The sequence below is a fragment of the Amia ocellicauda genome, chromosome 8 (genome assembly GCF_036373705.1).
Source record: "Amia ocellicauda isolate fAmiCal2 chromosome 8, fAmiCal2.hap1, whole genome shotgun sequence".
NCBI classification, from domain to species: domain Eukaryota; kingdom Metazoa; phylum Chordata; class Actinopteri; order Amiiformes; family Amiidae; genus Amia; species Amia ocellicauda.
Genome location: NC_089857.1, coordinates 44,937,924 through 45,042,121, shown reverse-complemented (window position 1 = coordinate 45,042,121; position 104,198 = coordinate 44,937,924). Strand labels below are relative to the sequence as shown.

At 46.8% G+C, this 104,198-nt stretch overlaps 3 protein-coding genes across 7 annotated transcripts in view; 1 reads left to right on the top strand and 2 right to left on the bottom strand.

The window, feature by feature from the left end:
• Positions 1-1,010: 1,010 nt before the first annotated feature.
• Positions 1,011-61,256, top strand: LOC136755175 (lipoxygenase homology domain-containing protein 1). Its single transcript, XM_066711637.1, has 45 exons — positions 1,011-1,165; positions 1,431-1,582; positions 2,281-2,403; positions 2,964-3,137; positions 3,545-3,743; positions 18,455-18,569; positions 21,457-21,537; positions 24,028-24,212; positions 27,531-27,629; positions 27,946-28,094; positions 29,168-29,291; positions 29,754-30,004; positions 30,239-30,374; positions 30,557-30,717; positions 30,897-30,983; positions 31,511-31,646; positions 31,975-32,129; positions 33,548-33,708; positions 34,080-34,156; positions 34,355-34,551; positions 34,746-34,938; positions 35,340-35,500; positions 35,807-36,116; positions 36,554-36,705; positions 37,235-37,368; positions 38,444-38,592; positions 38,865-38,969; positions 39,146-39,274; positions 39,971-40,135; positions 41,240-41,421; positions 42,050-42,166; positions 42,643-42,805; positions 43,076-43,230; positions 44,201-44,410; positions 44,975-45,116; positions 45,393-45,601; positions 47,140-47,325; positions 47,571-47,698; positions 48,013-48,130; positions 50,171-50,348; positions 56,115-56,300; positions 57,560-57,730; positions 58,498-58,636; positions 58,923-59,081; positions 59,441-61,256. The coding sequence occupies exons 4-45, from the start codon at positions 2,976-2,978 to the stop codon at positions 59,919-59,921; spliced, it is 6,897 nt and encodes a 2,298-aa protein (XP_066567734.1). The 5' UTR covers positions 1,011-1,165; positions 1,431-1,582; positions 2,281-2,403; positions 2,964-2,975; the 3' UTR covers positions 59,922-61,256.
• A 1,232-nt stretch (positions 61,257-62,488) lies between these two features.
• Positions 62,489-84,980, bottom strand: LOC136755173 (E3 ubiquitin-protein ligase ARK2C). Of its 3 annotated transcripts, none has more exons than XM_066711635.1 (8): positions 84,803-84,980; positions 69,628-69,940; positions 69,379-69,504; positions 68,694-68,823; positions 68,473-68,577; positions 68,073-68,168; positions 67,367-67,473; positions 62,489-66,788 (listed from the first exon to the last, which is right to left on the bottom strand). In XM_066711635.1, exons 1-8 carry the CDS (start codon positions 84,861-84,863, stop codon positions 66,671-66,673), a joined length of 1,056 nt encoding a protein of 351 aa, XP_066567732.1. In that variant the 5' UTR covers positions 84,864-84,980; the 3' UTR covers positions 62,489-66,670. The 3 variants fall into 3 exon arrangements, 2 of the variants coding, with proteins under 2 accessions (XP_066567732.1, XP_066567733.1); XM_066711636.1 differs by having other exon boundaries at positions 68,073-68,156; XR_010817631.1 differs by lacking the exons at positions 62,489-66,788; positions 67,367-67,473; positions 68,073-68,168; ... (2 more) ...; positions 69,379-69,504; positions 69,628-69,940 and adding an exon at positions 82,915-84,154.
• Positions 84,981-93,215: 8,235 nt separating this feature from the next.
• ark2n (arkadia (rnf111) N-terminal like PKA signaling regulator 2n) overlaps positions 93,216-104,198 on the bottom strand; it is a 15,806-nt gene continuing 4,823 nt past the window's right edge. The window contains exons 3-5 of one of the 3 annotated variants that reach the window (XM_066711633.1): positions 97,981-98,160; positions 96,369-96,495; positions 93,216-95,556 (exon numbers count right to left, since the gene is read on the bottom strand). In XM_066711633.1, coding sequence (XP_066567730.1) covers positions 95,367-95,556; positions 96,369-96,495; positions 97,981-98,160 — 497 coding nt within the window. In that variant the 3' untranslated portion in view covers positions 93,216-95,366. Of the gene's footprint in view, positions 95,557-96,368; positions 96,496-97,980; positions 98,161-100,245; positions 103,767-104,198 lie in introns of those variants that run through there. The other 2 variants (XM_066711634.1, XM_066711632.1) reach the window with 2 other exon arrangements.

Sequence of the window (104,198 nt, the reverse complement as noted above, 5' to 3'; positions counted from 1 at the left end):
CGGGGTCCTGTCCCGGGTCACAGGGCATCATCGCAGTGTCTCAGTAGCGGGGTCCTGTCCCGGGTCACAGGGCATCATCGCAGTGTCTCAGTAGCGGGGTCCTGTCCCGGGTCACAGGGCATCATCGCAGCGTCACAGTGTCCCGTGTCTGCAGGTCTCAGAGCCACCAGCATGCTGTCCGGGAACCAGCGCCCCGGATCCTCACACTTCATGAGCGCGGTCCTGCATCCCCAGGGCCCCCCGGCCGCCGCAGCCCCCATCCGGCCCGCCACAGGTAGGTGCTCCTCCAGCCTCGCTCAGAGCCGGGGTTTTATACGCGCCTGTCACGGGTTCAGCTCCAAGATGACGTAACGTCATAGTGATATTGCGTTAAAAGTTGCACATGAACAGTTCTGTGGCAGGATGGCAGGAATAGAGAGGGAGAGGGAGAGGGAGAGGGAGACGCACACGCACACGCACACGCACACGCACACGCACACGCACACGCACACGCACACGCACACGCACACGCACACGCACACGCACACGCACACGCACATCCTGCTAACTTCCCAGGCTCTCTCTGACTGTGCTGCTGAGGCCTTCTTGTATAGCAGGTGGCTGGGGTTAATTGACCAATTAGTGTCAATTAACCACAGTCACCTGCAGTCCATGCGCAGCCAGGGAGAGATCATTAACCCCCTCCCTGCCACAGGTTCATATTGCTGTCTGCTGTCACATACGACTGAGATCACTGTGTGAGATGCTGTGCTTAGTTCAGAGAATGTGTATTTTATTTTGTATTTGTGCAGCATTATCACAGAGAGTACACAGGGTCTTCACATCCCACAGAAATAACAATAATATTAATAACACTAATTTAAATGAAACGTATTTCATTGGGAGAAGAATGTCTACATGAGCTGTAACTACTGAACTACTGTGTAACAGCAGACTATTTCCTATTCAAGTTCCGAGCTTTTTAAATTGACCCGTCGGTGTTTAACTCTGTCCTGCCGGCGTGAAGGATTCCAGTTCCGAGACGTGTCGCCGCCGCGTGGGAAGCCGGGCTGGAACGATCCTCGGGCTCCGGGGGCGTCCTGGCCTGCGAAGACGAGGAAGTTCAGAGTGAGCCTCAACCAGAGGCCCTCTCGGTCCCCGCTGAGTAGGAGGGCTCCTTTTGCCGGTGAGTCAGCCGGCCTTTCTCCCTGCGTCCCTCAGCACAGACCAGGATGGGAGTTGGGGTCTGCTCTGGACCTGCCAATGCGACTGGGCCCTTAGCAGGAGCTCTCAGATGTGTGTAAACATCCTCCATCGCTCTGAGACAGAATCACTCCGCCCCGGCTCTTATCAATATGATCGTCAGTGGCTTGCAGGTATTTTTGATCCCCGTGCAGGTTTGAAGGTGCTTTTATTTTTCTGTGCCATTCCTCTCCCTGTTTTCCCAGTAGAACGGACAGCGAGTGCCAGTGCTGGTGGGAGCCGGAGCCAGTCTGGACCAGCGGATGCCCTGCCGCAGTACAGCTCCCTGAATGACCCTCATCTCTTCTATTACTATGCAAAGAAGTTTGGCCTTGATGTGGCTCCCAGACCCTCTCGGCTCGTATGTATTGCTAGATAGAACCAAAACATCACTAGATTAATTAATTCATTAATCGTGTTTATCAAGTGTTAGGCTTTAGCAAAGCATGGGCTAATTGATTAATTAAGGTCTGTTGCTGTACGTTCCATAGTAACCATAGAGCGCAGTAGGATTCTACTGTAGGGACCTGTAATGGAAATGGTAAAATAATAATCCAAATCCACTTACTAAGAACATAGGACAGTGTCCAATCGAGAGGAGGCCATTCGCCCCATCGTGCTCGTTTGGTGTCCATTAATAACTGGATAGGATCCTTGGATCACTTAGTCTGTTTTTGAATGTTCCCAAATTGTCTCTTCAGCCACATTGCTGGGGAGTTTGTTCAGATTGTGACGCCTCTTTTGTCCATGTCTGTTTGTCATTTGAATGATGTTTTGGAGCTGCACTTCATCACCCTCAGACACAATGGACACCCATGTTTGCACTGAACTTGATGGAAGTGGACTGAATATTATTCCACATCCTACACCATTTGCCCTGGTCCATGGCCACATAAGCGCCGTATGATGCTCAATTGGTCAGAATACACATGTGTTGCAGGTGTTTAGTGATTGATGATGGAGAGATGCCTACAAACCCAGCATCTCTCCAGGGTGTCCGAGCCCTGCTGTGAGGCAGCGTCTCTCCCAGAATGGGCCATTAACATCTCTGTCTTGCAGGCCAAGCCCCGTCATAGCGCTTCCCGCCAGGGCTCCAGCACCGGGTCGGCCGGGGGGGACAGAGTCCTGTACAGGGTGACGGTGACGACCGGGCAGCAGAGACACGCCGGCACAGATGCCAGGGTATGAGAGCACCAGGGTCAGCATGAAGCTCTCTCTGATCATTACCTTTCCCAAGTGGAAATCTGGTGCATATGGTGCCATTGTTTTATGTTTATTGGCACCAATGCGTCTTTCATGATTATTATTATAGTAGTAGTATGTAGCAATCTGAGGTCGGAGTACCTTACCCAGGATTCAAACCGCACACCACCGGGCACCTCCAAGCACTCCGCACCACAGCGGCTCCAGCGCAGTACAGTGTTAAGCCTTCTACACCAAGAGACTGGGTCTCTCACCATGGGAGGCTTAACACTGTACTACTTTTACTGAGGGGTTACGTCACTTTGTAACGGGCTCATTATAAACCGAATGAGCCCCATTACAAGTAGTATAGTAGATGCCTTTATCCAACGCAACATACATGGTTTTATAAACACTAGCATGCAATTTGCTACACCTACACACATTACTTTAGTTATTAGTCAGGGCAGAAGTATGAGTAATAGTGGCATTAATGCAGCTCTCCTGCAGTGAATGAATTCCACTTCTCGCTCTTTGACAACGTGTGGATTTCCTTTCAGGTATTTATCCGAATGAAAGGCTCCAAAGGGAAGCTGAACAAGAAAAGGCTTTTTAAGCAGTCTGGCTCCAACCAGTCCAGCCAGACCAGCTCCTTCCAGTTCAGCCCAGGATCCTGCCACATCTTCAAGCTGTACGGGCCTGAAATTGGAGATGTTAAGAGCATATTTCTGGAGGTAATCAAGTAAATAATTGATTTGTCTGTCAGATATTCAAGCCCACTGTATGGCTGGCTATGGTTTTCAATTAATGGAGCTGCTTCTCGCTACCCAGACAGACTCAGGGCGGCACTGTTTCTCACTGGACTGTCGCCCTGCGCTGCACTGTTGGGCTCGGTACTGATTCATTAGCTGTCCAGTGTCCAGTGAGTGTAGTGATTATTGATTCAATGGCAATTCCAGTAACAGTCTATTCATGTGTTATATTAATAGATAATCTGATATTTCCTGAGGGGAATTTGTACACTAAATGAATGGGCTGCAGTTTGATTACTCTGTGGTTGAGGAGTTGGTAAAACGTGCATTACCACAGTCTCATTATGTCTGTAACGTGTGTATCTCCGTCTCTGTGGCTCTGCCCACAGCACGATGGCCTGCAGAAGGAGCAGGCATGGTTTGTGGACGAGATCACCGTCACCAACACAGCCAGGGACAAGAGCTGGAGTTTCCCGTGCCACAGCTGGCTCTCGCTGTTTCACTCCGACTGCCAGCTGGGCCGCACTTTCACCCCGGTTCCCAGTGGAGAGCTGCCACTGGTGCCCAGCGCCCAGCACAGCGACACAGGTCAGCCCAGCGCAAACACACACACACACATCCAGCACACACACAGGCTCACACACAGACACTCACGTCCTGCACACACACACACACACTCTTCTCAGCCCACACTTTCCATACCATGAACTTTTACCGTGCCGTACTGCATTCAGTGTTCACACGGGCCAGCACTGCGCTCTCCAGTTTAGTTTCCATTCCCTCCATTTCTGTTTTTCATCTCTGGTTTGATTCAAGGTGGCAGTTGCATGTGTGTAAATCTGTGCACAACTGTAGCTCTTTTGCATAAATGCGCCCCATCTCCTCGCACTCCTGTGGTTCCTGTGCGTCTCTCTGTGCACGTCACTGCACTTCACAGTGATGAGAGCTCTAAGTGCATTGCTGTAAAGGCCTTTGAAGTCATAATAAATGAAAGTGAATAAAAGGCTTTTCCTGTTTCCTTCTGTGTGTAATTTAGCTTTTTTGTGCTTTACTCCACTCTTCCACTGCTCCTGTGCAAGCTGTTTTTACACCACCCTACACCATGGTGACCTACTTTCTCCTGGCACGGACTGCTGTGTTTTATTGATACTAATGGAGAGTGATTTCACCTCTTAACGCAACCATTTTATTTTGGTCTCCCAGTGCCTCAGTGTTTATAACCAGCCCAGGGTGCATTGGCACAGGGAAAATAACACCTACATTTTAAAATCCGACTATGCCACTCTCATTTGTACGGAGTCAGACAACTCGTTCCGCACCCTCCTTGCACAGGACATTTGGATCACACCAACAGGACACAAAGTTCAATCAATGTATAATTTTCACAGAAAGCTGATCCTTAAAAAGAATCACAATATATTGAGGGACGATTACTGAAAACTATAACCGGTTTACAAATGCCTTTACTGGCCCGGGCCATAACTATAAATCCCCTACCCTACTCTAAACAAAAATAGAAGAGAAAATAAGGATCCTAACTAAAAACCCTAAAATACTGAACTAAAACTATTCCCTCCATCATACATAAAGTGACCGTGCACAATACCCCTGGGCTTGTCCCCACATACAGCAACACCACGCACTACCACCACTAGGAAAGCGTGATACCGGGGCTCTGTGGGATTTCCTCTTCGCAAGCCGATTACGTCTTTACCTCGTCTGTTGTCTCGCCCAGATGTCTCCCAACCAGATGGCGCTTTCACCACTACAGGCGAGTGCCTCCGCTTGGTGCCGCTTTGCCACAACCTCCCGTCTCAACCTAGTCCCATGCACCGTGCTCTGTTGCCTTCGCCCTGGCTCCAGTCCAGTCCAGTCCAGTCCAACCTTGCTGCCCGCTGGAGGCAGCGCTCTCGGCTGGGGGTCTCTAGGCACAGAGGGCAGAGGCAATGCGATCCCAGGGTCTGGGACTCCTTCCCCCTGCCTGTCTGGGGCACCCGAGCGGATAGTCAGGGATTCGGGAGCCCTGGGGCTGCCCATCTTCCCCCCGCACTGCCACAAGCTCACACGCGGACGGTCAGGGCACGCACCCACCTTTGCTCTCCCGTCTTCCATCCACTTGGCTCCCAGATGGGGCACCTGGTCCCTCACCCTCTTCTTTGGTCGCCTCTCTTCTCTGCCCTCACCTCATGTGCTGCCCAGCCCAGCCACCACCTCCCACTGTGCCATTGCGCTGCCATTGTGCTACTGCTGTGCATTTCTTCATCTGTCTGTTCCTTTCTGTGCTCTTGTCTCTCCGATCTGCTCTCTTCTCTGCTGGACCAACCAGCCTTTATCCACCTGGGGGTCAGGACGCGGTTGAAGAATTCCAGAGACGTGTGCGGTTTGTCCCAAAGGAGGGCAGGCGATTGGCTGGGTAATAAGCAATAACACACATGCAAATAATAAAGCAATTAAGCAATTGAGTGAAAAGTAATTAAACAAACAAACCAAGTGTAAAGTGAGTAATTGATTAAATACATAAAGAAACAAAAATGTATATTAATGTGAAAAATTGAAAATAAATACAGAAATAATAAAATAGTGAAAAACCCGGCTGTCACCATCTGTGACACTTTCACAGAAATACTCTAGATTCTCATGTCAGTTTTTAATGGTGCATCCCCAGTCTGCTACTGCAACACAATGATATAAAATTTGTGGCAGGAAAGGCCAAAGTAATCTTCAGAACGTAAACCGGCACAGAAGGGTTCGATGTTTTATTTTGCTGGTGGCGTTTGACTTTAAATCGAGTTTCTGAGTGGCTTTCTTTCCAGCTGGAGATCCTCTGTGAGGGCTGGGCTCTGAAACCTGAAACCCTTCTCCAGTGTAGCACTTGACTAGAACTCAATTGTGACTGACCTTTAATCTCAAGAAAAGCGACACCTCTCGGAAACTAATTGTTCGCCAGCTCTTTGTCTCGCCTGCTTGCCGTGGCTGCCCGTCTTGGGATTTCCATCCCCAAGGTTCTTACATCACTCCCTCGTTGTGGGACAGATAGATTCAATCTGAACATTTTAAATGGATTTCCTTAGCACAGTTATAGGGGAACATGTATAATGTTACGGAAGGTGTTTATTTATAGATCAGCCTCTTCACTATAATCTCAGTCAAGCATTGCTGGTTCAGGACCGGAAATCTGTGTGTTTATGAGATGGGGCTGGGGTGTAAAAATAGAGGCTCCAGTCCAGCAGGGTTCACAGTGCTGGTCTCTGTGAATCATCAGCACCTTGGGATCTGGGGATGTTTTTAAGTTGTTCTAGTCATGCCAGCGTGGGGCTCCGGTGTAATAAAACCCTGAAGACACCTGCAGGACCACCGCTGTGCAGCCCTGCAATCTCATCCATTCATAGCTCTCCATCACAGACCACCAAACGCCAGAGCACAGTCGCCACAAGATCAAGGCTTTAGAAGACAGTGTGCTGTCAGATGCCACTCTAGCGTTGCACAGAGATGTATAGTTATTATTATTATTATTATTATTATTATTATTATTTCTTGGCAGATGCCCTAACCCAGGGCGACTTACAACATAAGTGCAAAACAAAGTGCAAAAATACAGTTCAGTACAAGGCATCAATCATTACAAATTCAATTTAACTAAAACATATTAATTCAATATACATTTTACAAATTCCAATTTCCAATTTACACAAGTACAGTAAGTGAGGTCCTACATCCTGGACGGAAAAGCGCTGTCAAGATGTAGGGTCACAGTCAAGGGCTACGGGAAAGGGAGCAAGGAAAACAATCAAAAGCACAAGGAGCATAGTAAAACTGTGCTATCTAGCAGGGATAAACGGACTAATATTACAAGTACAGTTCTCCCCCGGTCCTGCCTGGGATCCCTCACAGAGCAGCTCGTGGGCGGCTGCAGGACTCTAGACGAGCAGAAAACAAAACAAACAAGAGCCCAGCCAGCAATGATATTGGAAGTGATATACAAGAGTCTAATCCTTCCAGTGGACAATTGAATAGAAAAGCGATCAGATCCGGATCTTTGATTTGTCAACCACTACTTGCCAGCTTTTAGGATTATTTTACACCGTTACGTCACCGCAAAGAACAAAACAAAAGCCCACACCTTGCTTCAGCTGGGACCCGGGCAGGATGACATTTGATTGATGTCTGACAGCGGAGGATAATAAGTGGAAAATGTGACTCCTGATGACATGGGATCCCTCAGGGGCGTTGAGTTACAGAAAGGGTCTTCCTGCGAGGAGTTAAACCAATACCAATCATGTCACTGTGCTGTTTGATTGTCACTACAACTTGATACTTGGCTCTATAAATAGGTATCTTTCATGCGGAGGCTTGGCGAACCCTAATGCTGCTTTACGCTTTTATTTATACAATTTGTGGTCCCCAAAGACCCTGCATTACAATCGGTTAAACCCCAATTAGGCTTATGAGTAGGATTTTCATGTCACTTAAACTTCCTGGACCATCGTATTCCTGTCTTGTATCCCAGCGTTTCATTGGACTTGCGTTGCCTCCTGCACAGGTCACGTCCCCATTCGGTGTTGTTTGTTTTTTGTACAGTTTCTTCTTTGTCCTTTTAGTTTCAGTTCACTTTACACTCCCTCACAGACTCATCTTTATTTAAAAAGACCTGCTTACAGGCCAAGGCTCTTGAGAGGGTGATGTTACCTGTGGCAGCGAGAACGGCGTGTGCTGCTGCTCGTCCAGGTTGTGTCTCCTGGCTCCCGTGTGGGGAGGTATCTACGTCACAAACGGGAGTATCCCCGTGGCCAGAGCAGACTTTAAGACAGTCCTGTCAGGGAGAGTGCCCGAGCAGTTAAGAAAGCTGAACTCGGGAGGAAGATGTGGTGGCGCAGGAGGCTGAAGACGAATGACTCTCAGACGGGTATGTGGGACACTCATTCACAGCGTTGAGTTTGTGGTATTGACATAATAAAAAAGGATTTGTTCTCAGTAAAGGCAATTAGATAAGTCTCTGACAGGAGGGTGGGAGAGCGTCTCAGGCAGCCGGTTTGGTTGTAAATTCTGTGAGTCAAACACTGATCGCATCCAGGGAGGCAGATAGGAATTTAAAAAAGCTGAGTGACCTATTTCTCCTGGCAGGTTGTGTTGAGCAGTGGGAGAGGAACGTCAGTGGGTGTAGAGAGAGGGCACAGATCTGTACACAGACCCCAGGTGGCATATTCTGAAATGTTAAAAGAACAGAAAATGTATATTGACTGCTGTAAAGAGGAAATAAAGTGAAATAGTTGAATAAACAATGATGTACATTGACAATTCACTCAGACTCGCCTGCGGTAAGATTGAGATCAGTTTTTGACACTGCTTTAACTTTTTCATTGCCTGTGTATGTGTGAATAAAAGATTGTTTTGTTTGCTTGTTGAATAGAAGCAGCTGAACACGTGCATTTGTTGTGCGATGTGAGGCGCTGAGACCTGGGTTTGTATTCCTTCCTGGAAGGCATCCAGTGGTGTCTCAACGTGTTTAACCAAATGCACAAGAATGACTTGACCTCCTTTTCATTTTTTTCATGTCATTTTAAATAATCTTAGGTTGTAGCACAATCTAGTTCACATTGCCATTTTCATGGATCACAGATTTGTACTCACAAGGTGGAAGGGAATGTCATCTGTTACTAGATTATAAAAATACTATTAATTACAATGTATTCCTCAATAGCGATTCCCTTCTTTATAATTATATAAACCTGTTTTAATACAATATTTTAGCAGTTAGAAGTTTGGTACATATAAATTCCTGTAGAACCTGCTGTTTTGTCTGCACAGTGAAAATGTGAACCAAATTCATTGCTATGGTGTGGGCTTGTAGTTTGAACTACTGTGATACTGGAAAATAATGTTAACATTTTCATGGCACATGCGATGTGATCTATGATGAGCATCTGATTTCAAAATCACACTCAGAAAGCACGCTGGTGATGTCCTGTCTGATCTGTACTGATTAGATGTTGGTCTTGGTTTAATTAAATATTCAATATAAGGACAATCTTGATAAAATGGATAAAGCGGGAGGCAATAACTGCAGTTATATGGATCTCGAGTCTCCAGTTCTGGCCGAGGCATTGCTGCCATGGCTCTTCAAACTGTGCAGCTGTTTGACAAGTTTAGTCGTCGCAGGCTTATTTAAAACTGGATGTATAGCCAGCAAATGTAATGCATATAATACAAACGTTTCTGTAAGTTATAGGAAAATAGCTGCCTTCATGGATTAGGTTAATGCCAGTAAAGCAGAGGGTCATTCTGTGATCTGTGTGTTCGGTGCAGAGATTATACTTCAGCACCAATCACTGAGGTTCAGAAATATTGATGAATCTTCTCCCTTCTGAGTCCACTCTCATTCTTGGCCGGTTCCTGTGCTCTAATTTGACATTTGAGCTTATAAGATCTGTCTGGCTGATACAAATGCGGCTGCGCTGCGACGCACCACGCCGCTCCGCTCTGCTACCCAAAAGAGCTGCAATAGAGAATCAAATGCCTGCGTTATCAGCTCTGCCTCCCAGGCCGGGATGGAAACGCCGCAAAGATAGACAGAGAGACAGATGGAGAGATGCAGAGACGCATTCGAACCCTTGGCCGCCCTGCGCGCAAGGGTTGTGGTGGTTCAGTCTGTAACACATGACGCATCACGGCTGCATTGAGATATATTTTATCTGTATGTTTAGCCTTGTATAGGTTTACTATACTATTGTTACACTCTTTACTCTGGTTTTACCACAGTTTTATAATTGGTTCCTATGGGTCCAACATGCACTCGCTGTTCTTTAGAACCTGAGCCAGAGGACTGCAGGGCCACAGCACGATCCATTATTCTTAGGCATGTTTATTATAGTACATTGTGCTGTGCTCATTGTTAGCTTTTGTGTTTTTGACTTGCTGTCTGGGATCTAAAAGTGTCTGACATTATTCTTTCTGCCAGTGGGAAGGTCCCGGTCTATTGTTTGTTTGTTTTGTATTTTACGTTAGGCGGTAAACCTTGTTTATTCATTTCCATTCGGTGTCAAGTAGCAGTAATAATGGTAATGAATTCATCTAGCTAATTTAACTACTGCTGACTCTCCAGTGTATTAGGTTGCTAGCGACTTCTGTCCTTGGAGTCTCCTGCCCCGGTTTCACTCGGCTCGAGCAACGAAGCTGAAACAGATCCTTATTTATGCCAGGTGGGACCCTTTCTTTTAACTCAATCCAGTTCACATTTCGATTGCATTGATGGACACTGTTACAGAGGATCAATTACTAAATGAGCTAAATTAAGATTAAAGGCAGAAACCCCATGTACAGTTAGGTCCATAAATATTTGGACAGTTGTCATCATGTTGGCTCTGTACACCACCACAATGGATTTGAAAGGAGACAAGATGTGCTTTGTAGACTTTCATCTTTAATTTGAGGGTAGTTACATCCAAATTGGTTGAACGGTGTAGGAATTACACCAATTTTTATATGTGGTCCACACAATTTTAGGATTTGTATTTGGACAAACTAACATAATAATGAATTAAATTGTGAGTTTCAATACTTGGTTGCAAATCCTTTGCAGTCAATGACTGCCTGAAGTCTGAACCCATAGACATCACCAGATGCTGGGTTTCTTCCCTGGTGATGCTCTGCCAGGCCTGCACTGCAGCTGTCTTTAGTTCCTGCTTGTTCTTGGGGTGTTTTGCCTTTAATTTTGCCTTAGAAATCAAAATAACCAACCAGAGAGATAGCAAAAGCATTAAGTGTGGTCAAATCAACTCTTTGGTACATTCTTAAAAAGAAAGAACGCACTGGTAAGCTCAGGAACACCAAAAGGCCCAGAAGACCACGGGCAACAACTGTGGTGGATGACAGAATAATTATTTCCCTAGTGAAGAAAAACCCCTTCACAACAGTTGGACAGATCAAGAACACCCTCCAGGAGGTAGGCGCATCTGTGTCAAAGTCAACAATCAAGAGAAGAGTTCACCAGAGTAAATACAGAGGGTTTACCACAAGATGGAAACAGGAAACAGGAAGACCAGATTAGAGTTTGTCAAAAAACATCTAAAGACCCCTATACAGTTCTGGAACAACATCCTATGGGCAGATGAGACAAAGATCAATTTGTACCAGAATGATGGGAAGAGAAGAGTATGGAGAAGGGAAGGAGCTGCTCATGATCCAAAGCAGACCAGCTCATCCATGAAGCATGTTATGGCATGGGCATGTATGGCTGCCCAGGGAACTGGTTCCCTTGTATTTACTGATGATGTGACTGCTGACAAAAGCAGCAGGATGAATTCTGAAGTGTTTAGGGCGATATTATCTGCTCAGATTCAGCCAAAACTCATTGGACGGTGCTTCACAGTGCAGATGGACAATGACTCGAAGCATACTGCGAAAGCAACCCAAGACTTTTTTAAGGTAAAAACGTGGAATGTTCTGCAATGGCAAAGTCAACCACCTAACCTGAATCCGACTGAGCAGCATTTCACTTGCTGAAGGCAAAACTGAAGGCAAAACGACCCAAGAATGAGCAGGAACTAAAGACACTGCAGTGCAGGCCTGACAGAGCATCACCAGGGAAGAAACTGGTGATGTCTATGGGTTCCAGACTTCAGGCAGTCATTGACTGCTACACCATTCACCCAGTTTGGATGTAACTACCCTCAAATTAAAGATGAAAGTCTGTACTTAAAGCACATATTGATTGTCTCCTTTCAAATCCATTGTGGTGGTGTACAGAGCCAAAATAATGACAATTGTGTCACTGTCCAAATATTTATGGACCTAACTGTATTTACACTCTCGAACTCAGGCTTTCCCACCCTGATCCTGCAGAGCCCTGGTGTCGGCTGTTTTTCCTTCCCTCTGAACTGGTGGATTGAATGAAGTAGCAGATATACAACAAAAACGCTAATAACAAGGGAGGTGTTTATTTCAAGTTGCTCATGAACCCCTGACACAGACAGTGATGGCCAATGTTCTGTCCCTTTGGAACTGATTATTTATTATTGGGATCGGTTTCTTGCAATGAAGTCTTAATGCCCCAGGGCAGCATTCTCTCCTCCTTCAGAAGCTTTATTAATCTTTTAATTGTCACTCATAATAACAGTAGCTTTGCCTGTTAAACTGCGGTGGTTTACATATTTCTTATGGAGTTAAAAATCCATCCACCCATCCATCTTCGAAACCATTTATCCTGGTGAGGGTCACGGGGAAGCTGGAGCCAACCCCGGCAGACATAGGGCGCAAGGCAGGAATACACCCAGGATGGGACGCCAGTCCACTGCTGGGCAAGAGTTGAAAATGATAGATGTCATTAAAACAGTGCTGAAGGAAGCTGACTGTTCGGATGGAGAACGCAGCCCTGAAGACAGTAATGGACACGAAGCTGTGTTGGTCCCCTTGGCTGTTCACAGATTAAAATTAAACCTGCAGACAGTGAAGCATGAAAAGTGTGTTACCCATATAGAGCAATGCGTTCCCTCTCCTCTGTGCGTTATAGTGCATGCTTTCCTTTCCTTTTAATAAAACAGGAAACCACTTTCATGTTGTCCCTCTGGCAGAGTCCTGCCTGGTGCTGGTGAGTTTTTGTCCTTTTGGCACAGCTGTGGATCTCACCTGCTCTGATTTGTCCGTGGTGGTCCTGTGCAGGATTTCTCCATGTGTGTCGCTCCACAAGGCTGACCTGATGCACATGTTGGATTGTGAATTGCACTGAAGTACAGATACTTTCCTGAAGGCACCAGAGCCTCTCGGGCCAAGAGTGACTGATGTTCTGCTGCTTGAGGATCAGAGCTGTGGAATAGTCTTTGTTTTTAGGGCACCCCATGTTGTGTCGGGTATGTCGTGGTGTTTAATTAAACTCTGTCCACACCCAACAGGGAGGGTCACGTAATGCGCTGGCAGGTCTTCACGGAAGCCACCATGGATTAGATCTTCTAAAACAAAGAACCTGAAACCCTAATTGCAGTAACAAACAGATCATATTGCTTCAAGTTGCTTTTTTTCCCTTTTAATTTTATTTGCATTTCAAAGGATGTGTTTGTATTGGATTTCTAGGTAACCTGAACCCCGGTTGACTTAAATACATCAGGTTTCTAGAAACATGCTGGACATGCTGTATACGTTAACACAACACAAGCTTCTCATCACACATTCATTATCTGTTAGCAATGCACAGGTTTTTCTAAATGTTTTGTTTCTCTTTTTGGTTGGTTTTGATGTGGTTTTATGTAAATATGAGTTCCTGAGGAATCAAAAACATTTTTTCTGAAAAGCCATGAATTAAAAATGTATTTCAAATGCTGGGAGGTCAGTGCGTCTTTCGGGCACGAGTCTCCCTTGACAGCACCCTTGTAGTTCAGTGCCCACGTGCCTATGTGGGGACTTGATTCAAGTCTTCAAAATCATGAAAGGCATTGCTCACATCAAACTAGAGGAGTTTTTCCAAATCAGCAGGGACACACGCACCCGGGGACACAAATGGAAATTGGGCTTCAAGGCTTTTGAGATGGAAAACAGGAGACACTTCTTCACACAGAGAGGCGTCACTTTCTTATGTTCAAAATCTTCAAATTGTTCTCAACAGAAAAGTACAGAAATATATTGCGTCATTTTAAATGTATTTCTTCAGATGCTGACATGTTTTTATGTGTGGATTAGTTCCCTGAATCATAAACCTAGAAAGGCAATGACAAGGTAACAGAACTCCTTTATGAAGTCCTTTATCAGACATCTTTGTCCAGGGTATCTGCATGGAGTGCCGTCCGTGTAAAACAAAACATATAACTTAATCATAATGAACCATCGCTGGTTCTGCCGTGTAATTTAAGCCCAGGTAGGAGCCATTCGCCCCAGAGTCCTGCAGCCCTCTCCGAGGCAGTGTTTCTGCATGAAAAGATGCTGTGACTTAAATACACTGGGGTGAATCCGAGCTGGCGTAGGAGGTTCGAGCCACGTGAAGAATAATGAGACTGAGCTGAGTGGGCTGAGCGATTGAAAGGGAAAATTCCCAGGAAGAAACTGTAACCAAGTCCCCAAACTGATAACTGAATTATCAAGACACAGATACAACAGTCTTTTCATAAAACTCCCAGAGGTAACTTGAAGGCAGGAGTTATACTTTTGTAAATCAAGGTATTTTATTTAGCTTGAAGTTGTTGAGATGCATGTAGTTGTCTCAGCTCAGCCCTGAAGACTCTGGGATGGTCTGGCTGATGTTTAACAGTAGGTGTCAGCATGTTCAAACACTTCTCACTCCGTGTATAATTAGTGCACAGCGAATGTGTTTGTGACATTCGATCCAGTCTGCACTAACAGATCACATACATGTAGATGTGCCTGAGTGCATTGCGGCTTCACGGTCCAGTCATGAAAACGTTTCTATTGATAGTTTTAGTTTGTGATATCGTTATCCTGAGATAGTTTCCAGCCCCAAACATGTACAAATTGAACACAAATCCTTTTCAGCACATTAGTCTGTGGGAAAAGCATCTGATCTGAAACTGAATATTGACAGTACCCACCACCAGGTTTACCTGCACAATATTTACATTCTTTTAACTGCTGAAAGAGTGATCATGCTTCGCCAGCAGATAAAATCTTGTGTTTGGGAACAAAGTGCACAGCAGGGCTGCTTCAATCTGAAACCCGCGAACGCCGGTTTGTGAGTGGAGCGGATAAACAGGATGGAGACCCAGTGCCCGTCCTTCCTCAGACACATCCAGCAGCAGAGATGTCAATTGGTGTGGAGACTGGTCATTGTTTTCGTGTTATCTGGACTGGTCAGAATATGCAGGTAAAACTGAGACATCCCTGGTCTGTAAAGCGATCCTGGCGCCATTAATAATGGAAGGCTCCGCAGCCTGTAAGATAAGTTAGCCTGGCAAGTCTCCTTTTTCACTCGGCTTTCTCTTCTGGTCACGTGACCCAGTGAGGCATAGTAATTTTTCATGAGGTCCCAGTCGGCTCCAGCAGCTACAGGAGGACAGAGAATGAGGCAGAAGCCCGGCCGCCCCAACCTGCCCTGCTACCCCCGCACTGCCGCCAGGGCCCGTGCGCGCCGCCGCGCTCCTTCCAGGCTGTCGGCACCTTCGGCGTCAGAGGTCAAATGAATCGTCTTACGCTGGAAACTGGGGAATCAGTTACGAAACTGAGAAAGAGCAAGAAGGCAAACGAGTAAGGAAATAAATAAAAGATGGCCCCGAAAAAGAAAAAAACGCAGCGAACGGAAGAAACCGAAGAAGAGGAGGACAACGTAGAAGAAACGCAGCCAAAGACGAAAGGGAGAAGTAAACCTGTTGCCAACGGAGAAGCCGCAGAGGGGAAGAAGAAGTCCAGGAGGGCTGAGGACTCGCAGAGCCCAGAAGCCGAGACCAGGACCAAGAGCAGCTCCCAGGAGTCCAACGGGAAGCTAAAGGAGAAGAAGAAGAAGACGCGATCTGAGGAGGAGGGCGAAGACGTCGGCACCAAGAGCCTCAAGGAGAAGAACAACAATGACACCAAGGCAAGCGACAAGAAGAAGAAAGCAAAGAAGCTGCTGGATGACGAAGAAGAAGTAGGAGCCGCAGAGGAGGACGAGGAGGAGGAGGAGAAGAAGAAGAAAAAGAAGAAAAAGTCATCCACCAGAGAGAAGGACGACATGGGGGCCAAAGAAAAGAAGTCCAAAGACGGCGGCAAGAAGCACAAGAAGAAGGAACCCGAGGAGGAGGAGGAGAGAGCGGAGGAGCTGGAGGAGGAGGAGGACGACTCCAAGAAGAAGAAGAAGGGCAAGAAAGCGAAGAAAGGCTCAACGCACAGTGACGAGGAGAAGACGGATAAGAAGAAAGGAAAGGGGAAAAAGACGAAGAAGCAGGTGGACTACAGCGAGATCTATGAGAACGAGCTGAAGAACTACCACACGGAGTCGTCGGATGGCTACGAGGACGAGTACCACAAGAAGAAAGGTAAAGCCTCCCTCCCTCGCTCGCTCTCTCTCTCGCTCTCTCTCTCTCTCTCGCTCCGGGCGTGCGAGCCTTGCCGTGCAGCCTCCTGTGTTCCACATGGGCGGCGCTGCACAAAGGCGCTCCGTGAATGGAGGCGCTGCAGCGAGGTCGAAAGCCAGCTGAAATCTGTGCGCCGTCGTTCCTCTGTGACGGACTTCATAAGCTGGTCGATATTCAACCATGAACTGTACGTGGTTTCATACAGCGCAAATATCATAGTTATAATTACAGTTCTAATGAGGACTGATGCATGTGAGAATGAGGTGTGTGTATATATATATAATACAGTTTTTCAATGATCTGTTTTTGTATATATTGTTTTTGTTTTTAATGCCTCAAAAAAGCAGTGTCATGAAATGGTTTAGAGGTGGGTGCTGCTGGGTTCCACACAGTTCTGTTCTTGTCATCTTCAATCTGAGGGACTCTTGGCGTGAAGCAAGATCCAGCCATTCGTCCCTGCAGTTCAAACATCTTCACATTGACAGGTTGGCGTGAATAATCAGGGATCCATCTGAAAGACAGTCAAGTAATAACACTCCTGTAAGTGATTTATTTAAAAGAGCAATACAGTGTTAATATCTTCATCTGATTGAAGTGCAAACAGACGTGTTGTTGTCATGCTCTGTGCGAGAGTTTCTGCTTGTCCTGTTTCATGGTTTAATATGTTGGCCGTATAGTTCATACAGGCAGTTATAGGAGTATCAGGCGCTCTTTCTTTTTCTGTTGCTATCTGTTCATATTTGCTTGTGTCCGCCTGCACTGCGGGGGTGTTGTGTTCGTGTCGGCCCTGTCCTGCTCTCTGATTCTGGCCAGGAAACCTCTCTGGCCTGCTCTCGCTTGCCTACACCACACGCTGAACTTGTGAACTCCAGAGCTAAAGCCACAGTTGACCCCTGGACCTCTCGGTTGACACCCTCTCCTTTGCCGGTCCTTTCGAGGGTTTAGTTTCCTCCTAACCCGGAGAAAACCCCTGATCATGGTTACGTTTTCCACAGTTAGACTTTCTGTGCAGCGGGTGGCCTGGGCGGCGAGTTTCGCAGGCGCTCTGTCTTGTGCGGGGGTGGGCTGGCGTTAACAATCGGCTGCTTTGTGGGGGTCTACAAAGACCTCGGCGTGCGCCCACTGAAGGGCTGTTGGGCTGATGGCACTGAATGTCAAACGGCAGAGCGGTCTCTGCATCCAGATGACTGCTGTGTTTTGTATAGGCATTTAATCAGAAAAAACAAGATATTTTGCTGTTAATACAATTAATGTCCCACTATTATTATTTTCATTAGTCTGTCTAATTAGTTTAATTATATGTGTTGTTGATTTCAATAATGCAAAGTATCGGCTTGTGTGCTTCGCCTGGCAAGTGTAAGTCGTTTAAAGCCACAAGCTCGTCTGCCTTTTCATTGTTTAGTGTGTCTTGTTAAATAAAATAGACAGCTTGCATTATTCATTTGCTCTGTACATCATACTGTGTTCAGCGCTGTCCTTGTTGACACGGGACACTTCCTGTAAACGTTATATTTACATTCCCACACGAATGCCAAGGCTAGAGAGCATTTTCCCCAGGTGTGTTCAATCTTTAACCTCAGGGAGGAACTGCAGGGATGTCAGATCTGTGAGGGTAATGAGAACGTGATCTTGAAATGATTTTTGCATAAACACATTATACGAGCCTGTGGTGACTGTTTATTAGGTTTTCCTCCGTTCACTCTGCCTGCCGTTCATGATCTGATTATCCATATACATGAAAACGCTTCATCGCGGTTTATAAAGAGATCTGTCCAGGCAGGCCGTTGTTCCATTGTTATTATTCCAAACTAATGTGTGACTGAATAAATATGTAAGCTGCTTCCTGGTGAACAGTTCTCTGTGTACAGTTTACATTCTCATCAAATTATACTTCAAGAAGATTAATCTTATCAGGTTTAATAATGTAGAGGAGGCTGTAACTGTGATAATGGTTGTTTAAATACTCCTGATAGAGTTATTTGTTCTCTATAAAGTTGCTCCGGTTATGTATTCTACAGAATCCATTAAATCAAATGAAGGAAGCTGGCTTTTCAATCGTTTTCATGAGACTTGACACGAAGACAGAAATATCCTTCTTAGTGGGCCAGTGAAGCATTCCCACGGGACCCAATATGTCTTTTCACAGCTGTCCTCTTTTTGGTATTTCCAGCAGTTTTTTACCGTGAAGGCTTGAAGATTTGCTACTGATTTGCAGTACCTTACTTTCCATTAATGTATTTTAACTTGTCAGTGTCCCAGCACCCTTTGAGTCTCTTTCTCCCTCTCTCCCTCTCTCCCTCTCTCCCTCCGCAGTGTATGAAGTGGTCACTGTGACCGGAGATGTGCGGGGAGCAGGAACCGATGCAAATGTGTTCGTCACTCTTTTCGGAGAGTTTGGGATCACTCCCAAAGTACATCTTGCAAGCAAGTGAGTGGGTTCGGTGAGCCAGGGATTCCCAAACCAGCCCTGGAGTACCCCCTGCCCTGCTGGCTCTTAATTGCTTAATTGAATCCTTATTTGAACGAATGCAATATATGGTTCAATAACGTAATTGAGCTCAGTTGGGACAAGAACCAGCAGGACAGGGGATAATCCAGGACCACTTTGGGAATCCCTGTGGTCGGCTGTTTGCTACTACAGGTATTTTAAAAGGCAGTTTTTCCTTGTGTGTAGAGATGCAAATATCTTTGAAAATATTCCTGTTTGTTGTTTAATGAAAATGCCTGTTTACATTTATATCAGCCCAGATTGACCATATAATGAATTGATAATGAGGCTAAGAAAAGTAATGTGAAAGTGCTAATGGTATTTTATAATGGTATGTGATGGAGGTAAGAGAATAGTGCTTGTGTGCTTTGTACACATGGTTGAATAATAATCATAATAATAATATAAAGTCATGCCAATTTACCTTTGCATTTCTCTCCAATTTTTCAGCACAGAAAAGAGGTATTCTTACATTGTTCTCCATGTGGTGGAAGAGAGTGGAGGAGCTGGTCAAGGATGATGTGGGAATGTTACCGTATATGAAACTGCATGATATTCTAGAGCCTTTTACCATGGGGGGGGCGTACACAAGTGCAGAGCCGCTGTTTCACTGCAGGAGAGCAGTCTGCAAATATGAGACTGAACACATAAAGAGATAGTGTGTGTGGTGACTTCATCACAGCCAGACTAGTGTCAGAGGGACAGACACATTAGCCATTACAGAAGGGGGAAGTAAGAGATTATTCTAAGGAATATAATACGAATATTAGTAATACTTCTACTAGGATTACTACTAATAATAATAAACCACAATATATTGCAAAGCATTTCGCTGTAGTGTAGAATTTTATCAGCGCACAGATAAAGTGATGCATTGATCTACTTCATAAAGGTGACCTAATTGGGATGTTTAAGTCCTAACCCGAGAACAGAGGTTTGATATACTGAGCAGTTTAGTGGTTTCACGAGGTCTCTGTGTCTGTACTGCAGTGTAATTAGTGAGGACCAGACACGCATGCTAATCAGCGACCAGAGCAAACATATGAAGATGTGTAAGAGCTCACAGACATGTCGGCACAGCGTACATTACAGCAGCGGTGATGATAAGGTCATCCTATATCCTCTACAGGAAGATATCGCTTCATTCGGGCTCCTGCGCTGTGTAACATGGTAAAAGGATAGGATAGCATGTATACCTGCACCAGTGAGGGACTCCTGTAATATACTACCGCTGTGTGGAAATTCATGGCATTTTAGATTTCGTTTTTTCATTTCAAGCAAATGGAAACAAGTCTCTAAATATGCTGCAGTTTCCACACAGTTTCCAGTGTGTTTCTGACCACGGAAGGGTCTGAACCAGCAGGTCATGCATGGCATTTTATACCTGCTCTCCATCTGGGCAGCTCGAGGACTAGAGGATAAAATGGCATGTGTACTCCTCCCGTCCGGCCGACAGCATTTTGAAAATACATGGATTTTTATACCAGTTTATCATATTCGCACAGAAACGGAGACAAAGATGCAAGAGACAATCCTCACGCTGATCTCTGAGTCAAATACAGAAATGACCCTGAATACATACATGTTTCATGTCTATGTTGATGTCAGAGGGACAGACACAGGCCTTGATGTCTGCATGAATATATATATATCTTAAATAATTGAAAGCGTCACTTTTTATCTTATGTGGGCAATGCTCTCAAGCTCACCCCCCTGTACAGAGCCATGTTTCAGTCAACATTAAGCACGAAGCCCTGCTTTGGTTGATTGTGTAGTCCTGGCTTTTTATTTTATTTTTATATCTCCAGCCTTTCGTTTAAAGGTGTTTTAAGGTCTGCTGCGAGTCTCAATGCTCGCCCTATAGTGGAGGGGCAACGCAGACCCCTCTTCAGAGTCCTCCTCCACAGTGTAATGCTGTCCAGGGGGAAAACAGTGGAGACTCTGTGCCAGTTTGTGAACAGCTATAGATATTTCACAACTCTGTTCATTTTAATTTATGAGAAGCACAGATTTGGACGTATGTTCATTCCATGATAAACAGTATAAAAATGGATGTATTTTGTTCGGATGGTACATTGATTGATTGTTTTTGAATGGCTTGGTTTTGTGAACTGGTAAGTGCCGACCTGCAGACTTGAATAGTGATAAAGGTAAGCTGTGATGGTTTATGTTTTTTAATTGTATTTGTTTCCAATGCATTCCCTCTGGACGGAGTCGCTCTGGTGACTTAAGAGAATGCAACATTTTGGAATTTAAATGTAACTTGACACAAACTGTGTCTAAGTCGCATTATTTCCAAAGTTTGCATGTGGTTTATGACACATTTTAATATTGTATGATGTATTTGTTTGCTGGGTTTTTTGTCTGTTTGTGGTTAATGTTTTTGTATATAATGGCCAGGTTCAATAATATAGTTTTAGTACAATGGCACTTCAGCTTAAAGCGATTTAATAAATAATGAGAAGTAATGCATTGTCATTCAGTAGGAGTTCAGTATTGTATTTCCTTGCGCCTACAAGACTGGGTTAGATAGCTGGGTGGGTGACAATAGCAGACTCATCCTCCATTGTCATGCCGGCGTATCTGTTTCTCGTAACGTCGGGGGGGATCCCCTTTTAAGAAGCGGGCAGCTCTGTGTGGCTCCGGCTATAGAATGGCTCGGACCTGTGCTGCCCCCGAGAGCGGCCCGGTGTAGTGTTCTCCCGGCGTCCACCCCCCACCGCGCCAGTGTGTGCCCTAGATATCCCCCCAGCGCCGGTGCATGGACAGGCGCTGTGCCTGGGCGCTGTCTGTCAATCTGATGTCTGTTTCTTTATCCCCCTGACAGGAGCAGGACAGCGTTCGAGAAGAACAAAACGGACGTGTTCAGAATCAAAACCAATAACGTGGGACAGATTAAAAAGTTGAGGTATCCTCCCCGAACACATCCATCTGTCCGCCTGAAATACAGGGCCGCTGTCTCCTCTCCTCTTCTCGTGTGCTTAGAACGGCTCTCCTCCACTTGAGATCTGGAGCCTGCGCTGGGCAATGAGGAGTGTTGATTTCAAACTCCTTTAACTTTTTTGGTCACAGACATCGGCGGAAATCGCCATGTCGTACCTCTGAACAGAGGGGCAGAAATATCAGATCAAATATCGCAGAAAGTCAGTTGATTCATAACAGAACAGCACTTCTCTCCAGCCGTGAGAAGCACATGACCACAGCGCTTTACCTTCACTATTCTTACTCCATTTGATTGCCATAATTAAGTTAATCTTCCCAAATGAGCAGACCCCCTTTCTCTACATGTGAGCTCATTTCCTGTTTGGCTGCCTTGACATGAACACCATCTGCTTGCATGTAGGTGATGCTCAGTGGTGTCCGCAAACAGGTCAGATACAACCTTCAATAACAGTCTGATTAAGGAAACTCTACCTGGACCAACATACAAACTTACATTTGTGGAGTATTGTAACACTACAGAGGTCATCGTTTTATATTATGATTATATAACCATATATACAGTGAGGGAAAAATGTATTTGATCCCCTGCTGATTTTCTACGTTTGCCCACTGACAAAGAAATGATCAGTCTATAATTTTAATGGTAGGTGTATTTTAACAGTGAGAGACAGAATAACAACAAAATAATCCAGAAAAACGCATTTCAAAAAAGTTATAAATTGATTTGCATGTTAATGAGGGAAATAAGTATTTGATCCCCTATCAATCAGCAAGATTTCTGGCTCCCAGGTGTCTTTTATACAGGTAACAAGCTGAGACTCTCTTAAAGGGAGATCTCCTAATCTCAGCTCGTTACTTGTATAAAAGACACCTGTCCACAGAAGCAAGCAATCAATCAGATTCCAAACTCTCCACCATGACCAAGACCAAAGAGCTGTCCAAGGATGTCAGGGACAAGATTGTAGACCTACACAAGGCTGGAATTGGCTACAAGACCATCGCCAAGCAGCTTGGTGAGAAGGTGACAACAGTCGGTGCAATTATTCGCAAATGGAAGAAACACAAAATAACTGTCAGTTTCCCTCGGTCTGGGGCTCCATGCAAGATCTCACCTCGTGGAGTTTCAATGATCATGAGAACGGTGAGGAATCAGCCCAGAACTACACAGGAGGACCTTGTTAATGATCTCAAAGCAGCTGGGACCATAGTAACCAAGAAAACAATTGGTAACACACTACGCCGTGAAGGAATGAAATCCTGCAGCGCCCGCAAGGTCCCCCTGCTCAAGAAAGCACGTGTACAGGCCCGTCTGAAGTTTGCCAATGAACATCTGAATGATTCAGAGGAGAACTGGGTGAAAGTGTTGTGGTCAGATGAGACCAAAATCGAGCTCTTTGGCATCAACTCAACTCGCCGTGTTTGGAGGAGGAGGAATGACCCCTAGAACACCATCCCCACCGTCAAACATGGAGGTGGAAACATTATTCTTTGGGGGTGTTCTTCTGCTAAGGGGACAGGACAACTGCACCGCATCAAAGGGACGATGGACGGGGCCATGTACCGCCAAATCTTGGGTGAGAACCTCCTTCCCTCAGCCAGGGCATTGAAAATGGGTCGTGGATGGGTATTCCAGCATGACAATGACCCAAAACACACAGCCAAGGCAACAAAGGAGTGGCTCAAGAAGAAGCACATTAAGGTCCTGGAGTGGCCTAGCCAGTCTCCAGAACTTAATCCCATAGAAAATCTGTGGAGGGAGCTGAAGGTTCGAGTTGCCAAATGTCAGCCTCGAAACCTTAATGACTTGGAGAGGATCTGCAAAGAGGAGTGGGACAAAATCCCTCCTGAGATGTATGCAAACCTGGTGGCCAACTACAAGAAACGTCTGACCTCTGTGATCGCCAACAAGGGTTTTGCCACCAAGTACTAAGTCGAAGGGGTCAAATACTTATTTCCCTCATTAACATGCAAATCAATTTATAACTTTTTTGAATTGCGTTTTTCTGGATTTTTTTGTTGTTATTCTGTCTCTCACTGTTAAAATACACCTACCATTAAAATTATAGACTGATCATTTCTTTGTCAGTGGGCAAACGTACAAAATCAGCAGGGGATCAAATACTTTTTTCCCTCACTGTATATATATATATATATATATATATACATACATACAGAGAGTTTCCCCTCGTTTCAATCCATGGCATCTTTCCCAGGTCATGCCAGCAGAGCTTCAGATCTCACTTCCCAATCTTCTGCATGGATTTCATCGCCTTGCTCTTTTGTTCCATCTCTGATCTGTTCTTCTTGCCTTGGGGGCCAGTCCTTGTGTATCTTTCGGGGCCTCGTTCATGCGGTATGTACACTCGTTTGGTGCCGGCACAGCGCAACCGCAGCCGGGGAGGCGGGGCCCTCTCTCTGTATGGTGTTGACAGAGGGCCCCGTGTCTCTCCGGCAGGATTGAGCATGACAACACAGGGATGAACGCCAGCTGGTTCCTGGACAGGGTGGTGGTGACGGACATGAACAGACCCCACCTGCGCTTCTACTTCGCCTGCAACAACTGGCTGAGCAAGGAGGAGGGCGACGGCCTCTTCGTCCGGGACCTCCTGGGCAGCCTGAACCCCATGGATGTACCAAAATGTAGGTCCACACTTATCTTCTGTCTCCAGTTCACAGACCCACTCTCGGTTAAAACCTATGTGACGCAGATCCCACATCCCCTGTGTAGGACTGCACTGTTCGCCACCCTTGAGTGTGTCGCTCATGGGGAGGCCCAGCCCAGTGCACTTTACAGGTAGCTTTAAATCTAGAAACAGACCAATAATTAAAATATTGGCTCAATTTGGATGGAGAGAGAAGCAGAACATAAGACCATAAGAGTGTGTCCAATCGAGAGGAGGCCATTCGCCCCATTGTACTCGTTTGGTGTCCATTAATAACTAATGCCTCATTTCCACTAGCCACATTTATCTGCAGCTCAGCGTGGCCGTGCTGTGCCCGGGCGTTTCCACTGGGGCTCAGCTGCACCTCTGCCTGTGATGGACTAGTTTCAGGAGCGCAGTTTTGTATATCGTATCGGCTGAGTCCCACACGGGTCGGGTCAGTACTGTGACGTCATGACGCAGCGCGTCTGCACTCTGACACTGTAACTACAGTGATGGCGGCCGCTCTGATGCGAGAGATTCGCTAGAAACTTTTCACAAGAAGGACTATGTGTGTTTACCTTGGGAAACGATTAATCTGGAGCAGTTATTAATGTACAGTAGAAACGTGCCACACAGGATTAATTGCTTGGCACAGAAAGACATTTAAGAGTGTTTGAAAAGATCGCGACAATCCTACCAGAGAAAGGACTGCATCGAACTGCATACAATGTGCCCTGACGAAATACATTGCTTTTTTGTTATAAATACACGCAAACATGAAATATTGCTTGTAAATTCTCTCAAAATTATTTAAATGGCACGGTTTTTAGCTTCCCCCTGTTTACACTATCTTAAAACTATTAAAATGTTTAAAACAGAGGCTAATTTGTATGTGATCAATCATATTTTAATTATATTTGTAATCCCTCGTTATCGCTATAACTATATGTTAATGGTAATCCAAATATAGACGCTTTACCGACTGCAGAAATACAAACCTTACAACCTCACACAACTGAGCGATTAATACATTCATTACAGTGTCAAAGGTATTTTTAGAGGAATCCCATTCGCAATAAAAGCTGACGCCCCGCTATGTTATTGATGTGATTTTTATTTTGCACATTGATAAAGCTGCAGGTTTACAGAGAAAACATGCTGACACTGAATTTGTGAAAACTGTTCAGTAAGTTATGGATGCCAGAGTGTTGTAGTCGTATTTATATACACATGTACGAGTTTTGCTTAAGAAACTGTCTGTAACTGTCACACTGTATTTCATGATATAGATGTGTAGTGGCTACACGGGACAGATTTAAACCCATCACACTGTATTTAATATTGCAGCGCAGCTCATTCTCCCACAGATAAATAATAAGGGAGAATACCTGGATACTCAAATTAAGCTCTATGTTAATCGGATCATGATACAGGGAGAAGTGACACGGTTATTTACGATGCGCTGCTAAACAAAATAAACTGTATTGTAATTTGTTTTATATATTGTTTCAATGTGTCCTGGTTTCGACTTTTGAATATCTGTTATAACTTATACTATACGACTGTGTTAGATATCGTAAAAGCATTTCAGCCCAAATTTTATAGCACTTTAATGTTAGCGATATTTCAGCCTCCAGTTTAAAACACTAAATCCCAGAGTGCTGAGTGTCCAGATGCGGTTTGACCTTTGGTGTCTCTCAGTCTCTTCCTAGGGCAGCTGGACCCACGACAGTGAGTGGAAACGCTGCGGGCACAGTGTAGTGTACAGGTACAGCCCGGCCGCGCTGAGGTGCAGCTGAACAGGGGAGTGGAAACGGGGTATAAGTGATCAAGGATCCTATCCAGTCTGTTTGTGAATGTTCCCAAATTGTCTCTTCAGCCACATCGCTGGGGAGTTTGTTCAGATTGTGACGCCTCTCTGTGTGAAGAAGTGTCTCCTGTTTTCTGTCTTGAATGCCTTGAAGCCCAATTTCCATTTGTGTCCCCGGGTGCGTGTGTCCCTGCTGATCTGGAAAAGCTCCTCTGGTTTGATGTGGTCGATGCCTTTCATGATTTTGAAGACTTGAATCAAGTCCCCACGTGGTCTCCTCTGTTCCAGGGTGAAAAGGTTCAGGTCCTCAGTCTCTCAGTAGGTCATTCACTTCAGATCAGGAATACGTCTGGTTGCTCTCCTCTGAACTGCCTCTATTGCCTCTCTGAAGGCATCGTGCTGTACTGTGATGTAGCAACACTCCTCATATTTAGCACTCACTGTGGTTTTCTTGTGTTTCTTTATGGTGAAAGTGTAGCTGCAGACATTCACTCACACGAGTTATATGGTCCAGTGGCTTGATTGAAAGTGATGTTTTTTATTTTTTTATTTGAATGAAGCTAAGGCTTAAACAGAGTCTCAGAGTCTGTGAAGGCATTTATTTCCTTTAATTTATTTTACACACATTTGCACATTATAATTGAAAACTATAAAATGGAAGTGATTGGAAAGGGCGACTCCTGATTTCCTGATTTAAATACAAGACTTCTTGTTACTCGTTCCCACGCAGACCACAGAGCGAACACTCGGCCGCACCCCCGACACCGAGCACGAGGGTCATGGGTATCATAGCAACAACAACACAGCAGACTCAGTGACAGAGGCGCAGCAGCTCGGGGGGGTGTAGTCATACATCTTAACGATTAATTACAACATAAGTGTATTGCTTTTGGGAGAGACCGAGGCCGGGCTGAACTCCAGACGCCACTAGAAATGCTTGTGCTCGACACACACAGCCTCCGCCGGCTCTGGGAGTGTTCAAACGACCCGGTCAAAGCACCACAACGCCGGAGGTCACAGACTAGAGGACTACTGTTCAGAGAGATGTGTGATTTAGAGATGACTGGCTGTGCAGAGCTTGTGCACCGACACCTTCAGGCCAATAATCCTGAAAGAGACAAGCCAGCCAGACACTGGGGGGTTCAGACGTGTCCACGCATGTGTCCAGACAGTTTCCCAGGAGACTCTCAGACCTGGTCGTCCTATATTTAATGATGTACTTATTGATTCATATTTTGAATAATTGAAAGGGTGTTAAGGATCTAAACTGGAGGGCCACAGGGGTCAACTACTCCCTCCAGTCTCAAGATCACCCAGGAGAGCCTCCGTTCGTCCGGCAGGGCCCCGTACAGAAGCCCTGGACAGCACGGTCCTCAGGGCCAGCAGCAGTGTCCCTCTCTCCTCGTCACTGATGCTCACCATATGTCCTGACCGAATGCCCAAGCCCCGCCCCCCCCGCCTGATTGTAAATGAGGTGTGATTGTATTTGTGTTTTCTTCTCAGTGAACAAGTACATCGTGAGCGTCTTCACCGCCGACATGAAGGGCAGCGGCACGGACGCTGACGTCTTCCTTAATATCTTCGGGGAGAATGGAGACACAGGTAACCGTTGCTGGCGTTATATTTGTGTGCCAGCAATACTGCAGTGAAGAATTGAATCATTTAACATAAGCTGTGCATTAGATTTCATCCTCAGTTGTGTTGGGGGCCCCTGAGTCCGCAGGAATGTGTAGTTGCTTGGTAACTGCAGTTTAACACAGATGTTTGAGTTCTGGAGGTGAGAAAGGGTCACGATGAGTCAGTCGTTACAGTTTCTGTTCTTCTAGCTTAAGAAATGTGACAAGCATTTTCCTCCTGGTGTGTTGATTCGCTGTGAGGGAGCACTGCTTTATCGCTGTCGAATTCCCCATGTCCCCAGGGGAGAGGAGGCTGGACAACGACAAGGACAACTTCGAGCGCGGCACGGAGGACAAGTTCACCATCGAGGCACCAAACCTGGGCCGGCTGCGGAAGATCACCATCGGCCACAACAACAAGGGTTCGTCAGCCGGCTGGTTCCTGGACAAGGTGAGCGCGGCCCTCCGCTCGCTCCCTCCTTTGCCGCGGCACCGGTGCCCTTTGAACAGGGCTTCACTGTGGGTTCATCATAATTGTCCAGTGGTTTCTCAGCTTTGATTTGTGCCCCCCAGTGAGTCACAAACAGGCTGGAAACACAGTCGCCCATCATGGTCCCCATAAACCCTCATATACAACAGGTTTAGTGCGGTGCTACTTGTCCTCTGCCCTGCAGGTGTGTACTTATTAATTCTCCAGAAGAGTCTGTGTGGAGATGTATAGACTGGTTCTGCAAACAATGACGCCCCCCCCACCCCAACCCCCCCCAACCCGTCACTGCTCCTTATAGAACCATTCCCATGGTAACCAGCCCAGAGGTCCTCATCTAATTGTCTCTCTCGTGTGACACGATTTAGGCTGCCGCGCTCAAGAGACCTGTCTGCTCTCCTCTCCCCTCTGCTGGGCTCAGACAGAGACATTTTGCAATAGAGTTTAGATTTGTGGTGAATGTTACAACACTCTGCACAGAAAGCGCAGTTCCAAATATTTCCAGTTAATGCAACTGAACGAGATACATTTTTTGAGGTCATCGCAGGATATCTCCTAGCCTGACTGCCAACAAGAAGGGGAGGATTGCTAGTGTGGTTTATTCATGTGTTTATTTCGCATGTCTGTAAATCAGTGAGCAGGGGGATTACGTAGTCTGGGATGATTTCTGTGCTCGGGCCCTGCGGAGATTAAGAGAAGCCCATCAATCCACTCGGGCTCCTGAACCGACACCACAACGTCCTCCTCAGAGGTCACAGAGAGGACAGTTCTTCAGCCTTAATGCGTTTCTCCTCCTGGCAGGTGTGGGGGTGGCGTGATATTTATTATTCTTCTAAAAACCTACAGCAGTCTGTTCTTATTGTCTCAGTATTGTCAATCGGTTTTGATACAGTATCTGTCAACAAATATTACACATTTTTCGTAACGCACAATCTGTATTTACAGAAGATTAAAAAGAAAACAATGTTAATAGACTTTTTATAGTTAACACCTCCAGGCCTGCCCTAGTCTGAGCCCTCACTGTGTCCTGTGTCCAGGTGATCATCGATGACATGGGGAACAAGGCCGTATACGAGTTCCCGGTGAACCGCTGGTTTGCAATGGACGAGGACGACGGGAAGATCCAGAGAGATGTGCTGGTGGGGGGCACTCAGCCCACAGGTACGGACAGCCCCTCCAAGCCAAGCCACACACAGCAAACACGCGCACTGTGGCTCCGAACCTCGATCGCTCATTCGGAGCCCTTCAATAAAACCCTTTTATAGGGTGTACTTACCAGGCATCCACTTCATTGCCAGAGACACACAGAGCCCATACAGACAGCTGTCCCCACTGCATTGTGGGATATGATCTGGTCTGTGTTCGCTGTGCGATATGAGAGAAAGGAATCTATCGTTTGGTTTTCTACATACAGATACAGGACACATTGTATTTTTCCACTTGTTTACTTTCTTGTTTAAATTTAAATGTCTTGGCCGTTTCTCATCTGACAGTGAGGTTTCTAACCCCTAGTCCTGCACAGTTCAAAGCCGCCCGCTGTGAGTCTGAATCAGGGCCGCACTGTGGCACTGACAAGCCCCCGCGGGGGGAATCTGACCGCGCTGTCGTAACCGTATCCCGCAGGTATTGTCTACAATGTCTCTGTAGTGACGGGGAATGTCAGGGGCGCTGGCACCAACTCCAAGATTCACATCCTGCTCCACGGCTCCAAGGGGCTGAAGAACAGTGGCAAGGTGTTCCTGGAGGGCGGCCAGTTTGCGCGCGGGCTGACGGACATCTTCAACGTGGAGATCGCCGCGCTGCTCAGCCCCCTCAGCCGGGTGACCATCGGCCACGACAACAGCGGGGTCAGCGCCGGCTGGTACTGTGAGAAGGTGAGCTGTTCACCCATTCCCAAACTCCACCCCAGCTCAGGCTGAGAAGACCATGGACAGGTGACTTAGATCTGAATTAATTTGTAGAGGGATGCGATTAGAATTACGTGGAGGTGAAGGTGACCTCTAAAGTGTTGGCTAGCATATCTGAACCCCTTGTGATCCCGACACTGTGATCCGTTGGTCAGCTGCGCTCCTGTTTCATGCTGTGCTCCTCGTGTCGCCGCGTCACAGGTTGTGGTGTACTGTCCCTTCACCGGCATTGAGCAGACCTTCCCCTGCGGAAAGTGGCTGGACGAGGATGAGGGCGACGGGCTGATCGAGAGGGAGCTGTACGAAATGGTGTCACTGCGGCAGAAGAGACAGAAAAGTACGTTCTCCGATGTGTTTCCGTACCCAATTAGGGATAGAAGAGGGATCTTTAGGGTCAAGCGGACAAGCGGGCAGCTCTGCATAACTTCCCTTTACCCCAAAACTGTAATGCCTCTGTCCATTCAGAGCTGCACTGCCCGTCTCTGTAAAGTGTCCTTGTGTCTCTTGTGCCCTGTCTAGAACATCCCTGGTCCCTGTGGATCTGGACCAGTGACCTGAAGGGAGCAGGCACTGACGCCAACGTTTTCCTGCAGGTTTACGGGGAGAAGGGAAAGTCGGATGAGATGAGGCTGGACAACAACTCGGACAACTTTGAAGCCGGACAAGTGGACAAGTTCATGGTGGGTCTAAAACTGGCATTCCCCATTTCAACGAGACCCAGGCTGGCCGTTGAGTCGCTCTGGGATTTTAGGTGCACGCGCTCTTGTCCTGTAGCTGTACCCTTGTCAGTTGCAGTCGATATTACAGCCAGGAGAAACGTTTAAATTAAATTGATTGTCTTGTCCCCGATGTCTCGCAGATCGAGCTGCCTGATCTGGGGACGTTGTTCAAGCTCAGAGTCTGGCACGAGAAGCGAAGCCCATTTGCAGGATGGCATTTAAACAGGGTGAGATGCGGGGCTGCCAGCAAAGGGCGATGAAATTTGTAATTCATTTAATGTATCGATCTTTGCCTTGACTTCTGGAACAGCTCCCCCCACCATGTCGGTTCTGAGAAGTAGATTCGGAGCGGCGTGCTGCCGAGACGCTTATCTCTGCCGCTGAGATGGTTATTTTGATAGAAGCTTATCGATACAAAACAGCATGGATACAGAAGAGTCAACTACGCGACAGAAAATGCATTAGTGTAGCTGATAAAGATGCTCTTGTAAGACAGTTTTATTCTGTGTCTGTTAATTGGACATGTATTCATCCTACACAGCAATGATAACAAACATAATGAACAATAAATACTGCTAATGATACAACACGGGGTTGTGAAAAAATCCCAAATAAAATACCTCTTATCGCAACGCTGCCTTTGACCGCACCACACAACAGGAACACAAACGTCTGTCGAAGAAGGACGAACAGAGAGGGGTTGAATGTGAAAGGACACCTTTGTAGAGATGCCAATCCTTCTGTCTTGTTCAAGGTCACACTGATGAAGACGCTGACAAAGGAGAAATACAAATTCAATTGTGGCCGATGGCTAGACATCAACGAAGACGACAACGAGATCATCAGAGAGCTGCCGGCACTGGGCGAGACGGTCAAGGATCCTCTTCTATGTGAGGGAATAGTGACCCGAGCCCCGGAGGTTCAGGTGTTGGGTGCATGTTGGTGTTGGTAGCAGAGACAAAGCAGGGGTGGGGTTTAAAGTTAATTCATTACAGACAGACCTGGGTGTGATGCAGAATCGTTAAGGTTGTTCCACCCTAAAGTGTTTCAGTCGCAAACCCTCCATGTCTGAGTTTGGTTACCACTGTAATCTCAGTGTCCTCGGGTATAAGTGACCATGCTTTCTCACAATGTCTCCGTAGGGATGAAACACATTTTGTTGCTGCTGTTGTTGTCGTTGTTCGTCTTCTTCTAACTGGACAATGCCTTGCTTCCTAGTAAAGAAGTACCGAATCACCATCTACACTGGGAAAGTGAACGGCAGTGGCACGGACGCCAGTGTGTTCCTGTGTCTGTTGGGGGACTTTGGGGACACCGGGGAGAGAGTGATGTACACCAGCAAGAACAATGTCAACAAGTTCGAGAAGGGCAACGTGAGTGAGACATCCGACTGGGACATCACATTTTCATTACAGCCTGATCTGTACAATAATGTCTGTGAAATGAAAGCTGGGGGGCGTCTGCTGTGCGGTCACCTAGTTTTGCTCCACATGATGCAATGGTGATCCAGGAGAGAAGCCAGGCAGGTGTTCTCCTTGTGTCGGTCGAACTGTGGGACGTGGTGAGATGCGTCCGTCTTCTGTGGAGTCTGCATGTGTTCCCTGCGCCACTCGGGTCATATTGAAAATATACCCCAGTGCAGATCCAGTGCTTTCAGGCTGTCTGTGTTGACGCAGAGACCGCCATGCTCCATGCAGCCATGCCACTTTGCATTAGTTTTGGCCGCAGTTCATCTCTGACTCACAGCATCCGCTTCCCCGGCAGCTTCGTATGCCCGCTGTTCTGGGAGGATGGAGGAGTCCCCTTCGGCCGCCTTGTCTCCCTCCATCTGTCAGAGCGCTGTGTGTGAGAGACACAAGCAAACAAACACAGAGACAACAACAAGGGTGCCCTCTCTAAATTTATTAAGATGAGTGGAGTAGGATTCAGATTAGCCAAGGTATATCACAGCTGTTTGAGGCTTCTCTCTAGTGCTTATGAATGTGTGAGACCCTAGGAACATAAGAACACAAGAAAGAACATAACTGAGTGATCCAAGGATCCTATCCAGTCTGTTTTTGAATGTTCCCAAATTGTCTCTTCAGCCACATTGCTGGGGAGTTTGTTCAGATTGTGACGCCTCTCTGTGTGAAGAAGTGTCTCCTGTTTTCTGTCTTGAATGCTTTGAAGCCCAATTTCCATTTGTGTCCCCGGGTGCGTGTGTCCCTGCTGATCTGGAAAAGCTCCTCTGGTTTGATGTGGTCGATGCCTTTCATGATGTTGAAGACTTGGATCAAGTCCCCACGTAGTCTCCTCTGTTCCAGGGTGAAAAGGTTCAGTTCCCTCAGTCTCTCAGTAGGACATTCCCTATGTTCTGAAAGTGTTCTCGCACCGGTCTGAGATTTACAGCATTATACAAGAAATATGTGCTGTAGTTTGCTATTTAATGTATGTATTTACCTCTCTATCTATTTATCTATCTAGTAATGCACACTTATGTGCAGAAGACACATCGGTTGCTTCTTCAGAACCTTTCAGTCATTAAATGAATTAGCCTTTCTCTATCCTCGCTCTGCTCACCGTGCTCTCGTTCCATACAGGGTATAATCTGCCAGTAAACAAATCAAACCTCATCTTATAACGTCAATCACAATCAGCTGAGCTCCCACAAGCCCCATGGCCCCTGCAGTAGTGTAGTGTCCTGGCACAGGGCATGCTACAACACCGAGTGTGTGGACAGGGATCGTGGTGGTGCTGAGTGAATTCACCCCATGGCTGACTCTGTCCTGTGTTCCCCGCAACCCCCTGACAGGCGGACGAGTTCCTGATCGAGGCGGTGTCGCTGGGGCAGGTGCGGAGGGTGCGCATCGGCCACGACGGGCAGGGCGGCGGCTGCGGCTGGTTTCTGGATAAGGTGATGGTGAGGGAGGAGGGGCAGCCGGAGACACAGGCCGTGGAGTTTCCCTGCAACAGGCGAGTCTTAAAGGACACGGTCCAGTTCCGCGTTCTTTGCCTTTGTTTACTCGTTTGCTGCTTCCAGTTGTATCTGTGAGCGACGTCCTCCAGCAGACAAGGACAGACCATAAGACACTGTGACTAAGCGTCTCCGCCCTCAGGAGATTGGTGTTATTCTTGGACACAAAACTATATTTTAATTTGTATGTATTTGGTAATTCATTTATTTATGTGTGAAAAATACAGCAAGACCTTAAATTGTACTAACTGTATGTGATTTCACAGTGACATGTCAGAAGTCTAGCCATAAAAGTTACCCCTCCTTTCACAGGCACACACATGGCACATACATGAGCACATAGGACACCATTTTCGCTCTGGTTTTGCAGGTGGCTCGACAGGAATGAAGACGACGGGCAGATTGTTCGAGAGTTGGTCCCGTCTGGAAATGCACAGATGCTTCACAGTAAGTCATCACAGTTAACTGGAAGTCGTGATCCTGCACAGTATTTTAAAGTACCAGCGTCGATAAGAGACACAGTCCCTGTAACATGCCCGGTGATATATAGTCTTGCAATAATTCAAATCATTTTTTGGGAGAATACCCCTCCTGGGATGAATGATGGTATCACAGCAGAAGGATCTAACCCTCTCTGTTCCTCAGACATCAGTTACCACATCTCGGTGAAGACGGGCAACATCAGTGGCGCCAGCTCTGACTCCAAGGTGTACGTGAAGCTGTACGGTGAGAAGGGAGACACCAGCAAGATGATCCTGGAGGTCTCCAAAAACGACCTGCGCAATTATTTTGAAACTGGACGAGTGGACATCTTCACCATCGAGACCTTCGATATAGGAAAGGTACGTCTCTTTTATTCATGTCTTCCTCCTCTCATATATTATATCATACAGTTCAAATATGTTGTTGTTTTTTGTGTGATTCCTAATAGCTTTAAAAGTCATTTACAGTTGTTATTAAGATTAAGATTATATCATTGAATATAATTCCTTCCACATTTTCTAATGTCTATGGTATGCCCATTCATTTCTTACAGATCAACCGACTCCTCATCGGGCACAATAACGAGGGCCTGCGCGCCGGCTGGTTCCTGGACAGTGTTCAGATCATGGTGCCGGCACACGGCAAGCAGTACATGTTCCCCAGCCACCGCTGGCTGTGCAAGGACGAGGCGGATGGGAAGGTGGAGGTGGAGATCTACCCTAGCGAGATCTTGGACATCGATAAATGTACACGACAAGCCTGCTCACCTCTGCTTGAGTCTGTCTGTGACCCCATATGAGTGTGTGCAGCCCTGGCCCTGAAGAGCCACAGCTCGGCCTCGGTCTGGAGTCGGACCCTCCTGCTGGGCCAGGAATTACTTTAATGGGCTGATGGTGTGTTCGGTTATAGCGTGTTGGCTTGCTTGTGTGTTTTTACATCTCTAATCAACCGTTGACCAGTTAAAACCACCTGTAAGGCTCGTGAGACTGGACTGTGGCTCTTGGGGACAGATGGACAGAAGGTGTAAGACTCATAACATGTGTGAGGGCTTCTGCAGAAACGCTCAATGTGACCCCTGTCTAGCATGAAGTCTTTTAAAGTCTTTCTGTTTCTGATTCTCCTCGCGTTTGTGTTTGTTGTTTCTCAGTGACTAATTACGAGATCACTGTGCTCACCGGGGATGTCCGCGCCGCCGGCACCAACGCCAACGTCTTCATCCAGGTCTACGGGGAGAGTGGGAAGACGGAGTTCATTCCCCTGAAGAGTCGATCGAATAATTTTGAACGCGCAACGACGGAGATATTCAAAGTTTGTAAAATGCACCAAGTATTTGTTTTTTCTGCTCTACTTTATCGGAAGCTGATGTTGTGAATTTGCTTTTACTACAAAACACCCTTTTTGTATTTAAAATGTTTGTTTTTTAAATAAAACTGAACTAAAATTACATTTTCTGAAGTACTGGTTTAGAAACAAACTTTAACTTCAGCCTGATTTTGTCATTTAGTTTGGCCTCTACAGCACTGAGGAGAAAAATAGTTGTAATTTTGATAGAAAAGTGGTTCAGCTCTTGTAGGTCTCCCTTTCTCCACCATAAACCCGTGAACTGCCCTGCAGATCGAGGCTGCTGAGGTGGGCAAGATCTTCAAGATTCGCATCGGCCACGATGGCAAGGGAATCGGCGACGGCTGGTACCTGGAGTCCGTTGTCATCAAGAGGCTCACCATGGCCACAGCGCCCAAGGAGGACAAGAAAGACAAGAAGAAGAAGAAGAAGAAGAAGGGAGAGGAGGAGGAGGAGGTGGTGGACACCCCGGGGGAAGTGGTGGAGACCTACACCTTCCTTGCTCAGCGCTGGCTGGCCAGAGACGAGGAGGACGGGGAGATAGTGGTGGAGCTGCTGCCTGAGGACAGTGGGGAACTGGAGGGTAGGTAGGAACTCCAGTCCCAGGCTTCTGGAGTGTTGTAGGCCTCGCTAGATAAATAACGATCTTCTGTTGTGATTCTTAAGTATGTGCGAGTGTGTGTTTTTTATTTGTTTTATTTAGTAAAGCTTGTTGATCGTAATGCTTGGTTATATTCATGTATGTCTTTGCTAGATTTTGAAATGCCCTTATCTAGATGTTAAAGCTGGGGAATTCAGAAAACAATACAGCATGGAATTGGGACTGTGGAACAAAACACCCTTAAACAGACAGTGAAAAATCTGTCAGAATATGTCCAATTTAATATAAACTTTATAGTATATCCATGTCTTAGAGACAGATTTCCATTTCGGTTTAGATAAAGGGCTTTTTTTTTGGCAAAAAGAAAGAGAAACTCTTGGTGTGAAGTGAACTCAGCGATTGTCTGTGACTTGATACAGAGAACACATACGACGTCCACGTCTTCACGGGCAGCGTCTGGGGGGCCGGCACCGACGCCAACGTCTACATCAATATTTATGGGGAAATGGGAGACACAGGAGAGCGCCACCTGAAGAAGTCCAATCACCTCAATAAATTTGAGAAAGGACAGGTACGGTGGTTTCTGTGACTGTTTGTTTAGGTTTAGTTTACCTTGGCGTATGTTATAAAAATAGCTGCGGCACGGTTGTGTTCTCCCAGCGCAGTCAGGTGATTCGCTGGGCCGGCAACAAGAGACGGGCACCCAAAACCTGATAGTTCGTCTCCAGTGATTCGTCATGTTTGTGCTTTGTGTCCTTTAACCCACTGGGGATTTCTGGCAGATTAAACAATCCTTTAGTAAGGGGAACCTCTAGGACTACAACAATTCGATTGGGTAATACTGCCTTGTGGGGGTTCGTTTGTTTAACTCATTTGTTTGTGGTAAATTGTGTAAATGTTAGTCTACACACTAACTGTTTCAGTTTATAAGCTAACGTGCCATAACCAGGCATTGCAAACAGTTTGAGGAGAAGTTTGGATGTTTCTGTACGATATAATCTTGGATGCCTTTGTAGTCGATGGGAGACTTTGTCCACCCGTGTGACTAGAGTGATCAATCGTTGCCGATCTGACCTGCTGCGGTTCTCTGTCGTTGGCAGGAGGACATCTTCTCGATCACCGCGGTGGACATGGGCCCCCTAAAGAAGCTGCGCATTCGGCATGACAACACGCAGGCGCACTCCGCCTGGTTCCTGGACCGAGTGGAGATCACAGACAACAAGGACGACACCACGTGAGTACTGCGCTGTTGGGCCGACACACACCCCTGGGGAGGGAAATGGGGGCTCGTTTCAAACCTCGAGCTCACAGCGACTCTGCGTGATAGGGGGTTCAGGCATCTTTAACTTCTGGGTCTCAGGTGATACATTTCACACCTTTATATTGTTATGTTCCGTTTACATGTTTGCATTACGCTCGTCTATTGAAGACATTTTTCCTAAACCATTTACAGTCACAACATAAAATACGTAAAAAAAGTGTGTCTGGATAATATTGTCAGGGCTTTGAAACTGATAGCAGATACAGACGGTGTGTGAATTGCAATGGGAAGAAGACCCTCGGAGGCTGTGCAGGAGGCGTGACTTCTGTCATGTAAAGGACTTCATTGCTGTGTCTGTTACTGGGGTTGAGTCGAGGCTCAGCTCTCGGTCTCAGGGCCCTCCCTTGTGGCGGACTGTCATTATTACAGACCTTCACACACGGTGATGCGGTAGATACACATCGACTGCAAGGCTGCATTTTAAAATGCAAATCACAGGCACTTCATTACTTTATGTAAATGCATGTACAGATTAAACTCTGCTTCGATGTGTAGTAGTATTATGATTATACATTTTCACTACCTCAGCATCCAATACTGTAGTATTTTCAGTCCTGGTCTCAGGACCCCCTGCTCTGCTGTTTTTTGTTCTAACTGAGCTCTCGATTACATTACTAGTAGAGTACATAATTGAACCCTAATTTAATTAATAATTTGCCTAATCTGAGATGTTCAATTATTTTAAACAGTTGTAGAGTTCATTTTAAGTATGAAACTGTAGATGGAACTTGAAATCTCCAACTCTTTATAAGCTAAACAATTTAATAAGTAAAATTAAGCAAATTAGTTAAATTGAGGGGCCAATTAAGTAATTGAGAGCTCATTTGGGACAAAAACCACAAGGGCAGGGGCCCCCGGACCAGGATTGAGAACCAGTGGCTTCAGTGGAGGTTACAGTGATATCCACAGCCTCAGTTAAACACCAAACACTGTGTCAGCATCAGTGTAGCGTCGCTCTTTAATGACACGCTGTGGTTTCACCGTTCAGCTACTACTTCCCCTGCGAGCGCTGGCTAGCCATCGACGAAGACGACGGGCAGATCGCCCGGGAGCTGGTGCCTGTGGATGAGGCCTTCATGAAGAAGAACTCGGACAATGAGGAGCAGTCCCAGGCCACGCTGGGGCTCGAGCAGAAAGGTACAGCTGTCTGCCCGCGATGTACCCTGAGCCAAAACATGCATTTTGCAGTTGGAGAAAAATAGAATGGATTGAAATATCTGTCATTATTTTTGATGTATCAGTTTATGGGTTTTAGTTATGAATTGTTAACGTTCTCCTCATTTACGACCGTACAGCACATTCAGGCAGTCCTTTCATGACTCTTGTAAATAATGAAGAAACAACCATGAAGAAGAACTGACTGCTTTCCAAATGAAAATTTGATTCCCATCTGTCGTGTTGTTTCTCAGCTCAGTCTACCACCTACACCCTGCGAGTCAAGACTGGAGAGAAGAAGTACGCCGGGACAGACGCCAATGTCTTCGCCATCCTGTACGGAGAGAAGGATGACACAGGTAGGGACCTACAGGCTGTGGCAAGCTGACGCTTCTCCTCCCGTCAATCCCTCAACTAATCCTTGGTCTCTCCCTGTGACATTAATGTCATATTGTATAGTCCTTAGACTCTTGTAATGAAGAATTAGCAGTAAGATGTGGCTGGTGGTCTCACTCTTTTGCTTCGACCTTCACAGGGATCATCAACCTCAAAGCCTCCAAGACCAACAAGAATAAGTTTGAGCAGGGCCAGATTGACGAGTTCACGGTGGAGGCGGTGGATATTGGCAAGCTGAAGAAACTGCGAATTGGACACGACAACTCGGGTAAGAAGGGCCGGAGGAGCGGGCGATGATAAGGCAGGGGTCCGAAGGGCGCTGAGCTGGGGGTCTGTGGAGAGCAGCGCCGGGCTGGAGAGGTGCATCGTGACCCTGTGTGTCGCTCGTTCAGTGTGTCTTTGGGGTTCGGGGAATTAGGAGACAGCTTGTGAAAATGCAAGCATCACGCTCATCGCCTGCAACTGCCTCCTCCTCCTACGTCTGTGTGTGATTTCTATGTCTGTTTGTATATCATCCCCTTCTCTGCTTGTCTCTTTCTGTCTGTCTGCCTGTAATCAGTTTTCCCCGATGAACAGTACAAGTTGCCTTTCTGTTGTCTGCCTGTGTGTGTGTGTGTAATCCAACTCTCTCTCTCTCTCTCTGTATGTCTGTCTATATGTGTGCATGTGTGTCAGTGTGTGTGTGTGTGTGTGTGTGTGTGTGTGTGTGTGTGTCTATGTGTGTGTAACCCCTCTCTCTGTCTGTATGAGTGTGTGCGTGTCAGTGTTTGTGTGTGCTTGTCAGTGTACCTGCGTGTCTGTGTATGTGTGTAACCTCTCTCTCTGTCTGTGTGTGTAACCCCTCCCACACTGTCTGTGTGAGTGCATGCATGTCGGTGTGCATGTGTGTGTGTATGTGGGTGCGTGCATGTCGGTGTGCGTGCGTGTCTGTATGTGTGTAACCCGTGCTGCTGTGCTGTTGCAGGGGGCTCCGCAGGGTGGTTCCTGGACTGGGTGGAGATGGATGCCCCTTCGCTGGGTCAGAGGCTGCGCTTCCCCTGTGGCCGCTGGCTGGACAAAGCGGAGGACGACGGTGCCATCGAGAGGGACCTGTACCCAGCGGACCTGCAGACGGAGGAATACGTGCCCTGTAAGACCCGCGCCCAGCCGGGGCCCCCGGGGCACAAGGGAGTCCGGCCAGCAACATACAGGACCTTTGTGCCTCTGGGCCCCTGTGCTGGACCCTCGAGGGGTCATTCACAAACTGTCTCTCAAACAGCACAATTATTCCATTACTTTAATAGTGCATTCAAATCGAAAAGGCTTTTAATATATATACAGATGGGTGACAAATTAAAGGAAAAACTTGAATAAATGAGTGAAGGAACATAACTAAAGCAGATGCCTCCAAACAGGTGTGCTGCATGATACAATTACACAATTGACATCCTATTGTGCTCTGTACATGTATACAAATGCTGAGCAGGTCCAGCTGACCTCGATTTTGGATCAAGATGGCAAGAGGAAAGGATCTGAGTGACTTTAAAAGAGGGGTCATTATTGGGGCACGAATGGCAGGAGCTTCAGTCACACAGACGCTCAACTGACTCGTGTTTCAATAGGAACAGTGACTAACGTGACATCTGCATTGAGATCTATGGGAGAGACATCAGTCAATAGGGTTGGACATTGTGGTGGAAAGCGCACATTCGATGACCGTGATGCTCGTGCATTACTGCCATATAAGGAATAAGGAAAAACAGAAGAGCAGCTCTTTCCCAGGTGACTGAGAATGTCAATGCAGGACGTGATCAGACTGTGTCAGCAAGAACAGTCCCTCGAGAACGACACAGAGAGGGGTATTATAGTAGGGCTGCAGTGCAGAAACCCCTCATTACAAAGACAAATGCACACCAGATCTCAACCCAGTTGAACACCTATGGGAGATTGTGGAACGACGTGTTAGACAGCGCTCTCCACCACCATCATCAAAACCCCAAATCAGAGAATATATTTTGGAAGAATGGTGTTCATCCCTCCAGTAGAGTCCAGAGACTCGTAGAATCTGTGCCAAGAGCACTGAAGCTGTTCTGGGGCTCGTGGTGCCCAACACCTCACTGAGACGCTTTATGTTGGTTTTTCCTTTAATTTGTCACCCGTCTGTATATATGTATGTATGTGTGTGTGCATATGTGTTTGTATGTGTTTTTTTTATATATCTAATCAGTGCTGAATTAATTAACTTTCCCCACAGTCGTGCCATATGAGATTACCACCTTTACGAGCGATGTCTTCGGCGCTGGGACGAATGCTGATGTCTTCATCGTCCTCTATGGGAGAGACGGCATCTGCACTCAGCAGAAATCCCTGTGCGTCAACAAGAGGGAGAGGCAGATGTATTTCGAGAGAGGATCTGCCGATAAGTTCATCGTGGAGGTGAGCGTGGGCTGCACGGGCACAGCGAGGCCGTCCTGAGTCGGTGAAGGCTGGCATGATATGAGAAGACAGTGTCCAATTGAGAGGAGGCCATTTGCCCCATCGTGCTCGTTTGGTGTCCATTAATAACTCAGTGATCAAGGATCCTATCCAGTCTGTTTTTGAATGTTCCCAAATTGTCTCTTCAGCCACATCGCTGGGGAGTTTGTTCAGATTGTGACGCCTCTCTGTGCCTTTCATGATTTTGAAGACTTGGATCAAGTCCCCACGTAGTCTCCTCTGTTCCAGGTGAAAAGGTTCAGGTCCCTCATTCTCTCAGTAGGACATTCCCTTCAGACATGATACTTGGAGAGACTGAGGGAACTGAACCTGATGGGCCGTCTTGCTTTGTGTCAGACGAATGATCTCTAATAGGAAAGAGTTGCCCCTGCCTTCAAGCAGTGTTGACGTTTATAGCGGTGCTTCATGCTAAGAGCACAGTAATGGGCTACCGAGTGATGGAGAACAGGTAAACAACTCGAGGGCGGAGGGGGGTTGTGTAAAGGAGTCGTTTAGGCTTTTAGGCTTCGCCAGCCCCCTCGCCACCGCGAAACCTCACCATGGGCATTCGCCACTGTCTCTGCCGCAGCTGGAGGATGTCGGCGATGTCATCGAGAAGATCCGCATCGGGCACGACAGCCGAGGGTTGAACGCTGGCTGGCACCTGGACCGCGTAGAGATCAGGAGGCTCCTGCGCAAAGGAAAGGTGTGTACTGTAGTAAACTGTAGTATACCAGGGTACAGAAAGCACAGTCAAGAGCAGGGGAGGGAGAGTGTAGGAGAGTGGTAGAGCAGAGTAGACAGGTAGAGAGGTTAGGGTAGTAGAGTATACTAAATCATATCAAAGCAACGTACATGCAAAGTATACCCATGGCAAAACTGACAGTTTACACAGCTAATTTATTGTAGTAAATATTCCTTAAGGATGGACTCGGCAACAAGGTCTAGTGTGTTTGGGCTCAGACTGGGACTCCGGTGTCTCCCAAGTCCGAGAGTGTCGCTATGTGAGTGTGAGAGAGGCGGGGGAATTGGTGGGAAACAGCAGTCTGTGCACTTCTACTGTCCACCACCGTATGGTGCTGTAACCACCAGTTAGGAAAAAACAAGGCTCTGTGTTCAGGCTCCCGAGTAGCTGTGCCGTGGGGTGGCCCTGTTCGAGTTGCTCGCGTTTCTCCCCCTCAGGGGTCGGAGACCGTGATCTTCCCCTGCGAGCGCTGGCTGGCCAAGTCTGAGGACGACGGGGAGACGGTGAGGGAGCTCGTCCCCTCGGACATCATCCAGGAGAAGCTGCTCAGAGACGGCACGCTGAAGCGCTCCGAGACCGAGGTGGAGGACGCGCTCGAGAGTACGTGCTTATAGAACCCAAAAAAGGGTCTGCGTCATTGCTTCCCTTTTCAGAGGAGTTCTTCTTTACTTTCTTTCTTTCTTTCTTCCTTTCTTTCTTTCTTTCTTTCTTTCTTTCTTTCTTTCTTTCTTTCTTTCATTTTCTTTACTTCTTTCTTTCATGCCTAAGTGCTGTGGTATCCAAGGCTCTCAATAATACAATTAAAATGTAAAATTAAGCCTCAAGCGAGAGACAGGATGTCAGACCCTGTGTGTGTCTCTGAACCCTCAGCCCACATATACAAGGTGTCTGTGATGACGGGGGATGCGTTCGGGGCCGGCACGGATGCCAATGTCTTCCTCACCATCTACGGAGACCTGGGTGACACCGGGGAGAGGAAGCTGAGCAAGTCCGAGACCAACACCAACAAGTTCGAGAGGGGTCAGGTAAAGACAACTACTGCACTGAGTCCCCCCTCTCTGCACTCCACAGTGCAATCATTCGGTCCAGTGTGCATGTGTGTGAGCATGCAGTGTGGTAAGTCCAGACTCATTCTCAAGCGTGTAGAAGAATTGTAGTATACATGTATGTAGCCCATACGGTTACTGTCACACTCTCTCTAGCTGCATTACTTGGTAGGAGTGTCTTTCACACCTCGCCCTCATGTGGTCATGAGTCAGTATTGCTGATGCACTTGAAGCATTTACAGCACAGTATACAGTATATTCACATGTATGTATCAATAACCCATATCATACTGGAACATATTCTTTATACATGTATAAATCATATTTCCCATGAGCTCTTTCTGCTCTGGCTCTGTTCTGTGTGAGAGGGTGAGCGTGTCCTCAGTGCCGGGGTGGGTTTATAGGAGCTGTTTATGAACCGCCAGCGACTCGCTCTCAGCTCGGTCTCGCCGCCGTGACTCCTGCCTGCCTGGAGTTACAGACACATTCATGGGCTGCAGTCAGACCAGACAGACACATGAAGGGTCTTGCAGTGTGTCCATTGTTTGCCGTGTGCGGTTTATGCAGCCCTGGCATGTATCTGACCTTGCTGTTCGTCTGCTGAATGGCCGTCACTGCAATAATTGAGCACAAAGGGCCTTTTATGTCTGTATAGACTGTCTAACAGAACCTCTGACCTGTGGACCATCGAAGCAGCTGTGGAAGGAACTGCAGCTGCATTAGAATTAGAGTAAAACCCTTCACCCTGATTCACTGATATCGTTACAGTGTTGCTGTCGTAGCTGTTGTTATTCTTCATGGCTTGTGCTGTTTAATGTGATGTGTGCAGTCATTCCAAAAACCGATGGAGAAGAAAGATTATGGATGTTTATTTAAAGTCAGTCCCTCCCCAAGTGTCCCCAAGTGGGCAGCAGTGCCTCCTCTGTAACCAGCGTCCCGTGGCCCTCAGGTGGACAAGTTCACCATCGAGGCGGTTGACCTAGGGCAGGTGTACAAGATCCACATTCGCCACGACAACACCATGATGAGCGCGGACTGGTACCTGGAGCAGGTGGAGGTGGTGGACGTGGAGACAGAGGAGACCTACCTGTTCCTGTGCGAGCGCTGGCTGTCCAAGAAGAAGGAGGACAAGTGCATCGAGAGGACGTTATACGTGAAGGTAGGGGACAGCCCTGTACGTGGGCGTGTGCGTCGCTGAGGTTATTGTGGACGATGCCGGGATGCTCCGGATCTTCCGTTTCACACGTGTGTGACATGTTTTCCCAAAAATAGACGTGTTTTTTATATTCGGCTATCCACCTATTATTTATGTTTTCATTTTTACATATTGTTTGTACTATGTTTTTGTTATCACACTGTACTTGCAGAGGAAAATGAACAGGGAGATTCAATATTCTAGATTTCCTAGATACCAGCAGGGTTTTCTTCATAATATAAACAGACAATTACACATCAACTGAAAGGGCAATACCTGGATTTTCTGTGGCCAGTCCTCCGGAACATCACTGCGGGGAATTGTTTACTGTGAAAGTAGTTAAATGGAAGTGTGTATCACAGTTTTCAAGAATCTTTAACATTCCTCAAACACAGAGGTAAGTTTCTAGTCACCCAGATGCGTAGGCCTCCTGCAGTAGCTGCCGAGACCAAATTCAGCCGATCTGTGAGTTAATACAAGTAATCGTCTCTGTTATCATAGTCTTATGGGCTCCTGCACTGCTTTCAGGGTTACGATGGGGAGAGGACCAGCGTCCACAGCTCCAAGAAGAGTCTGAGAGGCTCCTCTGCTAGCATGAAAAGTCTGGACAGCAACATGAACCCCAAGAGCAAGGGCCGGAGCGAGGACGAGCCCGCAGACGAGGGGCCCAGTAAGAGCCCTTTAACACGAGACAGCTTGGATAGAGCATAAACAGGCTCATAAATCTGTACTTACCGGCACAGTCTGCTGCAGCTGCCCAGATCCGCCCCCCACTAATTACCCCTCATGTGTAAAAGCTTTTATTTCTATAATCTGTTTGGCTTTTAATTCGCAGACCCCCATCTCCCCCGACACAAACATGAAAACAATAACTACAACAGACAGGTTTGTTTTGTTTAGGGAAACTAAAGTACAGGTTTATGAGCCACTGTGTTCCTGTCCACAGCCATCCCCTACCACATCACCGTTTCCACCGGCACCGAGCGCGACGCCAGCACCACCAGCCGGGCCTACATCATCATCATGGGCCCCAACCACACCCAGACCGCACGCCTGTGGCTGGACCTGGCCAAGGACAAGCGGGGCTTCGCGGCCGGTTCCATGGAGAAGTTCGACGTGTCTGGAGTGGACGTGGGAGAAATTAAGAAAGTGGAGGTTAGTCTTAAGAACATAAGACAGTGTCCAATCGAGAGGAGCCCATTCGCCCCATCGTGCTCGTTTGGTGTCCATTAATAACTAAGTGATCAAGGATCCTGTCCAGTCTGTTTTTGAATGTTCCCAAATTGTCTCTTCAGCCACATCGCTGGGGAGTTTGTTCAGATTGTGACACCTCTCTGTGTGAAGAAGTGTCTCCTGTTTTCCGTCTTGAATGCCTTGAAGCCCAATTTCCATTTGTGTCCCTGGGTGCGTGTGTCCCTGCTGATCTGGAAAAGCTCCTCTGGTTTGATGTGGTCGATGCCTTTCATGATTTTGAAGACTTGAATCAAGTCCCCACGTAGTCCCCTCTGTTCCAGGGTGAAAAGGTTCAGGTCCTCAGTCTCTCAATAGGACATTCCCTTCAGACCTGGAATAAGTCTGGTTGCTCTCTTCTGAATCTTACTGCCCTCTCGGTTTGTTTCACAATATCAGTGTGAGAAATGATAGTACGCCATTAATTAATTGATTGATTGATTAATTACAATATATACCATAGTTGGCTGCTCACTTGCTGCGGCTCTGTAAGTGGGAAGGACCCCCTGGTGATAAAGCCCCCCAGCCAAGCAGAGCTGCAGGGTCACAATCAACAGCGATTACCGAACCCTCTCCGGGGGACGAGTCGATATTCCCAAGAGACGCTTCCCTTGCTGAGATAAGCTGCTGCGATTGAGTTGCAGTGATTTTCAGTTATTCTATTGAGTCACGTCTGAGCCCCATCAACGGGGCTATGGACTCATGGCTGACAGTGCCACACGTCACAGGTGGTCGGAGGGACAGCAGGGATCTCCTGTCTGTGTCCACTGCAGCCGTCTGAGCAGCACGGATCACAGGGGCCCAGCGCTCTCCTTCACCGGTCCCGTGGGGGCAGGAGGAGACGTTCAAGGTCTGGGTCTGAGAGAGCTGCACTAGCTGACTCTCCAGGCAGCGATCTCAGATAACGAGGCTCTGTGGTTGCTGCCCCCACACATGGACGCACATCTTTTCACATGTTTTTAATCTTATAACAAGAAAGGGGTATTTCATTCTGAAGTGGCGAGGTGAGACGGCGGAGCTAGAGCCGCAGCAGGGAGATTTCGTTGGCTCCTGGAGGGTTTATGAAGCGCTTGAGAGCTTGAGAGCGCAGTCGTGTCACAGCGCTGATGAGAGGAGAGGCGTATCAGTACAAAGGGCTACTGCAGCATCTCCATCGCAGGCTGTGTCTGGAGCAAACACCACTCTCATATCTTTTAACTGTCACCTGCACAAGAATATCACAATTTAATTTCATTGTCGTGAATGCAAGTCCTTGAAAGTCCTTTGAGCACATGTTTCAAATCCTCTTCCTTTGTGTTTGCTTCTTCAGATTGCTGAGTGACTTGGAAAGTAATTTATAGCACAACCTGATTTTGCTGTGTGTTTGTTTCAAGAATATAACCTGACCCCAAACCCTACCACTAACCAGCTCCATTTTGATTGCAATGACAGTCACATGACCTCCTGTTCCCTCCTGATCACAGCTGGGCCATGACGGAGCCACTCCGGAGAGCTGCTGGCTGGTGGACGAGCTGTCCGTGGCCGTGCCCACCAAGGGCATCATGTACATTTTCCCCTGCAAGTGCTGGCTGGCCAAAGACCGGGGGGATGGTCTCACAGCGCGCGTCTTCAGCGTTCTGGACGCTGAGGGCATCAACATCACCCAGAAGGTGAGCTCTGTGATGTGTCAATCAGCTCCCAGTTCCTTCTGACTGAAGCAGTGTCTCTTAAGTTGTGGTTTGAGACACTTGGCTTCTGGAATACGATGAGGAGAAGGAAAAAAATAATACATTCCTCAAAAACCTCTCGTTATATTTGGTTTTATGTAAATTAAAATGCCAGAAAAATATCTATTTTGATCCAATAAGCGAAGTGAGGCATGTGACCAGGGTTCGAATCCTCTGTTCTCCTCCAGGTCGTGTATGAGGTCACTGTCGTGACGGGAGACACACCGAGCGCCGGGACTGATGCCAACATCTTCATGACGGTGTTCGGGGCCAACGGCAGCTCTGAAGAGATGAGGCTGCCTAAGAACGAGGACAGGTGCGGCACGGAGACCACCATCTTTGTCACTCTTAAAGTCTGATCCAATTATGGTGCCTCTGCCTGCTGCCCCACTGGGGCTTTTAATTGCCTCCGCCGCTCACTGTCTCTCTCCGCACACGCCAGCTCTGACTCCGCTTTTCTTCTAGAATCATTTCTTAGCAGGCTTAGCAGGCACAAACAGAGTCTCACATACATTTCAGTAGGATGCTTCTCTTCAGAGGTTCAATAACCAGGAAATGTGAGAACTTTTTTAGGCCCGGTTACCTGAAATTTGTATGTATATATGTATTTACTTAAATCCTGCTCTCCAGGTTCGAGAGAGGTCAGGAGGACACCTTCAACCTGGAGATTGACGACATCGCGCCTCTGAAGAAGATCCGCGTTCGCACAGACGGCACCGGGAGCCGGCCAGACTGGTTCCTAGATAAGGTCAGGACTGAACACGTCTCCTGTCTGTAGACCTCCAGCCCAGGCCTGCCTGTGTTACACCGAACTCCCTGCGCTGGGAAGTGAACTGGGGAAGGGAATCAAATCGCTCAGGGACCCGATATTTAGTCAGTTGAAAGCACGATGTCATCACTGTTTGGCCCCCTATAAAACTGCTTTTATTTCCCCCGAGCAGTGAAGTGCCAAACCAGTACTGGAACGTCAAATGACAGCAGATGCGATTGTCAGCTTAATTTATATTTGTTTATTTTTCAAGAAAATGCTTTGATGTTTTGGATTTATAATAATTGATCCTAAATGGTTAGTATGAATCCGAATGGCTGTCCTCGCCAGTTTGTTGCGCTGGTGATTTCGCACACCAGCCATCGCACATAAGAACATTTACAAACGAGAGGAGGCCATTCGACCCACCGTGCTCGTTCAGTGTCCATATGGATTCATCCCAGGTGGAACAAGCAATCTAACAACACCGTCCCCTTCAGGTAGTGTCATTAATTCAGCTCGCAAACTCATCTTTAACACTCTAGATCTGATCAATTCTCCCACCACCAGGGACTAATGAAATTCAGTTTAATAATTGAATCGAATTACTCAGTCTAACGCGTTTATCAATGCTCTTTCGCCACGGTGGATTTCACTTCCACAGCCGCATTGATAAAGCACATTAATTTGCAGTCTGTGCTGCTGCAGTCGTATCGGGCCGCGGACAGAGTGTGTGTCTGTCACCATCATCTGAGCAGCCGCCGCCTGGGTATCGGATTCCTGCAAGCCTTGGCAGGAGAGTTAATCTTTAATAAAGGATAAATATTGATATGACTTCATAATGTGTACTTCCTCATGGGGGTGGGGCTGCAGTGTATAACTGTAACTCACCACAAACATCATAGAGTTGCCATGGAAGAGTAAAATGGAAATATTCAAAAGCATATTTAAGAACTTGTTGCTGCTGTTCTTTATTTATGTATTGGGCTCATTGAACACTACTAGTCTTATTCCCGAGAGGCAGCCTGTGACCAATACACCTTCATTACAACATCAACACAAATCCATTCATCCTTATTGAGAGAAGGATAAATTATTCCATAGGGTTTAACAGCCAGTGGCTTCAGGAAACAGATATTTCATATTGTATTTATGTTGATACTTTCAGTGTATATTGATTTGCAGAATTGTGTGCTCCGATTGTGTGCTGAATTATTTAGTCTGAGTTCGACTGTCACATACAGACGTCGTCCTCATTTCTCTTCTCACAAACCTCGGGTTTTATTCAGTCTGCAAGCACTCTGTAAGCACTCTGTAAATCATCACTGTAGTCTCTTCCACACAGCGCCAGATAAGTCATCATTAAATCCCTGCCATTTCTCTCTTTTATTTGCTTCTGTGGGATTTCTAAACAGATGGTCTCGAGTACATATTAGCTGAGAAGCTGAGACCGAATAAAGCCATCGACTCTCTGATCAAACGTTTGTCCCAGATTGTCTTTCAGATCCTTCCTTGCCAGTTCTTGCAGATTTTAGGATAATTCTGTTTCTGTGCCGCAGCTTGTATGACTTGTTTGGGTCACGCAGGGCTGAGAAGAAGGCGTTCGTCTCTCACTGAGGGTAGAACAAGCTGCCTGCGATAGGCATGGATTTCCTCTCAGCCCTTATCATCCACACAGACTCCCAGCATCACCGACAGTGTGATTACTGAGATCGCAGCCATGTTGCATCGGAAAAGGGGTCTTTAATTTGACTGCCTTTGCTGTAGACCAATCAAAAATAATTAACTTAATTACACAGGAGATGAAAAAGCATTCTTCACTGTATGTCATAATGTCTCTGTCTTCTCCTTTTGTTATTTGAATATTTTAAAAATAAATCCAAATGAAAGTGATATAGTGATATACAGTGATCTAGTCCCACAGTTTGTCAGCCACTCGTGACCCACAGTACTCAGTAGGGCGTGTTTATCCTTTACCCACCCAAGTAATACATGCTCTAAGCCCCCCAGTGTGACCTCTCCCCCCCGCCTGCCCCGCAGATCACGATCCGCAACCTGAGCTCGGACGAGGTGTGGGACTTCTCCTACAACGAGTGGCTCTCCAAGAGCAAGGGGCCCAAGCGCACGCTCGTCTGTGAGCTGGCAGCCATGGTGGATGAGGAGGAGCTGGTGGAGAAGACCACCTACACCATCCAGGTGAAGACAAGCGACGTATCAGGTAGGTCTGGGGCAGGGGGCCGCCCAAGCTCAACTCCTGTGGGGGACTGCCCCTGACTGGCAGATGAGTAGAGGGAGGACATAGGATCGAGGGGGACACCGGTGTGCTCGCTCCCACAGCCAGTGATGCATGCAAAAGCTGACCCGTCTGCAGGAGGACCAGATTGTAAAACTGCACTGCGGTGAGAGATGAAAAACATGACATTAGTTTGCGATTGATAGACGCCCATGAAGGAACATCTGGAACATCTGTGCAGTTTCCACTGAGACGATTACCTATCCAGGGGAAATTAAAAACTGGAGAGATGATAAATCCATGTGTATCTTCTGATGCAGATATGGCCATTTCCTTGTTGTTGTTTTTAATAGACTCTTAAATGTATCCCGAGCCTTCCAAAGAAAGTGGAACGATGGATGCAGTTAATAATTAAATGGTGTAAAAGTTCCCCCGTGACATCAGTGTACACATTCAAGCGCCGCACATCAGCTGCGCTCGTTTATGGGCAGTAAAGCATCTGTCAGGTCTGATCTCTGAGCTTCCACATGCGATCAATTAATTCAGAGAGAGAGAGAGAGAGAGAGAGAGAGAGAGAGGGGGGTGGGGGGATTAATAAATGACAGAAGCCGAGCATCACTGGCTGTTTTTATAGCGACAGTGAAGGAGTCAGTGTGTGAGGATCGAGGACTCGTGCATGGGTAATTATTTCAAAAGCTCTTCCTTTTATTCCAGTTACATGAGTATCACACATCACCTCGCAGCGCAGTTCCCCTTCAGCAGCCCCTCCTGCGCTTGTATACATCCTAGCTGCTAATTAACTGTCACCCACAGCATTAAACATAGTTTGCAGGTAATTCCAAACATAAATAAGTAATGCCGACACGTTTGTATCAAATCCCAGAGAGGAGTTTTCTCGTCAGTCCCTGGGAGGCGCAGGGAGGCACAGGCTGACTTCACAGAGACAGGAAGCTCCTCCACGGCTCTGATCTCTGACTGGATCCGTCTCTTCGTTTAGGATCTTGAGTTAATTGGCGGCACAGGAGAAGCACTGAGCTCTGGAATACAAAGTGCGTCCCAACCCCCTCTGCCAAGATTTCAACATCTTTCTGATACCAAGAGTCAAATGAAAATACATACATACTGTACATAGACATACTTATAGACAGATTAACTTAATCTGTGGCTAATCAATGGTTTATTTTAGAATATGTTTACTTTCCCCAACAGCATATGCTTCAGGGTTGATGGTTTGCAAACATTTTAAATGAAAATACTTTACAGTGAGGCAGGGGTCCCCGGGCTGGGGGGCGCTAGTGTTAACAGGATGTGTTGATTTTACTCAAAACATTGTCCTTTTGTTGCAGTTTCTCTCATCGAATATACACATTTCTGAATGGAAGCTGTAGATAAAATCTCCTTCCTTGTAGCTCACTGTGAATCCTACACAATATCTGTAGGAGTATAAAGGAGCTTCAATGTATCCGCAAAAATGGAAATGAAAAGAGCATGAGTTAAGATGAATGTTTCCCCTGCAAGGAAGCTTTCAGGGCAGGTTCCAGGGGAAGCCATACTTGTGTCACCAGTGAATGAGAAAAGCGCAAGACCAAGGAAGCCGATATGGCGTGTGGGATTAACGTTGAATAAATACCTGTGCGCGAGTGGATGGACTGTATATTATGGATTCGTTTGTTAGTCTACCGTCAGGCGTCACGCAGATGTCTCAGTGGCTGTTCAGTGAATGATTCTTTATGCCGAAAGGATGAGGACAGGGCCTTTCAGAGACCTCAGTGTTTCACGTGAGGCCTGTATCAATACAAAGCCAAGGGATGGTCCTGTGTCTTCTGGTCAATTTGAATAGGAATCATGAACAGTGACAAAGAACATCTGATAGTCTGGACTCAGCCCGCACCCTCCGTGATAAAGACATGGCTCTTCCCAACATCTGCCAGGTGATGCTCTGATGATCTCCCCGTCTCCTCTTCTCTTTCCTCCTCTCCTCCTGATTGGGCTGGCGGCTCAGCTGGGCGGCTCAGCGCGAGGACAGCCGCCCGTACCTTTCACTGAAGTGCAAGGAGGACGTAAAATCCAATGCCAAGAAGGCATTAAGCAGCAGGTCATAAAATCTGAATGTTTTGAAGAGCGAAATACTTTTTTTATTGAACCAATCTGGCGGATACTTTTTTCCATCTCTCTCTGGAAGCCAATGATAGTAGCCAGCTGTTCTGAGTGTGCAGAGGCTGCTGGGGGATTTGGGGCAGGTGAAGACAGACTGGAGACCCTCCCACCACAGGCTGCCAGGGCTGAAACGGCCGTTGCTTTAATCCTGTCTCTGGCAGGAAGGATTTGAGTCGAGGATTTGGGGGATAATTCCTAATTTGTGAATTGTGGGCATCATCACAGAGTTACACTTTTTGTCTCTTAATCAAGAGAGAAGCACTGACCAGTTCTGTGAACGACTGGGCCAATAGCCTTTGAATAGCATCCTTCCTTCCCCCTCTCTCTCCTCCCCCTCTCTCTCTGTCCCTCCCTCTCTCTTCTTCCCCACATCTCTCTCCATCCCCCTCTCCCTCCTTCCTTCCCTTTCTCTGTCCCCCCTTGCTCTCCTTCTTGCCTTTAGCTGTGTCTATTCACAGGGCCCACAGGTCCTCAACCACCTGACCAAAAACAGGAAGACAATAATAAAGTGTTGCTCTGGCAGCTCTTACACACAACGTTACTCATGGAAGTAATAATTGTAATAACTTATTCCCTTAATCAATGTTTTCATGATGTAGTTTCTTTATTACAATGATGTACTAAATGTATGACTGCCTTAAGGTGTATGTCATTATTCTATGGGTGAGTTACTCCTCAGCGGATGCAATTTCTAATGCAGTCCAAGCAGAAGGAGCTAAACCTCGGCAGGACGTCGATCCCAGCAGTTAAACAGAGACAATAAAGTGGGAACAATAAATCTGGGCTAATCAGCAGCGAGGAATGAGTGCCGGTGGTTATTAAACAGAGGGGCCAGAGACGCAGAGCTCATAAAGTCCCAGTTTAATAAGCACTTCATCCAAATGGAGAGCGTCTGTGTGAGCAGCTCGCAGGCTCTGGCTGTCGATGGCTCATCTGTGCTCCCTTCTCTCAGCTGCTTGACGGGCTTGTGCTCGAACGCAACCAATCACATCAGATCAAGCACTCTGCCCGGGACGAGCTGTGAACACCGAGGGACGAATAACGACACAACCCTGCAAACGGTGTCGTATATCAGAGACGCTGCTGCTGCTGTTGCTCCACGGTGCAGGGAGACGGACGCAGTTCTCACTGACGAGGTGAAGCACGTGTCTCAGCTGCCAGCGTTTGTAACATCCCGAGCTTTTAAAGGACTGGACACGGGGAATGTTAATGACACGGGTCTGGTTCTCACAGCTGATGTAAAGTGATCTTGATTTGCGCCTCTAGGTCACCTTGACTCCGGTCTTCCTCTTGGGCAGCAGAGTGTATTCTGGGAGAAACTGGGCCATTGGTGACAGGTGACTTGTTATAGGACGCCCACTACAGGGGGATGAACGGAGGCCGCGTACGAGAGCGTGTTCCTCCTCTTCCTCCTCGTGTCTGGCTCAAGAGTTACAGGGAAGGAGCAGCGCTCCAGATGTTCTTCTCCACTCTGAGGATGACAGAAACAAAGGGAGGGCAACCGTGCAAAATCACAGCAGTAAGATAACTCATCTGAGCAGCAAGAGGACTGATAACACAACCCGGGACAGGAAGTCTGGGCCTCCAAATGGACGGCACCTGCTAATGTGGCTCAAACTGCACAAGGGAGGACACAGTCGGACACACACACAGCACCTGTTCTCCCCACTATAAACCGTTGTGGCTCTGTATTACACTATAGTTTTACAGGACAGTGTTTATTACTGAAGCTGGGATGTGTTTTTTTTTTTCCAGAGAAGAAACAACTGATTCATAAAAAAAGAGAGAGAGAGAGAGAGAGAGCGAGAGAGAGAGAGACCTGCTACAGGAAACAGTCCCCCCCACTCTTGTGTTTTAGCCTCACTGAGATAGCAGATTCGGTGCAAAGCCTCTCCTTGTCAGACGGCGCATCTGTTCACGTTCGAGGGCTCTCGAGTCTGTGTGTGGGAGGTGGGAAGAGTCTGGTGGTGTGGGGGTGGCCGCTAACGGATCACAGCCGGCTCAGTGCGGCCCGCCGGGACCACTTACCGTCTCGCACGGGGGAATAAAGGAGCCTTTTACTGCCGACGGGATCGTCCCGAGAGGAGGAAACGCCTTTAACAGCAGGACCAGCAGTGGCGGCCCGTGCAGGAGGACAGATGAGGAGCGGGAGTGAGGGGCGCCGCTCTTTACAGCAAACCAGACTGTGAAGCCCAAATGGTCTGGAACGCTGTGTCTTTACTATGAACAGAGAGTTTGAGGGTTTTTATTTATTTTTAAATTCATCATACAAAAAGGAATATGACCGCTATTACAACTGTGTAATGTAGGAGCTCTGCAGCGTCCATCCATGTTTCAGCTGTTGTGTTTGGAAGGGCTGACGAGAGGGTCTTACACTGGAGATCATAAGAATGGACACAAATGAGAAGAAGCTTTCCGGCCTCGTTAGGAAAATAGTTGTGTTTTTGTATTCTGGCTCAATCGGCCACCTGCTTGTTATCTCAGTATGAGGATCCAGACAAGGCCTTGAGCGTCACCGCCTTGTTTTCCAATCAATCTCTCTTGATGGGGCCGCAGCTCCGCGCAGAACTGAGCCGGCCACCGTCCTGCAGACAGGTGATCCAGCAGGGCTCGGTCCGGGGGTGGGGGCACTGGGGACAGGCTCCAGCCGTCTTCCTGAAGTGTCCTGTCACTCGCAATAAACGTCATTATTCACCGCCAGTCAGAGCTGCAGAACGGCGATCAGCAGAGCAAAGAGCCAGGACTCAATAATAAAGACATCATAATGATAAACTCGTACGTCACTCGTCTTGATTGGTTCGTCATTTAATCTGCTTTGGAAACAATTGAAATTCTATTATAAGTGTTTACGTGAAGTGGGTCACTGTCTGTACTGACCTGCGCTGCGTGCCTCACTTCTCGGCGCGGTTAGCAGTGACGGTAGGAGGTGAAGCAACACAGTCGCGTTCCCCCTTTTCATCTTTTTATTTAAATCGCATTTAAGTGCAGAATTGAAAGAGTCGAAATGAGATCTGTATGAATGTGGCAGGGCAGGCTGCCTCCCCCGTGACCGCTGCTTGTGTCGGGCTGTTCAGACCGCAACGCTCGGCTCATTGAAAACGGATGGGCTGAGCTGTTCTCGTCCCATTAAAAACCCGTAGAAAAGCATTTGAAAGCATCAGAGGGACTCCAGATTCCTACAATGCACGGCTCGGCCACTGTGACATCAATGTCATTAGAATGGTATGATTTGTTCATTTAAAATCTGTCTTAAATGTTCAATATTTTGCCCCTTTAATTAATTTAAATTAGATCGATATGTAGTCTGTAAAGGAAACTGATGTCTTCGCTTGTCGAGTGTGTGTTTGCATTTGTCATAGATTATTGTTCATTGATATATTCTTGACCCCTAATAATCAATACTTTTCTTCTCTTCATCAAAGATATGAAAACAATATCAGTCTGTCAGTGCTGTCACTACACAGCCCAGTCGGCTGCGTTCCCTTTAACAGTGGTCTGATCGTCTGGTCCCCAGTAAGAAAAAAGCCCCAGTCTGGTTGTGATTCTCGGCGTGCCGTGATTGTTTCACTTTTTTTCTCTGTATTTCACCCACAGGAGCCGGCACTGATGCCAACGTCTTCATCATCTTGTTCGGGGAGAACGGGGACACTGGCACGATCGCGCTGAAGGAGTGCGGCAACACCAACAAGTTTGAGCGCAAACAGATGGATGTGTTCAGATTCCCTGAGATGCTGAGTTTGGGGGAGTTGTCCAAAATCAGAATATGGCACGACAATAAAGGTGAGGGGAAAACGAACAAGACACAGGCGATTATATGGGCGACAGACAAAAGCAAACAGAGTCCGTTTCATTCTGGTCTAATCAGCTTTGTGTGGATCCGTCAGACTCCTACTACAACCTTCTCTTGTCTTCTACTTGTTTGCTCAAAAGCTATTTCAAATGAATATATGATGCTAAATATCTGGTGAAACTGTCCGCTCCTCTTCAGCACTCTGAGCCAGGCGTGTGAACAGCATAGCTTCTGTGTGTGTGGAGGAGAGGAGCCTGGCATAACAGGGGTCAAGGGTCAAGGAGGTCAAGTGACTCTTCCAGCTGACCCCCCAGCTCAGTCCTGGTAGAGGGACACCCCCGCTGCCCCACGAACTAGACAACTGAACAGGGTGGGCAGCTGGGGGCAGGAGTGTAGGATCTGTCTGTATTGTGTGTGTCATGAACTGTGATTCACATGAGACTGAAGTTTTCTTCCTATTCAGTCTAAGTGCACACGTTTATTTATACAAGTTGAATATATAGGGTTAAAACACTGTGGGCCATGGATTTCTCTGCAGATTCTTGATGAGGGGCCGACGCAGTTCACAGTGGCAAACAGCAGTATCCTATTTATACAACTTTACTATTTAGCAACGTAAGTAACAGGTTAATTTGCGTTGGGCCACTGATGTCTCTGCGGATTCTTCACCAGGGGCATTTTCTTTACCAGGTCCCAGTGTATTTAGCCCGGCCCAACGTGGTTCACAGTGGCAAAACGGCAGGGAAACATGCAACATATTACTTTCAGTGTTATTTGTTTAACTTGCATAGGTAGGTTGGTATATGTGGCCCAAGGTGAATTAACCCATTGCTTTCATTGCTAAATATGCGACTGTATAAATAAAATGTGCACTTCGAAAAAGAAACTGAGCGGATGGAATATGTGGCATGTTTCCCTGCCATTATGCCACTATGAACCGCGTTGGGCCGGCTAAACACACTGGGACCTGGCAGAGGAAATGTGCATCATCAGGAAACTGTAAAGAAATAAGTGGCCCGAGGTGATTTAACCCTAAATATTCAACAATCAATGTGTGCACTTAGACTGAATAGGAAGCTGCGCGAATAAGAAGCTGCGAATTAGAAGCCAACTTCAGCCTCGTGTGAAACAGTGTCTGAATTAAGAGTGCACCGAGTTCAGTATCCTGAAGCTCAGCAGGATCGTCTTGCTCGTAGAGATGCTGGTTTTGCACAGCTGATTTATTCCCAGTTTTCCGGGACTCGGTCAGGTATCACGCCCGGCTGGCACCTGGAGTTTGTGGATGTGAAGGACGACGTGATGGACAAGACGTTCCGCTTCCCCTGTGATCGCTGGCTGGCCAAGAATGAGGACGACGGCCAGGTCATCCGGGACCTCGCCTGCGCCAACAACGACATCTTGGACCTCAACGAGCGAACACGTAAGACACGCCTCCGACACGTGCTGCACCAAAATTATATTGGTTTCATAACACAGTTATTAAGAACATAAGAAAGTGTCCAATGGAGAGGAGGCCATCCGCCCCATCGTGCTCGTTTGGTGTCCATTAATAACTAAGTGATCAAGGATCCTATCCAGTCTGTTTTTGAATGTTCCCAAATTGTCTCTTCAGCCACATCGCTGGGGAGTTTGTTCAGATTGTGACGCCTCTCTGTGTGCAGAAGTGTCTCCTGTTTTCTGTCTTGAATGCCTTGAAGCCCAATTTCCATTTGTGTCCCCGGGTGCGTGTGTCCCTGCTGATCTGGAAAAGCTCCTCTGGTTTGATGTGGTCGATGCCTTTCATGATTTTGAAGACTTGGATCAAGTCCCCACGTATTGTCCAACTCCCATACAAAACATCATTCTCTGATTGTATTCCGTACTGGTTGTATTACTGCACTTTTGTAATGCTTTAAAATGTTTCTTGTGTAAGAAAAAAACAACAATAATAATTCAAATAATCTCAAATTGTAACTCTGAAGTCCCCAATTCACAATATTGATCATCTTTGTGCCACCACTGCTACAAAAAATAATAATAATAGTAATAATAATAATACATTGTATCTTGTACAGAGGTGCCGTGTCTCCCAGGTAAATGTTATGTTTGGCCAACTGCATTGATTCCCTTCCTAGTTTGGAATTAAATTGATCAATAAATGTCGGGTACCTGCTGAGGTGAAATAATTCTCCCTTTAAAATTTAAAAGGCTACGAGATCTGCACCACGACATGTGACACAGATGACGCGGAAACAAAGGAGAACGTCTGGATTGTGCTGGAGGGGAAGAAAGGCCGATCCAAGGAGTTCTTTCTGGAGAATTCGTCCAAGAAAAAGAAATTCTTGAGGTGTTTCTTCAATTTATTTATGGTTTAAACTTGGCATCCTTTTCAGAGCTGTCAAAGAATAAAAAAATATAGAATCTAGTTTACGCAAAGATGTTGTTTGTTTAGTTTGTACCCGGTGTTTTTACATTTTTTACATTTCAGAGCAGCAATAAGAATAATGTCTCAGAAGCTGTAAATAGAGAATATATTTCCTTTTGTGGACGAGGGCTGGAACTCCAACATCCTCAGTAAAATGAGCTCAGAGATAGACGCTCTCAGCCTCTAACCTGCTTGTTTGTTTTCGCAGGGGGGCCACGGACAGATTCGAGTTTTCTTCTAAAAACATCGGTGACATCGCGACCATCTGTGTCGGGCACTGTCCCAAAGAGGCGCGCAAATCCTCCAAAACCGAGCTGTTCTGGCACGTGGAAGAGGTGGTCGTCACCGAGAAGGAGCTGGAGAACAAGTGGGTTTGAGGGCCTGGGAGCCGGGCGGGAGGGGGATTGGAAACTGCTCCGTTGCGTGCTCTCCTGCAGCGTCCCGATAACTGTGCGATTTATATGTGACTGTTGACAGCAGACCTGGAGTGGAAACGCGGCAGGGTTTTAGAGGAGATAGAGGAGATCCGAGCTGCGCTTACTAGCAGGCTGCGGCACGGGTTTGACCAGCATTGTCCGCTGTTTATTTCCTCAGTTTGATCCCATTTTTAGATGAATGTGACAGTTTTACTACCTTAGAGAGTGTTACAAAATCAAAACAAAATCGAAATGTTTTATCATTATTATTTAAAATTCCATCTCGCTCTCCCTCTCCCTCTCTCTCCAGGTATATCTTCCGGTGCAATGCCAAGATCCCGCTCTCGCACAAGCGGGACGAGTTCAAGACGTTCGAGTGCTCCAAGGTTCTGGAGAGTTTCGCCAGCAAGGCGCGCAGTCTGGTCCCAGTGAAGTACGAGATCATCGTGATCACGGGTGACGAGAAGGGCGCCGGCACAGACGCCAACGTGTTCATCACCGTCTACGGCTCCAACGGGGACTCGGGCCGCCGCGCCCTCAAGCAGAAGTTCCGGAACCTGTTCGAGCGCGGCCGCACCGACCGCTTCCTGGTGGAGATGCTGGACCTGGGCGAGCTGCTGAAGGTCAAGATGGAGCATGACAACAGCGGAATGAACCCCGGCTGGCTGCTGGACCGCCTGGAGGTCACCAACACCGCCAACGGGGTTACCACCATCTTCCTCTGCGGCAAGTGGCTGGACGCCAAGAAGGCCGACGGGCAGATCCACAGAGTGCTCTACCCCAAATACTGAGCGGCCCGCGGCTTCTGGGGGCTTGGGCTTGTCGAGCGGCAGAACCACCTGGTCTGGTCTCTATACAGTCATTCCTGCCTGGACTTCCTCCGCTGTGAAGTGCAGTCCTGAGCCGTGCATCGGAGAGGAACGCAAAGAGAACCGCCCACAGGAAATGGCATCCCGGGTTATCCACTGCAGACCGTTGAGTTTTAAACTGATTGAACATGGCATCTGAGCGATGATGTCATTTGACCCCCGCTGAAGAGAAGTCCTTCTGAAGAACGAAGGTTTGGGCTCAAACCACTTACATCCCCGCTTCGAGTACAGAGGGACAGCAGATGAAATTGAAGGCTCTTCTGTTGTTTCCGCCGTCATTCTCCGGTTGTCTCCGGTTAAAGACCTGTTCTGTGAGACGACGCACCTCGAGGCTCATGGCTGCGTTTGTCTCTGTACCTCATTGTGCCACGTTTTTCATCACACACCGCTTTACATTCCTGATCAAATCGTCTGAATTTCTGTGACTAACAATCATTGTGTTGAAATGATCGTTTGTGGAAATGAACGGAGAGGTATAACCAGTCGGCAAAGTTTTATACATTTTTTCTAATTTTATAATGAAAGAGAAAATCATGACAGATACGTTTATCTGCTTCAGGTCTTTAAAGTATTCTGTGTTTTTCAGAAACGTATCTGTGTGTCAGACACATAAACCATGACTGTCGCTGCTCCGTGTGTCTGGAGATTGAAGGCTAGACCGAATTTAAATTAAATCATTTGAGATGCACTTACATAAATAAAGTTTTTTTATGATAAACACAATGATGTAAATATATTTAATTGTGTGTATATGTATACAAAGAAAATGTACTTTTAAATTTTTGCAAATCTGATTTTGCTGCTTTTTGTATCTAGTTTACACAGGGGCTGCAGCATCCCTTCGTTAAAGACCCTCTACAGGAAATGGAGCTTATTCTAATTTGTACCCACTTAATAAAATGTCATAAATATTTGGGTTCATTGATATGTTACCCGTACATTAACATCAGCCACTCCATACTGGAAGACGATTACCATTTAGCAGAACTAAACGAAGTGATTTCAGAGTGGGTGAGCATCTGTACCCTGCCATAGATGCTCAGGACACTACAGGGCTGCACCCTTGGACACAGAATAGTGCCACACAGGGACGATGTACAGATTGTCAACAGCATCGCCTACATCTTACACAGCATCAGGGTGACGGGCGATGGGACACCTCTCACACAACTGTTCAATAAAACCATTCTCTGAAAACGTGTTTTCTTTGTTTTTGCTCCCAAAGTAAACCCGAGAGTGAGTCTCTGAAGTTTTAATTACAAACGTTCGATAAACAGTTCATTGTGTTTGTGCCAAACCAGAAGGCTGTGTCTGCGTTTGAAAGATCAGGTCTGCCATCCAGAGTCAGTTGAACCCTTTTCTCCCGCAGTGACAGAACTGGAGGCACCGGGACGGAGGATGTGATGGATGCGGTGTTTCCGAGGGAGTTCTTGCTGGCTGCTTCTGCTTTGACCGATGCTGCGGTGTGGGGTTTTCCCATGTATTGTAGATGGTCCATCTTGTTTCGATCTTTATATTTTCTGGTCTGAGATTATTGTACCGGAGACAGAAGTAGAGTCATGTTTTTAGTTTGTTTTGGAAGATCTTTTCATGAACACGTCCGACACGCAGGCTTTGCCCTCCGCCGGCTCGGTGGATGATTGTGAAACCCATGCTTCGTGTTGTGGCTGCTTTGTAAACTTACTGCCCACACAAGGAACTACAAACACTTCAAAAAGGTTTTCCCTTGCAAAGTAGGTCAGTGATGTACGAAAGCCTATAGAAGTAAAAGATTTTAAATGAGTGATTAAATTCGGAGATTGAAATTATAATGCAATCATCTAAAGAGGTTATTTTAAAAAAGGTTTGTTTGTTACATTTGATAGGATGTAACAGTACCACTTAAAATGACAATTTCAAAATAGATAATACTTAAAATTAAGTACAGGTACATATTCATATTTATTCATTGAGCTGCAATGACACGGGAAGCCCAGTTTTATGTCAGCAATATCAACCGAGTGAAGAGTGACTGCAAACAGGGACTGCCTGGGCCTCGTCTGGATCAATGAGGTCAGACATCCAGAGTTGGATGTAAGTGGAAGCTCAATCACCTGAAAACCACAGCGCCTGCATTGCTACAGATGAGACCAAGAGGCTGAGTGTTAAAAGTTATATTGCTAGGGTTCATTGACTAACAGCCCAAACCCTAGCAACACACTTCACGCCCAATCCTTTAAAGCCTTTTTACGACCCAGAGGAAGCTCAGACCTGACACTAGTTGATGTCTAAGGTTGACCTAAACCCAATGCTTAGCCAGGACAAAGCCCAGCCCAACCCAGGGCCCCCAACCGAATTCGAATGCAAAACACATCCCGGGTCAAGACCAGGCTTAGATAACCCAGAAAACGCCATGATGTGGAAGTTTATCCAACAAGGATCGCAAACCCGTTCTCAGGACTGAAGCCACTACCATTTCTGCATCCGTCAAAAGGCAACAAGGCGAGGTCTGGATTTTTAGGCAATTTATTTAGAAAACACATACAAAAAGGATCATGTACAAGCTTTGAAATAATAATTAAAAAAAAAAAAAAAAAAACGGAACAGTTTGGGTTTAGCGATGCAATTTTTTAAAATTATTAGTAATAAATACAGTACAAAATCCACCAAAAGTGAATCTAGGATTTTACACATTTTACACATTTCTAGTTCTTCATCATCATCATCATCATCATTAATGAGCTATTGCTTTAATATTAATGATAAATATTTCTATTTTTTTTCTATAAAATATTCTATTTTGTAAAACATTGCGCAGTTACAGCAAAACAGCAGTTTCTCGTACTAAGAAAAAACGTGGCGACACCCGTCCACTGGCAAGCTTTCAGACGATTGTTTTACAGAAGAACAAACAGCAGCGATTAAGGATCTGTCATAGTCGATGTATATCTGTGATAGTATAGATTTATATATAAATATGATGTATATATTCAGACCTGAGAAAAACATGCATTTAAGTAGCTTGTGCTTTAAGAGAGACAGTTAGAGTTTATTCACTGGTGTTTTCATGGAAAGATAAGAGAAGATCGGTATGGCTGAGAACATCACTGAGTTGGTGAATTGAAGAGGAAGATTAAAAGACAACACACACTAGTTTGGGAGATTGTGGACAGCGGACAGACAACCCTCCAGAACCTGCGCTCTGGTGGGAACCTGCATCGGACTTGCGGTTACTGCAGCTGCACTTACTGCGGTTTCATGAGTGGTGTTGGGTGGCTGTTCACGGGATGTCTGAAGACCAGGGTCCACAGAGAGTGGCTGCTGCTGTTATGCTGTTCTGGCTGGTTATTTTATATGCAGCGAATGCTCTTGGCAGCAGGGAGATTTCCACTTTCAGGCCTGGGGCTGCCACACAGACCTGGAGGCGTCTGCTGGGCCGGACCACGGAGACCATTTGCTCAGTAAAATAAACACTTGAGCTTAGGTAAGGAGAGAAGCGTTGGCCCCCTAAACCCACGTGACTCACACCCCGAGCCTCGAGCCGTACTGAGCACGGTTCTGTGTGCGTTGACATAATTGAGAGACAGAAAATGCTACATCAGACCTCAGGGTTCGTGACATGCAGAAGGAGGGAGGGTTTGATGCATAATTTAAGGGACTGCTGATTAAAGCCTCTTTAAGCAGTTGAACACGCTGGGAACACACAAAGATCAATTAACGTCAGAAACGTCTCACTCGGTGTGCAACTGTGAACCACAAAAGTGACCAGAGGGGAAAAGAAAAAAGCGCCGTGTATAATCTTGCCAGAGGTGACCGAATTCTTTGTTTATTAAAAGGAAGAGTCTTTCTTGCCACTAAAATTGAGGCACTTAGGGTTGTTCACTTTTTCCAGCGAGTGAGTGAATGTGCATCTGTGTGTGTCTATATGTGTGTGTATAAGTGTGCATCTGTGTGTCTGTCTGTTGTCTTAGTCCAAAATAAAATAGTGTCACAATGTCTATGTATCTGTGTACGTGTGTGTGTGTGTGTCAAAACTAATCCAGAGAGATTAATATAGACTATATGATTGAAAATTTGAAATGGTGAGTTGTAAGCACAGCAAAATAAAAATAAGAAGGTAATTCAGTTTTGCCAGTGGAGGGGTTGTCAGTTTGAACTGTGCAAAACAAAAGAAGACTAAAACCATTTGCACTATATTGCAGTTTGTCCACTAGATCACAGCATAGGGAATCATAAAAATTGCATTTTAATGGAATGTATCCAAGATTAACAGCACCACATTAATACACTTTCATCACACACCCTGATCTCTCAAATTAAAATGTGACTATTTTTAGCGTTTTTTTTTTTAAATTTTGTTTAGTTTTCTGAAAAATACCACTGCATGCAAAGCATTCCCATAAAACAATGCAAAATGAGGTAATAGTTTTTTTTTTGTTGTTTTTTTTTTTTTTACATTTTGTGTTATTTCTAAATAAATAAATTATAATTGAAATTAAAAAAGCAAAAAAAAAAAAAACTATAAAAAAAATAAATACGTACCCACGATATCTACAGTTAGTAATAAATTATGATTGTTAAATACTTAAGGCATTTCAACTCACAACACCCTGTAAACTATCAACAATTCCCATAGAAAACTCGGCGCGGGGGGGCAGTATCCCGGTTCCTCGTACAGCAGGCGGATATTTCCAGAAATGCACGGCTTTAAAACACGATGGTCTCTGCTGAGCCCTGAGCAGCATCTCAGAACTGCACTGGCCTGGTAAAATACAAGAGTGTGTTGTGGGTGGTTGTTGGGTTTTAAATTAGCAGCTTATTTATTGATGTGTGGATTGTGTCGTACATTTGTACTATATTGTAGTAAGTTTGATGTGTGTTAATTTGATGCAATGTTTGAAAGCTGTCGTGCAGCTCGTGGAATGGGGTTTCATTCTCACTGCCATGTTTACTGTACTCTCCCTGAACAGCCCGAGTCGCACAGAAACGCTCTCAGCGCCGGCGTGTCTGGGTTCTGTTCATTTCACGGGCTGCCATGACTTTCACAGCACGACACGCTCAGCAGAAGAGAGAAGACGACACTAAAGCGAGGGCAGGTTCAGACTGCAGTGCATTTCTGAAAATACGACAATAAGATCCTTTTGCAACACTCTTCATAATTATTTTCACAATATTCAGACAACATGGAGTTGCTCCTCTTTAAGCTTGTTAAACAGTCACATGTCCTGATTTAGAGAGAGAGAGAGAGATGGATGTTTGGTATTCGTTTAAACAAATGGCATCTGTTTTCCTCTCACGCCTCTGTAGTGACCGCACAGCCTCCGGTGCCGGCCGCGCCCTTCGAAGCGGGGATACTGCGCCGCCACCGAGCTCTACATCGTTGTTCTAGCAAAACAGCATAGCAACCATGGGGTGGGGGGGATCCGATACATCGAAATACAAACGACCGACACAAGCTTTTCATTCTCTCCGAAACACTGGATGGTTCTTCATATTAAAAAAATACAGAGGTTGTTGCTATATCTATCACATGTGCTTGTTCATTAGGCAATAAGGTATACATCAAAATAGGGTTCCACCAGAGGCCATAGAAGTGACAGGATGAAGACGGGACTCTCCGTGTCAGTAATGCCATTTACATCGTGCTATTTATTTATTTTTAGTATTTTTTGTGTTTTTTTTTTTTTTTTTTTTTTTATAGAATCACGTTGCTCAGAAAACAAATTCATGCACAAACAGCCCTCTTTAATCTCACACTAAGGAAACAGCCACAGCCTAAGCCAACACTGAAGCATGCATTTGGGTGGCACACCTGCACCGTGAAGAGGCACCATTAAAATAAGAGCCACCCATGGCAGCGGGCCCTGCCAGCACAGCCGGGCAGCCTTGGTTCGGTGCATGACCGGGGTCGAGCTCTCCTCCATTTCGGCTGGAATCTGTATTTGGCTTTAATCGTCTCCGAGCTCAGGGCACCGTTAGAAAACACCCAACCCTCCCCTCGCCCGCATCACGTCCGATATCTGTTCTCCAGTGTTCAGTGCAGAGATGGCGGCGCTCAGCTGGATGCCCATCGGTGCCACGAAACAGCTGCTCTACCGTTAGCTCTTGTATTAAACACCTGCACTCACGAGAAGACGACGCATGACCCAGAACACCGCAAAGCTGAAGCTCAATAACAATTCAGGAAGTGGTCGCCGTGTGGCGCTCAATAGCTCGGTGATCTCGATCGTGGTTAACCAAAGCTTTGATTTTTATTAATTTTCTATCATAATGAAGCTACCAATGTTAGTTAGTCGGAGCGGGCGCCCGGCTCTTTGATTCTGTTCTGAAGGGACACCCCAGGACACGTCGAGGTATGTGTACGGATCCGGAACAGCTGAAGGGCGGACCTGCTGTGGATTTTAGTACCTTCATCGTGAAATGGCTTTAGAAAACATAGCGTGTGTGCTACTCGTCCCTGTCGGGGAAACCAGCTCCCGGGGGCAGCCGAGGGCCTGTCCATGCTGCTGCCACAGCTTCCCCGCTCCCACCACAAGCTACAGACCCTCCCGCGTTACCAGTGTGCTCCTCCGGGTGTCTTCGGCCGGAGGTGGCGAAGACTCGGGGGGGGATTGGCACGGGGCCCGAGAGAGCAGAGGACGGCAGGACTGGGACCCAGCTGGGGGGTGGGGTGGGGGGGGGAGGGGGCCAGATCAGCTGTCGGGCGTCAGCTGCGTCTCAATGTCCACTCGGCAGATCGGGCACTTCCTGCTGGTGGCCAGCCACTGGTCCACACAGGCTTGGTGGAAGAGATGCATGCAGGGTAACCTCCTGCCAGACAAACGGACAAACCCCGGAGAAGAGCTGTTAGCAAGGAAAACACCAGGACAGCGGCTTCCTGTCACACTCACACACAATGGGACACCCTTCAACACCCACTCCCATTTAAACATAAAATCCTAATTTTTAAAGATATTGCTCACTTCTGTAAGGCAATTCAGTTCATGAATGAATAAAGAAGCTATTTTATGTGTTGAGGTTTATACTTATTGTAGTCCATAAGTAGCAGGACACGTGCTTATCTTATTGTATTTATTGCACTTTGTAATACTTTGAAAAGTGTTTGTGACAATCTAAATCATATATTGAAATCATGAGATTTGATTTGCTAAGCAACTTGATCTGCATGTCTGACTTTTTTCCCCACTTTTACACAAGTGTCTCTTGTGCCTCAGTCGAGAGGTGATATTGGAGTAGAGCTCCCTTCCCACGTTCCCTAAGGAACTGGGACACCCCCACATACGATTGTGAGCAAAATACTTCCCCACAGCAGAGGCAGGCGATGAGGGAACGAGAGGGAGGTCTGGGACGCAGCCCAAGCGAGTGCGCGTCGGTGTGTAGACCATTACCTGACATCCTCCCCATCCTCCAGCATGGAGAGACAGATTGTGCATTTCTCATCAATGTCCGACTCCTCCTCCACAACCATGGCTATCTTCAGTTCCTGGGGTCTTCTCTAGAAGGCAACCAATTAATGACATCAGCTACAGCCTGGGAAACCTCATGTCTGAGTCAGTGATCTTTGCTGATTAAATCAATCGCTGTCCTCTTATGAATCTATATAACAATCACTTAATTCACTGGAAGTGCATGTCCAGGAAGTGCTTCTTTTCTCTGACTGTGAGGATGAAGAGCCAGGAAGCCCGCTTTAATGGATATCATGTATTGCGGAGAATAACCTGAATCCACTGGATAAATTGCATGTTTAACATCGGCTAAGTCTGTGTTGCCAGGGAAGCACAGCTCTGTCCAGGAGTACTTTCAGTGACACTACAGACACGTATCGTGGCCACTCCTACCCTTCCACATTCGCAGTTATCTCAGGCAGTTTATTATGGTCTACAGCAATGAAGTGGGTGAATAGGGGCTCAGCTGCCTTCTGAGGTTTCCTTTCTCGTCAGAAGCAGCAATCAATGATCAACACAATTACCATGCCAGTTCCTGACTCTTAACCGTTCATGAAAACACACTGAACACATTTCTCATCACTGTCGCCCCGCTATTAAAATGAAGAGCCTCAGATTGAGCTGTGGACAAAAGCAGAGGGGGACCTACCTTCTTGTACTTGTGGGGGAAGGTGTATCTCTCGATGGTGGTCTGCACAGCGCCACGGTTCACACTGCCAAGCCTGTCCTCCAGCTGCAGCAGCTCCTGACAACAACGCAGGACAGGATTAGACAACACCACAGGACACGGCCTCCCCACCCCCACCACACAGCAACACACACACCTGCTGGCTGCTTTCACACAGACACAAATAATGGGCTCCAGAAGTTTTCAAAGAGCAGCAGCAACAACAAAAAAACAACAGCTGTACTCATGCCAGTGTCCCCAAACTGCAGGATTATACCACAGGAACTCGGCACAGTCCCCACAGTCTGGTGCCAGTTTAAAAGAGCCGAGAGGGAACAGCACTCGCTTCACAAACATCACGACCGGAAAGCAGCGGTCCTACCTCGTAACTCTCCCTCACTGCTGAGGCGTGACGCGACGGGTTGAGTCCCTGCAGAGCCAGCAGGTGCAGCTGTGGATACGGGTAGTTTCTGATCTCATGGACAACCTTTGATTTAAAAAAGCAGACGGCGTTGGGTACGGCACCTCATCTTAACAGGGTGAGAGCAGTTTAATACAGCACATTACCACGTAACACAATACAATCACATCGAGTCAGCTCACCACTTGTGCCGAGGAAGTGTTTCTGGGAAAGTGATGCATCCTGGGAGAGGCCAGGTAATGCTGATAGTGCTGGGGGAGCTGCCTGAGCTGATACTGGTGGTGGGAGAGCCCGGCGTCCACACTGAGATCCCTGCGGGAAGATGGAGGAAAGAGAGGTCACCCACACAGCGCCATACTTCAGCACACAGCCTTGCACTGCAGCTCAGTGGCACAACCAGCCACCCCGGATAACCAGCACTGTCTCATGCCCTCGGACACTTCCTCAGACCCTGCATGATCCCCCCCCAATGACTCTGACTCTGACTTCTGGGCTCAACTGCAGAGTCACTGTTTGTTTAAGGACACTGTCTTCGTTTGTTCTTTATTTGTTTTATATAACTAGAAAAGCCCACAGACATGCGTGATTATTCTCCAGCAGTGCAGGGAAATAGGTCAATGGGTTCAGACACTTGACTGGCACAATGGTTGCGTTTCTGTTTTTCTCTCATCAGTAAGCCAGTGTTTTTCCACAGATGTGATTCAGCTAGAAGATTCTGTCGTGGCCATGAGAGACATGCAAGGAACATCTTTCGACCAGCGGGTTGTGCCTTACTGGCAGATCTGCAGGTGCCCCCCCCGTCTTCGACCACAAACACGACTCCCGGGGGGGATATCTGATTGACAGCGGTATCGCTCTCGCACTCACCAGTCAGTGCCCTCGGCCAGGTACCTGGGCTGCTGTCCTAGGGACTGCGGGACGTGCAGCGAGGGCGTGTAGTCGTAGCCCGAGCGCAGTCTGTGGGGGTGCAGGGGGGCCCGCTCCTGGGTGCGTCTGCAGAGAGGAGACAATACACCCAGAGGGTTTTCATTTTCATTCCCCGTGTCCCGCACCTTCCAGGGGGGTCTCTAAGTCAAGAGCACAACGGCACCGGACCAGCGAAGGGTCTGAGCTCACCTGGAGTGCGGGAGGATCCGTCGGTGCTGCGCCTCGAGGAGCTGCTGCTGGATGAGGTACTGCTGATGCAAGGCCTGAGGTAGGAACGGGGGTCCCGGGACATCCTGGAACTGCGGAGGGGGCAGCGGGGCCAGGGGCTGGTGCAGGGGGGTCCCGTGCTGGTGTGGTGGGGGCGGTAGGTGGGGGGTCATGCTCGGCTGGCTCTGCCCGGGGTGGGGCAGCGGGAACTCGGAGGGCATCTGGGGCGGGGGTGCCAGATGGAACTGCCGGCAGGAGGTAGCATGGCTGTGCTGATGCCTGTTGAAGTGGGCCCCTGCAGGAGAGAGACAGAGGGAGTATAGCGGCCCTTTCCAACTCTCGAAGCAAGTCTTGGATTGTTTTGGTTTGTATGTGGTTTTGTTTGTCATCCATCTCCTAGGGGTCTCTCTACACTTGCATCTTCACCAGGAGAGGGGATACAAACACACACACTCGCACACACACACACACACACACACAACCAGAAACAGTGTTGCATTGATTTTCTACACTTGACTGTAATCAGTATGGTTAATGGCAGCTAAAGAGTAGGCAAATAAATACAAAAGTAAATGAATGGAGAAGTATCTGAAGTTTCACTGACCTGTACCATGTTAAACAGGACATTAAGGATGAAATGCGTGTGCTAGCTACCCCTGCGCGCCCTGCCCTGCCTCTGTCAGTGGGTACAGTGATGCCCAGAGTGCTGTTCATGGCGGCTTCTCACCTCGGCAGCAGTTCACTCTCAGCCCTGGATTCGAGCGCTGCGCACTTATTACTGACATGTAAAGCTTTGCAAACATCCCAGCCGGAGACGAGAGTCGCCGAGAGATCGCCCCTCCATGTCTAAGTTAGCGCTCGGCCCTGCAGGGTCCCCGGCTGCAGGTATTTGAGGAGCCACTTCTCTCCCTCTCCCCCCCACAGCGCGGCAGCCAGCCAGGCAGAGCGCCGGAGCGGCCCTCAGTGCGGTGTACGGCGGGGGGGGGGGGGGGGGGCGGTGGTCTGCCTCACTGCATTATGGTTTTTCCCCAGGGGGATTTATCGAGCACAGGCTTAAGGAAGGAATTAAGGAATTATTTTGTGTCTGCAAGGCAAATTAAAGTATTCTCTTTTTTTGGCGGTGGTGGGTGTTGTTGTGTCTCACACCATGGAAGTGATCTGATGCTAAAGCACAACAACAGAGCTGAGCAGGAACTCCATGAAAATGCAACTTTGCTCCAATAGTCTTTGATCTTCTAAACGCGAGACTGAATGAAGCTCCGCACTGTGGTGGGACAGCGCTGATGAAGGGATACGAACACGGCGTGGGTATGGATGTGGAGAGAGAGAGAGAGAGAGAGAGAGAGAGACACACATAGATTCACAGTATACAAACATACAAATATTTGTTGAACCTACGAAGGCAGATACAAAGAACAGGATGGTAAAACACACAATCCCAGATAACATGACAAACACACAATGGACAAAGGTTTGTTTCTGCTTTGTAGCTCCTCACACACACACACACACATATATACGGCACACACATATTACAGACTCTACACTGTGCAGATTAACACACTGGTGTTGATAAAAACACGTAAAAAAAAATCACCAGACTTGACTGTGAATAGTAGCTTTAAGGTGAGTATGATTGGCTGGATTGGTATTATATTTGAAGTGTCAAACAATAAAGGAGATGAGATAAATAAGAAAATAAATTAAGCACTAAGTAACACTTTGAATGAATAGTGTTGAAACACAGTGAATAGCCATCAGATGTCTGTGCCCCTTGTGTGGATGGGTAGGAGGGATATTGAGAGATGGGTGAGGCAGGGTTACTGGTAGTTGCCAAAACAGAGCAACTATCTTGACCTTTTATGACTCGTCTCTGTTGCTTTGCTGTAAGTTTCTATAAGGAAACTTCTACATGATCACCATGTTAAGGGATGCATCTGAACTGTGTTCACGGAAGACACTGCCTGTATAAGCGGACCGTCTGTGTGCAGAGAAGCTCCTCTGACTGTCAGAGGAAACCATCAGCCTGTTGTTGATTCATCCTGCAGTCGCGTCAATAAACTACTGTGATTCTGCAAACCAACCTCAGAGTGAAGACTTGTTTTCTGCCACAAGAGTTTGAACTACAGGTTCATATGCGTGTGTGTGTTTGTCTGCAGCAAAGTGTAGTCTTTAAAAGGATAGACCCATGTCAGTTTCTTAAGAGCAGGTGTCAGTGAGGGGCCCAGGCCTGCAGGCGCTGTTCTGAGTGGAGTGCTGTATGGACCGGCCCCGCTCTGGCCCTGGGCTGTATGGACCGGCCCCGCTCTGGCCCTGGGCTACCAACGCCCCTCATCGCACAGGAGTGCTGGCATTCCCTCTCCGCTGGCACACACAGGCCGCCGCTGCTCAAGTCATGTGACCTACAGGCAGTTTTAGTTTCCTTTACACACTAAAACCCTTAAAGTTAAAAGTGTTGTTACAAAGAACATCAGAGGTTTCCCAACATTTAAAGGCCCGAGGAGAGGAACCAAATCACATTATTTAGATCGGACATGTTTTTCAGTCACCTGAGAGCTACTGGAGATTTTCTTAAATCAATAATGTATTTGTTATTCCTGCGGCTTCCATTCCTCCCGAGCCTTCTTCACAAGGTTACAGCAAACACAGTGAAATGGGCTTCCCAATTCCCACCAAGGTGAGATCAATAAACAATTTCATTCAGCATACGATCCGAACAGGCTTTCTTTCCTTCTTCCCCAGAATGACGCTACCCACTTCGAGTGCTGAGCGCCTGTGTGAAAGGCATCTTCAATATGCCTGTTCAGCAGTACTCCACTCAAGACTACAGTCAAACAATCGATGTCTATTACTGCCAAGAGCCGGCGAGAAACGAACAGATGCGCCATCAGCACTTCAGCTGTTCCTGCCGCCCGAGCTGATCCAGACCGACGCATTCCCAAGACGCGCATTAACACACGCCAGGCTCCTCGCAAATCCGAGGAACCGGTGTCGGTGTGTGCTGGGGAGTAATGACTGAAGATCTTGTATATACACACACACACACACACACACACACACACACACACACACATCTTAAATCACATCTGCTGACTTTTCTTTTGACTGGGTTTCATTTGCGCTCATTTAAACTACGGAAGCTGGAAGACGCAAGTTCCCCCACTCCCTCCCACTGTACAGTGGACAGCAGGAAGAGGCAGCAGGTTATATAAAGGAGAAGTACTACAGAAATTAAAATGACTGGCATGTGAGAAGATAACTTGAATAGATAAACAGACAGGAAAACACAAAATGCCCAAATGGACAAGGTGAGCTCAGCCACTAGAGCTGGTCTGTTTTCCACTAACTGAGTTTCCTCCAGTTGCTTCAGATTCAACCCCATTGAATCCACTGGAGCCAGGCTACCTGTTCACACTGAACTGCTAACAAACAATTCTCTATGTCCAGACAATCGACTCTTTCACAAACAAGAGAGAAGTTGAAACGGGGAGAAGGACGTTCCCTTTAGGCTGCCTGTTGATTAGAAAGTGTCACCAGGCCCTGTCTTGTGTTAGTTGTGAAGCAACACTTACTACCAGTAGGGTAGACCGGTTTGTGTGTTCCTGCTCTGACTATTAATTAACTCTTCCTGTGCCATGTACCCCTAAGTCAGCGGTGCTCAACTCTATCATCGTGCACAGCAAATCAATCAGCTCTTCAGCATCAGTTTTGTGCTTTGTCATCTCGTTCAGTTTTGCTTGGCATGGACCTCACTGTACACAGTCCACCTAATTCATTCAGATTTACTCATTCCCTTTTTGCTGCGTGTTTTTTTACAGCACCTAACCAGCACACGTAGACACAGTGAACCGTGAAAACAGGTTCTCCCTTTGCTGTGTGCTGCTGCTTAATTTAGAAAGACTCATTAAACAAGGCATGAGGAAAAAGGCCCACAGATTGCCTGATCTGCCCGGCCATATGTAACCACAGGGGCAAAGTACTCTCCTCACTGAGACACACGGACACTCAGTGGTCAGAAGAAACATTAAATACATGCAGATTTCCCCCTCCTCAAATGTCTTGTGAAAGATGAATGTAGTGTGTGCAGGTCGGAGCTCAGGACTCGCACTTCTACACTTCTCACCAAAGACACTGTGGTGGTGTCCAGCCACGGCACGCTACGCTCCCTTTGGTTTGCATTACTGTGGCTGTGAATGGATGGGGTTGACTGTGTGCGTTTTAAAGACACCATTGTCAGAATAAACAATCATGAGAGGAGAGATGTTCCTACAAAAGCACATCATTTAATCAAGCGACTGTGGATACAACAATCAAAAGAGTGGAATAAAAGTCCATTAGCGTGCGTTAGTCACACTCAGTCAAGTTCGATGGCTTCAAACTCAGTGGAAACACTCTGCATTACAGCAACCGTTTCAAAGTCGTTCTCTAGCAGAAGACATTTGCTTCTGCTAGATATGATCATATCTGGAGCTGCAGTTGTTTGCACTGGAGCAGCAAATTAATTGGAGAGCTATAATTCCCCGTTAAGCTCTAATAAAATGCGCCACTTCACCACTCAAGAAGGTAATGTGTTAATAATGGATATAACTGATGCAAATGTAACGCAACTCCTTCCTTGATAGGAAACGGACTCTAAATATTTAATTGGCTCACAATCCGTCATTTCTCACAGCATGTTTCATACTCACTGCATTATACATTAAGAGCCCCGTGTAACAGACCCCTGGCTTCGAGTTACTGCGATTTCCAGTTAGACGACAAGAACCACTTGAAGGCAGAGACGCAAAGATTTTCTCAATTTTTTTAACAGCTGTTGTTTCTTAAATCGCTGCTGCTGCAACAAACGCTATTGTTATTGCAGTCTTTTCAACAACCAAATTAAAACCATACCAGTCTTGAGATTATGTAATAAATGTAATTCTTCTGCACTAAAATCACACAACACACAAACTGATTTCTAGGCAGGAGACTTGTGTTGCAATTTAATCTTTTGCTGCAGGCAAGGTTGTATAAATAAAAAATAAAAAAAACAGCTGTCCACTTCGAAGATTGAGATTTCACAATAAGCACCAAAGGGATGGATTTATATTGGTGATGTTGGATAGTTTAGCAATAAACTGGTCACTGCTCTTCCCAATGGTCTCTCTGAGCCAAGACCACCCGTCACACAATCAGCTGCCGAAGCTCTGATACCCGACCGCTCTTTCTATAGATCTGTACCATGTCTCCCTTTGTTTCTTTAAAGCTTACATTTTTTAACAACAATTTTTTGTTTTTTATTAAAAGAAAAAGAAAAGGAGTGGAAAGCTATTCTTCACACTGAAGAAACAGGACAATTACTGAGCAGATTATATATATATACATTATATTATACTCCCTTGAAGTCAGGTCATTCACCAGATGACCAGATTGTGTTCATCACCAATACAAAAAACAAATACATTAAATTAACTGACCTGCCATGAGTCTGAAATATTACATTAGTTCCTAGATTTACAGGTTACCATTTCTGAACTCTAATCTCTAACCTTTGATTCCCTGAAGCTCTTGTAATCCAAACAGACCTCAAACATGTAGATGAATATGGCCCACATATTATTAATCGTGAATATATTATCCTTCACATGTCCTTCTGTCTATATATTTAACTGCATCTGAATCCACTGCTCTGCAATCGATTTCTCTCTCTGCACTGGGAACACAAACGGCTTTCCAGACTTAAGGTCTGTCCTCACGGCGCTGATGTAAACCCAATAATCAGCTTGTGAGCCCACCTTCAGTATAGACTCGGTTCAGTTCTGTGAGGTGAAACTTCAGGGTCATAAGGATAGGCTTACCGTGAGGAGAAAGGTTAAGTGTCAAAACTAATCACGTCGGCCCTTCCCAATTTTGGAATTATCCCAACAGCCAGCGCAGGAGCATATTACTCGATCCCATCATGGCATTTTTCTTCTGTCTAGAGTTCTGGTACTCCGCGCTCCATATCCTCCACCCAGGTGTATAGGCTCCTCGTGCAGCACATGATGAGTGCAGGTGATGCCCTTCCTCTCTTCTTGGCCAGCTGGTGGAGAGGAAGGCCCCCAGAGAGGACCAGGACAGAGGGGTCACTGGCACTGACCCGGTGTACAAATCAAACCATCTCTCGTTTTCTCCCCTCATAAGTAAATAACTGCTTGCTTCCTCCCCATGCATTCATATGTATTCATGCCCATGTCCACTGTATTTTCCTGTGTGGCACGTAACCTGGCAGTGGCACTCTCGGGCAGCCAGTGCACGCGCACACAATTGCGCACACAATTGCATACACACACACACACACAGGGCTACAACACATCCAGCTCTGTCCATAAGCCTACGATCCAAGATGGACTTCCTTCAGCAAAGGGGCTAGAGAAGGAGGAGGCAAAATCCACAGCTTCCCAACCCACGTTAAAATCAGGCAATACCCAAAACCATGCTCGGACAAGGTCAACATTCACCGGCATAAACATCACCAAACAAATGGCTTTGTAACATGTTTGTGCGGTTTATATTTTGTTAATTTAAATGTTTAAACACATTTAAGTTTGCATAAATGGTTTGAATCCTCCGAGAAAGCATCTGTATCAAAGCTTTGTCATCATAATTCTTCTTAAATGTCTGAGAAAAACTGTTTTTGTACCTCAAATAATAAGTTGGAAATGCCCGTATGAAGACTGCTGTGCTGGTGTGAAAATGAAAATAATCCGGCCAAATCTAATGGCCAAATCAGATGCCCAACACAAGACACAGACACTCTTAAGGAGTAATGACACGGCAAGTAACACAATTAATGCATTTTATACGTGCTGATCTTTAGCAAAGTTGTTGTAACGTTTCTTCTTTAGTGACCTTTCTGAGATATTGTAACAAAGCCTAGGAGAAACGGCAAACAATAAATCAATGTGCATATATTCGGAGACGCACAGTCGGTTCAGAGCGGGACAGGGTTCTGCTTCGTCACTGGACACTGGAGTGGGTTTTGAGGCCCAGGAGTGTGGAAGTGTGCATCTGGGGAAGGACAGCTGCTCGGGGGAAGTTGTCACCATGCACCACATACCACTGAGCTCTGTTAATTCCTCCACAGACCTCAGGTATTTGGCAGCTGGAGTCTATAGCTCAGTGGTTAGAGTCGGCTTCGAATGTGAAAAGTTGTAGGTTACTGCCAGGATCTCTTTAAAAATGAAAAGGTGACCATTTAAATGTGAGCAATACAATCTGAGAGTCAATTACTCTGTCCTGTAGGTCACTGTATACATCAGGAAACTGCATTGCCTACCTCAGCTTTCTGGATTTTAATGTCTCCTGGTGATCGATGTGGGAAAGTGCTTTATTCCGCCTCTGAAGGTATTGATAATTTATCACAAATGACAAGTTTGAGATCTTGATTGTTGTGGGCGCAGCAGTTAGAATTACCAGCCACTGTAATTAACCGTAGACACAGCATTCATTAGCCAACAGCCTTGGCCAGTCTCAGAGGCTTGTCAGAAAACAGCCCTAATCAATACAAACAACGATCATCATTCGGCAGATCCTTCACAGGAGTCGGACTGTAAGTCAGGTGTTGCAAAAAAACAGCCAATTGACGCGAGATGCATATTGAGCGACAGTTTCTTTTGTAGTGAACGGAAGGCCCAGAATCCACTTCACTCATCTTGGTGAGAGAGGGAGGGAGCGTTCGATAAAGATAGAAATACAAATCCGCATTTATAAAACCTCTCATTAAAAATGGCCTGCACTGAAAAGGCTCCCCTGGCTCTGTGTTCAGATGTCCTTCACAGTCATTATGTACGAGCCGACAGATGCTTCAATAAAGAGCGAGCCGTTATTTGGGTGTATTCGTAATTTACCACACTTAATCCCTCCCCACATGCGCCTCAATCTGCAAGCCTCACACACACAGTTGGGTATTAACCTACTTTCAAGATGAGAGAGAGAACGAAAAAGTAGTTTTTGTCAAAATGTCAGGAAGGGGATTTGGCGGTCAAACCTAGTTGCTCACGTTCTTCAGCAAACAAAGTGAGGGATGTAACAGATTTTACACACAACCTCTACATCTACAACAAAATATCCAATTTCAATCGATTCAAAGTTCTTCCATCAAAAGGAGTCCTACTCTGCAACGCTGGCATTTCTCCAGGTCAGGGTTTACCTGGCCGCTCTCCCGAGATAGACATCACTGCTCCGAAATCACCACCTCGTCGTCCGACAGCGAGGTGTGCGGCCCTCAGCGTCTGATCCTGCTGCCCTGCTCTATTTTAATCACAATAATTAAAAACAGCAGTCAGTGGATATATTAGGTTAGCATTTGAATCGCCAAGACTTCAAGCTGTGTGTGCCTTCCCTGTGCTGGCAGCCTGACACAACTGAGAGACTCTATAGCACAAACGCTGCTCCACGATAGGGTTAAAACCTAAAAAGTCACATCGTACTGCCTGTGATATTTCCTACACGTGATCTACTTCCACACTGTATGTTACGCACTCCCCCCATATGAGATCATCCTTCACCACACAGGAAACCAAGCACCAGCGACTGGTAACGCACAGCCGCATTGAAATATCATCCTTCATTTAAAACAAATCAATAAACACACTCCTGCTGTCAACGGATGTTCATCTTCTGACACGGTCACATGACCCGGTGTAATCCCGCCCCCTGCAGTTACTGGTCCACGGGAATCCCAATAAACCTCATGATATCGGTTCCTGTTGCCTGAAGCCTGGTCTACCTGCAGAGGTTGTCCAGGTAAATCCCGCGAACGCCCAGCTTGTGTCAGAGCATCCCCTTGAGGATCAGTCAGGGATTCTCAAGGAACTCCAATCAAAGGCCGGTTGTGTCTGACAGACGAAGGTCATTGATTATTCTGAAAGGCACTGCCGTCACAGCAACTGTTACCAACTAGACTCTCAGCAGTCGAGACTAAAAACAACTTCCTTAATCTGACCTTTGACAGTTATTATCCTGTGCGTTTGTACTACACAAAGTACTTGCCTGTGGCGGTGTAGGGTTTCCACAGGTGCTACTCTGGCAGTGAACAGATACAGTCCTAACACACTGAATAGGGTTCACACACACTTCACAGCGCTCACACAGTCAGTGCATTGTGTGGTTTGGTTTCCTGGCTTCTCAAAAGCCAAACTGCCCGCAGTTTTGCCAGAGGCTGGGCGTATTGTCCGCCACACACGTCTACACTGTTCTGGTTGCCTTCCAGTCTGAAGATCTCCCAGCTGCATACAGTTGGTACCTTGTAGTTTTTTAAAAAAGAAGTAAGATGGGTGTTTTAATTAAAAAGCACAGAAGAGCTCCAGGCAAGTAACATGAAGGTTAACATTTAATTTGTTAAAAAGGCAAATCAGCCATAAGACTGAATATAGTGTGTGATTTTACCAACACACAAGTTGACAGTTGATTTAAATTAGCCCGATATTAAGAAAAATAAAATGTCAAAGTTAGTGTGTGGAACAGCAAAACTATTTTGACCAAGTTAAAACTAGCAAAAACAAAAACCATTCATCAAAGACTGAGAGCAAAAGCCGATCGGTGCGTCTGCCAGTTTTCTGTATCAATACTACAAGCATGGAGGGGCCGAATCGAAACATTAGCGGGGGAAGAAAAATAACTCTAAAAGTTTGTTTCACGAAAGGTGCCGACTTCCTGGTCCATTAAAGCCGCAGTAAAAATACTTTTAAAAGGCGTCCTAAAGAAGGACATTCCTGACCGTGTCCACCGCTCCGCTGGAGAAAGGTTTCTCTAGTGTGGTCGTGCAGCGAGCCGGCGGGGGGGCAGGGCAGGCTGTGGATAATGACAACGACAGGTGGGTCTCTGCTGCTCTAAATGTCAAGTAAGAGATCCTCCCTCAAAGCTGAACGAGGAGGAAAGGATCAAGCGCGTGGGTCTCACCGTTAAAGCAGCCAGTACCTTCAACCGGGAAACGCGTGCATTACAGTCGTCTCAGTCCCACCTTTGGAAAGTTAAAAATAAGAATGATTCATGCAGTGCCTGGAGTTCTGCCACCATGGTGCTGCTTCACAATACTTCAGTCACCGTGCTTCTGCGGAGGCTAAACCGTTTTCTCTCATGACCTGAATTTAATTCGGCCCCAGACCTCTTCCACCTTCATTCTACCCTCTTTCATTAGATCTCCACTTCAAGAAAGAATAAGCTTAACATCTTTATCCTTGTTTCACATGTTAAAGCTGTACGGCCTGGTTTTGGCCGGGGCTGTGATGGTCAAAGGCAGAAAAGTCCTACTTCAGTCCAAGCTGGCAGGACGGAGAGCAGTAAACGGTACGGGGATCTGAGGCGAGTCGAGCTCTCGTTATTTAAACCACGGCTGAGGATCTCGTTTCAGCACTGCCATTAATGTGGCTTTCATTATTTCAACTGGTTCCCAGTCATGTTACCAAATTAAGATGCAGCTGTGAGTGGACTCACAGAGTTCTCTAATAATCCTAATAATATCCAGGTGTCCGGGCCCCGTCTCCTGACACCTGCACCTCCACGTTTCACAATATTCATAAAGCTGCTGATGTTTCCCATGGTGCACTGCTGCCCACGGCCTGGTGCTGTGAACTCAGTCCTCAGAGAACACACACTATATTAAAGGCTGGAATAATAAATGCAGACGCACACATTTATACTGCATCAATAAAAAAAGCACACAATGTCCTACAAGTCTGTAATCTCACAGACAAAGAGCTTAAAGACCTACACACCACCCTACAAGGGTCACAAATATAGGCGAGGCTCCTAAACCTTAGTGAAACCCTCACAAGGATAGAAAAATATAAAGCCATGGCACTGGTTTGTGCCAAAGGCATGTTGACCATTTCAGCATTTCAGTAACAGCTGATGCATTATTCCCATAAAACTATTTCCACTTAACATAACTAAGAGTACCTCCGGGGCGACAGACAGCCTTCATATGGCGACAGACCGGCACACGGGGGACGCAGCGGCCGGCCGAATGCGGCCACGGCGCCGCACGTCCCACAGAGCAGGAGGAGAGGTACCTATGCAAACAAGTGACCGACCAACCAAGAGGAGGAAAACAACGGATGGTGGTGCTTTAAGCACAAACCCAGCGCAACCAAGTCTGCAGTCACCGGCAAAACTGGAACGAATTACTAATGATATTAGTCGAGCGTGAACTAATGTTATTGCTCCCTTCGCACACTTTTAAAGGGATATATATTTTAAAAAGCATTATAGTTATAGACAGATGCTGCATTTCTTCAGGAGGGTTAATCTCACACAGATAACTAATAATCAGCAAAGAACCAACTGCATACATTTGACAAACACATATTTTCACGTATACAGAGACATGATCTATCTATCTATATGAAAACAGTTATAGTCTCAGAGGGTTCCAGCTGTGATTGGAGGGTGTAGAAATAAAATGCTACACTAGTAAATGTATACAATACTGTTTGGGGTATGCCCCCCCCTTATAAAATGGGCAATAATTTATATAAATATCTTAGATGCATCCACATTACACAGTTTATCCAGATCAGGTTAAATCCATCCCAAAATGGTATTTTACTCCATCTTGATTTAAAAGTGCTCACAGTTGAGGCATAAGACTCTAGACTCCAAGATAAAATTATTTTTTTAGATCTACTTTCTCTGCCTAAGATCTGTGAAAAGGAAGAATCTTTAAAAAAATACCATAAAAAAAGCTGGTAAATAAAGACGAGGTCAAGCATCAGTCAACCTATAAATTCTGGTTGTTTAAATCAATCCTTTGAATATTGAAGTTCCTCCTCTACAGTATCAAGTGAAATGAGCATCACTCTTTTTGGAAGCAGCAGGTGCCAGACCTCCGTGCAGCACGAGTCGCTGCCAGGCCTGTGCAATGGCTGCTGCTGGGAATTAGACGCATTGTAGACGAGTAACAATTAGATGCTCTACACAGCGCTGATCAACACACACACAGAATTAGATCAGAAGAAAAAGCAATTCACAAGCGCCTCACAAAACGCCAACAATATGAACAGACTTGCCTCCAAACGCAGATTCTGTAAGTTACTGTAAAACCACGCTTGCCCATGAAATCATACATTTCAGCTCATAAAAGATTACATATACTCACAAACACCTTATTTTTAACTGGAGTGCCATAAATGTAGCTCTGGAAGCTAAAATAAGCCATCTTGGATGCTTCATAACCTCTTTCTAGCTAAGTACCATCAGGGAGTGTGTGGGCTCCGATCTCACAGCACTGTGAAAGGCTCGGCCGGCTCCAGCATCCCTGGAAAAGCACACACTGCATCACGGAGCTGCTGCCGGACGAGCAAACTAATGCGAGAACAGGAGCTCCTCAATGGGCCTCGGCTCCAAGACGGAATAAATTGCCCACAGTCCTGTTCCCCAGGCATTGAGCATCGGAGCCTTTCCTGGAGTGTTTTCAGTGCTGAGAAAGCAGTGACATCTTACCCAGGACACTCAAGGTCATGGGATTGTATTCCAGTCCTTCATCCCCAAACTACGATTGATTTATCAGAACCACTTGGATTATGAGCTTCCATTCACAGGAAAGTCTAAATCACATGTGTATCAGTATCCACAGAAAACACAGACGGTGCATTAGAAGCCATTTCCCAACATTCGATTCGCTGTCAGAGCAGGAACTGTAACTGAAGGAGTCAATCTTCAGAGACAACAAACGGGACGATTTGGACTTTATAGAGAGATTGAGCCGAGGTGCCATACAGCCCTGCTGAGCACCAGTTCATACCAGAGATGGGTCTTTGTGCACCAGCTCCTCACACAGAACAAACCTTCAGTGATAATCTGGACAAACACAAGGTACACACAAGATAATAGATATAAAACAGAAATGAGACTGGTAGAAAGAGGCGATTAATGCAGGGAGAATTGATGACCGTCACCACAGTATACAGAGAACTGATGGTATGAAGACACCTCAGATTGATTGTGGACCAAAAACAATGAATAAAATGCCTTTACTGACTGGTGGAATCGTCCCTTCTTCGCTCGTTTCACAGTATACTGGCTATCTAGGAGGGCTAGTTCCAGTAGATCAGGCTGATCACCCAGGATTATGAATCCCAGCCATTACTGCACCTGCAGGGGCTTCTGCAGGGCTACCACAGAAACTCATTCAGGCCTCATTGTGATGGAGGGGGTGGGGAGAAAAAACAAAAAAAGCAAGGAGGTCATCTATCTTTATCACAGCAGGGTAAGACAATAAATGGAAGTCAGCAAGAAGCACACTGAAGGTTAGGAAAATACTATATTCTTTATTGAAAATATTAGTATATGTGGAACTGTGTAATAATAATATTTCATGCAAACGATCAAAGGCAAGGCCCATCATGCTCAATATAAGGTTAACAGAACAAAAGCAGCATCCAATGAGCAGATGTATATATGCTACAGCACATTACAGTACAGCAGGGTACATCTTTTCTACAGAAAGATTACATTGGAATTTGCTATTCAATGTAAAAAACAAAACAAATAATTAAACAAGACCATGCATTAAATTCTAATAAAAGAACAAAAGGTAGAGAACCACAACCAAGGAATATAAAGACATTGTTGAGTCTAAGAAAGAGGATTCCTATAGCAGTGCAGGATCAATATCATCATCCCTGTGAAATGGATAGCATTTTGTACTGTCTTGCTAATTGCAATTAATTAAATTGATTGGGATTAATTAAAAGTGGAAAAAAACGAGGGCAAGGTTATTTCCACATATGTATAATCTATGCGTGTTCCGTTAATGAATTGATGTCGTAAGGATGCTTTTTCCCAATTTAAATTTCAAAGGAACAGCGAATCAGCGGAATTGACAGGGTTGTGATCGGCCTCCAGCCGTTATGGGGACAGGTGCAGTGTACCGGCGCGATCCACTCATCCATCCATCCATCCTTCATATAACATCGTTTTAGTCATTGACGATGACTTCATATTCAATATCCGAGCACCGTGGTGCGGGCTCGGAGGTTTTGTTCTCCGCTCAATGAGAGCCAGATGCCAGGGGTACAATGCACCTTCACAGGGAGGGGGAAGGGAAGCAGCAACGACAATGTGACAAAACCCAAATCAAGCATGGCAAAATGTATCCACTTTACAGGAATTTACAGCAGCATGTCTCTATTGACACTGGATGGGAGGTACACAATGACATTTGTTTTAATTACTAAACGCTACAATGGGTTATTTACTATACAGCAACTTGACAAGAGATTAAAAAAAAGACAATAGAGGTTTTCTATAGGAGGTGTTATTGGTGTTTCTAGTCTGTTTTACAGGAGGGTGACTGACTGAGTGATTCTCGTTTGTAATGCCAATGTCGTCTTCGGATGGAAGGAGGAAATGAGGAAGAAGGGGGTCACAACACAGCTAAATGCGGAGTGCAGGCAGAGGCCAGACCACACAGCAGCGGATGACCATTAGATACACAATGAAGGGGACAAAGATCTGAGAAATGCAGAATGTAGAGCCAGCCTCGATACTATGAAACAGGGAAAAAGAAAAGAAATAAAAGCACAATGAAGTCATCGGCGCCACTGTACGTCATATTATTATTACATAATCAGCACAGATCCGCACAGCGATGGAGGCGAGGCTGCGGATCCCACAGCGACATTTCTGCGCCTCGACCGGCTGAGACTCGAGTCCAGGGTCGCTTCACCTGACCGCACACCTCGACAATAGCATCATCATCATCATCATCATCGTGTACTAAGTGTTCTTGCTCTGGCAGCACCAGAGCACAAAGACCGTGTCTATTGCCAACATGCGTGCAGCTAACCTTTCCTGTGTAAACCCTTGCACATATAGACGTAATGGCTGCCCGTTTCTGAATCAGCCTGTCTGTCTGTCTGTCTGTCTGTCCATTACCAACATGCGCAGCGCAGCCGGCTGATCAGTTTGATCGGCAACATACTAGCGACCTGAGCCGCGATCAAAGCGCCGCCACCCGCGACAGCAGCGCTACCGCCGAGAGCAGCGACCCGGGGTCCCGCCGCCACACTGCGCCACAGCGGGGCTCGGGTCCCGGCCGCGGAGCCAGCAGCGGAACCGCTAATTAACCAGACAACACGTCTAATGGAGAACCGCGCCATGGCTTTCAACAGAACAAAGAAGAGTGAAGCAATACCTCTATTTCTTACAGAGCCAAAAACGGGCAGAACCAGATATCCCACATGCACTAGCACCATCCTCGGAGCCTTTGTCAGCGCCGGCGCAGCTCACGTCCATGGAAGAGCTCCGCTGCGTCCGCCCGTCCACATGCGAGCCGAGCGCCAGCGGCCGAGCGGACAAAGCCGCGCCCAGCCAATCACGGCGCGCCGCAGCGGACAAAGCCGCGCCCAGCCAATCACGGCGCGCCTCAGCGGACAAAGCCGCGCCCAGCCAATCACGGCGCGCCTCAGCGGACGGCCCGCTTCCGGTGGCACCGCGCCGGCCAATCACGGCGCGCCTCGGCGGACAGCGCGCTTCCGGGGGCACTGCCGGCAGCCAATGGGAGTGGGCGCGGGGCGGGGCCTCGCCGGGGACGGACAGACGGGCAGACAGACAGACCCCCCGGTGCCGCGTTCATGAGATCAGTGTCTAATGTGACGTTTTTGTGTTGTTTTTCCCCCCTTGGTCTTGATTCACATTTATTTATTTTTTAACGGATACATAAACAGTCAAATGACTTGCAATGCCAGAGATGAGCTGTTATTATTGTTCCTGTGTCTCTTACCAGCCCGTTATCTCTGAGGATCGTCCATCTCGACAGGACGGGACAATAGGCCGTACATTTCCTCGCATGAATGATCAATTCTGGATAAAGGCGTCTGCTAAGAAATAAATCGTAACAAAATAATACCAGGCATGGTTCGTGATGTAGGGTTATTTTAGGTGAAAGAGACTTTTGAATATATAATTCAAGTTCACCTTTTAGAAATGTGCTGCATGTACAATATAGGAAACATTATTGTATTCCATTAGTGGTACGATGGCGAAGGAACGAACAACAGTCCCAATATCTGCAGTGTGTCTGGAGCTGGCATGATCAAATCGATATCAGCATGGAACCAGAAATACAGAAATACTCAACAGGACAAAAGAAATTCCTGCCGGGAGGAGCTGCTCCCGGGCCGTAGATTGGTGCAGGTGTTACGGGCAGCTTCGTCCTGCTGTCCACGCTTCCCTGGGCTCTCAGGATGAGGGATCGGCTCATACCGAAGCCTGTCCTCCTCGGTGTCGGCCGGAGTGGGCAACACATCGTATCACGGCCGACACCGTGGCCAGCCTCAGTCAGTAAAACAACATGCGTCGCAGGCTGCCGATCTGACTCCGAGCATGTTGCCTGTCTGAGCTCATTTTCTCCAGCAGGATAAATACCAGAGTGGCTCCTGTATTAACAGATGGGGCTGTTGGTAGATGCTAATACATTTGAGGCACCAGCCCGGCCCCATATGCCAGGCTTGCTATTCAGACATCAAGAGAAGTGACTGAGTGCATACAAAGGAGGCCGGGCTCCAGTGAGCAGCGTACCTTCTCTCCATTGTTCTCTGGTGATGGAAAACCAGCTCAGCTGCCTGCTAAGCCCGAGAGTAAACAGCGCTGACAGCAGCATCCTGCCTTCCCGTTCTCACACGGAAAAGACACTCACAGGTAAATAAGGACTGATTCAGGGTAGCTTAGGCAGTTCACGTTCACAACAAAACCTGTGCCTTACATGGAAAATTACAGGGGTCTTTGTTGTATTTGCTTAAAGCTCAGGGTCTTGTATCGTGTGGACATGAAATCCTGCGTTGAATGCAGATAATGTGAATTTTGATGTTGCCTGGGATCAGTTCTTTAATGGTGAGTTAAATATTGCTCTCCAAAGGCCAGAAATTATGACGATATGAGGGTGCGAAGGTTGAGGTATCGGTAGTGCTTTTCAGAAGAGTTTCCAAAATTCAAAACGTGCCTCATAGGCTACACATTTAGCCAACAGTCAAAGGTCTACCGTCCACAGCAGAGTCAGTCCCCAGAGTGGGGGAGAAGAAGCCTGAATGAACACAGTGGGCTATTGTCTGACACTGAAGTGCTCGGGGAGGAGACCCTCAGAGCTGACAGTGACACGAAGACAAAAGAGCCGACCAAGAGACACCGCATCGGGCCTCTCTGGGTGAAAGCGAATACACTACCTCCAACAGATTTCACTCAGACAGCAGAAGACTTTCCCCCAAGCCGGCTCTCTCCTGACGGGACAGTGGGCAGAGCTGCTGCAGTCCCCACTGGCATTGAAAGCTTTAGAGTTGAGTTGTGCGGTCTGTATCAAAGTCCTTGCCTGTGCGGTATCATATACTCCCCCAGCTCTGTTTGCTCTCTCCACACATGGACAGACAATGCAGTCCTGGTGTCCTGCTGTTCTTTTAGCAGATGTTTCAGCTTAGGAGAGGTGGCGTCTAGAACCAGCTCCTGTCCCACAGGGTCGGCTTTCACTTTGGTTTTGTTTTGGCTGCTGTTAAACTTCATCTCCATGCTCCATTTCAAGCTCCAACCTGTCGTCAGATGCTGACACCATTTGATGTGATGTCTCCGTCACTGGTGCACAGATTGCTCTTTTCCAGCCAACATTCGTAAAAGGCGCACAGTGCAGTGGAACAGCTAAGAAACTACTAAAATCTGATGCGAAACAACTGACAAAAGCAGCTCCGAATGGCCCAGAGAACGGTGTGTGTGGGAGCACAAGACTGCAGGGCACCGCTGGCAAAGAGGCTTACTGTCACTCAAGTGTAATATTAAAAACATCTCCCCAAAGATCCTGCAAACCAGCTGATGTGTTTTTTTTGTGATGCTTAGGGGGTTCTGGGAGATTTAAGACTAGGAGTAGATTCCAGTGGAAGAGGTCGGGTGACGAGGACGAGGGAAAGAAGTGATTCAGATTTGGAAAGGTTCAGCTTGAGATTATGCGAGTGGATCCAGGAGGAGATCAGAAGATGGAAAAGAAAGGAAGATCTGGGTGTCACCTGCATAGAAGTTGAAGGTGAACTGATGGGATGCAATGAGGGGGAGAGAGAGGGTGTAGAGAGAGAACAGGAGGGGACCCAGGATAGGTCCCTGGGGCACACCTGTTAAGAGTTGCGGTGTGGATGAAGATCAGAGCCAAGCCACCTGGTAGGAGGAGAACCAGACAGGAACAGTGCCGGAGATTTCAAGGTGGGCAAGGGAGGAGAGGAGGATGGAGTGATTCCCAGTGTCAATGACTGCTTCACAGATCCTCCTCTGAGAAAGACATTCTTGATGGAGAAACAGGCAGATCAATTACTGTACAGATGTCTGTCTGCTTGTTTTTCATTGAAACGTAATTTTGCTTCTGAAATTAAAATTAATCTGGAAGGGATTCGGCAGCTTTCTTTTAATCCTTTTCATGAGCCCAAACAGGATTTTTGTATCAGTGTGGGCTATGTATAGAATCACAAACAAATTGATTATAATACAAAAATACAGCGTGTTTAATGGAAATTTAACACACAACAAAATCTTGGCATAATATTGAAAAGAATTGAAGTGATATCAGAGTGTCGGTACCTTATAATGACGTAATGTCTGTATACTTTAGATACACATACTCTACTTTGTACTTCCTTAGCTAAAAAACACAACAGAGCATGTTTGCTTATTTTTTCCTTCTCAACAACAACACAGTGAGACCCAGTGCGTTGGCTCTGTCTCACTGACCTGCCAAGCCCCTGGGGCCTGTCTCTGCCCAGCCAGGCGCTGTGCTCCCGGGCCCCTGAGTATCTGTGGCTGAAGTCAGACGCTGCACTGCAACAGAAAAGTCTCTTCTTTAAATGAGGACTTGTGTAAGATCTCCCTGTCTGTGCGGCAGGGGAGGACTCCCCAGGACTGCCACAGAAAGCCACTGAGGAAATGAGTACGGTCAGGGATGAGGGAGGAGAAGATTATTTAATATAGGGAAATATTACTTGTACTCCTTGCTTTCTGGTAAAGTTTGAATATTTTGTGTAAGTCTCCCTAGGTAAGGGAGTGAGCTAATAAACACACAATAGACATTTCCTGTGTGGTGTTCAGACATTTTTTTAAATGAAGGAATTGCAGAGTTACTTTCGTCAAGATACTTGTTTTTAATATTATTAATATTATTCCTATTGCTGCTGCTTGGCCCCTCCTCAGACTCAGCCCTGCATCCTCTTCCTCATGGCTGCTCGGGCCCCCCAGGTCGGGTCCGGGTCTCTCTCTGCGAGTCTCTGCTGCTCATGCTGTCCAGGTCACTGCTGTAGGCTCCTGTCACAGATTGTTATTCACAATCGCACGACTGCCCTCTTTCCTGGAAGAGCTATAATAAAGTCATTTCAATACACTCACCACCTCACCGCGCCTGCAGGCCTCCCTGCCCCCTCGTGCCGATCCACAGTGACGGGTTTCAAACTGCATGGAAATCCTGCGACACAGTGTATCTATGCAGTCTGCGACATGACAAGGCTTAATACACACCACAAACCCAAATAAAAACACAATACAGTTCAATAGAATAACGAAACAAGATGTTTAAGAATGAGAACAAATCTTTGATATTATTATTTTTGTCATTTAGCTGATGCTCTTATCCAGGGCAACTTACATTTGCACCCATTTACACAGCTGGGTATTTTACTGGAGCAATCTAAGTGAAGTACCTGCTCATCGTACAACAGCACTGCCCCACCCGGTATTTGAACCCACACCCTTCCAGTCATGAGTCCAGAGCCCTAACCACTACTCCACAGGCATTGCACCTGTATCAATGACAGGAGGAGGGAGAGCGTTCACATTATCCAACTCCCAGGCAAATGAAAACGGCATATAAAGTAAATCAGTCAAGAGAGGCAGTCCTGCTTGTCCACTCGCGACTGAGACGCCGTCCAAAAGCAAGACACACGTGACATCATGAAGCCACTTAGCAAAATCGCAGGTGAGGTACATAGGCCTCTGAGTAATTGCGTAGCTGCAGGCTTACATACCAAGAGCAGATCGATTAATCGAATGTGTCTTCTGGGAGTGTCCGGTCAAAGGTCGGCACCAGCAGGACGCCTACCTGATCAGTCAAAGCGGGGGAGGGGGGGGCATTAGCCATGTCTGGAGGAGAGCCATTAGCCCGAGGCAGGGCTGAGGACGGGGGGTTTCTCCGAGAGCTGCAGTGCGCAAAGGGTTGCCGTACAAACAGCTGCACAAGATTAGGGAGCAACTGCTGCCTATCTTAGAAAAGCTGCAGGACTCTACGGGGGTAATCTGTCGCACACACAGACCATTATTTACTGCGGCAGGATGTACGGCTGCGGAGCTACAGCGCGGTTGTTTGTTCAGGCTCATTGTGTTTGGGAACAATTTCTCCCCACAGTTATCTTCAGGCTGCAGAACTTGTCCTCAAGTTTCTGAAGTAGGGATTATAACTCTTTCTGTTCGTGTGTTTGCCAGTATGACACATACGCAATCGGTGACGACTGATTCATACCCTGGACGAGCGATTCTCACCGCCGATCCTGGAGAACCCTGATGATTATGATTCGACAGCACTAACCCAGCTGTCAAACACAACAGCATTGAGAGAGCGCCCTCTAATGGCAACACGGATCCAAGCTCGCTGCATTTCATTGTCTTGTGATCATTGTGCATTTCATGACAGACCAGCTACCCTCGTTCTGAAGCTTCAAATGCAGTTCGATTGTTTTCCCCTTCATGGCAAACAGTATCAGAAGCCATTTCGAATGTCAGTGATGTTTAAAAATATTTCAAGATCACAAATAATCTTAGAATTGCGGTTCTAGTTAAGTAAATATCCATGGAGAGAGAAAGGGAGATAGAAATGCAGATAGAACCAGAACTGGATCTGAAATTGTCCCCTCCCACTTCACAGAGACAAGGCACAGTGATAATGTGGAGAGAGTGTCTATGTGGAGGCCTGTGTGGACTCGGGACACACAGAGCGGGGGCAGGGATCCACTCCGTGGCCCAGCAGTCCCTCCCCCGCAGTTAATAGGTCAGACGGCACTCCATTAGCAGCTCTTTCCAGCCCAGTCGATGGGATAATTGAATATACAGCCGTCTCAGAGCAGTGTGTGAAATGTGTTTTTACATGTGCAGCTCAGTGCAGCAACAGGATCCATAACAAAGCCCATATTGCTTGGTGGGAACATTTCTTTGATGATTAATGTCAAATGCAGTTATATATGTGTATGTATCGGCATCTTTTATGTGTACGTGGACCACATCAAACCAGAGGAGCTTTTCCAGATCAGCAGAGACACACACACCTGGGACACAAATGGAAATTGGGCTTCAAGGCATTCAAGACAGAAAACAGGAGACACTTCTTCACACAGAGAGGCGTCACAATCTGAACAAACTCCCCAGCGATGTGGCTGAAGAGACAATTTGGGAACATTCAAAAACAGACTGGATAGGATCCTTGATCACTTAGTTATTAATGGACACCAAACAAGCACGATGGGGCGGATGGCCTGCTCTCCACTGGACACTTGTCTCCACTGGTCTTATGTTCTTATATGATTGGAGATACATCAGACACACTGCACAATCCATTATTTATTGGAGGCAGCCCTTGTTTCCTGACACATGTGTGTGTGTGTGCGCGAGAACTGTGCTGTGCTCTCCCCCGCTCCCCCCACAACAGCTCGGGGCTCCTCCCCCTCCTCATTAGGGACCTCCACTGCCCCGCTCCAGGTGCTGTTTTCTTCCACTCTGACCCCTGTGCTATTGTGGCTTTGTCCCGGGTTTAGGGGATGTCTAGACAGACACACTGAGGGGAACAATGGCCCGGGCTGCCCCTGCGAGGTCAGCGCGCCGATCCCCCTCTCAAACTGCGCTCCGGATGCTGGGAGCCTCCCAGTCAGCCCAGACGCTTCAGCGCCGGCCCCTCGTTGATGTCCGCGTGCTGGTCTTGTGTGTCCCACCACCAGACGTCTGCACCCCTGCAGAATTAAAACCCACTCGAGTTTTCTCCACTGGCTTTGCACTGAAGCCTCAGGTCCCACACAACGGCAACAAACAAAGACTTGTGATTGTAAAATGTAGTGTAAAACTAGAGCGGCGCTGAAAAGCAAATCTCATTTCATTTCTGCGGCAGTGTGCGTTACTCAGGGCTCAGTATTGAATGCACCGGCTCTGTATAATTGATAACTAAACGATCGTCGGCAACTTGGAGGGTGTAGTCTATCCGGTGTCCATCGGGAAAAAAACATCACCCATTTCTCCCACCAGGCTGGAGGCACACTTCTTACAAACAAGAAAATCATCTTATTTCCATTAAGAGATGGATGCCAACCCAATGCAATAACACACAGCACAATGAGCCAGGTTGGTGAGAGTGCAACACGAGAGAGAAGTTACAAGGTTAAATTAAGCACTTTTTTAAATTATTGATTTATAACCGATAAATTCAGAAAAAGCCAGCAGCAAAGCAGAAGGTGCCAGAGCAGCACAGACTGACTAACACACACACATAGGGCGACGGGTAACGTGAGCATCGGGGAGTCTACTATATATGGAGCCAAGCTGTCACACCGCTGTCCTGCCACGGCGCTGCAGAGAGCCCAGCTGGCCAGACGCTTTGGCCCGCAGCCACTGGGTTTGGCCTGCAGAACGACATGACAGAAATAACCTGTGAATAAAACACTTCTTAAAAATCAATCCTTTAATCACTACTTTGGAAATCCTATTACACGAAAATAGATTCTGAAATTGTCATTGTGAAAGCTGGTGAGCATTGTAAACGAGTCCGTTACAGAATTATGTCCCTAATGGGGCTGTGGACAGTGCTGCGGGGGGGTGAGGGACAGCGTCCGCGTGGGTTCGAAATGCACAGCAGGGCGAGGCGAGCACAGAGCACAGATAACAGATAACAGACAGACAGTTACAGGAGAAGCAGAGTGGAAGCAATTTCTTTTCTGAAAAGACAAAAAACAAGAATCCTTAGCTGTAATGAAGTAGAAGACATGAAACGAAACCCTCTCCCGCATAAAGAGGACTCGTTCGGTTACTCCGCCCTAGATTGGGGAGCTGGAGGGACTGTGACTGTGGCACTCCTGCTCAAGTCTGACCAGGTACTCGACCCTGCAGTTTGGGTCCCCGGGGTAGTTGAAGCACTCTGGTCCGTCTCCTTGGGGCCAGAGAGCAGACGATCGGCAGGGGGAGGGACTTCCTGTGCGTCACTCACAACAGCCTATAGGCAGCGTAACAATGTCCCAACCCCTCCGAGTAGTATTCTCGATGTGTGTGTGGGTGCGAGAGACAGTGTCAGTCTGTTTTGCAGGGATATGAAAGATGGGCTCATGAGTAATCTGCTTACAAATCTAGTCTCCAAATATAGCACAGCAAGACTAGATCATGTCTGATAGTGGGGCCCCTACCGAAGGAAGACAAAAACAAATAAACATGGAGAGACGACCCTAACATGATCCCCCCAATTCGTTTTGTTTGAAAATATTCACTATGCGATGAGACACCCCGAGGTGGCGAAGGCTGGGCGCTGGGGAGGATCGTTCAGACAGACCACACAAGCACGTAGGTCATTAAATAATACACTCTATTTATTTTGCTTTAAAATAGTTTACTTTTATACTACAGACTTAAAATTTCAAGGAAGTCAGGGACTTGCACAAGCAAGAAAACAATAACACTCAGCTGTTTTTTTTAGTTAATTAAATACTGAAAGTAAAAAACAAAATAAAAGGATCTGATGAAATGAGCATTAGGAAAACCAATGTTTTACAATAATTAGGTGTGAAGGTAACGGTTACATTGTATCTGCCTATACGGTTTGTGCACTATATATTTCTCCCCCCCTAAAATGTTAAACTACTATCTGAAGGCCACACCAGACAGACGACAGGGAAAGTTATTACCCAGCGCAATCCCTCGCTTTCTGTGATAAAGAAAAACTAGAACCAGAAAAAGAAGTGAGAAAGGGGAGCTGGGTGGGTGCCTTCGGACAGGGAAGGGGCTCGACAGCGACGCCGCGCAGTCGGACAGACCGGTGGGTGTCGCTTCCACGCGACGTGTCCCCTTGGACCCCCAGAGGACGCAGCCTTCCATGCATAAGGGGTCTAGGGGTCCCTGTAAGTGACAGTAAGTGCTAGCTGCTTCCAGTGGTAAAACTTGACCTAAGAAAGAAAATAAACTAATGTACCTCCATTCACGCTTCTCTAAACCCATCTCGGGATGAGGTACTCCCCGAAACCAGTACGTTCTCCACAGTCAGTGCCCCCTGCAGTGCGCGTCCCGGTATGGAGGCAGCCGGGTGGACGGACCGGCCCAGACACGGCTGCCCCGAGGACAGAGCGCTCGCAGAAGTGTGTGTTCAGAAACTGCAATTTGGTATTTAAGCTTACAGTTACGGGGGAAAGAAAGTTTAAGAATATTATCAAGTCTCTAAACCATAAAGCCTCGTCAACAGGACTTAGAAATGTTACTTTGGTAAACTTTCAGCTCTTAACAGAAGAGGACGAAGGATTTCCCTTTAAGCAAACAAGGTGGATTTTTAAACCCATCTGTATCCAGAATTCAAATCTCTCTCTTCGTCAGGCTTAGCAAACGATGCTCTAAACGTGTGAAGGATGTGTAATTAAACTGAAGCCAAACCCTACAGACAGGAGACCCTCTGATTATAAACCGAGAACCCACAGCGTTTTGGATTGTTAGAGTCTTTCACATGTTTGGTATAAATAGGTGTAAAATCAGGACAGAAAAGTCTAACGTTTGATGAACCGAGACGCATCTGTGTCTCATTTGAAAACCTGGCTGGACCCAAACACGCGCCCTCATTGGTTTCATACACAATGGATGCTCACCTCTTCTTACAATGTTATTATTGTATAAGAAATAAAAATAAAAACAGAACAGAACACAATGATTCTGGAATAAAAACAGTGCAGAGTCTGCGGCAGTCAGGCCGAGAGTCCCTCCGTCAGCCTCCAACGGCCAGCGCTGACACTTTTAAGAACTCCTTTCCAACCAGTCGTTTACGTTCAGAGACCCGAGACCCTCGCTCCGGCGCCGCGCTGGAGGGATGTAGTGCCATCCCACTGAAGCGACTGCATAATATAAGACGGAGGACACCTAGGACAACAGCGACCTTTTTCAAGTAAGGTGTCGTCGACGATGCAGACCCAGCACGTGTCTGTACAAGTGCGTCTCGTCTTCAGCGCGACGCAGCTGCCGATCAGAGCGTAATAAATTAAAACCGTGCGAGAGAAAAGCCAGGAGCTCCTGTGCGTCTCTGCGGAGAACCTACTACTTTGCATCGCGTTACAAAAGAAAGATTGTGCCTGAGAATCGGCCACCAGCCTTTAGTGTACGCACTCCTGGGCCGCTGCGCCGTGATTGTCAACACGGAGGTGAGCGTCAGAGCGTGGGCCGCCCCCCGACCATACCACCACACCCACCAGAAGCCCCGCTGTCTTCAGAACGCAGCCGTTACTCTTTTCTCCATTTCTGTAGCTAGCTTAACAAACGGTGCCTATTTAAAAACATACCTCTAGGTCAGTGAGGTAAAAAAAAAAATCATAATATTGCTATATTTAGGTTAAAAACGAACTGCACTCAAAAAAGGAAGTGTCCACGGGAAGGAGTGATCCGCCGCAGAGGGGGGCGGGCGGGCGTTGGGGGTGGCGAGGCGGCGCCCCCCTGCCCCCACCCCCCGCCGCTCGGTTCAGTGTCGCTCCTCACAGTAAGTATTTGCGTCTCGCGTCCTCGTCCAGCGTCAGGTCCACCACCTCGGGTGGGGACGCCCAGCTGGGCTGCGGGGACACGGCCGTCCAGAGGTGCGACTGCCGGGCGCTGCTGTACTGGACCACGGCGCCGTGCTTCCAGGAGGAGAGGCTCTGGATCACGCCGCCCCGGGGGTGAACGCATCTGCGGGGAGACACAAGGGGTCAGCACAGGGAGGCCCCCCATAACATAAAATAACAAAAACACAAGATGCATTTATTATCTGAAACCTGAATCACCTGCTACTGTAATGTTATGTCGAGTTTCTTGATTATGTTCTTCAGTGAAGTCTACCGGAGGAGGAAAGTGTGAAAATACTGCTGAGCTGCAGGTTCCCGAGGCATTAATAAACTAATTGTTAATTAATGAACGGTCTTCCTTCACAATAAAGCAATAATCTGCACTCGGACAGGTAGTGTTATTAAAGCAGGCAGGGTCAGTGAAGCTCATAGGGTTGAACCCACAGGGAATAAGCCGACACTAACGCACCCTATCGAACACTGTTGAGTAGTACAGCTTGACAGGAAACGCTGCCCTGCCGCCCGACTCTCACAACCATCTCATGCAAAACAGATCCTCATTTCCCTCATTAATCCAGACGCTCCAGGGATACAATTGTACTTGCAAATTAAAAATCAGGAAGCTGCCTGAAGGCAAGAGACGCATGCAAATCAGCGCTGCGATCCGAGTGCTGGCCACTTTGGCCGATTTAGTTCCTCTGAATCTAAGCATCAGAAACTGTAAATTCACGTGAAAGATTAATAAAATGCATTGTATTGAAATGTATGTGACTTGAACAGGGCAGGTTCTCCATCAATAGCTCTGGCAGGCTTTGTGTCTTCATGTTGTGCGAGGAGACAAAGTTACAAGTAATGACCCTAAACGGAGGGCCGCAGGGGGGAAACCAGGCCCATTCCTCGGCGCGGGCCCCGGCACCAGCGGCGACCATCACGTACCTCGTGTTCTCCTGCACGCCCACGATCTCCACCTCACTGTCCGTCGAGGCGATGTTGATTTCCTCCTTGATCTGGAGAGGCCCACAGGTCTGCTGGTCGCCGGGTCCGAACTGGGCCTCTATGTGCCCTGCATGGGAAACAAAGCACAGCGACACTGAGCATCGAAGACACCGGGGCCACCGCAGTCGGGTGACGGAGTCCGAGGACGAGCCGCTACAGACAGACGCCTGTCGATCCCCTTTACCCTTTTAGTCGGGGGACTGAAAATGTCCGAGCACAGAAAGTCACGACTGTGAACTTAGTCAGATCTAGTACAACACCCCCGCCTCCAAGAACAGTTTAAAACAGGAGGTTACACTTTACTGTAAAGCCTGACCCGACTCCTCTCTCCTTCTCTGCCTACACAGGCCTCAAACATACCCTGACCGGATCGCTGCCACCAGATTAGACGCGCGGTAAACCTACCCCACCCTCCCCGAAGAGCTGAAACAAGACAGGAGCGATTAACCTTGCATGACGAGCGTCTGGGCACAGGACGGGGGCCGAATTTCAGCTTCCGCAGACAAGACCTCGCATACATACACAGACACCGGCGCGGAGTGGCACAGCATTGCTCTGCACACAGAGAGCAGCGAACGGGGGGGAAGGTTTATACAGAGAAGTAAAATCAAATCAATCTTTGCTCCTGCCGGTGTTAAATATACTTATGCAGGTCATTTGAGGGTTCAAATATTTACACACCATTATATAAACACATTAAATTAAAAGCAGATCTATAACCATCAAATTCAGAGACTCCTGTGAATCCGTATCAAGTCATTTAATTAACTTCTCCAGCACAGGCACCTACACAACGTGCTCTTCAATCAAAATTGAAAATCAAATCAAAACAAACGTGTTTTAAGCAGTCACATTAACTGTGGTCTCCCACTCTTCTGAATTGATCACTGGCGATGCAGACAAATTTGGGGAAACACAGACATTGCGTTACAATAGAAGCATGATCTCTGGGACAGAAGAGGAACATATGAAGACAAACAAACCACACACCTGTCTTGCCCTGCCCACCACAAGCACTTCACTGCAGCGCACGGGACCGCAGGGGTCAGCAGGACCACCCAAACATTAAACGGGTACGCCTCTCTGGCTCAGCACGGGGGGGGGTGGGGGGGGTGGAGGAATCAACTGAACTGAACGGAAAGTGAAGGGAAAGACTTACTATTCTGCAGAAGTCCCTACATTACTATAATGGTCTGAACAGACAATATTGTACAATTCATCACATGCATTTAGGATTCACCTTATTATACAGTTAATAAACACAAAGTGTGTGATTTCTCCAAACAAACACTTCACATAACAGAGCATAAATCGTCTCAGATCGGTAAGAAGATCTTTTCTCAGCTGAGCTCAAGATTAAATGTTAGAAATCTTATCCTGGGGACAGATTGCATTACCCGCTCCAGACATGGGGGAAAGCAACGGCTTCACAGTCTACGATATGCATGACCTGAACTCGGCCCGAAGATTTCCAGCTTACATAAGCAGCACAGAGTTCAGCCCGTGGCATTCAGACAGTACAGTATAAGCCAATACAGTGTGCACAACTAACCTGTTTCGCAACTCGAGCCAAGGTGCCCCTTTTTTGCCCAAGAATTTGCTCCCACTCCCTGGGGTCTGAACGTTTTTAGTTCGTGAGCTACAGCGGCCGCAAGGAGACTGTCCACACTTAGACCTTCGGGGTCAGAATTAGTGTCAGAAATGTCATAGTGTGCTATTACCGCCGGCCCATCTGTAGGAACAACAAGAAATACGGAAGTTACTGATCCAGAACCGCCAACGTTTCATTGTTTACAAAAGTTAAATCATACAGAACGTCAATAAATAATAAAAAACACTCTATTCTTCTAAATAATGCCATGTCAGCTACATTAATATCTGAGTCAATGACAGGATGCATATATTGGCGGTGGCACACGTGGGACACCTGGACATTCATTACTATCGTGAGGGTCTCCGACTTTTTATGTCCGGGGTGTCATGACCTACTGTATGGTCAAGCTTAATCTACTGTCAAATTGACATCTATACAAATATGAACAGACTGCTTTATGGGGATCTAAGAGACATGACATCTTATTCACATTACTTCTCTCAGGAAAATCTACAATAACATGGATCAAAATTGAACTCAACTAGAGGAAAAACTATAAATCAACTAAGACCATTAATCTACAGAATCATCTCAAGACCTACTCCTCTCCCGCAGAAACTGTAAGAAATAATGTGATCAGAGCATGGCAGTCAACAGTCAGTTATCGGCCATTCCCACAGCCCTATACTGGATACGGCAACAGAAACTGAGGCGCAAGCAAAATGATGAAAGAAAAATGTTGTCAGGCCTTGAACAAAAATGGCAAAGCAGCAACAGCTTCCGACGACTGCATGTCATGCTTGTTACGCCATGTAACTGAAACAGGGATGAAGTAAATCAAATGTAAGAAACGTAAACATGAAGGGGCCGCATGAAATCGTGTCGGATGGTTTTGTAAAAGCAGCCCAAGCAGCTGTGAGCCATGCTGTAGGGAAACGCTTTGATTTCAGTGCAGAAGATACAACACCCGCCCTAGAGAGCAGAGCACAACACGGACACTCAGGGGACAAAAAAAAATTAACATACAATAAAAGAATACACACATTTATCCGTTTCACAGCATCTATTTGCATTTTTTGATGTCATGGTTATGGTGGTTAGTACTGAGAAAAATAAGGAAGTGAGTACGATCGAGACCGGACCCAAATCACAAATACTGTACCCACCTGCCAATCAAAAATCACAACTCCGACGCTTGACATTTTTGCATATCTGTTTGTGTCGGTTTCGCAGGACTCTTCCTCCTCCCTCATGCAAAGCCAGTGTCCCTACTCCGAATTCGGCGAGGGGGTGGCACTTTCTGATTTGGTCTGGTCGGTAGCCAGAATTCATCGACATACATGGTATGATAATCATGCAATTAATTACCGTAAAGACATGCAGATTAGTACACTGGTCACCTACCCATGATAACACTTGTGTTTGGATAATACTTCAACTCTTCATCAGTAGTAAAAGCCAGCACAACCGTGCTCTCTGCAGTCAGTCCCTTGTATCTTCTGCACTTTCAAACACCTTTGCAACGCAACTTAAATTTGGCAATAAGAGAATGACTTGATTTAAATGTATATACAAAAATAAAGCAAAACCCCTGAACACAAGCAGCTGAAACATACACGGCATCAAAATGTTAAACTTGTACATACAACGCCGACTTGTAAGGCTCTAAACCTTACAAAATGTATGCCACTCAAACTCCTTGGACGTCTTATTAATTGGCTACTCAAGAGCACTGGCGGGTAAGGAGGGCAACCAAACTAAATACAGGGGCTTGAGCAACACAGAGGCAGAGAGTTGAGGGGTCCACAAAAAAGGCATCGGGCCCATTTTATGGGATGTAGGACGAAGACACATGCTCTCCAGACACCTCTGGACTTCACAGACTGAGACACGGGTCTGAGAAGGTCTGTCTACAGGGTATCGAGATACGCAATTTCATCTATGGAGACGAGAGTCAGTCCCACCCGCCCTCACGCCAACATGGCTGGGACATTACGCGCAAATCCACAGAGTTTGGGAGCAGGGGACCAATCATAGCACAAGTATGGATCATGCCTCTTCACATGGATTCGCTCAGACAAATCAATGGCTCAACTATCCCAAAGGGCACGACAGGCACTAAACACAGGGTCGGGTATCAATCGCTGGTTTATTTCTCTGAAATGAGGCATTTCTATACACGACAATTATACAGTAGAGGGTGAGAAAATAATATTCAAGATGGACGTTATGAAAATTTATTTAATGTTAATGTTAGTCACAGTAATTGTACAGTTATTATACAGGTATGAAGAAAAATAACCTCACATATTAAAAAACAAAACAAAAAAACTAATACAGCAGAAGTGAGCTCAAAGTAAAACGCGTCATCCGCTCCGAGAGCAGCCCGAGTCAGGGAAAGGCAGCAGTTGCCTCGATGTCATTGTTCAGACCAGTTTGAAACCTCATGTCAGGTCAGAATTAAAACAAGTCGCCGTTTAACACCAAAATCATATGGTACTGACAGACAAAAACAGGCATTTCCAATTGAGGCAACAAAGGCATTTGAGTGAATTTTATTAACTTTCGGTTTTGGAAAGTACATTTTTATATAGATTATCACCAAGTATTAAATAAACAAAAATGGCTATAATTCACAACCACAGTAAAATGCTTTTACTTCCCCTGGCCAACCATTACACCAATATCTTATACCCCCTTGCCTGGGGAATCAGCTGGTTTTCAACCTCACACTCTCCAACAGAACCTGAAAAAGGAACCCCAGAGATCTCTCACGGCCTGTGGCACGACTGAAACCTAGTGGAAGATAAAGGCGTCCGCATAAAACCATGGATTTCTCTCATTATTACAATTCGGAAGTCCTGCCGATTTTGCTTCAGTGCTCCCATGAATTTGTGCAAAGGCTAGAAACTCGACACAACAGCAGCATCGAAAGTGACCATTTACATAAGAAAACATCGAACGCAATTATCCTGCAGTCATGTGACGCTGGTCCGTGAACCTGCATCGGCGGGCCGTCCAGGGCGTGCTCTGGTGCGTCTGAATACCCTGTCTGAGGAACTGGAGTACGAGTCGTGTTTTCATTAGCCATGCCGCACTTACCCTGCATGCCTGAAGATAGATTTATTTGCACGTATTGCTATATTAGAAAACCGCAAATGCAGCTCAGCGGTATCAAGCAAACATATCACATGGTAACAGCAGTTACATTAATTATTAACCACCCCCTCCTACCAATTAAAAAGTCTGCACACGTCGGAGAAATTTATTCATATTTCGGACTAAAATCTGTTTTAATATATTTTTTTTTTTTTGCGTTTGGCAATTGATCTTTGGTACCTCCATACATTAAAAAATATATATATCTCCACAGAGAATTAACGACAAAGACCATTAATTCTACATTTGTTAAATTAAGCCAATGTGTTTATATGTATTTTTTTAACCTATGTACATTAGCATATTATCTATGGTAAAATAAGCCAACCTAGCTTCTATAAATAACATGCATGATTGGACAGGAGAAAAAGGAAATGCATTGTACTTTAAAAAACAACCGTTTGACTGGATTTTGGACATTTTTTATATCAGCCATCGGTTTCTATTTAAGACCACCTGGATAACCTTCCATAATGTGATAACCCGCCCATTTAAATAGTTCTCCTCTTCTGGATCAACACATCTCTACTCTCTTATGCCCGAGGAAGGGAGAGGACTGAAAGAGAACACACTGGTGCAGGCCAGGGCCGCCTCGAGATGTGCACTGGCACACAACGACAGAAATGCAAAGATGACACAAACCATGGTGTCTGCCGTACCTAATGGGAGATGGACTGGATACTGAAAAAACAACGCATCAGCCACTCAAACTGGGTTTAAAAACTGATCTACTGTAAAGCACTTAAAATAATATTCACATTCCATTATAGTTAACTAGTTATTATACATTATTTTTCAGAAGACTGAGCCCAGTTGGCCCATTTTCTTAAACCTTAAAACCTGAAATCAATCCTAAAACGCAGCACTTACTGACACGGCGTCCGAGTAACACTGCAGTGGACAGACAACCCGAATCATGGCACTGTCGATCATCGAATAAAATAATACACATTGGCCAAGAGTGAAATGAAAGTTGCAGATGAGTGTGAAGGGGTCTCGGTAGGCGTCTGTTTCACTGGAGGGGCTCGGGGGTTTCACCGCCGGGTGGGAGACGCAGTCGAGGCCTGTTCTGTAAGCCAGACCTCAAACATAAGGGGAGCTAGGGATGCTTGCTCTTCAGGTTAGTAGAGGAGCACAATGACCTGCAAAACGTGTAACGGGGAACTGCAGCACGTCTCTTAGGACAGGAGTCTTGCGGTGAATCGTGATCAATGTTTTGAGCAGGAAGAACAGGACCTACGAGGTCAGTGGCTGGAAGATCGTTGATCAGCGTATTGCCTATGACGCTCCAAGACGCGTTTCTGTGAGAGCCTCAGTGCCGTACTGCCGACACGGAGGTCAGTTTGAGCCCAGACGCGTGTGGCGGACGCGTGGGTGACCGTGCCGCTCCCCAGGCCAAGTGGTGGTGGAGTCCTGAGGCACGAGCAGGATTGTCATTTCACTTCCACAAGGCACAGCGTTAGCCCCCCGCCTCCGGTACCCTGCGCCCGTCTTCCGCAGCCTGATAATTAAAAAACAACATTCCTAGGCAGCAGTTATTAAAGACACACTGGCCACAATCGACTGCTGGGGCCACCTCCCGTCGGATTTCTAACCCGACTCAGAACAGACACCACTCTGCAGCATGACGGACGTACATCTAGGGATGCTCCTCACAAGATCACAGCCCATCTCTGGCCAGACTGGAATCAATCAAGTCGTTACCCATCGACTCGCCTGAACGTTCGAGGGGCTTCACAGTGATTGAGTAGTCAGCATGAACAGTCTCTGAACACCGAGCCACTGCCTCACACTGAACACTTTCCTGCCTCCAGGGCAGCAGGAGGTATTTCACCAGGTGCCACGTAGGGTACGCCACCGCTGTTCAGTCTTTCTTTTCGTCAAGTGTGGTGAAAAGAATGTCCTGCTTAAGGATTAACCAAACAACTACAAGGGCCCACCTTCCATGCGTCACATGTTAGAGAAATCGGAAAGACGTTTTAAATTAAACAGAACCTGATAAACTGGCAGACATCGTGTGTGCGTGTGTGTGTGTGTGTGTGTGTGTTCGTGCGCGTTTCAGGACTGCAGGAAGCGCAGGTGTTCTTAAAGGTTCGAGTGATTGAGATCTTGCCCGGCGGGGTTTCCATTCTCTGAGAGACTGGCCATGGGAGGGTTGTTGTTGTTGAAGGGGCCGGGGCAGGACTCGGCGTTGGCGTTGTGGCGGCTCGTGAGGTACGGGCTGTAGAGGTCCGGCGAGAGCAGGTGGCTGTCGGGCATCTGCATGAACGCGCCGGGCTGCGTGGCGGGCGACACCCGCTGGCCAATCACGTGCCCTCGGGGCTCCCCGGCCTCGCCCTGGAGCTTGGCATCTTGCTCGGCATCCAGCCGGGTGAGCTTGGCCTCTTGCTCGGTGTCCAGCCGGGTGAGCTTCTCCATCCACATGCGGAAGCGCTCCTCCGTCTGGCGCTGCATCACTGCAAAGCGATTCATGGCCTCTTCCAGCACATTGCCAATGCAGTTGCGGTCCCAGGAGGTGCCGCTGTCCAGCAGTCCCTGAATTTGACTGGTCACTCCTGATGGCCCCTCGGCGCGGCTGAAGCCAGCTTTAAAGACATTGAGGCCATTCGATAAGAATTATTACAACACTTTTTTTCGGTGGTTGTTTTTAACAGTTCACCGTTTCTGCTGTTGCATGCTGATGAACAATAACAATCATGCAGTGCTGAAAATCTCCCATTTAATCATCCAATTACGACAGATTGTTGTTGGAGAACTTAATATTTAACTTCAGTTTATGACATTCTATATATTTATATATATTAAAAAAAGTATACATAGATATAATAAAAGGTCAAACATTAAGCAAATGCTGTGTAGATGAATCATTCTTTATGAGTCAAATGCAATGACCTCTCACCTCCTGGAATGTTAAACTATTCTAAAAAAGGTTGGGGGAAATGAAATAAAACGTTTTTCTCTCAAAACATAAAGGTGAAGTTAAACGCAAGGGAATGAAATCAGCCAGAAGCCAAAGA

Coding starts and splice junctions, on each gene's coding strand:
- LOC136755175 (XM_066711637.1), top strand. CDS start 2,976: ATGAAAGGCTCCAAAGGGAAGCTGAACAAGAAAAGGCTTTTTAAGCAG. Junction 32,130..33,547: donor ACAAGTTCGAGAAGGGCAAC/GTGAGTGAGACA, acceptor ACCCCCTGACAG/GCGGACGAGTTCCTGATCGA. Junction 39,275..39,970: donor AATTGGACACGACAACTCGG/GTAAGAAGGGCC, acceptor GTGCTGTTGCAG/GGGGCTCCGCAGGGTGGTTC.
- LOC136755173 (XM_066711635.1), bottom strand. CDS start 84,863: ATGGTGCTAGTGCATGTGGGATATCTGGTTCTGCCCGTTTTTGGCTCT. Junction 69,941..84,802: donor TGGCTCTGTAAGAAATAGAG/GTATTGCTTCAC, acceptor TCTCTCCTGCAG/GGGCCCACTTCAACAGGCAT. Junction 68,578..68,693: donor ACACTTCCTCGGCACAAGTG/GTGAGCTGACTC, acceptor TTTAAATCAAAG/GTTGTCCATGAGATCAGAAA.